The sequence below is a fragment of the Henckelia pumila genome, chromosome 4, assembly GCF_033568475.1.
Source record: "Henckelia pumila isolate YLH828 chromosome 4, ASM3356847v2, whole genome shotgun sequence".
In the NCBI taxonomy this organism is placed as follows: Eukaryota; Viridiplantae; Streptophyta; class Magnoliopsida; order Lamiales; family Gesneriaceae; genus Henckelia; species Henckelia pumila.
This window is the reverse complement of record NC_133123.1, coordinates 157,622,226-157,766,404: the sequence shown is the minus strand read 5'-3', so window position 1 is coordinate 157,766,404 and position 144,179 is coordinate 157,622,226. Positions and strand designations below refer to the sequence as shown.

Genomic DNA, 144,179 nt, shown 5'->3' with positions numbered 1-144,179 from the left:
TATTGAATCCTCCAAGTCTTTTCTTTTGCCATAAACTCTATTTATTTTTCAAGGCGTTTTCATGGTTTATGGTCCTCCAGAAACTCTAGGCCAAGAATGAGTTGATCCACTTCTTTTCCTGGAATTCCACAGATTTGAACTTCCAATTCTTCAATATTTATTAATCCTTGGTAAGTTCCTGTTACCTGCTGCTCTAAATATTAAATCGAGTTACAAGGAAATTGGTTCCTGTGACTTGTAATTTCGAATACTATTTTGACTTCTTTCCATCCTTCTGGAGATCTAAGTTTTTCTATTATTGAAAACTCCTTTTCTTCTGGTGGAATTTCCTGAATAGGAGATTTTTCCCACCTTCGACTTGTCATTCGGTCACCTTGGAAAGATAACCTTCGGGGTTCTATATTTAGATCTCTGTATAGAACCGGTTTATCTTGTATTTGAATGTCTGTTTCCTGAATTAAAGGAAACTCGATTCTTTCCGGGTATATTGCTTGAGCAACTTTTCCAAAGATTTCTGAAATTTCAATAAACTCATTTCTAATAAATAATTCAGAATGGTGCGTATTAGAAAGAGCATATGAAATTTGATAAGTAATAGAATATGGTATATTACCTTCCTTCATTAATCTTTTTTCCTTGAGATTTTGATGCAACGTCAAGGCTCGACTAAAGTCTCTGTCAGCTAAATTATAGGCTATTCTTGGATAAATAACTCCTACAATTTTTTTTGCACATAGATTTCCTGAGATCGTACCCAGAACAATATCTTGGATATTCCCCATTCTTTTATCACATACTACGATATCTATGGGTGAATCTATTTCTTCTTTAAAAGTTGCCTTGATCATTATTTGGATTGCTCCAATATGAATCCAAGACATCGTTCTTGCTACCTCACTTTTCAGCTTTTGCAACTCCTCTCTTACTTCTTCAAAAGGAATTAACTGCATCTCTATTTGATTACTTGTTAACTCCATCGGGATTGCCATTTCCCTTCTGGATACTTTGTAAATCAAATGATGTCTTCTTTGTCTTAGCCCTAGGTTTCCTAAGACCCTCTCTACTTGTCTTGTCAAAAATCCTTGGTACTTCTGTAATGTTGGATTTTCTCTCATAATCCTTTGGACCATATTATTAGATATCGTGGTTTGACTAAAAAATCCAACCAAACTCTCCCGTGTTTCGTGTCGAAACACTTCTTCTTTATTCTGATTCTGATTCTGATTCATCTTCAGATTCATCTTGGCTAAACAATGTCTCTTTTTCGTATATACTTTCATCTAAGGGGATATCTTCAAATTGATATACTTGGACTAGATCTTGAAAGAATACCGCATCATCCATATCTGGTGTTGCTTCAAAGAGTTTAACTCCCTTTTTCTCATTTTCTGGACAGTTTGTAGATATATGTCCTCTTGCTCCACATGTCTAGCAGTTGCAATCCTTAAAACTTTCACTTGATCTCGTATGAGTTCTTCTGAAAGTTCGTCTAGATGGTGTTCTTCCCCTGCCTTGTGATGAGTTTGTTGCTGGGGATGTTCTTGTAGGTCTACTTCTTCTACCTGATCTATAAGATCTGGCTTTTTGTTTGGACCAAAATGTTCTTGGTTTCCAAGAACTTTTCATTATTTTATTGTAGGGATTATTTCTGAATTTCTTCTTTTTAAATCCCTGTTATTTATTCCCTATAACCGTAGGGAGATCATTTTCTCTACAACATAGAGGAGTATGCTTGTTAATACCCCTTATTTTCTTGTAGTTCTTCTGTAATGCTGCCATATGACACCATTCCGCCAATTTTCCTTTCAAAAAAGAGGCGCGTCTTGCCAAAGTATCAAGATTACCTGGAACGTATTCTTTTATCAGCATTTCTCTCCAGGGGCTTGGCATTTTTGCGAAAAATATCTGAATGGCTACATTTTCTTCAACTCCCGAATTTCATCTGTATTTGGTGAATAACATAATATATTCATCAACTAAACAGTTATCATGTAACTCGAGGCTATACAGATCTTGAGTATATCTTCTCTTTTTCTCTGTATCTTGATTATTGAAATAGTCTACCCCTATGAATTGTGCTTTAAAAAGGGTGGTCATTCTTCCTCCAATCTCGCTAAGTGATTCTCCTGCTAAGATTGATTCCTTGGTTTCTGGCATGGTCATTTCCCAAGCTATCTTGACAGATCCCATTAGACTCATTTCCAAAAGTTTGATAAATCCTTCTTTATTGAGATCTAAAGTTCCTGTTGCTATTCTCATGGCTGATGTCCAATCATCTATGAGATCTTCTCTGTTTTTAAAGTCCAAAACATCCAGGTTTAACATAACCCCATAAGTATGTATCGGGTCTAAAATGGTTTTTCCATAAGGAGTTTGATGTATTGGTATATTACTCCTTCTTGATCTGGTTCCTGCTGGATGTGAATTTTCTCCAACATGAAACTCACTATGTGGTTCTTCTGTTTTAACCACATATCTCGGGGGAGTCCCTATGGGTTATTCACACTCAGGAGAATTCATTTTTAGATCTTCTACTTTAAGATTCGAAAAAAAATCCGCAAGATCTTGTAGATCCTCGAGATTTAACTTTCTAAAGTAGTCATGAGATAGAGCTTTTCTCTGATACTGTCTTTATAAGATTAATCATCAATTCATCATCAGTTAAAGGTTTTTGAACCATTTTGGTTTTACCTTTCTAATGTAACAGAGGTTGGGTACCAAACGAGAGTGGTAACCTTTCTCCTGTATTTCCTTTTCTAGAACCAAAAGTATGTTCTAGATTTATAATTTTAGTTTGAAGATCCTTTAGAGTTAAAAGAATTTCTTCTTGTTTTTTAAGGATTTCTCCAATCTGCCGAGGTATTTAATACAGCTGATTACTGTAATATTGTACCGTTTTTTGAATTTCTCTAAGATCTCCGGAGAGTTTAGAAGAATCTGGTTTGATCTCTAGAAATTGAGAATTAGAAATCATATTTCTTAATCTCTTCAGAGAGTATAAAAGACCTAAGTCTCTTTAAGTTCTGTTGTAAAGAATCTATTTTAAATAGATTTACTTGTTTATGAAATTTTATATAAATGAAATCCTTCTGGTTCAAACTCTCGTTTGAATCCATGGTTTGTTGAAAATCTCTTCCTCAACAAAGAAAAGTATGATTTAATGAATAATATTAAGTATGAATAAAATTACCTAGACTCTGATACCATTTTCTGAGCCCAGAGGAAATATTAATTATAATTGTTAGAATAAGGGTATTATAGGCAATTTTTAGTTCGAGGGACATATTAAGAAAACTATTTGTTAAATAAGAGACATAATTAGGAACGAATAAAGTGTTAGTATATTTTTGGAAAAGTTGAGAAACTTTAAGGACATATTTGGGTTTTATCCCATTTGTTTTGGACAAAAACTCAAAGCGATCGTCTCATTGATCGATTGATCAATTTTATGATCTTGAATCTATCATATTAAAAAATATTAATTTTTATGTTAAAATTATTATTTTTTATTTTAAATATTAATTGAATTGATCATCGCACAAATAACATACCTTTTATTTTATATCCTAATTCCTTGGACATGATTGGATTAAATTTTTTATAAGAATGCGTGTATAAAAAATTTATAAAGTGGATTGTGTTTGAAAACAGAAGCGAAGAACTGAAAATCATAAGTAAACAGCTTTTGAAAAATACTTGATTATAGTATGAGATTTTTATCACAATCATTTTTTGAGATTTAAAATCACAATTTTACTAATTTTTGGATTTCAATAAATTAAGAAAAATATGACACATAATCTGAGTTTAAAAACACACAAAATTTATTTTTTTAAACAAAAAATTAAAAATATTTTTTTTAGTGATTGCAAACACTATTTTTTTAGAATAATAAATTTTCATAAATCAATCAACATAGCATAATCACAAAGATGAAATTACAAATGGTATGTGACCATGATATGTAATAAGGGGATTATCAAAGGACATGGCTAGGGGTGGAAAAAAATACCGAAATATCGGAAAATCATATCGAAAAAATCGGGATACCAAAAATTTCGATACGGTATAGATTTTCGCCATACCGAAAGTTCGCCATACCGAAAGTTCGGTATACCGAAAATTCGGTATATTCGGTATACGGTACGGTATCGATATGAAAAAATTACATATCAATTTTTTCGATACGGTATACGGTATCCGATTTTCGGTACGGTATACCGACCCACCCCTAGACATGGCCGCACAAAGCAAACTAATGAACCAACGTGTTCGCTTGTGTTCCAACATAGTGAATCCTAAAAAAAGGTTGCACGATTAATATTTGACAACAACTAGAAATAATGAGTGATGCTATATGTACAACGAAATTTGTAGATCAAATCAATGTTTTCATAATCGGATCGGTGATCGAACCGATCTATCTAAAAAATGGTCCAACCGGTCGGACCGTTTTAATCAGACGGTCGAACCGAAAAATCGTTTATATAATATAATAAATAATATATTTTGAATTTTAAAAACTAAAAAATATATATAAATAGACAAATATATATATATTTGTTATAGTTTGAAAGCTAAATAAATATGTAGATATATTCAAAATATCAATTATAGTCCAACCGGTTCTTGACCGGTTTTGATCGGTTGGACCGTTTTTTGATTTTTGGTGAAGTGCGAATCGCAATAAAAATAGCAAAATCTCACGATATTATTGTTATAAATATCGGTGTACACAATATTGTTGTACTTTTAGCATTATTCAGAAATAATAAAGCCAAACTTGGTGAGATCAATTGTCTTGGAGGAGATTGCATTCACCACTACCATGGAACACTCTAAAAAAATTACGTCTTACAAGCACTCCTTTTATGCATCATGACTTAATATACTAAAGCATTAAATCATTAAATGAAAAAATAAATACAAAGTACCCAACAATCAAATTTCCAGTCGTCAATCGTTTCGTAAGTACATCAAAAGATAACTGATAGAAGAAATTGTTCACAAATGATTTTTAATTGATAATTATTATTTTTTTTTTAAAAGAAACACAACAAACGAACAAATTTCAAAAAAAGAAAAGGAAGAAAAAAAAAAAGAAGGTGAAGATGTGTGTAAATTATGGCTGAAGATTTGTCCCGTGCGATATTCACCAATAAAAATTTTGAAATGGAAATTAGAGAGAGAGAAAAATTGAAGATGATTTGTAGTGTGCTAATTTGGGAAAAATTTAAATTCATCCCTGACGTTTCATTTTGAATTCAAATTCATCCCTCACCTTTTGAATTAATTCAATTTCATCCCTGACCCCACTTCTCATCTCACTTTCCTACCAAAACAAGGCCATATTAGTAATTTTGCCTCTTAAGTAATTAAAACAATTTAATTAAATTAAAACTCTCATTATATATATATATATATATATATATATATATAATAAATTAAAATGTTCAATTTTCAATTCAAATAGAAAAAGTAAGAGCAAAAACCCTACACTTCACGTCTTCACGCACTAAAATTAAACAGATTAATATTCTCATGCTTTGAACGATTTAAATGCAAGGTTCTTGTTCTTCTACCAATATTTGTTGAGATAATTTTTAATGATTTTACAATAGTTTCGATTTTCTTATATGTGATTTAGGAACAATTATGTTGAATTAATTAGAAAATTTAGAGTTTGATACTGGTATTCATTTGAGTATTTTGATTTTAATCATTGTTTTTCACCTAATAAGGTTGTGACATCACTATCTTTTGAATTTTAATAACCTGAAGTTCAATATTGTTAAAGACGTGAAGGTGTTGGCTTGCGGCCTTTAGATATTTTTGGATGTGGATTCTTTTGGTCATGTCTTTTGTTTATTGTATTGCTACTAATTTATGTGAATTAAATTTTATTTTCTGACTTTGTGTTGTGTCTGATTTTTTATTTTATGTGGACAGGTTGTCAGCTGGTTCTGAAGTCTCTTGTGGTAGTGCTTTATTCCATGAGTTTTATTCCAGAGAAGTTTAAGTAACGATAATATTCATTCGATACTTCTGTTTGGGTTGTTCCAATTCCATTAATTGCTTTGATACATCATCATTTTAAATTGTTGTCTAGGAAATGAGGTTTAATTTGGAAATCAGTTTCTTGGGGGACAAATGCACAATGTTAGATTTGGATAGCACTAATTATGGATATTTATCTCTATTGAATGATGTTTGTGGGGCTGCAATCGGGAATAGAACAGAGTGGCTAAACAATGTGATAAAGGTTGAAGGTGTGATGCCCGATACGGATGATTTGATTGCAATTAGTTGTGATCAAGATGTTAAATGTTTGATTGCAATGTACCTTTCCTTGGGATTAGAGAATATTTTGGTGAATTTAGATATTGTTGCATCTATCTCCAAAGAAAATGTAATCGGTAACTGTAACATGATAGATATCCATGAATCTGACAAACTAGTTGACGCAAATATAGTAGTAGATAGTGATGCAGAAGAAGATGAGGAGAACATTGAGATGGAAGAAATATTTGTTTGGAGTGATTCTGAAATTGAGAGAGATAATGTAGATGATCAATGTAAAGTCCTTGATTCAAACACCGAAGAAGAGATGGACAATTTGAGTGATTACGACTCAGATGCGGACCAATCGCTCAACCATATTGATAAGATTTTGTCCGTAAGTAATTCAGCTAAATATTTAAGTGATAAAATTGAAGGCAAGTACTTTGAATTTGAACATGATAATGATGGTAATCAGATTATAATGTTGACAGAAGGGTTGATTTTTGATAATGTTAATCATTTTAAGGACATTCTTGCCAGATATACAATTCAAGAGGGGATCAATCTCAAAAAACTTAAGAATGATAAAGTGAGGGTCACAGCTACGTGTAATAATAATGATTGTTCATGGAGGATACATGCATCCACCTATGCTGATGGAGTAACTTTTAAGATAAAAAATATAACAGGGGCCCATACTTGTGTTAGAAATTTGAAAAGTAGTGGAGCAACAGCTAGTTGGATTGCAAATGAATTTCGAGAAGAATACAAGTACAATCAAGAAAAATCAGTGGAGGACCTTGACAGTGCTTTGAGGTCAAAATATGGGATACATGCTAGTTCCAGTAAGTTGTTTAGGGCTAGAAAAATTGCTATGCAAGCAGCTATGGGAGACCATGAAACAAGCTATGCCAAGATACCAAGATATATAGCTGCCATTAAGGATTCAAATGGTGGAGCTTTTATCAAATTGAAATGTGATGGCCTTGATATCAATAACCAAAATTGTACACCCAAATTTGAAAGAATTTTCATTAGTTTTGAATCACAATATCAAGGGTACATCAAGGGTTGCAGACCTTTTATTGGAGTTGATGGGTGTTTTCTCAAAGGGCCATACAGGGGTGAGGTGCTTAGTGCAGTTACTTTGGATGCTAATTCTGGGATTTTTCCACTAGCAATAATGATTTGTGAAGGAGAAAGTGAAAATAGTTGGAACTATTTTTTTGATTGTCTCAATTCATATATGCAAGATGAAAGGGTTGTAACTTTCATGAGTGATAGACAAAAAGGGCTGAAAAAGGCAGTCAAATCAGTGTTTCCGAATTTAGAACAAAGGTTTTGTGCTAGACATTTGTATGCAAATTTTAGAGCTAAATTTCCTGGTCCTAAACTCAGAAAACTTTTTTGGATGTCTGTTAAAGCATATTTGAAACAAGACTTTGATGATGCTATGGAGAAAATTAAAGAAACTGATCCTGCAGCATATAAATGGCTTATGGAAAAGTGTGGAGAACATGCGAGTACTTGGTCAAGGCATGGATTTGATACAACTTCAAAAATGGACCATGTTACAAATAACATGAGTGAGTCTTTTAATGCTTTCTTAGGGAAAATGAGGAAGATGCCAATTATAACATTGTTAGAGTGGTACAGAAGAAAGATAATGAAGAGGTTTTTTACCCGGTATAGCAAAGCTTTAAATTGGAAAACCAAATTGCCACCAAATGTCAATGCAAAAGTGGAAAAAAATCAAAGAGAAGGAAGGAAGTTACTGGTAATGCCGGCATCTGACTTCATGTTTGAAGTGTATGATAATATGAAATATATTGTTAATCTTAATGACAAAATTTGTCAATGTAGAGAGTGGCAAGTATGTGGGGTGCCTTGTAAGCATGCTATGAGTTGCATTTTGTATATGAGATATGATCCAACACAGTATGTGGACCCATATTTGACTACCGAGGCATATCTAAGGACTTATAGTGGTATGATCAATGCAATTTCAGATGAATCAAAATGGCCAGAGAACTCTCAGGTTCCTCCACTGAAGCCTCCAATACTTAAGAAAGCAAATAAAGTGTTTAAACAAGGTAGATTGCAAACTAGCAGAAGAAGGGAGCCAAATGAAGCCTTGAAAAAACAAAAAAGATCCATTCATGTCACTTGCAACATATGCAAAGTGACTGGCCACAATAAAAGGACTTGTACAAGGAGGAATGCACATGATATGTCAAACCAGTAATTAAGTCAAATTGTTACAGGTGCATGTATTGTTTCTCATTGATACATGTCTGTTTTCTTCTCTCTTTTTTTTTGGTTGCTAATGATTGAATTGTATATTGGATTTTAGGGTGCTGTCTTAAGAATTTGCTATGTTTGGGAGATACATGAAGTTTGGAGGTTTGGATCTTTACTTTGGATGGAAGACTAATGGCTGCCCACGTTCTTTGTCTCGATGAAATACTTGATTGACTAATTATTTCATTAGTTGGATAAATAGTGGTTTATTTTGTTAAGTGACTGTAACTATTTTGCTAATTAGTTGGTGGTAAAGTTTTTTAATATTAACTAGTGCATGGTTTTTGCTAATCGGTGGGTCTTTTTGGTTTTTTTAAATATTAATTAATGGATTTTTTGGTTTCGTGAAATGGATAGCCCGTTTTGTGTTTAATACTATTATTTCACTAATTATAATTATGCAGCTTATTTGATTATTTCACTGTGTAAATATTTTGTCAATCTATATATAATGATTGTTTAAGTAGTTAATTCATTATTTAATTATTTTGCAACTTAGGCATGTATAATTTTATTTTTGTTCAATTTTTTTCTTAGACTACCAAAATTTTGGATGTAATTCTCTATATTTTAATTTTATTAATTTATTAATTTAACCTATAATTAACAATTAATTTTTGTGCAATTTAAGTTGCATTTACTCAAATTTAAATTTTTTTCTAAAAAATATACTCCTAATAGTCTATATAATTGTAATTTAATTATACGGATTGTACTTGCACAAATTGACGAAACAAATATTTGAATTTTCAATAATATTCAAATTTGTAAAAGTAAACAATAAAATTATTTTTTAATGAATAAAAAGGGTATTTAAGTAAAGTTACCTAAAAAATGAAATCAATTGAAAGGATTTTTAATCCAAATGAGAGATAAAGGATGAAATTGAAGTTGATTCAAAAGTCGGGGATGAATTTGAAATTGGCTTCAAACCTCAGGGATGAAAGTGAATTTTTCCCGTGCTAATTTGGGATGAATGGTAGAAAAGGGACGGTCAAAATTTGTGTGATTTCAGAGTCACAAAATAGTGGTAGATTCTATGTTACGTCGGAAAAAAATATTTTCTTTATATTTGCACGATTGTTAGGATTATTTTCAAGTGAGATATTTAGCCAAATATTTTGTACAAAAAAATACACCGAGAATTTTATTTTTCAATATAGCATAGAAATTAGAATCACTCTAAAATATTTAGGATGGTGGCTGGAGCTTTATTATATTTTTGAGTACTTAACCAACAATTCGTAGCTATAAACCTTATCCGGACAAAAAACAAAAACAAAAGAAAACTGTCCATGTTTGGCAGTTTCTGCAAGGAACAAAACAGTTTTTAAGAACTAATTAGCAACGAGCTCTATTTGCTTAATTTACTCTTTTATGTTAAAAACATATTAATTAATTTAATTTTTCCCTAATTCTCGAAAAGAACCTCCGATCGATTTCAGAAATGATCGCAACTCCCCCATCACACATTTGAAAGTATGCTGTATGCATACAATTAATATAAAATAAAATAAAATACAAAGATGGTAGAATAGTAATTATCTACGGTGAAGCTTTTTCTTAATTAAAAAATGGGTAAAATGTATTTTGGTACACGAACTATTGATAAAATGTCATATTGATATACAAACTATTGAAAATGACTTAATTGGTACATGATCCAATTAAAAGGTCAATTTTACCCTTAATAGGAATTAATATTATATTTATTAATTTTAAAAGAGTAAAATGTATTTTGGTACATGAACTATTTGTAAAATGTCATATTGGTACACGAACTATTAAAAATGGCTTAATTGTTACATGATCCAATTAAAAGTTCAATTTTACTCTTAATAGGAATAAATATTATATTGATTAATTTTAAATAATCGTATTTATTTTTAAATTAATTAAATATATAATGATAAACAATTGTTAAGTCAAATTATACAACAAATATTATAATATATTGATATGATAAAAATATATATCACCGAAGTCTGTTGATCTTGTATTTAAATGATTGAAACAAACATAATCACCATTTTAGTTTTTCAAAATTTAGTATAAAAATTTTCAACATTAAATATTAGATCATGAAAAAACAAATATCACAGAAAAAATATCACTCATTATCTCAATTTACGTAATTCTAATAACCCAAAATTTTTTTATTCGATTTAATAATTTGTAATTTTATATTTTTTTACTCGCACTTAAATTAAATATAAATAAATAAATATTTATTTAATTATATTTTATCGTTATTAAATATATTTTAGTCTTGCATATGATTTATTTATTGAGTTTGTGATTTTATTATTATATAATTTATATCAATTTTTTTAATGGATAATTATTTACATAGATAGCAAAAAATACCATTTTATTTTATATTATTAATATTTTAAAAATATAAATAATTTATTAATGAGTAAAATATAAATATATTATAAAAATATTAAGATACTTATTTTTTATTATTTTTAAATTAATATAAATTTTAATTTACAATAAATAAAAATTAATTTAAAAAATAAAATGTACACTTAGTTGAATTTATTATTAAAAATAATTGAACTTAAAATCAATTACTAAAGGATAAATTAAACTTTATAGTTAAATCATGTACCAATTAAATTATTCTCTTATAGTTCGTGTACCAAATTGACATTTTACATATAGTTCATGTATCAAAATGAATTTTACTCAATTAATTTTTAAATAAATATGATATTTTAAAATTAATAAATATAATATTAATTCCTATTAAGGGTAAAATTGACCTTTTAATTGAATCATGTACAAATTAAGCCATTTTTAATAATTTGTGTACCAATATGATATTTTACCAATAGTTCGTGTACCAAAATACATTTTACTAATTAAAAAATTGTCCTTTTCTCACATTTAATTCTGCTACACATTTAATTAATTTTGTAGAATATGCTTAAGATTTTAATTGTTAAAAAAAAGAAAAACATCTTACCAAATCTTTTTTAGCCAAAATGCTAAACATGAGTTGAACAAAAACAATTAAACGTGAATTTTTTTATTATCATTTTTACGGAGGAGATAGCTTATCGTTTGTCGCTTTGTTTTAGGGAGGACTGCCAATGTATGTTGCGACTCGTGGCTTATACCGAAAGACTGCCCCAACTATTTTGTGCCAAAAGTTATTATGGACCAGTCCGAGCTTAGTCACACAAATTTTCGGACGCGATATTACTAATATATAGTATAGATATAGATATATAAATTATTAGTGTTTATCTTGGAAGTAATCTGTAATCATTGGTTCATCGAGAATTATACGTGAAGTTCAATAAAGATGTAATGCATTTTTTTTTAAAATACATAATGATATCGCATATACAACTAAGAAATCACTTTACCTTAATACACATTTCGTACTTTGACAAGAGATTTCATGTAGTACTATTATCTCATCAGATCACATAGAAGCATTTTTTTTAGTAAATTTCTAAGTAATTTTTTTTTATATTGTAAAAACTCGCAACCATCATTTTTTTTTGAATAAATTAGACTAATCAGATAAACTTCGGGAAAAATTCACTTTCATCCCTGAGGTTTGAAGCCAATTTCAAATTCATCCCCGACTTTTGAATCAACTTCAATTTCATCCTTTATCTCTCATTTGGATTAAAAATCCTTTCAATTGATTTCATTTTTTAGGTAACTTTACTTAAATACCCTTTTTATTCATTAAAAAATAATTTTATTGTTTACTTTTACAAATTTGAATATTATTGAAAATTCAAATATTTGTTTCGTCAATTTGTGCAAGTACAATCCGTATAATTAAATTACAATTATATAGACTATTAGGAGTATATTTTTTAGAAAAAAATTTAAATTTGAGTAAATGCAACTTAAATTGCACAAAAATTAATTGTTAATTATAGGTTAAATTAATAAATTAATAAAATTAAAATATAGAGAATTACATCCAAAATTTTGGTAGTCTAAGAAAAAAATTGAACAAAAATAAAATTATACATGCCTAAGTTGCAAAATAATTAAATAATGAATTAACTACTTAAACAATCATTATATATAGATTGACAAAATATTTACACAGTGAAATAATCAAATAAGCTGCATAATTATAATTAGTGAAATAATAGTATTAAACACAAAACGGGCTATCCATTTCACGAAACCAAAAAATCCATTAATTAATATTTAAAAAAACCAAAAAGACCCACCGATTAGCAAAAACCATGCACTAGTTAATATTAAAAAACTTTACCACCAACTAATTAGCAAAATAGTTACAGTCACTTAACAAAATAAACCACTATTTATCCAACTAATGAAATAATTAGTCAATCAAGTATTTCATCGAGACAAAGAACGTGGGCAGCCATTAGTCTTCCATCCAAAGTAAAGATCCAAACCTCCAAACTTCATGTATCTCCCAAACATAGCAAATTCTTAAGACAGCACCCTAAAATCCAATATACAATTCAATCATTAGCAACCAAAAAAAAAGAGAGAAGAAAACAGACATGTATCAATGAGAAACAATACATGCACCTGTAACAATTTGACTTAATTACTGGTTTGACATATCATGTGCATTCCTCCTTGTACAAGTCCTTTTATTGTGGCCAGTCACTTTGCATATGTTGCAAGTGACATGAATGGATCTTTTTTGTTTTTTCAAGGCTTCATTTGGCTCCCTTCTTCTGCTAGTTTGCAATCTACCTTGTTTAAACACTTTATTTGCTTTCTTAAGTATTGGAGGCTTCAGTGGAGGAACCTGAGAGTTCTCTGGCCATTTTGATTCATCTGAAATTGCATTGATCATACCACTATAAGTCCTTAGATATGCCTCGGTAGTCAAATATGGGTCCACATACTGTGTTGGATCATATCTCATATACAAAATGCAACTCATAGCATGCTTACAAGGCACCCCACATACTTGCCACTCTCTACATTGACAAATTTTGTCATTAAGATTAACAATATATTTCATATTATCATACACTTCAAACATGAAGTCAGATGCCGGCATTACCAGTAACTTCCTTCCTTCTCTTTGATTTTTTTCCACTTTTGCATTGACATTTGGTGGCAATTTGGTTTTCCAATTTAAAGCTTTGCTATACCGGGTAAAAAACCTCTTCATTATCTTTCTTCTGTACCACTCTAACAATGTTATAATTGGCATCTTCCTCATTTTCCCTAAGAAAGCATTAAAAGACTCACTCATGTTATTTGTAACATGGTCCATTTTTGAAGTTGTATCAAATCCATGCCTTGACCAAGTACTCGCATGTTCTCCACACTTTTCCATAAGCCATTTATATGCTGCAGGATCAGTTTCTTTAATTTTCTCCATAGCATCATCAAAGTCTTGTTTCAAATATGCTTTAACAGACATCCAAAAAAGTTTTCTGAGTTTAGGACCAGGAAATTTAGCTCTAAAATTTGCATACAAATGTCTAGCACAAAACCTTTGTTCTAAATTCGGAAACACTGATTTGACTGCCTTTTTCAGCCCTTTTTGTCTATCACTCATGAAAGTTACAACCCTTTCATCTTGCATATATGAATTGAGACAATCAAAAAAATAGTTCCAACTATTTTCACTTTCTCCTTCACAAATCATTATTGCTAGTGGAAAAATCCCAGAATTAGCATCCAAAGTAACTGCACTAAGCACCTCACCCCTGTATGGCCCTTTGAGAAAACACCCATCAACTCCAATAAAAGGTCTGCAACCCTTGATGTACCCTTGATATTGTGATTCAAAACTAATGAAAATTCTTTCAAATTTGGGTGTACAATTTTGGTTATTGATATCAAGGCCATCACATTTCAATTTGATAAAAGCTCCACCATTTGAATCCTTAATGGCAGCTATATATCTTGGTATCTTGGCATAGCTTGTTTCATGGTCTCCCATAGCTGCTTGCATAGCAATTTTTCTAGCCCTAAACAACTTACTGGAACTAGCATGTATCCCATATTTTGACCTCAAAGCACTGTCAAGGTCCTCCACTGATTTTTCTTGATTGTACTTGTATTCTTCTCGAAATTCATTTGCAATCCAACTAGCTGTTGCTCCACTACTTTTCAAATTTCTAACACAAGTATGGGCCCCTGTTATATTTTTTATCTTAAAAGTTACTCCATCAGCATAGGTGGATGCATGTATCCTCCATGAACAATCATTATTATTACACGTAGCTGTGACCCTCACTTTATCATTCTTAAGTTTTTTGAGATTGATCCCCTCTTGAATTGTATATCTGGCAAGAATGTCCTTAAAATGATTAACATTATCAAAAATCAACCCTTCTGTCAACATTATAATCTGATTACCATCATTATCATGTTCAAATTCAAAGTACTTGCCTTCAATTTTATCACTTAAATATTTAGCTGAATTACTTACGGACAAAATCTTATCAATATGGTTGAGCGATTGGTCCGCATCTGAGTCGTAATCACTCAAATTGTCCATCTCTTCTTCGGTGTTTGAATCAAGGACTTTACATTGATCATCTACATTATCTCTCTCAATTTCAGAATCACTCCAAACAAATATTTCTTCCATCTCAATGTTCTCCTCATCTTCTTCTGCATCACTATCTACTACTATATTTGCGTCAACTAGTTTGTCAGATTCATGGATATCTATCATGTTACAGTTACCGATTACATTTTCTTTGGAGATAGATGCAACAATATCTAAATTCACCAAAATATTCTCTAATCCCAAGGAAAGGTACATTGCAATCAAACATTTAACATCTTGATCACAACTAATTGCAATCAAATCATCCGTATCGGGCATCACACCTTCAACCTTTATCACATTGTTTAGCCACTCTGTTCTATTCCCGATTGCAGCCCCACAAACATCATTCAATAGAGATAAATATCCATAATTAGTGCTATCCAAATCTAACATTGTGCATTTGTCCCCCAAGAAACTGATTTCCAAATTAAACCTCATTTCCTAGACAACAATTTAAAATGATGATGTATCAAAGCAATTAATGGAATTGGAACAACCCAAACAGAAGTATCGAATGAATATTATCGTTACTTAAACTTCTCTGGAATAAAACTCATGGAATAAAGCACTACCACAAGAGACTTCAGAACCAGCTGACAACCTGTCCACATAAAATAAAAAATCAGACACAACACAAAGTCAGAAAATAAAATTTAATTCACATAAATTAGTAGCAATACAATAAACAAAAGACATGACCAAAAGAATCCACATCCAAAAATATCTAAAGGCCGCAAGCCAACACCTTCACGTCTTTAACAATATTGAACTTCAGGTTATTAAAATTCAAAAGATAGTGATGTCACAACCTTATTAGGTGAAAAACAATGATTAAAATCAAAATACTCAAATGAATACCAGTATCAAACTCTAAATTTTCTAATTAATTCAACATAATTGTTCCTAAATCACATATAAGAAAATCGAAACTATTGTAAAATCATTAAAAATTATCTCAACAAATATTGGTAGAAGAACAAGAACCTTGCATTTAAATCGTTCAAAGCATGAGAATATTAATCTGTTTAATTTTAGTGCGTGAAGACGTGAAGTGTAGGGTTTTTGCTCTTACTTTTTCTATTTGAATTGAAAATTGAACATTTTAATTTATTATATATATATATATATATATATATATATATATATAATGAGAGTTTTAATTTAATTAAATTGTTTTAATTACTTAAGAGGCAAAATTACTAATATGGCCTTGTTTTGGTAGGAAAGTGAGATGAGAAGTGGGGTCAGGGATGAAATTGAATTAATTCAAAAGGTGAGGGATGAATTTGAATTCAAAATGAAACGTCAGGGATGAATTTAAATTTTTCCCGATAAACTTCACTACCATATTAGTAGAGGAAATCAAACTCTACGTACTAAGCTAGAGGAAATCAAACTCTACTTAACATATTGTCAAGGGCGATTTATTAAAATAAGGAAGGAGATATTAAAGAATGAATTCACGTCATTTTGATTGAACCGCCCATCTTTACGGTTATTTCTCGACACGTTTTTAATTTATTTGATGAAAGTACAAAAATTGATGGAACATTAAAGTTATGAATTTTAAATAACTAATACGGAATCCAAATCGTGACGTGTTTGTCAAGCATATAACTACGATTATTAAGTTTGGACCTTAAAACGGTACAATTTTCAAACAAAAAATTGCCACAATCTAGTTACTTGACTTGAGAAAGGATTCAAATTCGTTATTCAATTAATTACATTCGATTAATTTTATTTACTCAAATAAATTCAAAATATAACAGAATCCCTAAACCCTCTAAAAATCATCCAAATCCTTAAACAATAGTTAATAGCTTCCTAATACAAACCTAAGTCCAAATCCCGGCCGATAGCAATGAACATCTTCCCCTATAAATAAAGCTCGGCCTATTCATGAATATGCATACCTATTATTCTTAATTAATTACCAAGCTGATTTATTTCCTTCTAACGTCTTAATTAATCACCCATGGCTCGTAAAATATTGGCTCTCACCATCTTCTTGTTTCTTGTTTGTTATACTTCTATACCGAGCATCAACAGTCATCCTTTGAAGATTTGTAGGTTTGATAGAATATATCAACTCGGCGATTCGATCTCCGACACCGGAAACTTGATACGCGAGTATCCTATCGGAGCCCGTTCGCAAAACTTTCCTATGGACAAGATTTCTTCAACAACGCCACCGGTCGATGTTCAAACGGTTTCCTTATGATCGACTATATAGGTACCAATTTTATTTATTAATACGTACATGCTCGATCGATTAATATTTGCTCGTGGATATATATAATATGTTTTGTTCGATATATTATTATATGTAATTGTATCTTTAGAATTAATCCGCATTAGATTCACTCATGTATATCCCTATATATATAAAAGATAAACAAATCGGCGATCTTAAATTTATATTATAATACGTTTTGCTTTTCTTGATTAATTATTATTTTATCTGAATTAATTATTCTTGTGTGTTCTTCATTAATTATATATATTATTGCGGTGATTCAATTTTCTTCGCTGAAACAAACGATTTCGTATTTGTTTCTACAAAAATGAAATTTCAAATTTGTCGAATTAGGATAGATATATGAATTCGATCGGGGCCATATTCCCATCCTTGTAGCTCTCTTTTGTTTCTTTTTATTTGACGATCTCGTTTCAGATATATTAGTATTATTATTAAATTTAATATATATATATTCCATCTCCTGAACTATAATTTGTTTTTTAAGAAATATGTTGTCCATCGAATAACATGAAATCCATAATCTTGTTCTTTTTTATAGCTATGGCTGCTGGTCTTCCATTGCTTCCGCCTTATAAAAACACAACAGCAAACTTCCAACATGGAGTCAACTTCGCGGTTGCAGGATCCACTGCGTTACCCAGCCAAGTTTTGGAAAATAAAAAGATTTTGAATCAGTCACTAATTCTTCTCTTGACGTACAATTGGGTTGGATGACTTCTCATTTCGACTCTATTTGCGTTGACCATAGAGGTTAGTAACCAACTTAATTTCCATATATTTTCATCTTGCAAATAAAATTAAAATAATATCTTACAAATAATTGATGTTGTACATATAGATTGTGTGGAGAAGCTTCACAATTCCCTTTTCATGGTTGGAGAGATCGGCGGAAACGATTACAACTACGCAATCTTTCAAAGAAAATCCATGGATGAGCTAAAAAGCATGGTTCCAGATGTTGTTAATGCCATTGTGGAGGGAGTTAAGGTAATTAATTTTTATCAAACAATTAACACGACAAAAAAAAGTAGTTCTCCCCGAAAAATTAATTAACATAACGTATATATATATATTTTTTTTTCAGAAAGTGATTAGTTTCGGAGCTACAAGAGTGGTGGTACCCGGAAACTTCCCCATCGGATGCCTCCCGATCTATAAAACGGCCTTCCAAACCAACATCTCCGCCGCATACGACGAGAACCAATGTGTCACGCAGTTAAACGACTTTGCGACATACCACAACGAGCAACTCCAAGTAGCCATTATCAAACTACAACATGAAACACCGAACGCTATGATCATCTATGGAGATTACTACAATGCATATCAGTTCTTGCTCAACTTCGCACGGTTTTACGGTACGTTCTCGCTTACTAATATATACATTTGCAGTGAGCCATGTTGTTAGCAAGATTGGTTCTATGGATATTAATGGATGTTAATTTGTATAAATTCATTCATGCAGGATTTGATACCGAAAGAGCTTGTTGTGGGATCGGGGGCAAATACAATTTCGACTTGGAAAGAATGTGTGGAGCTGCTGGAGTCGAAGTTTGTTCAGATCCTCATCGATACATGAGTTGGGATGGTGTGCATTTAACTCAAGAAGGATACAAGATCATGTCAGCTTGGTTGATTCATAACATCTTCCACAAGCTTCATTGTCATTTTTGAGTAATTAAGATAGTAATCAGCAGTAGTGCTGTTTACTTTTTACATAAAAACCAAGGTTTAATTAATGCTAGTTAGTAGTTGTTTTAATTTTAATGTTTTGCTATTTACATTAGATTTTTCTAAGTCCTCATTTTTAAAATTTTTTATGCCATTTATTATTATTGTTATTATTTTATTATTATTGATGGAGATGCAATTTAAATTATAAAGATCCTTCCTCATTAAAAAAAATGTAAAATCAATAAAATGATAACCTCAAAGATCAAGATATTAATATGTCAGAAATTTCAAAATATATAAACATATATATATATATATATATATATATACAATTTTGCTATCCTGCCCACTCACCGTGCCCACCTAATGTGCCCACCATGATGTGGCACTCAACTATTGGATGTGATGAATTGTGCGTCCAATAGTTGAGTGCCACCTCATGGTGGGCACATTAGGTGGGCAGGATAGCAAAACTCATATATATATATATATATATATTTATATATATATGTAAGTAATGTAACATAATAAGCAAATGAACAATCAATTCAGTATTCAAGAGCACTATATTTATACATACAAGTACAATACATACAATGAAACAAATGAAAAAACATCCACACAACAAATCATGAATTCACAACACATGGAAATAAATTATAACTCAAACATCTTACACGCTTCCCCTTTAAAACTTGCTTGTTTTTTTTACTTGTCATGTTGTTGATGATCAATTACTGGCTTTAGTTAATTAATTTGTATTTTTTTCAATGTTAGTCTTTTTTCTCTGAATTACGTTATGTGACATCAAACACGTCAACTATAAACATGCAACTCTGACACCACTTTAATTAATAAAATATTTTATCATGACACATCATCATTTTTTTGATTCCACGTGCGCGTCATTATTTCTCAGCTGACAGATATATCACCATTTTAGTAAAAAGATATTTTTTTTACCAAAGTTGAAAGAAAATGAAAATTAGTGCACTAAAATCATGAAAGATCCAACATAGTACCAAAACACGTCAAAATAAACTCGTAATTCCATATATTCCAGGTCTCTTTTTGTTGCGTATTTATTTATAAATTCTTCTTTAACTTTTAATATCACTAAGAACTCAGATTCTTAGTACGTCCTAATTAACATAGAGTTCATGTGCCGCTGAATATTGGTAGGAGGAGTCATATACAAGTTATTTATTTTAAAAATTGGGAAAACTGCAAATTTGGTCATGGATATTTGTCACTTTGCGATTCTGGTCCTCTATGTTTTCATATTTCAGTTTTAATTCTGCATGTTCCGATTTTTTGCAATTTCGATCCTTTTTACTCGAAAATGCTTATGTGGCACTGTACACGTCAGCTCCACATCAGCACTGAATTGGTGCCACGTCAGCGCCACGTCGGAAAAAGAACTAAAATTGCCAAAAAAATAAAGATAACATACTAAAACTGAAATCTGAAATTTTAAAGGACTGAAATCGCAAAGTGCCAAATATACATGACCAAAAAAACAATTTTTTCTTACAAATTTGATAAATATATATATATATATATATATATATATATATATATATATATATATATATATATATATTATAATCTTAAGAATAAAAATTTAGTTGAATTTAAATTGGATTAATTTCAAATTTGGTTAACTACGGATTAAGACGAAGTTTTGAGGATAGAATTTGCATAAGCATAACGGTAACATCGTACGTAACTACCTGCAGACAAAGAACAAGAATAACCGCCCCGCTCCTCCCATTCTTACACCATTTTTCCACCTCCACAACGCCACTCCACGCAGCATCATGGATAACCGCAGCTCCGATCTCCATCCGCCGTCTACGGTGCTTTCTCTGTCTCCTCTCCGACAAGAACCCACTACTTGTTTCGCCAAACAAAACCCTAGAAAGAAACGCTCCAAGACTCACACCGCCGCCGCCGCCGGAGCAGCTTCCTGCAGACTCACCAAATCCACAAGAAAGCCCGACCCCGCCGCCCCCAAGATCACCAGGCCGTGCACCGAGTGCGGCAAGAGGTTTTGGTCGTGGAAGGCCCTCTTCGGCCACATGCGCTGCCACCCGGAGAGGGAGTGGAGGGGGATCAACCCGCCGCCCAACCTCCGCCGCCGTCACGTCAGCGAAGACTCCTCCGCCGTGACGGAGGAGGATCACGAGGTGGCCTCGTGTCTGCTGCTTCTGGCAAACGGGGATGATGACGATGATGATGATCAGGAGTCCCCTTCTACTGCTTGCACCGTTGATAATTACCAAGGGACCTCGCCGATTCATTCTTTTGATTTGTACTATTACTATCATTTGGAAAACAACAACAATAATAACAACAACAGCAGCAGCAACAATGATCGCGGCTTCGAGTGTTCTAGTTGCAAGAAGGTGTTTGGGTCTCACCAGGCCTTGGGGGGGCACAGAGCAAGCCACAAGAACGTGAAGGGATGCTACGCGATTGCGATGAATCACGGCGATGATCAGGAACACAGCATAGAAGGCGACAGTACTCATGATAATCAGACTGTTCCGGGGCACAAATGCGGCATCTGCATGCGGGTCTTTTCGAGTGGCCAAGCCTTGGGTGGACACAAGAGATGCCATTGGGAGAAGGCCGCCGCGGAGGAGGCCGGAATTCTTGATTTGAATTTCCCAGCTGTGGATGGTGAAGATCAAGAATATGCTTCATCCTACTCTTCCATAGATTCAGTCGGCTTGCGTCATCCGGATTTGGATTTAAGTCTACGACTTTAGTTTTGGATCAGGGTGTGATGAATGATGATACACAGCTAGATAGATAGATGGCGATTTGATGACTGCCAGATAGATAGATTGGATGCAGTATTATTAGTGGTATACACCGTATGTACTCGTACAAGTATTGTTTAGTTGTTTTTCTAACTGTTTGTGCTACCTAGAATGAATTCATGTCACACAATTAATCTCTTGCCTTTTCTGTTTCTGTTCGTTTAGTTGATTAATTGTACATGATGTTATATGTCGAAGTTTTCATTCAAGCTAGTTGTAGATACATGTGCATATTATATTTTTAGTTCATTACTTCATGTGGGCACATTGTTTTTGAGGTTTGGGGTCATGTTTTCGGAAAGTTTCATAAATAAGGGTCTCACTGGAACATTCTTGTGGTTCAATAAGTTCATAATACACAGGCTTATGAGTTGTGTGATGTGAAGTATTTCTTGGTTCTGCCTGATGGTGAGGTGAGGAAGTTGGTGGGAAAAAGGAGAGCTTGAGGAAGGAGGGGTCCCTTTTCGTATGGATCTTCGAGAAAATGGCTTAGGAAATATGAAAGATTAATTCATGAAGTGTATCTCTTGTCCCAAGGCATCATCAGCTTTGGGCTTGAAGGTTTGCAACTGTTTTCTTGTTTTCGGTTTTCGCAATCCGAAATTCGCGTAGTTAGTAGCTTAGCTTATCAAACAAGGGTTAGTGGAAATTACTTGCTTTTACAACAAGACACTGTTCTTGATTTAGTTTAAGCTCAGTCCATTAAGCAAAAGGGCCATGAATTCAATTTCAAAACTTCTTTTTGGACTAAGGAGTGATGAGAAAGTGTATATAACCTTTTAGGACATGCCAAGCCCCGGCTACAAGGATGAACTAAGCATATTTGGATGGAATGCCAAGACCCAGTTAACATCCGAAACAACCAACTACAAAAATGCATATTCAAAAATAAACTACATAATCACCCACTCAGCTATGACTAGTAATGGTAAAAATGGGTCCGGGCCTCCGCATTTTGAGATTCGCCGATTGACTAAGAGCTCTAGTTTCCATTTCTTTGTCATGCCAGTATATCAGCTTTCTGATGCATCAAATGCTGCAGTAGTGCAGTTGTGGATGTCTGAGCTTTTATAAAGCCAAAATCTGCATTGATGATGCGTCCAGACTGCAAAACGAGGTTAACATAGCCAAATATTAATTAAAAACAGTCAAATGTATCGACAAGAAAACAATTTGGATGAACATATAAAACAAAGGATTTGCTACAAGAACATCTTTGGAAAAAGACTATTCAGTTTCAGCTAGAAAATAATGAATATGTAGTGTAAAGGATTTGCCAGTGCACGATTCCGGGTGACCACAAATTGAGTTCTCTAAGCATAAAACAATTCCCAGTTAGACTTTTTGCAGCATAAGACAGAAGATGTTTTTGGTTTTGTCATTGTTATTTGTTAAGAAGGATGTCTCGTTCCTTTCCAAGTAATTCTATATAGACTAAGGTAGATACATACTGAGAAAGAAAAACTTTTCTATTACCAAGTTATTATCATGTAAATATCATCTGTCATATTTGCAGGCTTGCAGCACAAGAGATTTAGTTCAGCTTCATGCTGCTGCAAAGCAAATTAGAGCAGGAGCTGCAAGGGAGTTTAATCCTTATTAGTTGCAGTTACTGGCTTCATTAAATTCAATCACTAACTTATAGACATCTTGTGGGATTTATCTAGCTATGACTTTTTGCATAAATTCTGCAATGAATTTGCTCTAGCTCATTACCAATTAATAAGTTGCTTTATCTTCTTCTTCTCGGGCTTAGTTCCACATATATTTCTTTTCTCTTTCTGGAATCTGGCTTCATTCCATGTAAATTTCTTTAACAAGATGGTACTTGTATAGAAAGATGATGCAAGAGAACTCCCGACGAGACAATTGATGTTTGGTCACATGAACTCTTTAATCCAGTTTGAGTTCTTGAGGTAAACAATTCAAATGGTCCAAGTTATTAACTAACCTGGTGATAAAGGTCCAAATGCAAATTGGTCCTACTTCTTAACAAAGAGAATGGCTTACAACCCGAATTCAAATTCCCAATTCCAATTCAACACATTATGCTACCAAATAGAATTGCAAACTAGGTCAAATGCTTTGTTCCTTAATGATCTGCGAAACAGAGACCAAATCAAACATATGCGTGTCTAGCCCTTTTTTAGCTCTTCCAATTAATTTATGTGGAATCTCACAATATACTCATGAATAAATAGGCTCTAACATTCAACCAGCAGATTGGGAATATGTGCATTTATTTCAATGCTAAAGTTAATAAAAAAAACCAAGAACATCAAAATCAAACATAGCAGGTTAACAATAATTCCGTTTTATATAAGCCAAAAAGCTTGCGCTAAATCGTTGCAAGAAGATATCACACTTACAGAATACAAAATTGAGGAGATTAAGAGACTAAAAACTGAACTCAAATATAATAAACAACAAACAATAGTGCTTCATATACCAGCTTAGAATTAAAGCAAGACTAGAGGTTCAAAGCAAGGGCGATATTCGAAAACATACCACTGTGTTCAAATCATAATCTTTTAGTTAAAATTGCCAAAGTACCACAAAGCCTTGCTTCAGAAGCCAGGGAATTAACAACGCCCTCAAAAGATCTCAACTCCTCACGAACCTCAGATTGCAAAGCCAGAGAAGAAAAATGCTCATCCACAACCAAGCTAAGACATTTTATGACATTTTCCAAAGCCGGAATCCAATCACAAACCTTTAAGCCCAATGCTGATGACGCCTTGGGACAAGGAACAACTTGAGGAAATCTTTCATATTTCCTAAGCCATTTCCCAAAGTATCGAATCAAAGACTTCAACTCCTCGCCATTCAACTTGCCAATACAAGCTGAAAAGATTGCCTCGTCCAAATTCTGAGACGAAAATAAACTATGCAAGCACAATTCTGTAACAGAAAACCCATCATGTGCCAGCATGACCAGAAGCGAGGAGTCCTTCGCCAAGCTCTTATGTTTCCCACTGACTCCCTTACCGCTTGCTTTCTCAATTGCTAACAGTGCCTGGCTCTCCCAATCCTTCCTCACTGAGACCAAACTCTCGTACCCATCATCAGGCAGCAGCAAAAAATACTTCAAAATACACATCAACTCATAAGTCTGTATATCCGATAAATGCTTCACGCACAAATCAATCAAATCCGACTTTCGTTTTTCGATCAAATTATGAACCAAATTTGAAGTACAAGAATGTTCCACGAGACCATTAGTTACCAAACTCTCCAAAACACCCCAAACCTCAAAAACAATACAAGCCTCTAGAATCAAACTCCTCACATCTCTACCCATTAAACGCCCCAATTTCTCAATCAACTTACAAGCATACCCTTCCTCCAACTGATCCAGCTCCACCGAAATCCCAACTTTCTCCCCAATTTTCACTAAATGAGAAGTGAAAAGCTCCAAGAACTCATCTTTACCATGATGGTTCGCATTCTTCAACTTCATTCTCAGTTGCTTGCAGAACTGCTCCCCTAATTCGATAAGTTCCTTATCTGTCTGAGAAATTTCCCAACCCGTAACCTTTTTTATAGGGCGTTCAGGTTTCGGGTCCTCGGATTCTGGCGTTAAGCTGAGCATAATGGGGTCTGGATTAAGAACAATGGGATAGTTTGACTCTTCCTCCGGCATTGTAGCGCTAGCCGACGAAGCTTTTGTAATCAACTCCAGCAAAGACATATTTGAAAGAAATTGGAAAAAAACCAAAGAAAAATTAGTATAACAGAGCAGATGAACAGCAACGGAGGAGAATAAGGCGGCGGCGGCGGCGGCGGCGGCGTTGAGCTTCTAGGTTTCAAGTGAATCTGCGGCCCCAATGTTCAGCTAATTGTCGGGAAGAAATATAGTAGTGTTGCAAAACCTAGAACGAGACAATAAATTTATTTTATGACGATTAAACAATAATATCTAATAATTAAAATTCTTTGAAGAAAATATATCATTTAAATAAAATTTAATCTAAAATAATATGTTATACATCTAGATGCACTAGCTTCAATATTATTGAATTTTATGGTTTTTAAGTAAAATCATCTTTTTAAGACTTAATAGTTTATGAAATTATTTTTAAGAATAAGTAATCAAATAATATATCTATTTATATTAAATAAGAATAAGTAATCAAATAATAATATCTATGTTAAATTAAATAAGAACAGGATATGTCACATCAAATTTCTTTTCCCAAAATACCTATTCTCCAAAATTTTATTATTTTTTGAACAATGTACAATTCAGTAAAATAATTCATCAAATGTTAACTTAAAATAATTCAAATAAATTTGCTAGAATTTATTAAACTTTGTGTTTATTTCTCGGAAATTCAAATTTTGTGCACATGTTCTGTTCTGCTAATTCTGTATCAGTTATTTCGAAAATAAAAAATTATGTATCAGTTACATAAAATCCCAAAAAAAATTCACCTAAAAACAACTAAAACTAAAATCAAAGAAATTTAAATCTACTCCATCTTCTTCAAGTTGCCTTAGGAGTTTCCCATTTTTCTGGCAAAGGGCCGAAGTCGTAAATGACTTCGCGATGGCACGACCAAACGAGCTTTATAGCTTCTGGAGTCCCTATCCCCGCACCCCTCGGATCACCTGCCGGACCAAACCTGCAAAATATCCTCGTTTTTACGGTCCCGCCAGTGAAAACATGAGTTGACACAACTGAAAATTTTCGCACTCGACTTTTTACTAACCAGTGATTTTGAGGAGCCCCTGTTGTTCTTGCCCTCAAACCAGCATATGTAGTTCCATTAACCGAATGGCCTAAAACTTCCTGTACAGTAACAAGTCAACAAATATACTTGATATTGCAAGTAAAAGATTTCAGAGGTCAAGTTATCAGGCTGATTGTATATGCTGTGTTTACAGTTGGATTATGATAAGAATGAAAACAATGGTGAAAAGTTGGGGGTGATAGCGTCGAACAAGAAGGATTTGGATGCGTGAATCGCTTAATCACGTTCACTATCAAACATCGGAGACAACTGGACATAGGGACAGACCCAAGAGAAGTTTGCAATTCTAGAAAAATTACTCGAAACCACTCTCCTTTTAACCCGTGTAACACAAAAAAGTTGAAACCAAACTAGTTTGGCAGTAAGGTTTCAAGAATAAACTAGTCCAGAAATTGCATCAAAACACAAACCGAGGGGCTTGGCCTTACTTGTAAGAACAGAGGATCATTTGAAACTACTGCAGCTGTTAAATGCGCGTGCATTCTTTCAAGAATGTTCAATACCAGAGGAAGTTGGTCTTGTTTGTATTCCGTGATAATCTACAAAATAACAATGTATCGACAAGATTTGTAAGCCAACTTGTGAGACATTATCTTGGCGGAATTTTCGCATGACGAAACTAAAGTAAAGAATGCTCAAGAGTTTGTGCCCAAGACCGTAAATGCTTACCTGGAATGGACCAAATATTTCTTTTGTTACCAACTCATAATTGTCGTCCTTCAATATTTCTGTGAGTGGGATAAATACGGCGGTGGGTTTAATGGCACCATATACTGCTGGAATAGAATGATTTTGTAAAGCTTCACCACCAAATAAAAGCTTCGATCCCTTTATCTTGAGCAATTCGTTTGTATGATCGAGCATTGCTTCTGTTGTAAACTGAGACGAAGAAGAATTACTGTGTTGCCCTATTGAGCTCAAGAAGAAAAGAAAGGGGGGAAAACATAGAAACCTACAGTAAGGACAGGACCGATCGTTAAATCTTCGAGTTTCCTTCTAGCAGCAAGATCAGTCAATTTATTAACGAGTGAGCTTTTAGACCAGTTCTGCATCATTCAAAAGAAGTGAATCCAATTTAAATAAGGTCTAGAGTTTGACAAAATAAACTATCAGATAAAAAAAGAAGCATCCAATCATCGATAAGACTCGGAAAACGCCGAACTGATGGAGGTTACCTCATGCATGAACAACATGGACTGCGCAGAGCATTTTTGACCGCTACATGCATATGCATCTTGATCACAAACCCATGCAACATAATCTTCCTGTGGATAAAAGAGAGCTAATGCATATATAATGTAAAAAAAAATCTTAAAATTGTTTGCTCTGTGAAAACAAATAGAAATTTTTTTTCAAAAGAAAAAAAGAAGGTAAAAGTTATGAACCTCCTGAACATCAGGGCCAAGAACCTTCCAGTCAAAGCCAGCATCTTCCAACTTGATACGACCCTTGAGGTCAACAGTCAATTTCTCAGCCACTCTTGAACTGCCGGTGAAGAGAGTCATCCGTGGCTTCGCCTGATGATTTAACATGTAAGTAGTACTCTAGCTGGGGAAAAAAAGGGTATGGGTGTCATTGGAAATGCAAGGCTCGAATGAACACCTAAGATTTCAAATTATGTCATATAATTATCGTTTACAGTTCTTCACGGTAAGCACAATCTGGACACATTTTCTATTGTGCATTTGAATCCGGAAGTATTTATATTCCGGAGTCTGTTGATTTTTTTTCCGCATGACTCTGTTGATTTTAGACTTTTAGTTCAGAGAAAAGGTGGTTAAATAGCACATATTTAATATTTCAGGCAAGTTATGTTCTAATTAATTTTAAAAAAATATAGTAAGGCACCATGTGGCCTGAAGAATAAGACTATACATCATTAAAGTTATAAATAATCATGTTATTCATATATTTCAATTTATTACCCTTATATAATAAATCTTTTAACATGTCATTCCACAAACTAAATGGTACCAAACAGTAGCTCATATAAAAATATAATGTTGAACGACACTCATTTGGCCATATTATGAGCTACCTCCATGAGAAGTTTGTTCATCATATTCCCGTCAGAATTTATGAAATCAACATCCTCCATAGGCAATCCACAATCATGGAGTAGTCGAATCATTTGTTCCATAACTATGCAGACCTTTGAAATAAGTAAAAAAGGAAAATAATACCATAATCATCAAACAGAAATATAAGAATACCAAATATATTAACATTTGTAAAAGCAGAATCAGGCTTACCTTGCTATCGACTTTAAGCAGAGGCTTGTTCCCCATGTAAAGTGCACCCATCAGCTGAAGCACGGGAATTTCTAAAGGAAAATTGAAGGGAGTAATAATTGCAACCTGATGCATAAGAACTTTCAAATGGTCACTTATCAAGAAACGTGCTTTCAGAAAAATAGAAAGTAAGCTGATGCATCGAAGGTCTATGAAAAATCGAAAAGCAAATATAACCAAGAAATAATGTTTAGGAATCACCAAACACTAAGAGTGGCGCATGTTTTGTTTTGTTTTTAATTAGACTGTGTAGAGAAGTTTTCTCATCCATTCAGCTGAATCTCAAGAATATTTCCACAAAAATTGACTTACAGGACCATAAGGCCACCGAAATCCATGGCTGTGCTGACCAAGATGATTTCCAGGTACTGAAAATGATCTAGCTAGGAAACGAACCTGCAAGATGAATCGAACACAAGGTTGCTTACATGTTGGTGCTGATGTATAATTTTCACTAAAATAATTTTTAAGCTTCTCCAATCTCAAATATTCTTTTCCAATCTCAAAGGATTGATGAATTCAGAAAATCTAGAAAGCAAAAGGAAAAGGAAAAAAAAAAGTCATAAAATGCCACAATGAATCAGAATCAAAGTAAATAGATAAAAACATTCATACCATGATCAATTAAATGCTTCACAACATCTATACGACCAACCAAAAGTAAATAAGTAGAAGTGTAGAACTAAATTAAACAGCAGTGGTTGTACGTTCTCCCTCAATCTTAAGTTACACAGTAAAGTTAAAATGTAAAGACCATACTACCTGATCAGCACAGAAATTTTCTAAAAATTTCTGTGTCACAACAACTTCACCAAGAGCTTGCTGGTAACTTTTTGGAGCCACTCTTTGTATCAACTTAGCAAAGAAGTCCGAAACCTAGGAGCAAAACAAAACTCGTGATCTAGTAAAAGTAAAATCTCGAAAGTTTAACCTATAATTGTGAACAACACATGATTTTTCTTTGATAGAAGTAGTTTACCTCTGGAAGAGAGAGCTTGTTGGCTGCTTTTGCTGTTACATCTCCAAGCATGAGATACCTGGGGCGTTGGGAAATTGGAATTAGTTCGATTGAAATCAAATATACATAGCACTTTATAACATGCTACAAGATCATGCTGCTAAACAAGAGAGACAGTAGTCTTGAAATTCAAGCAATCTTGATTAAGACAATGAGGGGAAAAAATTACAGAAGAGAGGGAAATCATCTTACGCAACCTTTCTGGTGCTTTAAAAGGATTGTGTAAACCATGCTTGGGGCACTGGGACAAGCTCTCCACAAAAGGCTGCATAAATTCTGAAGTGTTAAAACACATTCAGAGTGAGGGTTTCAATATGGAAAGCCCTGAATTTAGAGAAAAGCATGCAACAACATTCGGCACCAAGCGAACTTACAAGTATACCCTTTTCATCTACTTCGGCAACTTTAATAAAAGATTCACCGTTTAACGGATCCACAATAGTTTTCCAATTAGAAGTTTTAGTCCAACTCCCCTGCACTAAAAATCCAAGAACCAATATGGTCATGTTGTTTTGTGCTTGACAGTAAGCTGGAATTACTTGTTTCAATTATTGAGAACAATCCAACTTTAGTCAAATAGTGGTTCAAAACGCAATCCGCTAAAGGATTATATGAATGTTTGTAATAGCTTTTTGGTACAAAAAATTGTGCATGTCATCAAAAGAAATTCATACTCACAACTAAATAAGCCCTGTTTTGGAGCTTTTGTTACGTACCCAAATTCATCACTTCTGCAGGCTGAGCACCTGATATTTCATCAACCTTCAGGGTGGCAAAAGGTAAAGTGTGAACGAATCTGCATTGTACATAGGATAGCATGAGGTTCCTCATAATTCGTCAACAAAGAATTTAACCAGATCAAAATTAACAGCATTTAAAATAAAGTATACTAAGGTAGTGTTTGAAATTGATTCTAGGAAGCGCTTTTGAGCTCCCAAACACTGCCTAAGTACATGCAATCTATAACAATCAAAGAACCAGTAACAGGTCATATACTAAATCATAATAACTCAAACAAACACGAAGATTAGTTTAACACAACCATGAAACTTAGTGCAACCACGTAAATCCGCATCGCCCTCCATGCATTTCCATACTTCGCATCTGAACTTATACATAGATTCAATGATTTCTCTACTTTTCCATCTAACTAAAGAATAATTGTCGCTGCCACACGACAAAGGCATTTGCCAGTGCCAGAGTAACTGAAAAGCGATTTCATTTATAACTTTTAGAAACATAAATATGCCACCAATATACTTAAAATTTCCACCTGTACCTCCATTTGAGCCATGATTTGCCATCGTGGTCGAGGAATTCCAAGCTAAAACGGTAGTGTAACTATGTCGCCGTTTTTTTCTTTTGGAATTTCGGGCGATTTCGTGGCCGTCGAATGAAACAGCGATTTCACTGGCTATCGTGGCCATTGTTGAACGTTTTCTGTACTTTATTTAACATTTTCCTAATCTTTTTTAATGAAGAAATTTCCAAATTATACGACTATTTCTATTTTTATTATGAAAAATACCCCGTGCCCATAACCGTGGCATTCCACAAAACGCCAACGGAAATGGAATAGCAGCCTCCGCAATGACAATCCATGATCTGAGCCGATAAAGCCGAAGTTGGAAAAATAATAGCAAACGAAAGTAGTTGAAATTTACCAAGTATCAACTTAAAAAATTGATCAATACATTGCTCACTCGTTCATAACATCTAAACTTGCAATCCCATCCCATTTCTTAAAATACAACAAGAACCCAGAAAAAGTTCACCTTTCCACAAAATCCAAAAAAAAAACCATAAAACATACAGTTCTGAAGTACCTCGAAGAATCATACGTGCCGAACCAATTCCTGAAAGCATGTTGCGGCGCTTTGCCTTTCAAAATCCTGGAACCCAGTGACCCACACATGTTCTCTAATTCGAGTTGAATGGAACTGGGATTTTAGGCACCGTACAAATTTGGATTTTGGATTAATGATTTTTCCCAAATTCCAACTTCAGCTTTATCAGTTCGCTTTCGTTTCAATTCCGCATCAAGACCGACAAGTCGTACGGGTACGAGGATGTTCCACTCTAGAATCAGTTTGGGCCCCCGTTGGTTTGGGCCCATTGGAGAACCCATATATTTATGTGAAAATTTTGAGTTCAAAGTTAAATTGGGCCAGATTTGAACCATCTATTGGGGTCGGGTACCCGACCCGATCGGGTTTTAACCGATCGAGAAATTGCATAAAATTTGCTACTTTTATTATATCAGTCACATATTAAACTTAAAACTGAATATATTGATGATTTAATGGTTTATTTTTTTTTATTGTCATCTTTGTTGTCTATTTAATATATTTCATCATGAGTATATCATATTTTACTTTGATGAACTTTGTTGAGCTGACGCACAACTGACATGTTACATCCATCATATTTTTTTATTTTTTCAAAAAAATTTAAAAAATATCACACATGACTTAGAGAGTGTTTGCAATAGATTGTGCTTTTGTAGAAGTAATTAATTTATAGATTATAAAAAAGTTAAGAAAAATCAAAAGTTGGTAGTGTTTGAAAACAAATGTGAAAATTTAAAAATCAAAGTTTGATAGTGTTTGATAAATAAGTGATTTTAACAAGGACCTTCTTATTAGAATCACTTTTGGAGAATCACAATCACCACATGACTAGCTTTTGGATTTTAATTAAGTTAAGCATAAGCTAACACATAATCTAAGTTTAAGAAACACACAAAAATGATTTTTTTAAGCCAAAAGCTAACAATCATTTTTTTTTAGTGATTATAAGCACTCCCTTATCATTTACATGCATTGCGTGTATTCACATTTTGCAAATTGCCAAGGTATAAATCTGAATAAAGTTAAGGGAAAATTGCAAATTTAGTCCTATATTTTTGTCATTTTGCGATTTTGGTCCTTTATGTTTTCACATTTCAGTTTTAGTCCTGCATGTTTCGATTTTTGGCAATTTCAGTCCTTTTTCTTCGAAAATGTTGACGTGGCACTGTACACGTCAGCTCCACATCAGCAATGAATTGATGCCACGTCATCGCCACATCGAAAAAAGGACTAAAATTGCAAAAAAAATAAAGATAGCGGACTAAAACTGAAATCTAAAAATATAAAGGACCGAAATCGCAAAGTGACAAACATATAGGACCAAAAAAGCAATTTTCCCTAAAGTCAATGTAAATGAAAAATATATTAATATGTGGATGCCCATTTGAAGGTGGACTTACATCTCAAATCTTGTTTATTATGTCATTCGTTTGTTTTATAGCATATTTAACGACTTCTGGATGTAACTAGTAGACTTTTTATTGTCAAAGATATATTTTTAAACAATTGAAAATGAACAGAAATATTTTTAAAAAAATTAAATTGGGTGCACTCACATTTCTTGAAATATTTCAAATTTAGCCTCCATTTGACCAATATTTCATGTATGAACTTTTTCGAATTTTAACTTCTGCTTGATCTTTATTTTTATTAGATGTTTAAAGTTTAACTTTTATATATGCAAGCTAGTGACTTTTTGCACGTCTTGCGTGCAATATTTGAAATATTTATCTAATTAAGAATCATAATTTTTTTGTTATTTTTAATTTAATGATTTTTTCGTATTTTTTATTAGGATAAATAGACTATATAGATATTCAAAAAAATTAAAAATATAAATAAATATATGTTTGAATTAAAGATATAGATAAAGATAATATTGAATATTAAAAAATAATAGATATTATTAGGAGTGATAGAATATACCTAATTTAAAATTTGAAAAATATAGATAAAAATATGATTGAATTTAAAAATATAGATAAAGAAAATAAATGATAGAAAAATAGATATATACATAAAAATATGACTGAATTTTAAAATATAAATGAATATAATACTGAGAATTCAAAAGGATATGATATTTTAGAAAAATAGAAATACATTTCAAATTAACGATAAGAAGGAGAAATTGTCGATATCAAAGATTTTTTGGGGGAAAAAAGAGCATTAATGTAAAATCATTTTAGGCTTCATCAAATTAAATTAATTGAAAGTTAATTAATATACAGTGTAGAATTTTAATTAAATAGTAAAATATATATATATATATATATAATTTTGATATCATGGGCAACCACCATTGACATCTACATGGGCAACAGCCGACGTGACAATCACTGATTGAGTGTACAAGGTGTCACGCCAACTGTTACCCATGGTGGTTGCCCATGATATTAAAACTATATATAATATATATAGACACATATAAAATATTTCGCCAAGGCTATATTTCAAATTTTCAAATTACACTTGCCATTTCTCTGTCTCTATAATTGAATTTTCGAATAATCGTCTTCAGAGTTTAGATATAAGTCTAATGGTATTTTTAAATTAAATGAGATCATCATAAATATTCAAATATAATTAATTTTGACTTAGGCATCGTGCAATCCAAACTGTAAATATTAAAAGAATCAATGTATAATGAGTTGAATTTGACATTTGAATGGTGGTGACTTTATACTTTATTCAATACTAGTAATCTTCGTACGTGATTTTCACGTGTTCACGTAATTTAATTATTGGAATAAAGGATAATTTTTTAAAAAAATATATAAAAGTTGGGAAAAAAAAACACACACACATACACACGAGCTTTGAGATAAAATAGGGAGAAGTTTATGAAAAAATGAGAAGAAGATGGAGATAAATATGAACTATGAATATCTCTTACTATTTAAAAAGGGTTGACCCTGAAGGGGATCCCATCTATGCGGAGGTTAAATCGAGGGATGTGCATGAGTAGGCAGGGACCTGAGGGAGGGAACAACATGGTCCAGCCCTCAGAGCATACCCCCAAATATTTCAATGAGAAATATGCTCCACACGAGGATCGAACCCGCAACGTTGGGAAATTTCTTTCCACGTCACCTCAGGTCTTACCAACTCGCCTATGCCCCTGTGGGCGAATATCTCTTACTATTTAATAAAGGAAAAGTGGTTCATAGTAACTATATTTGGTATTTTAATGTGAAAATCCTAAAATACCCCTAATTATTTTATTAAAATTTTTAAAAAATAATACAAGAAGGATAAGAAAGTAATATTTCATTCTTAGTACTATCCCATTTTCTCAACCTCTCTCTCAAGTTCATCTCTATTATTGTAAAAACATAAAACATTTCATTTTCTTTTATCTTTTTTTCACTCAAATTTTTCTGTCAATTATTGTACTTTATGTAGTTTTCACACACAACGTGTGTGTTTTTTTGCTAGTTACTAATAAGTTCACTCCATCAAAGTTACATAACAAATTAACAGGAATAAAGCTGAAATTAAAATTTGTCTCACAATATTGAAACATCAAAACAGTTAATTAATATGACATGAAAAACAATTAATTTTCATGATTGAGATTTGAGTCATGTTGTTGAATGTTGATCAAGTTACTATCTTAATCCACTAATTTGTTTTTTTAGCCCTTTTTTACCCGAGTGTTGAAGTGTCACCAGAAAATAACAACGTGACATCGATATATGATGATATAGTACAAAAAAATTTGACATGTACCACGTCAATGCTCCGATGAAATATAATTAAATTTGAAAAAGAAAGGTACAAATTAATTAGCAGAACAAGACCGTAAATAGACTGACAATATAAGAACCAAAAGGAAAACATGCAAACTAAGTTACATACTCAAAATATAATTTTCTCATGATGAAGATACGAGAAAATCTATACAAGTTTCATATTTTCAGCACACATAAACTTCTTTTTTTAGGCAACAAACTTTGTGCTATACACACATCATAAGAATTTTTTTGCAAGATAATTTATTCCCACATACACACAACTCCCATCTCAATTAATATTTGAATTTCTTACATCGTGGTTCTAGTAAAATCTAAACCTTGACCCTCTTCTATATTATAACAACGTTACCCCACTCGATTCATACATCATTGCCAAGAATCTAGGGAAAGTCCAACTATACGACTCCGACTCCTCATCATGTGATATATTAAACTTTTAGGAGCATTATATTTAATAATATTTCATTTTTCAATTTTGTGTACGTTGTGATGAGTTGTTTTTGTAAGTACTTGAATACAATGGCTTCAATTATTTACTTACTATAAAGGTTCAAATTTATCTTCCCGTAGAGTTAGATTAATTAGCAAAATATCATGATGAACATGTAGAGTCCGACGATGATCCCATATATAATATGTATAATTTTTATAAAATCCTATTTTTTTAGTAAAATCTAAAGGCAAAGAAAATTTCGAATTTTAGGATATTTTATTTTAAAATTAACGGTCCAACTTAATTAAGTCGATCGGCAATTTTTGTCAAAATTCTTTGGTATATTCTTGATCGTACGTGTTGATCTTAATCAACTAATATGTGTATACATAGATTATACATATAGATAATCTTGAAAATTAGCTAGATTAGATTGATAGTGCCTCCAAGGTATTCGTTGGCTCTTAATTAAAAACAAAGATTGACCTGATTAATGAATTAATTATGCACTGATACCTAAGATCAAGACAATGTGTTGCTTCCATGTTTGATACAAAACTTACAATTATATGTACATATATAAATATGTGTGTGTACGCGCGCGCATGTAATTGTAAGTTGTAACTTACTGAATCCACGTTGTGCCATTTTATCTCATATTATTGTTAAGGATTAAATCATTTATATAAAAAATAAGACCACGAATTGAGATATAACAACGTTAAAAAACAAAAAACGTACAAATTAGAAGACAAAAAAATAAAATAAAAATAATTTGCCCAAAATTTTCGACCCCACAATATGCATTTGACGGTTGAAATATTGATAAAATAGGCGATTTCCAAGAGAATTTTTTGATATCTTATGTCAATGCCACTTTCTACATAAACACAACCAGCTCTCACCCGTTTATAACTAATAATAACTAGCGTATTGATACACACACTTAATAATTTTGTAATTAATTTTATTTTTATTCAAATAAGAACAATATTCTAGTTGTAACAATTATTGATGAACTAAATTGTAACTTAAAATGTCGAAATTAAAAAACAAAAGAAAACAAAAATGTAATATCTATATCATATAAGGACAATTTTGGTAAAAAAAAAATGATGTCTAAGGAACAAATTCTTTATATATAGAGAAAGATAATTACATATTTATATATATTCATCGAATTTTCCTTCCCTGCATTTTTTACTTAATTAATTATGTGTTATTCTTTTTCATAAAATAATATTCTCTTTTCTTTTCACTCTTTTTTTCTTTATCTCATCATTAGCTTGGCCTGCACCAGCATCAAGGACGGAGGCAGGTTAAGTAATTAAAAAAATTAAATAGTCCACATGTAGCCTAATTAAAAAAATTAAGTAATTCATATGTATCAAAATTGGGGTTTTTCGTCTTTGTGTTTTTGATTAGATTTGATTCAAATTTAAATTTCATCTCTATCAATCTTCGTCTTTTAAATAATATTTTTAATTTTATAACCTAGATTTCTTCTTGTGTGTGTTTTTTTAATTTTTTTTCTACTTTGCATATTGATTTATTTTTAAAGTGATTACATTGCAATGAAAGAATTTTTTTAGAATTGCAGATTTTTATTTCTTAAAAAAGTTTAATGATTCCGTTCAAGTTTCTATTTATATTAGATTATGCATCGCGTTGATCGTATGTTACTGATATGATGTCATATTAAAAATAAATTTGGATTGTGATATCAGTCAAAAGTTTTTAAATCTTACGTATGATTTCATAAAAAAATATTGAAGATTTTATTAATAAAAACTTTTTAAGACTATAATTAACAAATATCTTATTCATCGTTTTAATCTGTATGCATTAATTTTTGTTTCTCGCTAAAAATTCTAACCTGGGTGGATTTCGAATCCTGACTACTCCATTGGCCAGCATAAAACTCCGGCACCTCGAAAAATTTACTGTGACTACGAGCGGTGGTCCGGGGAGTTTGGGAATGATGTTATATATATATATATATATATATATATATATATATAGAGTTCTTTTATTGTGCCCAACTCTATATACCCAACTCCATGCCCACCATATACAATATGTGATAAGTCAACTCATCAATTGTGTTGGTCAACTCACATATTGTACATGGTGGGCATGGAGTTGGGCATATGAGTTGGGCACCATAAAAGAACTCTATATATATATATATATATATATATATATATATATATTTCTGAATAGTTGAAACTTCATTTTCTATAAGCAACAAGTATATATTTCCTATTTTCATTGGAGACTAATTTTGTGCATTTGTTTCTTTTGACAATGGTATGCATAATAATATTATATTGTATTGACATGAAAGTTGAAAATTTGAACATTAGAACCTCTAACTTCACATGGTTCATTTAGTTTAATTCTTCAGACTTGTTGACTATTTCAGCCACGCATTTTCAACTCAATGGATATATATTCGTTTAGCGCCGCCACGCCACGCCACAAATTTTTTGTCCAATCAATTACATATATTATTCGCGACCAAATGTTTTCAAAAAAATTTATTTAATGCAGCAAAATTATATATATATATATATGTATTATATGCTTCAAAAAAATATGTGCGTATTATATATAATTTTTGTGTGTGTGTGTGTCTACACATGCACACAAATACACACACGCACTTAACTTTGGAACTAATAAATCAACATTCATTTAATTGAGGTCGATAAGTATTAATTCTAAATATTTATCGAGTTTGAGAAAAAAAATATTAATATTTGTATAACAGGACTTCAGTTGTAATTTTCGTCTATGTCGATGCACAAGTTAATTTGGTTATCTAAATTGTCAAATTAGATCTTATCCGGTAACTTTCAGTTTTTGAATATTTCAATTTTTTTTTAACTTGAAGCACCAAGGTAACACTATACACGTTAAACATCAAAGTTGATTCAGATCAATGTCATGTCGGTGCAACATTGGAGAAATGACACAAGAAATAATGAATTAAGATTGAAATTTAATGTCAAAATGACAAAAAAGATAAATACAAGTATACAACTTCACATACATACACACGTGTTGTAAGTGAAAAAATTAACCAATTAATTATGTATTTGAAATTTCAAGGTGATATATTATTGGAAAAATTGCTAAGCACATATTTTGATTTGTGAGATTTATAAAATTTAACCCATTAGTTTTCGATATTTCTTGAAATGATTAATAACAATTATTAGAAGTCAACCTTTTCAACGTATTCAAGAGGGCAATCATCCTATTTTACATAATTTATTTTTTCAAAATATGCATACATATATATATATATATTTAAATAATGTATAATGAATAATAATTTTTTTAATTATCTTCTAATATTTTCTTTCAAGTTTTCTTGTTAGATTGCAATATTGGTTTTGAAGCCTTGAATGTCACACGTTCACAAGCTGTATATAGTATATTAATTTATGATTATTGATGGGATTAAGGAATAATTAAGTGACAAAATATTAAATTCGGAAGCTTGGTGCTTCCAAACTTCCAAGGGTTACACGAATTAGTTATAATTCTTTGTCCAGAATCTCAAGGTTAATTATTGAAGTGTGTAAAATATGAATTAATTCCTTTCACGTAGTTACTAATCAATATTTATTGCAAATTGAAGTTATTTTATTAATTAACACTATTAAGAGACATTTAATTATATTTCCATATCATAGGTGTTGAAATTCCTTGTATATCAATTATTCTCCCTAGTCAAGCAATTATCATAGCCTGTTTGAAAATTATAATTATAAGTATGATACATTTTACTTTAAATGCCAAAAATTATAATAAAAAATATTTAAAATTTGAATTTGTGTGTGTGTGTTTTTGTTTACATCTTAAAGGAAATTTTGCATTTTTGTTGCTTTTCTTGCGATTTTAGTATTTTATAGGAAAAAAATGCAATTTTGGTCTTTTATGTTTGTCACTTTGCGATTTCGATCCTGATCTATGTTTTTATATTTCAGTTTTAGTCCTGCATGTGTCGATTTTTGGGAATTTCAGTCCTTTTTATTCGAAAATATTTACGTGACACTATCACGTCAGCTCCACATCAGCATTGAATTAGTGGCACATCAGCGTCACATCAAAAAATAACTAAAATTGCCAAAAAATTAAAGATAGCGGAGTAAAACTGAAATCTAAAAATATAGAGGACCAAAATCGCAAAAGTGACAAATATACATGACTAAAAAAAGTAATTTTTCCTATTTTATATTATCAAATTTCAATATTAGTGCCAATGACTTCTAGGCTTGTAGCTGATCATCTGGCACCAAGGTCTCAAATTTGGGATGAGTTCTCGGGTTCGAGACCCAATTGTAAAAATATTCTCCCTCCTCAACTCAAAAAAAAATTTAGTATTAGTTCTCTATCTTCTAATTTTTAAAAATTTTAGTTCTTTCCGATTTAGTTCAACCTAACTTAATGGTATTACCTTAATAAGAGATCTAACAACCCATTATTTGTCATGTCAGTACTATAATATTAATGATGTATATGTGTTGAGATGTAGATCTTCGGAGGTATGATTTGGGTACTATCCTAAGGGTTGAGTCTTATAATTAACCCGTTTTTTTCCACCGTGAGTGTTGATGTTGCATAATATACATTTGCACCACGTCAGGAAAAAAAATATTAAGACTGCCAAAATAGAAAAAGAAGTGAACCAAGACGGAGATTTGAGGATAAAAAGCACGAAGATACAAACATACAAAACAAATTTAAAAAGTAATATTTTTCTCTAACTTGAATCATTTATGCCATCTATCACATGGTTCATGTCGTCAATAATTTGAAGATCTAATCTCCATAAAGTATGGAGAGGAAACCTTCTACACAAATCAAGATTAATCTTTAATTATTTATTAAAACCCCAATACCCAATTTTATTTATCGTGGACAACATTTTCATACATAAACTCTTTCGAATATAATTAGTCAGACTTAATTAAACATACCCTACAAGATAATTACTGGAGAAACCCACAATGTTTACCACAATTAGTCTTTCTTGCTGACATAATTTTTTTAATAATCAATAATCAATCTTAAAAAAATTGTTCACATTTCACGCACGCAGTCAATATATATATACTAAGATAAGTTCAACACTTAAATTTCAGTAATTGTTGGGAAAAATTTACATGTAAATTAAATAAAGGTCAATGCTTAGAAAACTAACCAATGGGGACAACGAACCCCTCATCAAGACATAAACAACGTTTGACTTGTCACAGATCAGCCCTAATATACCATTTTCCCTCCGGTGATGGGAGCACAACTTTGACCGGTTGCCCGTCTCACCATGTGACTTTCACAAGTTTATCAAGCCCTATGCCGCAGTGGGGGACCGCCCGCCTTCTTTAGCTGAGCTAGCCAAGTCTCTTCTCTTTAGCTAAACTGTGGTCGAACTTCAGTCGTATCATAAAAAAATTTAAGGGAAAATTGCTTTTTTGATCTTGTATATTTGTCACTTTGCGATTTCAGTCATTTATATTTTCAAATTTTAGTTTTAGTCCGTTATCTTTATTTTTTTTGGCAATTTTAGTCATTTTTTCGACGTGGCGCTGACTTGACACTAATTCAGTGCTGATGTGGAGCTGACGTGTACAGTGTCACGTAAGCATTTTCGAATAAAAATGACCGAAATTGCAAAAAATCGAAACATGTAGGACTAAAATTGAAATATGAAAACATATAGAGGACCAAAATCGCAAAGTGACAAACATACATGACCAAATTTGCAGTTTTCCCAAAATTTAAATTAAGATTGCTATAAATAATGAGAATTTTTTTGGGTTCGATCCGGTCCATTGATCACTATATATGTACATGTTATAGCAATGCATATAATTGTCACTATTTATACACAAAATATATAATAATAAGCACAATATATCATTTTTGTTAGGTACTATTTCCAAAAAAAGATCTGGCCACCTCAAGTGAGGTCTAGGAGGTGTCTGCATTGGACCTAATTATAAGGGGCCCCAATTTTTATTTTTAATTTTTTAAAAAATAGTTAAACAATTAAATAATCTTAGATTTAATGAAGCTTCAAATCGATATCAACGTAGACCGAAAAGAAATTAAGATCTAATGTAGACGCATCTCCAATCAACTAATTTAAGTCATACAAAAAAAATATTAAATAGATTAATTATATTACCAATCGAGGAAAAAAAAAAGCTGAACATCTTGATTATCATGCGAACTTAATCAATAATTTTCGCAGCAAGATAATTAGTACAATTATATTTAAATTTTATTATTTGAATAAATATTTGGAATTAATATCATATGTATTTCATTGTCTTTTACAATTTTGTTTTTACTACTTTCAATTACCTAAAAAAATTTGAACGCACAGAAAATGTCCAATTTGAAGTTCGATCGACAGGTGCGAAGAAATCTCAAATACGAGCCTGATTAGGACGTGTCTACATTAAGTACCGATTATTAATTATATTTATTATACTAATTAATCACTGAGCTAGTGGTATATTTATGCAATTACCATTATGATATTATATATATATATACATGATCTATATATATTACTATATATATATATCGTGTAGAGTCGACAGTATATATAAATAATAGCCACACATAATTTAGTTATATAAATTGACATGTTGTCTTAAAGACTTAAACGTTGAAGTTGAATTCTTCAAGTTGTATATATATTTTTTAAAAGTGTGTACGAGTTTGACAGTGAATGCTTATATTAATTATTATAAATTTGATTGCTATCGGGGCATTTGACATTTTGTACATGTGTGGTGGATGAAGCCATTTAGTTTGAATTTGTAAGTCAAATACTGCAGCCACCCTTTATAAAACAAGATTATTGCTAGCTCTCTTCTGTTTCAGATCACACAAATTCATTAGGAAAGATTAGAAAACATGCGCCCCCGTTGCGATTCGAACATGGAGACTTCTCTGCATAAATCTCTTCTTGATCAGTTGACAACTGTGGTGAAGGAAGAGGAGAACGCCAAAGCGGCTTCTAGCAGTGATGATGATGAGGGTTTTCGGGATGAGACTAATCTTCTTCAGGTACTTTTTGGTGAATCTAAACGCGTAAATCGATGTGTGTGTGTGTGTTTTTGTTGTTGGATTTGCCTTGTGATCAGATTTGTTGGACATGTGTGTGGAAATTCAAGTTGTTATATATAACTTATATATCCATTGATGTGAAAAGAAGGGTTTTTGATTGTTTGTTAGGCTGCGAATTAATCGGATTGCGTTTGATGCATGAAATATATATGTATATGTGTTTTTGCATCTTTAATTTGATCTGTTATGACAAATTGGAATTTGGGATGCTTAAACAAATCTAAGTTCAAGATATGTAATAATATATACATTAATTTATATATTTTTTTATGTTAATTCAAAAATATTTTTGATTCAAGATAAGCACAGAAATTTATACAAGCTTCATACTGGAAAAAAAATTATTAAAAATGACTGCTGTGATTTTAAGTGGTATATTAATGTTATTTTTGGGGATGAAAATTGTATGAAGATGAAGATATATCTAATTTTATTTGTTATTTCATCTGCTATATATATATTAGGTTGGAGCTGGAAAAAGGGTTCAAAATGACGATAGATTAAAGCCAGCTGAATCACCTAACCTGCTGAATTTAATTCATAGCAAGCAGGTAAGAAAAGCATATATTATAAAAATTAAATTGTATTCATATTATTTGTTTTGATGGTCATGAATTATATTTTTTTAAGATCACACAGCAGAATAATATCATATATATTCCATAAATTGCGGGATCTAATTATAATAATCTTCTGATAATATTTCATGAAAGATAATAATACGACGAATAATTTCAAGAACAAACTTGTGTTTAATGTGTTTCGAAGTCAAATTCATCGAGTCGTCGTTTGCAAAACTTAAGATGAGGCAAATTAGCATCCAGGGGTAGACTACCAGTCATGCCAAATTTATGAACAACGATGTTTCCCACAAAAGAAAAAACACTAATTATCAAGTTAGAACAGATAATTAAATTGATATAATTTATTATTTAAGTTGACATTATTTAATCAAAATTTCCAAGTCAATTTATTATATTTGGAACTTCCTGTTTGCACCTTTGACCATTTAATAAATATCAGATGCAAGTTGATAATTAATATTTAGACTCGGAGACTTTATTTAATTATTATGATAGGAACTACTTCAAGCTGGCTTCTCATAAGACTACTAGCTAGTACTATATATATTTTCTTATATTAAGTTAAATTGATTTATTAAGTGGTTGGTCACAAGTTTTTACAACTCATTCAGGAACGTTTACCTAAAACTTTTATTTATTTGTTGCTAATTTTTATTTTTTTGGGGTGTTTGATGAAATATTATGTCATTCATGGAGGTTAATTTATTCACGGAAGATTGGGAAATATCACATTAATTTTTGTCATATATATATATATATATATATATATATATATAATTATCTCATTTAATTCGTCATATTTCAGTCAATTTATCTCTCGGTTTTTGTAATTTTAATCACTTTTCCAATATGATATTGATGTTACCGTCATGTATCATAACTTTCTTTGAAAAAACAATTAGAATTGTCAAAAACTGAAAGATAAACGACCTAGACCGAAATTGACAAAATAAAATATCTAAATCGAAAAGAGATCACAAACATAAAACATAAATTGCAATATATCCGTAAAGATTTCGAGTTTCTAACAAATAGTTAATGTACTATTGCAGGGTGAAACTAAAATAGAGAGATCATCACCAGGTAAATCTGAATCAAGAGCAGCTTCATTTGTCAAAAGGGAACAGGTATATATATAGCCTCAAAATTATTTTGTAATAGCATATTTTAATATATATTTTCAGAATTGAAAGCAAAATAACAATTTGTAACTATGGTAGCAGATGGAGCAACTTCAGATAGCCAAAGCCGAGATGGATGAAGTTATGGAAGAGAATCAACGGCTCCGAATGTACTTGGATCGGATCCTGAAAGATTACAAGACCCTACAAAACCAATACAAAGAAGCCATTCAACAAGAGGCTAAGAAAAGTCACGCTAATGCAGATTCTATTGCAAGCAATGATCATGATCAGCCGGAAGAATCTGAACTTGTATCCCTTTCCCTGGGAAGAAGTTCGAGTGAAACGACGAAAGACGGTGCCCGAAGAATACCAATCAATGAAAGAATACATCAGGAGGATAGTGAAGGTGACAAAGAAGGACTGGCACTAGGGTTGGAATGCAAGTTTGAAGTGCCTAAAACGTCATCACAAGTTGAATATCCTAGCCCTGACAATAGCTTGGAAGAAGTGAGGAAAGAAACGGGCGACACGACGACGTGGTCGCCTCATAAGTCCATGAAGAACTCTAGATCAGATGGTGGAGAGGATGAGCTCTTGCAGCAAAATCAAGCTAAACGAGCTAGGGTTTCTGTGCGATACAGATGCGACACACCGACAGTAAGATCATTAAATTTGTTTTTTCATCATGAGTTATATATGTAACATGTTAATTTAATTTGTATATATAAATATGTTGAAACATATATTCGAATCATGACAAACGCAGATGAATGATGGATGCCAATGGAGAAAATATGGACAGAAGATTTCGAAAGGGAACCCTTGTCCGCGAGCATATTATCGTTGCACGGTTGCGCCATCTTGTCCCGTGAGAAAACAGGTAAATACATTGATCTATATCCTCCATGTCCTATCAAGTTGTGAGTTATTTGTCTTTTGTTAAGATTTATGACTATAAATATAAAATTTACCATTTGTTTACAACATGAAGGTGCAAAGATGCGTCGAGGACATGTCGATCTTGATCACAACGTACGAAGGAACACACAACCACCCGCTCCCCATCTCCGCAACGGCCATGGCTTCCACCACCTCAGCAGCAGTGTCCATGCTAATGTCCGGCTCGTCAACCTCGGGATTAGGGTCAAGTTCGTCGTCCATCACCGCCTCCTCTACCATGTCGACGGCGAATCTCAATGGACTAAACTTCTATCTCCCAAATAACTCGAGATCAAAACCCAGCTTTTACCTTCCAAGCACATCAATCTCATCTTCCCCTTCGTATCCAACCATCACCCTCGATCTAACGGCTCCGTCGTCGACCTCGTCGCCTCATTTAAACCGACTAGCCAACAACATTATTCCTCCAAGATTCTCATCCACAAATCTAAATTTCAGCTCCTTGGAATCAAGCTCTCTACCAGTTTCTTGGAACAACGGAACACTCGGATACGGAAACAAGATCATTCAAACTACACCAAACTCTTTGAGCTTTGGGGCACAAAATAATGAAACCCTTTACCATTCTTTCATGCAAAAGAATATTAGAAACCCTAATGTTCAAGAATCTGATCATCACGCACCAGACACCATTGCAGCTGCTACCAAAGCTCTTACATCTGACCCTAGTTTCCAATCTGCACTAGCAGCAGCACTTACTTCACTAATCGGTTCGGGCTTAGCCGGAGCCAGCTCGTCGGGAAACCAAACTGGAAGTGAAAAATCTAGCCAGAATATCAAGAATAGCGAGTCTTTTCCGATTCTATCGAGCTTTCCGACTACGTCTAGTGTCAATAACTCGACGAGTTCGCAGCCCGGAAGTTTGAGGTTTCTTTCACCTTCGTATCCATTCACACACTCTCAGACTAAATCAAACTCTCCAGGTGATGACAGAGATCATATTGTCTAGTTTGCATGCATGAGCTTTTTCTTCTTTTTCTTCTTTTTTTTTTTTTTTTTGAAAAAAAAAATTCTTGTTCTATATATTTTTGGGCAAAATTGCAATATTAATTTGTACAATAATTATGTGAATTTTGCAATTTCTGTCCTTTGTTTTTACTAGTTCTGGGATTAATACGTTGTATGATGATTAATTGACATGTATATTTCGATCTTAATTTGTGGCCAAATGAAATTTAAAGAAGAGGTAGTATATATATATTTTTTATTTCGGTATTAAGTACAATTTTATATAATGGAAACTTATTAATTATATTTTTTTTATTTCACAAGTAATTAAGGTCTAAAGTATTCTAACAGTTGGTCAAAGTAAATTTTATTTTTTCAAATAAAAAAGTATCGGTCAACCGCAGTGGTTGTGCAAAACCGAAATAAATCATATAAAGAAGTAGCATGATAAAACTTTTTTTTTTTTATTAAAAAAAGTAGCATGTTAAAAGATATATATGCATATATATTGGTGATTGGACGATAGTTGATATATCTTTTCGATGTATATCGAATAATTTATGGAAAACTGCAATTTCGATCTTTCATATTTGTTATTTTGTGATTTCGGTTCTTTATGTTTTTATATTTCAGTTTTAGTCCTGTTTGTTTCGATTTTTGGCAATTTCAATCCTTTTTATTCGAAAACAATTACTTGTCAATATACACGCCAGCTCCATATCAGCACTGTATTGGTGCCACATCAGAAAATGACTAAATTAAACTTGCCAAAAAAATAAAGATAACAGACTAAAACTAAAATTTAAAAATATAGATGACCAAAATCGCAAAGTGACAAACATAAATAAGGGAAAAAAAAATTTCCAATAAGTTATTAGGCTTAACGAGTAGATTATAAACTGTGTCAATCAAGTAAGTGCCATATGATCATGTTTATCTGAAAAATATTGATAAAAAAATTGAACGCATAACAATTTGATCATATATAGACTTTTTTTTATATTCAGATCATATATATATATATATATATATATATATATATATTCATTCATATGCATAGACTTATCAATTGTACATCACGATAAATTTGAATAATATAATGTACTAAAAACATAGGAGGTGATATAATTTTTAATTGATTACTTTCCAATAATTTTTTTATTTATTTTTTGAGAATTAGGTTAGGATATAATTATAAATTTATCTCAAGTTTCACCAATTAATTGAAAAACAATTGATTAAAGGGACTTTAAAATTTGAAATCCATGATATCCAAACGCAACCTAAAGTAATTTACAAAAAAATTTTTTTGCCTATACTATTCAATGAAGCAGAACAATAATAATTTTTTCAATGACAATTCTACCCTTAATAGGAGAAATTATGTTTTATTTTAAACCAATAGGAGAAATTATGTTAAATTTAAACTTTTGAAAAATGTAGTCTATAATAGTTTTTTTTATGTCAAAGTAACATGTTCATTTAATTTAAAATTTTAAATAATGATAAAGAAATATTTTTAGAATATGATATATAAGATGAAAATGTGGATCCGAATATGATTTGGAAACAGTTTCGCAAGGACAGAAACTCCTATGAGACGGTATTTTTTTGAGACGAGTTTCTTATATGAGTTATCCATTAAAAAATATTACTTATCTCTAAAAAATGTTGACCCCGAAGGGGACCCCATCCCACATGAGTCAGAGGCCCATTGGCTCATGCGGGGGGTTAAATCGAGGGATGTGCACGAGTAGGCAGGGACCTGAGGGAGGGAACAACATGGTCCAATCCCCAGAGCATACCCCCAAATATTTCATTGAGGAATATGCTCCACACGAGGATCGAACCCGCAACGCTGGAGAATTTTTTCTCACATCACCTCAGACCTTACCAACTCGCCTATGCCCCTGTGGGCAAAAAAAAAAAAAATTACTTATCTATTCTATTATAAATATGTAGCTTTCATTATGAATTTACTTTGGTACCCTTATTAATTGCTTTTCTTATTAATTGTTTTTTTAATTAATTGTTGTGCATTATTTGTTTGGTTTTGTTATCATACATTATTTTTAAATTCATTGATTATTTTAAAAATAAAGCTAAAAATTATGTTCTTAAATAATTTTTTCCTACCAATAATTTTTACTTTGGTACCATTTTTAATTGTTTTACTTATTAATTGTTTTTTTTTATTTTCACATTCATTATTGTGCATTGTTTGTTTGTTATTTTCTCATTATTGTCATTAACAAAAAATTATATGTTTAAAACTATATACCTAAATAAAAATATCAACTACATCATGTGATTTGCTTTCTTATATCTAATTTTGTTTTTAAAAAGAAATTACGATTTGTTTTTAAAAGTCAATTAAATAAAATCTGGTCAAAACATTAATGCGTATACCTTTTGTTGTTTAAATTTTTTAAATTTCATAATTTTAGAACATACCGCAACTTGAGAACAATTTTGCTATGACCTCGGTAGCACATTGGTCTTTACTGGTTCTCGATAATATGAATAAAAACACTTAAATATAGACTGAACGACTTAGAAACTTCTAAATGTGCATTTTTAGATCTTATAATTCGCTAAAATATTTATTCTACTTTAGAAAATTAACCACAAATAATATGTTTAATAAAAGTTATATTACTTTTTTTCAGAGCTTCTAATTTTCTATTGGCCTTATTATACTTATTGACATTGATAAAAAATTATATGTTTAAGTTATATATTTAAATAAAAATATCAACTACATCATGTGGCTTGGTTTTTTATATCTAATTTTTTTTTATTTCTATCAAAATTTTTATATAAAACTAAGTAAATAGAATATGGTCAAAAAAATAATGTGATATACTTTTTGTTGTTTAAAATTTTTAAATTTTTTAATTTACTTGTTACCGACCCGGATCCACAACTAATCACTTCATAAGCATGTAATTAACTTAATTAAAATATTAATATATAAATAGCGATAGATAACTAAAATGTAAGAATCAGTTATATAACTCAATCAATTTACAACAAAATACAAAAATAGATTTAAACTAAAACTATCGGTCACCTATGCTCCTACCGTCCTACGCCTTGGTAATCGAATGAAAATTGATCCACTTACTGTACAACTTGCAAGTTGTCTCGTCGAATATGATGTTCGTGATAGAAACATGACCGTGAGTGAAATACTCATGTACGTAATCTATTAGTACACATGTTTACATGCAATGCATGAAGCATTACTATTCTGGTAAGCAGGGATTAACCATTGGAGCTCATGCTTAGATTATAAGCATCCCCAGTATGAGCACGCTGCTCCGAAAATCCAATTGGTGCTATAGCAACTATGATCTTGGACTAAAACTGTCATGGGTAAGATTGCACACGTTGCTCTATGTACCCAGTGGTCGCATGGTTATCAGAAACAAGGGTTGAGAGATCCTACTCAACTGCATATCTTAAATGTTATCAGGGCTCAACATGATACACACATTCATATATAACATGACATAGTAAACATGTATCATATGACTATTAATAATGCAACAAATAACAATGCAACAAAAAAATATGCAAACTAAGCTTGATATCTCATTCAGTACTTATGCACATCTAAACAACTGATTTATGAACATAGGGTCTAAAAACCTAGCCAAAAGATAAGTGTGTGCTTATCCAATAGCTACTGTCAAAATCCAAATTAAGAAAGGGATTCGGGACTATAACTTCATCAATCGTTAGTTCGCATAACTAAAAAATGCCGCAACTTGAGAACAATTTCCTTATGACCTCGGTAGGATCTTGGTCCTTGCTGGCTCTTAATAATATGAATAAAAACACTTAAATATAGACTGAATGGCTTGGAAACCTCTGAATTGTATTTTAGATCTTATAATTCGCTAATCTCTTTATTCTACTTTCGAAAATTAAGCACAAATTATATGTTTAAAAAAGTTATATTTATTTTTTCAAAGCCTCTAATTTTCTATTAGCCTTATTCTACTTATGATCATTAACCAAAAATTATATTTTAAATTATATATCTAAATTAAAATATTTACTACATCATGTGGCTTGGCTTTCTACATCTAATTTTTTACGGTTTTTTGTATTTAAAACATATGGTCAAAAAAAATTAATGTGATATACTTTTTATTGTATATAATTTTTTTTATTTTTTTAATTTCTTAATTTACTTGTCACCCTACCTGGATCAACAACCAATCACTTGATAAGCATGTAACTAACTTAATTAAATTATTAACATATAAATAACGAAAGATAACTGAAAACTTAAGAATTAATTATAACTCAATCGAATTACAACAAAATAACAGAAATAGATTTAAACTAGAACAATCGGTAACATATGCTCCTAGGCCTTAGCAATTGAATGAACATTGATCCACCTCTTGAACAATTTGCAAATTGTATCGTCTAATGTGATGTTCGTGATAGAAACAGGAATCTGAGTGAAATTCATGCATGTAATCTATTAGTATACATGTTTACATGAAATACATGAAGCATGACTACTCTGGTAAGCAGATATCAAACATTGACACTCATGTTTAGATTATAGGCATCTCCAGTATGAGCACGCTGCTCCGAAAATCCAATACACTTACTAACTATAATTTTGGACTAAAAGTGTCATGGTATGTTTGCATACGCTACTCTATGTACTCAGTGGGTGTCACATGGTTATAAGAAATAAGAGTTGAGCGACCTTACTCAACTGAATATCTCAAGGGTTCAGGTTTCAACATGATACTCAAATGTTCATATATAACATGGCAGGAAAAATATACATCATATGACTATTAATAATGCAAAAAATAACAATGCAAAAAAATAATATGCACATTCAACTTGATATCTAAGTCAGTACTTATGCACATCTAAAAAACTGGTTTAGGAACACATGGTCTAAAGTCCTAGCCTAAAGATAAGTGTATGCTTATCCAACATCTACTCCCAAAGTCCCAATTAAGAAAGGAATTCGGGATTATAACTTCATCCGTCGTTAGTCTGCACAAGTCGAAAATGTCGTAACTTGATTTGCGATGACCCCTGTAGCACCTTGGTCCTTGCGGGTTCTCGATAATATGAATAGAAACACTTAAATATGGCTCAGGAACCTCTGAATGTGTAACTTAGAACTTATAATTCAAAAATATCTTTATTCTACTTTCGAAAATTAACCACAAATTATATGTTTAATAAAAGTTATATTCATTTTTTCAAAACTTCTAATTTGCTATTAGTCTTATTCTACTTATGGTCATTAACCAAAAATTATATGTTTAAATTATATATCTAAATAAAAATATCAACTACATCATATGGTTTGATTTCCTATATCTAAATTTTTTATTCCTATCCAAATTTTTTCGGTTTGTATTTAAAAAACTACTTAAATAAAATATGGTCAAAAAATTAATGTGATATAATTTTTGTTGTTTAAAATTTTTAATTTACCTGTATTGGTCAAAATTTTTTTATTTTTATGTTAATATCTTTTATTGTTTTTTCCTAGATAGATAACTTGCGATTTATCTCATCGAATGTGATATTCGTCATAGAAACATATGCATGGACGTGAGTGAAATCGTCACGTACGTATATAATCTATTAATATTGCATATGTTTACATGCAATGCATGAATTATTATGACACCCTGGTAAGCAGGGATCAAACATTTTGTCACGGTTACAAGAAATAAGAGTTGAGCGACCCTATCCAATTACAAGGAATATCAGACTCAGCGTGATTAACACATGGTCATACATATATATTACAAGATAATATGCATCATATCACAAATAATATTGCAACGTATAAAAATACATACCAAGCTGGATATCTCAGTTAATACTTACGCATCTCTGAAAAATTGTTTAGTAGCACAAAGTCTATAAAGTCCCAACCTAAATATAAGCGAACATCATATCACTATTTTTTTTAATCCAATAGACACTCCCAATAACTATTAAGTATTAGAGACTATCTTTCATCTATCGTTAGTCCGTAAAAGTCGAGAGCCTCGCAACTGAGCACAGTTTCATTACGACCTCAGTAGCACAATGTTTCTTGGTAGCCCTCGCTAATATGGCTAGAGCACTCAAATATAGACAGATCTCAAGAAACTACGTTGCACTTAGGCATGAGAATCTCACGTCTATTTTAACTTATGTGTTTAAATTAAAATGTTTTGCAACCAACATTTATTGTGATTTTTATTTATAAATTACATAAATAAAACACAATAATATATCGTTTTGATATGATCTTTTTAGAGTTTCTAATATTCTAATTTGCAATCATTTTTTTCGACCAATGTTTTCTTGTGATTTACATTTATAAATTACTTTAATTTAATAAAACATGGTAAAAGATCAATCTCAGAAACTTGACTCGTGAGACTGTCTTACTCGACTTTTGTTTTAGTTTTTTTCGAATTTTAATTAATCTATCGTATGTACCCCACGTGCAACACACGTGCACGTTTTCTAGTTATTATAAATATGGGTAGGATTTACCCGTTTCACATAATTGTTACTCTTTTGCAATATCTCTTGTTAGTTTAGGTATCTGTTTAACATTCATCCAGCAGGGCCAAACCAAGTAAGAGACGCGGCTAGATATGTTTGATTAAATTTGCTCTGTTTTGGATTTAGGTATTCAAAAAGGGCAGAAACCAATTGAGTTTTGATTTGAGTTTGGGACGATGCTGCAATTATTGTATTGAAAATTTTTCTTCTATTTTGACTGATCAGTAGAATGTGGTTCAAAATTTGCAGGCTTCAATCCAAATTTTGCAGGCTTATATCAGAGACTGTTTGCAAGATCAACAGAATATATATAGCTTCGTATTACTGCATGATATTGAATTGAGAGCGCGATTAAATGAAAGTTTCGTAAATTATGCCATCACGATTCTTGATAGACATAGTCTGGAAACAACTGGATTGTCTCTATATCTAAACGTAGGTCGATACTCGATGCCTCCAACTATAAGACCACTTTTCGAAAAGTTCCAGTTCTTCTCGAACAACCGAGCCTCCACCTCCTCGTTTTCTCCCCGACCGACGTAAAAGCTTCCGATTTCTACCTCCATCCACCCATCATCTCTTTTGACTACCGTCGAGCCTCTCCCCGCGTCCTCCGCGGTGTCAAAGTGCACAACTCGGGCTCGTTTTTCGGCTTCTTTTTCGGGCTCATCGTTAATGAATCGGACCATTGCCTTGGCTGATTCGAGACCCTTGCATTTTTTGGCTAGCTTGAAGAGTAGATGTGCTTCATAAGTTCTCCTTTGAGGAAGGATTTGTGATGGGATCTTGCAGCGGATATCCAGCCACCATACTGCTTGAAGCTCTGCCACCTCTGAGAATCTGTCACTGCATGCATGTTTTGAAGATATACATACAAAATGTAATTTATTCATTGCTATGATGAAATATATATCTTGACTACATGTACATGCATATATATGGTTACACACAGTTACGTAAATCACAAAACTAACCAAATAAAAAGATGTTTATATTAGTGTGTTCGTGATAATTTTGTAATTTCACAAGTAATGTGTAACCGTGAATATAATTTCCATATATGTATATATAGCACAACTCTTTTAGTTTTTTATGTCCAAATTTTTTCATGAGTAATCCGAATTCTTCTCGTTAAAATACAAAATATTGTTTAGGAATGTCCTCAAGCTTTGGGACAGGCAGCTTCAGGGGTCGAATGTATGGTCTTGGTTCTAAAATTCCAAGTTTTGGATGATGTCTCGGGTTCTAGACGCAATTATATGTTTCCTTAAGTTGATCTTGGATGCCTGTCTAGCTAACATGGTGTATCATTGAATATTCGTTCAAGCTATGCATTTCTGCTTCCTAGCTTACATCCGTGGGGATGCATTAACTATAAAACAAGTGGTCTAACTACCTCGATCATATATACGTACGAGCTCGAAAATTTGGGAAAAACAGTTTTGATATAGTATCAGAGCATGCATAGTGTGTTTTTGATACAATTGTTTCGGGCATGTATTCTCCGATCTCCACCATAAACATCTAGATATGAATTATACGATAAACTTTTGTTTGAACCACGACATCCGACGATCACTACTTGCGGCACAAGCAATTTTAGCTATATATTCTGAATCATCGAACAAAGAGGGGTTGATTTTTCTGTCATAAGTTCTTGGTGACTCATTGTTTTTCAGTCTTTCTAATTCTGATTGTGCAGTTTAGTCGGAATTAAGATTCTTTAAATAATTTCAAATAAAAAATAAATCTAAAATTTTCTAGTCCAAGAAAATGTGAAAGCATAAATCTAACATAAGATATAAACTAGAACCTGGAATCAGTTTGAGTACTAGTCCATTTCCAACATTGTGAATCCTCAACTGAGGAAATCTGAAGTCCTCTTGCACCAACTAGATAACAATTTTTCCCACTTCTTTGATCCACAAAAACTGTCTGTTTCAGATTTCCAAAAAAACAAAAAACAAAAAAAACAACAAAATAGTTGTAATAAATTTGTCTGTATCAAAGCTCAATAAATTTGCACTTGAATTAGCCATATATACGACGCCGAATGTAGCTAGAAAACTAAACGAGGAAAAGAAGCGCATGTACATACAAAAACTCGGAACTCTTGAATCAAGTGAGACGGTATCACAGATATTTATTTGACAAACAGATCGATTCGATCCATATCTAAAGCGAACACTGATATTGGGAACGACTAGGTTCAAATTCTGATAGAGAACCAATTAACCGATTAACACTGTTCAGTTGAATCAAACAGTATGTGATCCTCATCCACTTTAAAAGTTCTAATTTTGCATTTTTTTTTCTCATTATTAAAATATAGAACATTTAAAATCAAGGGAAAATACCAACATGTTTCGATTTGAGTTTTGTCAACTGAATATTCATGATTTATTTTTGTAAAATGATTTTGAACTTTTATATATTTAATCTTAATTCGTGTAAAAGCTGACACGATCGACATCGAAAAAAACCTAATATGGTGTCAAAATTATTTAAGACTAGTAACAAATGCACACGCATACTCGTATGAAATATTAAATATATGTTATTTTTATATGTAATTTTTTGTGAACAGAGTGGGTAGAAGGTTCAGTAAGACAATGAATACGAAAAAGAGACATGGGAAAAATCGGAACAAAAACTAGTGTTATCTTGAGAATCGTACGTTTTTAAGAGTATTAACAATTATTATTAAATTAAAAAATAACCGTGAATTAAAAATTAGCGTTAGCCCGCAGACAGACAGACAAGTCAATGAACTAAAATATTCCATAAATGAAGAAAATTATTTTCCCTAAAAATAGTCCTTACCTCATATCAATATCTTGTGGACTCCATCTGAAACTTAAAATGAATGCAAATTAGCTCTGAAAAAAGGTGGACTTACGAGAGATTGTGATGTGGCCATTGTTGTTTCTTGATGATTGTTGAGGTTAACTGCGGGGAACTCAAAGCTCTGAGTGAAAGAATTAAAGGAGCCGTTAACCCGAAAACTGGAAGAAGCAGAACTGATGGTGATGGACTCCATTGAAGGCCTCAGAGCGATTCGCCTGAGCTTTTCCTGGAGCATAACTGCTGCCACCAATCTCTCCCAGTTATCATAGTTTTGAGACATATATATATATATCACTGATTGATTTTATTCTTTATATATATGTTCTTCAAGTCATCAGTTTTAATTTGGAAGATGAAATCATCAAAGTCTGGAAGCGTATTGATTGTTTCAAGGAGGAGGAAGAAGAAAAGATTATTCAGGGAAGTTTGTGGGAAAGAGGGAGGCCAGTCAACTAATCAACTTTAAGCTTGTGTCGGAACAGTAGACATTTTGAAAAGAGCTGTTATTTTTTTTAAAAAAGGTTTTTTTATAAAAGTTATGTGTTTGATTACAATAGATTTTTTTTAAAAAAAAAATTATTTAAGTTTAAATAAGTACTTTTTTTAAAAGTCAGTAATTTTGACTTTTTGGCTTCTGCTTATGTTTTAATTTAAAAAATTATTTTTTTAAAACATTTATCCAAAAACTAAAACTACTTCTGCTTTTTTTAATAAAAACACTTTAAAAAGCTGAACGTATTTAAGTGTTTTTTTAAGCCAATAACTTTTATTTTCAAACGGGCTCGAATTCGTGTGGGTTTTGGTGTTTATTTTATGTTTTTTAGTCTTAGTCATGCGTATACATAAAATAAATATAACTATACTAAAAACACGTTTTTCAAAAAAAGAAAACATAAATTGATAGTTTTTAAATTTGAAATGTGACACACCAATATAGCAAATATAATTATTATCATACTCTCAAATTTAATATAATAGAAATAGATATTAGGTTACATACGCACACATATTTTATGTGTGAAATATAATGTATAAAATTAAGGGATAGCGAGAAAAATAGAGAGAACGTGATTCTTATGATGAAAACTTGGATTTAGAACGTGTCATGGATATTAATATTATCGTTCAATTGTTTTTTTTTATCGATCAATAAAATTTAGAGGTATTTTAATCTACTCACATAAATTATCAAATTAGTTTTTATACGGGTTGAGCTAGGCTTTATTAGATGAAAAGATATATTTTGTTTTTGAATATGTTATATATATTTTTAGGAGTAGATAAAATATATCTTTCTAGTCAAACCTTATAAAGTGACTGGTTGAATGCTCTATTGTAGGGGTGTTTATCGATCGTTTCAGTTCGGTTTTCGGTTTTTTATTTTGGTTTTTTCGGTTTTCGATTTTAGAAATATTTAATACGATATCCGAACCGTTTTTCTTCGGTTCGGTTCGGTTTTCTACTAAATCGATTTGGTTATTCCAGTTCGATTACTTCGGTTTTCATATAATTATTTTTATTAATATTATAAATATATTTTAAAATATAATATGCTATCTTTTAAATGATTTCCTTGTAAAACCTTTAAATTCAAAGTCTAAATGACTTAAATAAACAACAATAAATTAAAAATTATAAAGTTGATTCTTTATTCACTAGACATCATCTCATAAAATATATAATATAAACAATTATATAAATAAAATTATTAATTTAATAAAATTTCGGATTTTTCGGTCAGTTCGATTTTGAGATATATAATCCGAAACCGAACCAAATAAATTTCGATTTTAACATTTATATCCGAATTTCAAATTTTGGTTTTTGGTTCGATTCGATGTTTGGTTTTTCCGGTTTGAAGTTACGGTTTTTTTTGAAACATCCTAGACTTATAAATTTCAAAAAAATGCGGAAAATTTAAAAATTTTCTTTTTCTTTTAATTTTAAAATAAATACTAAGTAAAATATATATATATATATTTATATATATATATATACATATATGCCCATACATATATGTACAACCATAAAAGAGATTTAAAATTTAAATAAATAATTATGCAACATAAAAATAATTACTAAAACGTCTGAATCATGCAATACTTAAAATAATTCAAAACAATTTAATCAACAGTGCATACACTAAAAAGTTGCGTGAAAATAATACTTAAATCTCAACACTGGAATAAAATCTTCAAATAAAATAGTGTTTAAAATATTCATGCATAGAACACTAGCACGATGCAGACTACGGTCACGGGGCCACTGCAGCTCCGCTCATACGTCCTCACCACCGGTAGGGGTAACCTGCTCCTCTACGTACTCACCTGCACCATATCAGTGTAGTGAGCCTAGAGGCCTAACATGCATACTAACAAGGGTTTAAAATAATTTAATACACTTTCATACATAATACTTAACCTATAAATGCATGAGCATGCCTCAAAAATAATAACATAAATGTTGCTTAAAGAAATCACTGAATTATACGTAACATACATAATATCATACATACTTGAGTTGTTGAGCACTTATTTTCTTAACATCGAATGGTCCTATCCGTAAGTGTGACCCATACTTATAGTGCGACTGATCAGTCTGAGAAACCATCGTACGAGGCTGGTGGCGAACCACCCATACATAAATGGCAGAAACTGCCCATACATAAATGGCCACACTACTTCAATTTCCACCTAAAATATTTTATTTGCTCAACCATAGAACTTCAATCATAGCATAAAAATTGATTTCATGAATGCATGTACTTTAAATAAATTGTGTGTCCTTCATTTATATTTAATTTATTTTCTAATATCATATAAATATTCAAATAACTTTTCATGCATAAAATAATTAAATATAAACTCAGGACACATGAAATTTCTCATGGTTTGATTCAACTGCTGGCCCTAGACATACAAGCCCATTAACTTAAGACTTGGCCCATTAGTGTACTTAAGCCCATTAACAACTTTTCTAGGCCCAATAAATCAACCAAAGCCCATTAAGACTAACTTAGGCCCAATAACACTGTTCCTGTCCCAATGGGCCCAAAAGCCCAAAGACTGGCCCAATAACTTTCATGGGCCCTAAAGCCCATAAAAATTATTGGACTCACTTAAATAAATTAATTAAGCCCAAATAATTTAATCTTAGCCCAAAATAATTAAATTGAGCCCAATAAAATTTTAAGATTTAATTAGACCCATTAACCCTTTAATTAACTTAAAACTCTAAAATAAAAATACCCGAGCCCAACTAACTTAACCCGGACCCGGACCCAACTAACTTGACCCAAGACTTAACTGACCCGACTCGGACCCAAGACCCGACCCGGAACTAACCCTAACACCTAACCCGTCTTCCCCCTTGTTCCTCTCGGCCGCAGCCGCGAGCAGCAGCCCTTCCAGGGCTGCTGCCGCCCTGCTCCGGCCACCCCTGGCCGGAGCCCCGCCGCCAAGACGTAGCCCACGTCTGGGCGGTCCTAACCAGACCAAAACCTCGAACCCATGCAGCCCCAGGAGCCCAGCCCGAGCTCCCTTCCACGAACCCTATCTGCGCGCCTACAGGAGCCGATCTGCACCAGCTGGGTTTTCTGGGCTCGTTTGGCTCGAACCACTCGAGCCATTCAAGCCTAGACAACCCTCACACGACCTAGGGACCCTTGGACAGCAGTTGGACGCACCCATGGCATGAAAAACGTGAGCATGATCAAGAAACCAAGTAATCAAATGCAACAACCATCACCGATTGAATTTTCTGAAAAAAAATTCTCAAAAGGATTCGATGCAAACTCGACTCACACATAATACACTGATATGTCACGAAAGATAGAGAAGGAATCATGCCTTTCACCGAAGAACGAAGAGAAACGAGCGTGAGACGACTTCCGGGACGACGGGACGACGAGCAAACTTGAAGCTTCGAAGAAAAATGGCTATGGAGTCTTGGAGATGTCTTGAATCGATGAAGAAGAAGATGGAGGAGGGTGAGATGTCGGCTGGTGTGATAGAGATTGGCGTGGGGTTGGGTAGGGTAGAATTAGGTTTTTAAATTAGTCAAGGTTTTTAATTTAATTAAAATAGGTTTTAGAATAATTAAAAGTTTTAAATACTCTAAATAAAAGTTAAAAAAAATCTAATAACTTAAATTAAAACATAAAATCTCGAAATTACAAATTAAGGGAATTTTAAAAATAATTAAAAGTCATTAAAATGGCTAAATTTGGATAAAAATGGACTCCTAAAATTATATAAAATTAAATACTAAAAATTTTAAGGAAATAAATCTCAAAATAATATTTTTGGGCTCAAATAAGACTCATAAAATAATTTGGATAGAAAGTTGTCATCTCGTCCGTCCACGGTCCCGTCTACGCGATCAAATAATTAAAATGCCATAAATCATAAAAATCACTAATTATGGGTTAAGTGCTTGAAAATAAATTAAATCATGCACAAATAATTCACATAATTATTTAACCCATAAATCACAAATTTAAATTATTTAAATATCCTAATTATGCATGCGGATTTACGTATTTAAAATACCGGGTGTTACATTTTTAGTTTTATCCGAAGTTTAAACACATTTACTCTATTGTGTGTTACACACTCAGGTGGGGTAATAAGCAAGAACTGATTTAAAAGTATTTGAGGCTGCAGGTTACCACTCATTTTCTCCCTTCCTTAAAAAAATCTCTCGAACAACATAATTTTATTTGTTTTTCCCTTCCAAATCTATTATTTTCCCTCCGTTTTACTACTCCCAAACGAAGCCTAAAAAACAAAATAAGAAACGTTCATTTTGGTGATCATGAATGCAACGAACAAGTAGTATAGATATATGCCCGTGCTCAAATGTATGGTTCATTCGAGGGTGTGAGTAATAGGGTAAAATAAATAGTGCGTAGTCGATTACTTTTGTATTAATGTATTTATTTTATGATGAATCATAAGAAAATTGAATCTAAAGAAAATAGAAATTGTATTAAAAAAGGTGTCAATGTAAATTGCTTTTATGGAGTGGAAACAATATGATCATTAAGCTCGAGGAATACTTTGAAGACAAAAGTGTCGGTAGCACAAGAAACCTTGGTACGTTCTAGTTCTCGTTCTATTTTTGTTTTTGTTTTTTTTTTGTTTTCTATGATTTTATAAATGGACTGAATCAACCGATTCAACCATGAACTGGTCATGAGTTCGGTTCCGATCATGCCTAAAAACAATTTGATCAGGCAAAATTTTTAGAATCAGTCAATCACGGTCAACAACCGGTCTGATCGGCTTTGAACTGGTGAGCTGACTTAAAATTCGTCCGACACACTCGTTTGTTTGTTTTTTTTAAATTTGATTTTTCATATATTTCTTCCTTAAAAAAATTATGTCCTCTATTTAAATATAAAATTTTTATTTTTTGTTATATATATATATATGTATATATATGATGAGTTCTTTTATGGTGCCCAACACTATATGCCCACTTCATGCCCACCATGTACAAGTCAACTCATCTATTGTACCGGTCAACTCATCTATTGTACATGGTGGGCATGAAGTGGGCATATAGTGTTGGGCACCATAAAAGAACTCTATATATGATTATTTGATTTTGAATTTTGTCAAAAATATTATTTCAAAATTATTTGAGTTTACTTTAATTTTTTTGTTTAAATTATATTTTGTTGAGGATCGGGTGTGTAGAGGAGGTGTGAATACACACTTTAAAAATATTATTGAAAATAAACAATACGTTGAATTAATGTTAATCCACTCAACCAACTTTCTCAGCTTTTGAAGATATTTGAACAACTTAGAAGTGCGAAATGAGTCCAAAAAGCTTCAGTGAAAAATGTTGACTTAAATCACTGTTGGAAATTATTGAATGAATAAATGGGCTTGAAAGCCTTGTACCAAAAGTTTGTAAGAAATGAGAAATGAGCTTGAAAGCTTGTCTCAAAAGTTTGAATTGCTTGTCCCAAAAATTTGAATTGTGGTGAATAATTTGGAGGGAAACAATATCACACATTGGAAGATTTCCAATGTATTGTTCACATTATATAGTCCAACTTTGGACTATGGGATTGGGCCCTTAGGGCACCGATGTTTTGTAAAGGGGCAAGACGCTAATTGATGCAACTAAGACATGCGGCCGGCCGGCTCGGCAAGGTCTTCTGATCCGATTATCTTTTTTGGATAAAATTTGGTTCAAGAATAATATTTTATTATTTTTGTGAGTGCGATCGATCGGTTAAAAACAACCGACCGAGCGCGGCCCTCCTCTGCCGAGACAGAATGTTTCATAAAAGTTGGGCGCTCGGTCCGCTAAATTTAACCGACCGAGCGCACCATAGTTTGAGCGAGACAGTAGGTAAGTCAGAAGAGGGGCGCTCGATCGGTCAAAAATAACCGACAAGCGCGCCTTTTACAGTCTGAAAAGCTGCGTCTCTTTCTGGGATTTTTCTGTAATGGGTTGCATCCTTACGCCTTAAAACGTGTTGTTTTGTGTATAAGCCTATATATACGATAATTATAACACAAGAAAGAGATACAGAAATATCTGATAACGTATACATCAGATTTCTGATTTCTGAAATATTTCTCCCTCACTTTCTCAAAGAAAAGTTGAAAAACTTATTTTCGTTCGCTGAAGTTCGTTATATTTGTAGTGCTGCTATATCACGATCGTTAGTCGTTGTATCTTAGAGATGATTGCCGCCAACGTTGAGCACTGTTAACGGGCAATTTCGTCTTGCGGATAGAGAGATTCTCTCGCCTCGACTAGTTGTTGTTGCCGTTGCTCCTGTTGTTGTACACGTTTTTAGAATTCGAAGTACACCCTTATAACAATCGCAAGACAAAATTTTGTATTTCTCGGATTCTGAAGATGTTTACCGTTTCATTCACTCCGCTCGCTTCCGCCCCCGCACATGGAGAAAAGCCACCTAAGTTTTTCTGGTGCCGACTTCAAACGTTGGCAGCAGAAAATGCTGTTCTATCTGACAACACTCAATTTGTCTAGATTCTTGAAGGAGGATCCCCCTGTCGTCATTGATGGCGATTCTGACACCCAAAGGAGGTCCGCAGTTGATGCATGGAACCACAGCGATTTTCTGTGTAGAAACTATATTCTGAATGGCCTTGATGACACTCTCTATAGTGTCTACTCCTCTGTCAAGACGGCCAAGGAACTCTGGGATTCCTTGGAGAAGAAATACAAAACGGAAGACGCATGTATAAAGAAGTTCGTGGTTGGCAAATTTCTGGACTTCAAGATGATAGACTCAAAAACTGTAATGAGTCAAGTGCAAGAGATTCAAGTCATCTTGCATGACTTATTGGCCGAAGGGATGGAAATCAATGAACCATTCCAAGTCGCGTCTATCATTGAGAAGTTGCCTCCAATGTGGAAAGACTTCAAAAACTACCTTAAGCACAAACGTAAGGAGTTGAAACTTGAAGATCTTATAGTGCGACTTCGCATTGAGGAGGACAACAGAAATACCGAGGCCAAGTCACATAAAAAGATAGAAATCGAGGCCAAAGCAAATCTGGAAGAGTCTAGTACGAGACAAAAGAGGAAGCGCCCCCATGATGGGAAGCAAAAGGGGAAGGCGAAGAAATTACAAGGAAGTTGCTACAACTGTGGCAAACCAAATCACATAGCAAGGGATTGCCGAATTCCAAAGAAAAACAACACAAATTAGAAACGAAATCAATCAAACTTGGTTGAACAAAGGTATGTACCTTTAGCAATTTCTGATATTGATTTAAGTGCCGTTATTTGTGAGACCAACATGGTGAATGATCCGAGAGGATGGTGGATTGATACCGGCTCTACGAGTCACATTTGTGCCGATAAAGATATGTATTCCACCTATGCCACCGTTGGGGATAAAAAGTTGTTCATGGGAAACTCCGCAACATCTGAAGTTGTGGGAGTAGGAAACGTGGTGTTGAAGATGACCTCGGGCAAAGAGGTGACGCTCAAGAATGTGCTGCATATGCCAGACATTCGGAAGAACTTAGTTTCGGGTTTTCTTTTGAGCAAGGCTGGATTTAGAATGGTATTTGAATCTGATAAATTTGTATTAACTAAATCTGTTGTATTTGTTGGCAAAGGGTACCAAGATAGTTGTCTCTTTAAACTGAATGTAATGAATGTTTCCCGCCTTGAGGCGAAGAATAAAGTTATTAGTTCTGCTTACTTGACTTAAAGTTATGAATTATGGCATGAACGATTAGGACATGTTAACTTCAATACGTTGCAACGACTTGCAAATTTAAATGTAATACATATGTTTAAAAGAAATCCACAAAACAAGTGTGAGATTTGTGTTGAAGCGAAAATGGTTAAAGCTCCATTTCATAATGTCACGAGAAGTACTACACCACTTGAATTAATACATACTGATGTATGTGATTTAAAAATGATACAAACACGAGGTGAAAATAAGTACTTTATAACATTCATTGATGATTGCACCAGATTTTGTTACGTATATTTATTGAAAAGCAAAGATGAAGCAATTGAAGCTTTCAAGAAATATAAGACTGAGATTGAAAATCAACGAAGTTCAAAGATTAAAATGATTCGAAGTGATCGAGGTGGAGAGTATGTAGCTCCTTTTGAAGAATTTTGCTCAACTTCGGGCATCATTCATCAAACGATAGCCCCTTACTCACCTCAATCCAATGGTGTTGCAGAACGCAGAAATCGAACATTAAAGGAAATGATGAATGCGTTGTTCATAAATTCTGGCTTACCTCAAAATATGTGGGGTGAAGCGATTCTCTCAGCTACTCACATTCTAAACCGGATTCCAATCAAAGGAAAAGATGAAACACCATATGAACAGTGGAAAGGTCGTAAACATTCTTACCAATACCTCAAAGTGTGGGGGTGTTTGGCTAAAGTAGAAGTACCTAAGCCAAAACAAATAAAAATTGGGCCTAAAACGGTTGACTGTATATTTATTGGTTATGCATACAATAGTAGTGCATATAGATTTTTAGTACATAAGTCAACGATTCCTGATGTACATGAAGGCACAATTATGGAGTCAAGTAATGCTGTATTCTTTGAAAATATCTTTCCATGTAAATAAAGGAAAGAAAGTAGTTCGAACAAGCGAACTCATGAAAACACAACTGAAACTCCACAAAACAACGAGGAACCACGACGTAGAAAGCGTGTAAGAGTTAAAAAATCGTTTGGTCCTGATTTTCTAACATACATGTTAGATAATGAACCAAGAACTCTTCAAGAGGCTTTATCAAATCCCGAGGCTCCTTTTTGGAAGGAAGCCATACAAAATGAAATAGATTCCATCATGCATAATCATACGTGGGAGTTGGTTGATCTCCCTTCGGGATGTAAATCTTTAGGATCCAAGTGGATTCTTAAAAGAAAATACAAAGAAGATGGATCTATAGATAAATATAAAGCTCGACTCGTGGTTCAAGGTATTAGACAAAAGGAGGAATATGATTTCTTCGATACCTACTCTCCGGTTTCTAGAATAACATCCATTCGTGTTCTCATAGCTATTTCAGCTTTGCATGATCTTGAGATACATCAAATGGATGTTAAAACAGTGTTTTTGAACGGAGAGTTGGATGAAGAAATATATATAAAACAACCAGTAGGGTTTAGTGTACCCGGAAAAGAAGGAAATGTGTGTAAACTTGTCAAGTCGTTGTATGGACTCAAACAAGCACCTAAACAGTGACATCAAAAGTTTGACACTGCAATGTTGTCAAATGGTTTCACAATAAATGAATGTGACAAATGTGTCTATATTAAAGGTACTACAAATGCATATGTAATTGTTTACCTTTATGTCGATGACATGTTAATCATGGGTAGTAACCATGAATTGATTGTGAAAACCAAGAAAATGTTGAGACAACATTTTGATATGAAGAATTTGGGATTGTGTGATATAATTCTAGGGATTAAAGTCTCTAGACTTTCTGCTGGAATTATGTTATCCCAAACTCATTATGTAGAAAAGGTTCTTGAACGATTTAATGCCACAAATCGTCCTCCGGCTAGAACACCTATGGAATTGCGTACACATTTAGCCAAAAATAGATGGGAACCTGTTTCACAAGTGGAATATGCAAGGGTGATAGGAAGTTTAATGTACTTAACTAACTGTACACGTCCTGATCTTGCATATACTGTAAAAAAACTGAGTCGGTTCACAAGTAATCTAAGTGAGGATCATTGGAAAGCATTAATGAGAGTACTTGGATATTTGAAATACACTTCAAGTTTTGGAATAGTGTATACAAAATATCCTGCAGTCCTAAAAGGATATTGTGATGCAAATTGGATTTCTGACACGAAAGACTCCAAGTCTACAAGTGGATATGTGTTTACAATCGGTGGAAGAGCGATGTCATGGAGATCCTTTAAACAAACTTGTATAGCTCGGTCGACTATGGAGTCCGAGTTCATTGCTCTAGATAAAGCTGGAGAAGAAGCCGAATGACTTCGTAACTTTCTAGAAGATATTCCATGTTGGAATAAACCGGTGTCTTTCATTACGATTCATTGTGACAATTAGTCAGCAATAGGAAGAGCACAAAGTAGTATGTACAATGGTAAATCTCGACATATTCGTCGGAGACATAATACCATAAGACAATTGATCTCGAATGGGGTTATTTCGGTTGACTATGTGAAGTCAAAGGAAAACCTTGCAGATCCGCTTACAAAAAGTATAAATAGAGATTAAATGTACAAACTACTTGGAGGAATGGGTTTAAAATTCACAAATTAAAATATTTATAGCGGTAACCCAACCTTGAGAATTGGAGATCCCAAGACCTTGGTTCAATGAGACAACTAAGTTATAAATGTTAGTTTGAGTACTTGGAATAATTACTCACTCATTCCTGTAATATCCAAGTATAAATGACCTGCAAAATGTGGTGAGGTTAAGTTTTCTTTTAATGATTCCTATACCTATGACGCAGGATACTCTTGATAGGAGATCACCTATATAAGTGCAAAGTATTGGCCGCTTTGATTGCAACACTTATGAATTTAAGATACGGTCCAGGGCCGAAATGGACACAACGTGAGAACAAAATAAGTAAGAGTATTGTTATGTAAGTACTATTGTCTTGGTTTACATAAACGGTTGACTAGTTCAAGACATCGCGTCACTATGCAACTAGTAAATCCGATAGTATTTTACTAAGGTAGGTTCAAAGCCACAAGCTACCTATCCTAATGTAATAATATCTCATCAAGACTTTCTAGTGAGAATAATAATGTACGTAAAATTCATTCATGTGGGGGATTGTTGAAAATTATTGAATGAATAAATGGGCTTGAAAGCCTTGTACCAAAAGTTTGTAAGAAATGAGAAATGAGCTTGAAAGCTTGTCTCAAAAGTTTGAATTGCTTGTCCCAAAAATTTGAAAATGTGGTGAATAATTTGGAGGAAAACAATATCCCACATTGAAAGATTTCCAATGTATTGTTCACATTATATAGTCCAACTTTGGACTATGGGATTGTGTCCTTAAGGCACCGATGTTTTGTAAAGGGGCAAGACGCTAATTGATGCAACTAACATACGCGCGCGCAGCCGGCCGGCCTGCTCGGCACGGCGAGGTCTTCTGATTCGATTATCCTTTTTGGATAAAATTTGGTTCAAGAATAATATTTTATTATTTTTGCGAGTGCGATCGATCGGTTAAAAATAACCGACCGGTGCGGCGAGGCGAGGTCTTCTGATCCGATTATCATTTTTGGATAAAATTTGGTTCAAGAATAATATTTTATTATTTTTGCGAGTGCGATCGATCGGTTAAAAAAAACCGACCGAATGCAGCCCTCCTCTGCCGAGACAGAATGTTTCATAAAAGTTGGGCGCTCGGTCCGCTAAATTTAACCGACCGAGCGCACCATAGTTTGAGCGAGACAATAGGTATGTCAGAAGAGGGGCGCTCGATTGGTAAAAAATAACCGATGGAGCGCGCCTTCTACAGTCTGAAAAGCTGCGTCTCTTTCTGGGCTTTTTCTGTCATGGGTTGCATCCTTACGCCTTAAAACGTGTTGTTTCGTGTATAAGCCTATATATACGATAATTATAACACAAGAAAGAGATACAGAAACATCTGATAACGTATACATCAGATTTCTGATTTCTGAAATATCTCTCCCTCACTTTCTCAAAGAAAAGTTGAAAAACTTATTTTTGTTCGCTGAAGTTCGTGATATTTGTAGTGCTGCTATATCATGATCGTTAGTCATTGTATCTTAGAGACGATTGCCGCCAACGTTGAGCACTGTTAACGGGCAATTTCGTCTTGCGGATAAAGAGATTCTCTCGCCTCGACTAGTTGTTGTTGTCGTTGCTACTGTTATTGTACACGTTTTCAGAATTCGAAGTACACCCTCATAACAATCACTTCGGGGATTTAAACAAATATAACGATGGTTTGATTATTAAGTTCCATGTCCTAAGCGCCTGAAGTACGTACCTTCTTTGGTTGCAAGAATGGGTGAGGCATCACGTGTTTCTGTTGCATCCTCGGGAGGAATTGGTAGATGATGGGAGAGGCACCGTTTGGTTTGAGTGATAGAATAAGTAATCCATAGATAAGTAATATAATGTAAATTAAAAATAAATAAGAAAAAATAGTCAATACATTATTTGATTTGATGGATAGATTATAACTTATTTGATTTAATTGATGTAAAATTATTAATTAATAAATAGATAAAAAAATATGACGAAAATAAGGCGAAATTGATTGGAATAAGTTATACATAGATTAATAATACATCAAACCAAACAATGAGAGTCAGGGACATGAATCTCTGGAGGAGACACTGGAATAGTTTCATGGATACTCGATCGAGGAAACTGTGGAGATTGCCTTTAAATATAGTCTTCGGAGACGGGCATTTGAGACCAACTTCTGCGTCCATGTGAGTTTTTTGATCTTTTAAAAGCTCGAACTCCGTCATAGACTTGACTACTTCATCCACCATAGTCAAAGAGATTTTCGGAGGAGACTCGAGAGTATCCATAACAGGACCTGTTGAAATGATAGGAGATGAGGAAGTGAGGGTACCTGTGGCGGATCACTTGAAGAGGTGCCCAATAGTACTATTTTTTTTTTTTTTTTTTTTTTTTTTTAAATTACCGATGTAATTTCTTACGACGTTTTGGAATGAATTTAAATTTTCTTCCAAAAAAGAAAAAAAAATGAATCCTGCGATACTTTGTCCTGTGACGGTAATTTCATCGTGCAAATACTATCTTTACATTATTTCACGAATCAAATTTTATATTGAAATATCTTTCATCGTCTCATGTCACTATCCGTCGAAAAAGGTTGTATTCATTTTGTTGGTTTTCACTTTTCACAATAGTTTTAAAAAATAAAAATTAAAAAAAAAATCATACACAAAACTAATTTGCATATTGCGATTTCAACTTATAAATTAGAAGTGCGACACCTTCACTATTTCCAGAATCTCCCCCACGCTTTTCTGTCTGGGCCGGTAAGACGACCTCAAAACAAACGCCACTCCGCCCCAAGAGTGATCTCCGCGGGTTATGTAGCACGAGAAGATCATTTCAGGTTAGATCGCATCTACGAGAAGCAACTTGATGGCGTAAAAACCCCTGATTTTCTTGAATTTTTTTTGGAACTGTTTGTGCTTCTTGTGGGAATTTCAGGATTTGGGTTTTTATTGTTATCTGAGCTGTTCTTGATTGCTGATCATCAGATGTCTGGCAGATTAGTATGCATGATTTTGTCTTGTAATATTGTTCTGGTGGATATGTTTTTTTTTTCTTTTTTCCTCTTGGGCAGTTCAGATTCTAAGTTATGCTTTGAATTAATTACCAAAATCGATCGTTTTGATAATGGTTTTATTGGTTACTCTACTGGTAATTTATACATGTTTGGTCGGTTCGGATCTTCTGTTTATGTGTATATGTGGATTGCACTTGCCAATTGAAACAGCGTGAGATTCAATAAGAAATGTGTTTTTGGAAATGAGAATGGGGTCATCTTTCGAAAGGGAGATGTGGGTTGTTTGTAGTATCTGGAAACTTAACTTCTTTTCTTTGTGTCAAGCATCTGCTTTGGTTTGGGTCTTTTTCAGATTCTGTGCTGTGTGAAAAAATTTGTTGGAACAAGGCAGACTTTGATAGTTCAAGGAGTTAGAGATGGTCCTTGTACTAGCGTTGGGTGATTTGCACATACCACACCGGGCGCTTGATCTGCCTGCAAAGTTCAAATCCATGCTCGTTCCAGGAAAGATCCAACATGTAATTTGCACGGGGAACTTATGTAGCAAAGTAAGTATATCTACCATGGCTTGATTAGTTTTCTTGATTCATTGTGATCTATGCTTAGTTTTATGGGTTCTAACCCTGTTGTAGGTAAATGTTCTGAGTAGTGTTCTTTGGTATGGCTTTTCAAAGTAGCTTGATCATTTTGCACGGAATATATAATGCTAGAATCGACTTATGAAAATATAGAACTGAAAATAAAGCCGGCTCTGTTAAATGAGGAAATAGTTAGCATTTTTATGTATGGTAACTGAGATTTGCATATTTGTATATTGTGAACCAGAAATTATAGCTTATAAGCACTTTTTTGTGTGGTTTTAAATTACATTTAGGTGCGGTTGAAGTTTTTCTCATATTTGGTGTCAATATTCTTTTAGAATTTTGTTTCCTAAAAATTTAATTTGACTCAATGGGCAAGCAATATACATAGGATGATATGACTGTTTTGTCCATCGTGGGGTCTGTTCAAATAATGTACTCCGCATTCAGGGGAACACGGAGAATGGAAAAAAAAGTTAAATGGAAAGCCTCATACATAAGATGAACAATAGAATTTGTAAGTCACTTGAGCTCTTAAAACTCTAAAAGATTGAGAATGTCGTCTGAGCGCAAGTGTAACTAAGATATATATATATATATATATATATATATACATCGCTTGTTCCCTATATGAGATGGTCTTTTTATTTTATTTATTTTCTTTTTTCAAATGTCGTCTGAGCGCAAGTGTAACTAAGATATATATATATATATATATATATCGCTTGTTCCCTATATGAGATGGTCTTTTTATTTTATTTATTTTCTTTTTTCCTTCTTTTTTGGGGGGTGGGGGTTTGGTTTGTTTAGCAGTTTCATTTGCTTAAATGTGCTAAGCACTTATTGGTTACATGAGAATTAATTTCATCATTTTTTCGTTTGATGAGAGATCTAACATCTGCTGTTGATTATGTTGAGTTACGTGTACATGTTGGAAGCAAATGTGAGTTGTTACTTCTTCATAATTTGGTGCTATTATCTTTTCTTATGTCTTGGAGTCTAGTATTAATAAAACTTGAAAACCTACTGTATGTGGTAGCATTTTTTGTCTCCCAAGAAAAGCGAGGAAAATATTTCATACGAAATGAGTGAGTTGATGTAGCAATATGTATGACACGGTTCAGCATTATCAGCACTCGTGCAGACTTAGAATATTATTATGTTGGTCTGTTTTTTAGAGTTCTATATTTCTCCAGTTTTTTCTTCTTGTTGTATCTGCGTAATCTGCACTGACCTTGGGTAACTTTCACCGTATATGAAGATACATCATATATAACTGTTTTTACAGGAGGTTCATGACTACTTGAAAACTGTTTGTCCAGACTTACACATCACTCGAGGAGAATATGATGAGGATCCACGTTATCCTGAGAACAAAACCTTGACCATTGGCCAATTTAAGCTTGGTGTATGCCATGGTCATCAGGTGTGATTCTCATCCTTTATTGTGATGTCACACGCTCCACTTCTCTCAAAGATTATACTCTTTAGACCTACAGAAATTGATTATTGGTCTTTTCAAACTAAGAGTTCTTCCAAACTCTTTACTTTTTATTGTCTTCATATGTTAAGGCTAAAACTGGGTCAAATTTTTACCAACTGATCGGTATTTTAGCATGCTATGCATGAAATCCTCGATTTTAAAACTATTTAAGATCAACGTCATTTTTTTTTCTGACAGAATAGGGTTCAAAGTTCTTGATTCCAATACAATCTTATTGGAGTCATAAAACAGAAACTCCATAAAGCATGGTCTATTGTTGAAAGATTTCCCCGAGCATCTATAAAAGCTTATTTCTCATGTAAATTTCTTGAAGGTTATTCCATGGGGGGACCTCGATTCACTGGCTATGCTCCAAAGGCAACTGGATGTAGACATCCTTGTAACCGGCCACACACACCAGTTCACAGCTTACAAGCATGAGGCAGGAGTGGTTATAAATCCGGGATCTGCTACTGGCGCCTTCAGCAGCATCACTTATGATGTGAACCCGAGCTTTGTTCTCATGGACATTGATGGTCTGCGTGTTGTGGTGTACGTTTATGAGCTTATCGATGGAGAGGTGAAGGTTGACAAAATCGATTTCAAGAAGACAGCAGCTTAAACAGTTCGCCGAATGTGTTATATCCATGGATATTGTTCTCTTTAGCTATAAACAGCGACTGAAATCAACTAACTGCATCTGTAATGCATTGTTTTCGTTGTTTTGATGGTGGTTATATACTTGTGGACGACACTGGTTGATATTTGAGGATGATGGTTGAATTGAATTCACTTGACCATGAGTTTGATGTTTTGCAGCATTATGTGTACACACAATAAATTTTAATTTTGCTTTATTTCACTTGGAAGAAATACTAATTTTAAGGATCACTTGGAAGTATTTTCTTATTCCAATAAAAATTAATATTAGCATTTTAATTCTATTTTTCTTAAATTACAAAATACTCCCAGACTAATCATCCAAATCAATCCACAACATGATGGCAAAATATAAAAAACACCCACCAAAAGTATTGCCTAAGCTAGTGCATTCCCATTCCCAATTCTAATCTTTATTTCTTTCTTCTTTTTTTTTATTTAAATTTTTTAATCATTTCCTACTTTACCTTAAATTCAATTTTGTATTATTTCTCGAAATATTCTATGATGATACAATAAATACAACCAAAACTACTACAATATGATAGTATCTTTCAAACACCAGTTTTGTTTCTGCCAATTCATCAACAAATCAAGCAGTTCATGCTTTAACCAGAGTGTGTAACCTTGTAAGATTTCCAGCTACAACTTGATATTCAATAAAGCTCTTGTATTTTCAATCAAAGATAAAATGGAAATCCCTCTTTATTTTGTTAACCAAAACAGAAGAAAGAGTCTTCAATAGTCAATACAAAATACTATCAAAATAAACAACACCATTCTCAGGCTAGAAAAATGAAATAAACATAAAAACAGAGTCCCATGACTCAAAATTTTCTATCTAATGTGCAGTAAACCTATACACCATAACATGCCTATACTTCTCCCCTGGATTCACAATCTGTGAAGGGAAATTGGGATGATTCACAGAATCAGGGAACCCTTGAGTCTCCAGGCAAAAAGCCGCATATTTCTTGTACAGAGCACCGTTTTTGCCGACGGTATCCGGTAGCATGTTGCTGGTATAGAACTGAACTCCGGGCTTATCAGTCCACAGCTCCATCTTCCTCCCTGATTTCTCGTCGTAGACCGAGGCCGCCTTCGTGAAATGCTTCCCTCCACCAGTCACGTCCAGGACGTAGTTGATGTCATACCCATCAGGCAGCTCACTGAACTTGCTACCTATCGTCCGGGGCTCGAGAAAGTCGTAGGGTGTGTCTTTCACAGGAGTGATTTTGCCTGTGGGGATGAGTTTTTCGTCCACAGGGGTAATGCTGGAGGCGTAGAGCTTGATGATGTGCGATAGTATGTCGCCGCTGTCGTGGCCGGCGAGGTTCCAGTAAGTGTGGGAAGCAAGATTGACTGGTGTGGCCTTGTTCAGGGGCCTTGCCTGCATCTTGATGCCCAGCTTGTTTCTCCCTATGAGCATGTAGGTCACCATCACGGACAGATCTCCGGGGAATCCTGTTTTCGCAAGAGTACATGATCATCAAGACGAGAATATTCGCTCTGTTTCAACGAAAAACAAGTTATAACTGATAATAAGGATGCAACTGACTGCTGTTACCTTGTTCACCATCGTGGCTATCGTAGGTGAGTGTAAGGTGGCTATGCTTCACATGCTCGTACACGGTCCACACAACATCGCTAAATCCTCTAGTCCCACCTACATGTATACATGTATGTATATCTCAATCGAATGGCGGAATTTTATATACCCTTTTCAAGGGAGGAATTATATGATCTATAAATCATCTTACCATGGAGTGTGTTTCCATGATCATTGGCAGGCAATTGGTAGACTTTACCATCCAAAGTGAATTGAGCACCTCCGATACGGTTCGCCACACGGCCAACAAGAGCCCCGAAATAAGTCGAATCATTCTAAAAAAAACAAAAAACTTTGCAATTTATTCAATCCAAACGCAAATATTATAGCCAATAATAATCTGAAGACAAAAACTTTACTTGTTACAAATATTCCTGACTCATTATACTATTCCAGTGTACGGATGCATGATAAACATACTTATCGTATTCTATCGATGATTAATAATGATCTTATGAATCTGTATCCGAGTTTTTGTATATGAAAAAGGGAAGAATTTGGTGTGAATTGATGATTTTACATTATGAAAGAATCGAATATTAGGGGTCTATTTCATGACATAGGAAAAATCAAAACTTCCATGTTTCGATGCGTCTCCGAATACTCATCATTTCAATTCATTGGTAGTCTACACTTGAAGATACGAGAAACAGTACGTATATACTAACCTTGTATCCATCAATTGACTCAAATCCCAGAACAATATCATCAAGTTTCCCTGAAAATTAAATAAAAATGATTCCACAAATTAATTTTTTTTTTTAAAAAACAAGAAATTATATATTTGTTTATATAAAAAACATTCTTCCATGCAAAATAACAAATCTTGTCACTCACCATGACGATCAGGCACTATAACAGACAGAACAGTGGCACCATAATTGGTGATTTTCACTGAAAAATGGCCTTTTTTCAACTCATAAACCCCTATTTCTTCATCACCTTTGCACACATTTCCAAGTGCAAAACCCAAAATCAACACAAAGAAACAACACAATGCTTTATCCATATTTGTTTATTTATTCAAGAAGATTTTGTTTTACAGAAATAATATAAATGTAAGATTTAATGTAATCTTCTGGTCCTTGCAATATATATAGGAAGAGAAGATGGGATGATTAGCAAATAGATTAGGATGGATCAGAAAAGATTTGCGGTGCTTTAAATGCATAATATAATTCTGTTGGGATATTCAGATTTGGATAAGTGATTTTTTGTAGATAAGAGAGAGAGATTAACATCTATCGAAATAAAAATTAATTATGGGCGTGAAATTAATTAAGTAGATAATGGAGAAAGTTATGCCTTGGAATAAGAATGACCATTTATGAGTAAACCATGCATTTATGGTAAAAATGATGGTATTGAGATGTGCATTAGGTAAGTGTTGGATAAATTTAAAGTTTTCTTCAGTGCGTTGATTTTATTAAACAAATTTCTTATTCAACTTAAAAAATGTCACATATTAAAAAAATATTAGTTTTATGTTAAAATTATTAAGTTTAATTCTATATATATAGATCCTGCTAACTTGTCTCATAAAAAACATTCCTTTAAATATATCATTATGTTATATGCTATGATGAGTAAAACACATTTCATGTAGTGTTGATTGGAGGAAATATTGCATGTATGGAGGCTTTTTTCCTATGGGCTATTATTGATTTGGACACATGGAAAATGCACCGTCGATATTGGGGGAAGAGGAAAAACGAAAAGTTGAACAAATAGAATTATAAAAATTTATTATAGAATGCTCATTCTTTTTTTATCTACCTTTTTATTTCCTTGTTGCTTTACTTTTTTAATGTGGTGTTAGGCATTCTTTATTGGGAAATTTCACATTGCATGTGCACATACATTTATAGATGCCACGATATTAAATATTTTGTGGTACATTTTTCCCCCTCCTAATTTGGGTACCAAAATACGAAATAGAAAATGAAATGCCATATCAGATATTTATTATCTTTATTATTTTATAAAACTTGAGCCACCTTTAAAAATCATTTTGGTATGTTTTGATTACATCAAAATATATTTACTATTTAACCCTTGGTAGTTATTTAAAATTTTATATATTTACATTGAAAAAAAAGGGTAAAAATAGATGAAAAACAAAAACGAAAAAAAAAACTACCTTGCATTTTGAGAACTGCATTCTGCCACATTATTAATAACTGCACCCACTTCACCTATGTTGAAGAAAACTGCAATCAAGCCCCTAAGAGAGTGTCCAAGTTGGTGGAGTAGGTGAACTCTTGACCAGAGGTCACGAGTTCGATTCCCCCTACCAACACCTTTTTGGACTAACCTGTCACACAGGGCATGCCTAGCTAATGTGGTTTACCTGACTAACGTAGTTTGTAGGCTATTGCGTTAGTTCGGGGGTTTACCCAGTGTGCATCGAAGGTAGCGACTGCGGGTTTCCACGTCACAAAAAAAAAAAAAAAACTGCAATCAATTTGGTTTATGTCATATTGACCACACATATAGCGTGTGCACATTTTCTAGTTTATATAAACTTTTAGAAGGCGGTTTTAATTGATTCCTTTAGGTTTCAAAAAAAATAATTTAATTCCTTTAAAATATATAGCTCGAAATTTCCTTTTCTGCTATGTTGGTTCGTAATATTTGTTGACATTTTATATTTGGGGACTAGGTGATTCATATATATATATACACATATATATATATATATATAATAAAAAATAATTCTTCTAGCATAAAAAAACAATATATTTTCATACACCGGATCAAATAAAAGATCCATTGGAAAAAATTGACCCACGAGTAAGAATTTTTATGTCATTTAATAATATGATATGGTTGTTCATAAAGATGATTCCATTAAATATGTACAATATACGCGTATTTAGCTAAAAAAAATTAATTGACTCCATCTATCAACCATTGGCACCGAATAAATTAAATTTTAAAAATAATTCGATGAAACACTATTTATATCAAAATTATAATATTTCCCATATTTAATTTTCAAAAAAAAAAGTTCCCATATTTATTATTATTATTATTATTATTATTATTAATTTTTTTTTGACAGTATTATTATTATTATTATTATTTAAAACAAAAGAGCTGGAAAACTCAAACTTAAGGTGCTTAGCCGGGAAAAAGGGAGGAAAACGCCGATGTTTTTACCAAAATTGAGAAATAATCCCTACTCTATTCTAAGTTAAATCTTTCAAAATAAAAAAAATTACAATACATTATTGACATGGAAAAAATAAATAAATACTAGTGGCTTTTACACGCAACAGTTAACGTATATTTTATCTAAATTTTTGTTATTTTCAGATTTTTTTATTAGGAGTGATAAACTATCCAAAAATATATAAATATAAAATTTATTTTTAAAATATAGATAAAGATAAAATTGAAGGTTTATTTTTATAAAAAAATCAGATAAATAAATAAAACTCAATAAAGTGTAAGGGTGTCAAAACTCAACCAAATCCGTCAACCCGACACGACCCAAAAAATATCAGGTTAGGGTTGGAGGTTTTGGGTTTGGGTCGAATCGGGTTGACCCAAAAGCTAACCCGAAAAAATTAATGGGGTTTGGGTTGGGGTCAACCCGGGTTGATCCGAAATGACCCGAAACTTTTAATTATTATTATTTTTATATAAAATTAAGATAGAATTATTATATTTGATATAATATATTTTCTTCATTTAATGTTTATTTTGTACCATTTTTATTTTTTAAAATATTTTTTTATTTTTTGTAATAAGTATACTTTAAATTTTCTATAACTAAAAGTTTAAATTTAAATTATATATAATTTTAGATTTTTTATGTGTTTTAAATTAAATATTATTATTATTATTATTGTGTGTTTTGAATTTTTATTTAATAATTTTGTTAAAAAAATAAAAAAAAATCGGGTTTGGTTTCGGGTTGGTCGGGTTTGGTTTCGGGTTGATTATTTTCGGGTTCGGGTTGAAAAATTTTTTAGAATTATTTTCGTGAACCTAACCCGAACCCACCCAACCCACCCGAATTGACACCCCTAATAAAATGATTTAATGCAATGATTAGGTTTTGTGCAACCTGTTAGCTAGCGTTGAAATTGCAAGTTTTAATAATTTATTATAAATTGTGATGGGAAGAGGGTGCAGACTGTGCAGTACCCGTCTGAGAGCACCTCCAACCCAACACTATTTTGGCGTATTGGGTTTCTTCTCCAACCTAGCGCTATTTCTAGCGCTAGGTTGGCGTAGTGCAACACTGTTGCAATAGCGTAGGCCTTTTGTTTCTTTTTTTTTTTTTAAAAAAAAATAATCTGATTTGTTTTTCTTTTATTTTATACCTTTTTTTATTTCTATGTTTTTATCATTACAATTTATTTGTTGTAATTATTAATTATAAGATATTTTGATTTAAAATTTGAATAATCTTATCATATTTTTAATAAATGTATAATTAATTTTTTTAAATAAAATTTTTAATAGATAACCACCTTACTTAATTATTATTTTTATAATACAATATTAATTAATAAATATATAAATTATTGTATTTATAAATATTTTATGAAATAAATTAGATAAAAAAATTATTTGGTAATAAATAAGTAAATTTAAGACGTGAATTATATTATTAGTTGAATAAAATAATAAAAGTTTAATTTCATAATTACGAATGTTATATGTAATTGTTTTTAATATTATTTTTTATGTGTAATGAATTTTAATAATAATTTTAATTCTCTAAATTATGTAACTTTAATTTAATTAATTAACATCGAATATAAAAATAAAATTTTGAGGAAAAAAAATAAGATTACAAACACTAAATTTATTGAAAATCAAAGATAATGATACAAAATGAAATAAACAAACATAACAAAACATTAAATTTTCGAAAATCACAATACAATACAGCATAAAATAAAATAAACTAACCAACACTTAAAATCAAAGATAACGATACAACATAAACTTAAACAAGATAATAAACAACAAATTATTAAAAATCACACCACAATAAAACAAAATACATGGGATGACAATCATTAATGAAACTTTAAAAAGGCGGTAAGCTGGATCCGGATCCTCCAATGTCTCCAAAATATTTTCCATAGTTCAGACTATCACGGGCACGTTTCCTTTCTTCCCTCTCATTCAAAATTCTTGATTGTTCGGCCCGAAAGTTTTCACGCAAAGATCGATCTTGAATAGAGTTGAGATCTATTACTAAAATTTTGTTTTCTTCTTGAAGCCGGGTCAGATCCAACATTTGTCGATTTTGTTCTATTTTTTTTTTCATTTTGTTCCCATTTTCGTTCAGTTTGCTGCATCCGTTTCAGTTGTAATTCATTGTTTTGTTCACGATAAGCATTTCCATGTTGGATAATCTCAAGAATTTTTTCTTGTCCTAATTTCATTGATTCAATTGTTTGTGACATATATTCATCTTTTTTTTTTTTTTCAATTTGGATTTTTTCACTCCAAATGGTCGCTGTGATGAACTACCACCACTATTTTCATCACTTAAGTTAATCTCAAATGGTGATAATCCAGGGGACGCTGATTTGGGAGAATCTGTTGCTTGTGTGTCTGATTGTGGAGATTCGAAAAATTCAATACCTCTTTGAATTGGTGTACGTGACGGGATAGGTGAAGCTGTAAATTTCTCCATATCTTTCATAATAGTCCATACATAATCAAACTTAAAACCTTTCTTGAATTTAGCATCATGTTTCATTAACTCTTTTGCACGGATAATCTGTAAGTAAAATTAAAGTAAAGATAAATATAATAAAGTAATTATAGTAATATATAAGTGTAGAAATGCCATGACACAAAACTCACAATATCCATTTCTGAAGCATCGCTTGGATGTAGTAGTTCAACTTGTTGGATGCAGGCTCTTAATTTACTAATTGCCGACAATATTAACCACATACGAGATTGCACAGATCTTTTGTTACGAACTTCTGTAATTTCGGGTGCTCTGGAATTTTTGTAGCTTTGCTCTACACGATCCCAGAATTGATTCGCGATTGGTTTATGCCTATGATAGGATCTTGAGAAATGTCAAGATAAACATGACAAATGTGTATATCTTCTTGAAATGAATAAGAAGCAGATCGTGCATTCGTAGCCATTGAAAGTAAAATATGTTGGGAGATAAGAATTGGAAATGGTGATTCGAAAATAAATTAGGTCGTATGAATTTATTGAAGCTAGATGATATGAAGTTGATGGTTGTGATTGAATGTAATCTAATCAGACGGTGTATAAATCAGATCAGATTTCCAAAATATAAGATAAAGATCCTATAGTTTCTATCTACATGAAATCTAATCCGACGGTTAATATATATGATCAGATTTTTTGGATATAGGATAAAGATATATAAATAAATATTTTTTTTTAAAATTTATATATAATTATATTATAAATTTATTGCTACACGTATTGTTGTGTACATTATTATATAATATTAAATAATTATATTATAAGTTTTTAATAATATTATAATATAAAGCATACATTAAAAAAATATTTTTATATATATAAACAAATGGAAACACATTATTGTGGCATTGGTACCCATGCAACATTGACAACTTCAATGTACTCTGACAATGTAAATAATTTATTGGCTGTAAGATAAAGATCACACGGTTCCGATTAAATGAAATCTAATCTGACGGTGTATTAATTGGAATGGATTATTAATGTAGATAATGTTAATAGCTTTAGTTTTGCTATATATGTAAATCATACGAAAAGTTGGATGTCATACGTACCAATTTTCAACTATCAATATACAATATGAATTTTCAAAATTTTCATTTTTTTTCATTCAGCATCATCCAGTTCATCTGATGAATTTGATTCACATATGCAAGATCACTTTGAGTCCATTCATGGAACAGAAAATTTGTTAGGGAGCCTATCCACCAATAACACAATTTTAGCAGCTTCATATGCTGAGCAATATGGATCTGAAGTGAAACATGGAGGGTCGATTCCAGGGCATATCGCAATTCGACGTGATAGAGAAATGGCTGATTGTAACCTATTCAACGATTATTTCGCTGAGAATCCAAGATACAATGAAGTAATGTTTCGAAGACGTTTTCGAATGTCACGGGGCCTTTTCTCTCGTATTGCTGATGCTGTGAAGAATCACGATCGCTATTTCACACAACGAGTAGATGGTCTTGGTCGAATTGGAATCTCTACTAATCAAAAAATTACAGCTGCAAAGCGGATATTGGCATACGGCACACCTGCGGATGCTGCTAATGAATATATTAAGATAGGAGAATCAACTACAATTCAATGTCTTCAACGTTTTTCTCGAGATATTGTAGAGGTGTTTGCAGAGCGATATCTAAGGTCACCTACCCCCACTGATATTGATAGACTACTGCGTATTGGTGAAAAACGTGGATTTCCTGGAATGTTGGGAAGCTTGGATTGTATGCATTGGAGATGAAAAAATTGTCCAACAGCATGGGCAGGACAATATGCGGGCCATAGTGGTTCTCCGACCATTATTTTAGAAGCAGTTGCTGATTATCATCTATGGATATGGCATGCATTTTTTGGTATGTCGGGGTCTAACAATGACATTAATGTTCTCGAGGCATCCAATCTATTTTCAAATCTTGCACAAGGCATCGCTCCTCCGGCAAACTACTTTAATTGGGGGAAAAGAGTATCATCAAGGATATTACTTAGCGGATGGTATATATCCTAAATGGTCAACTCTTGTGCAAACTATTCATGATCCACGTGGTCCAAAAAAAAATATTTTGCAATGAAACAGGAATCGTGTAGAAAAGACGTCGAACGCACATTTGGAGTACTTCAATCACGATTTGCAATTGTAGCATCTCCGGCACGTGCTTGGCAGAAGAAACAGTTGCATGATATAATGACTGCTTGTACTATAATGCACAACATGATCATCGAGGATGAGCGTGACTTGGATACACCAATACAAGATGCGATGAAAGCACCGACTCCGAATGTGGAAGTGGTTACAGATCAAAATATAAGATTTCAAGAATTTATTGCTCGGTATAAAAAAGTAAGGGATAGAGAGGCTCACTTCGCACTACGAGATGCACTAATCGACCATTTATGGGATTTATATAGTAATTCGGTTAATTAAAACTTATTTGTGTTTAGTTTCTATTTTGTGAGCATCATTTTAATATTTTTTGTATTCCAGTTTGTTATCTTCAGATTATTTTTATGTGTGATTGTAATTAATAATGAAGTTTAATGATTTAAAATAAAATTAAAAATCATAAAATAAATACTAAGTTTAAATATTAAAATAAATAAAATTAAATATTTTAATAATTATTAAAATATATTTAGTTAAATTTTTTAATTCGTTAATATTTCTAATGAGTATTTATGTAGAAATTATTATTTAGATATTAATGATATTTAATTATTATGTTAAAAATATTTGGTAGAATAAATTAGTTGTTGTAAATAAAATAATAGAAAATATTCCGAGAATATTCTTTTTAGTGTAGAGTTTAGTTTGAATGGGTTGGAGATGGTTTTTGTATTTGGTATAGGAAGTACACTATCTTGGAGTTAGTGTTACAACAAGATAGCGTAATGGGTTGGAGATGACCTGAGCGCATGGAATACGCCCGTGTGTGGGGTGCGGGACCCACACATAATTTTTTTTGGGCTTTGTCTATGCTACTATCCATGTGCAGCTAGATCCAATGACCCATATTTTTTTCATTTGAGATGATATCATTTAAAATAATATCATCAAATGCTAAAAATAATGGACCGTTGGATCCCATTTGGGCACTACCCTAATGGGGTAGCATAGACAAGACCTTTTTTTTGTTTAAAAAATAATGCAAAGATCGGAAAAATAATTGAATAGTTTTTGAAACAAACTTGAAATATGTACAAACTATTATCATTTCACATTTTTCCCCGTTGGTAGAGCGATCTGGCCATGATGTTTGAACTGATGTACGATTTAAAAGATTTGATTTACATCATTACTACAAGCTATAGTTTTTGGTAAAACGCTAAACAGTCAATCTTACAATTGATATCAGAACCAAGATCATGAGTTCGATTTTCATTAATTTCAAGAATTGAAATTATTATGGGGAGATTTTTGGGGTGCAATAATTGTCTTGGCAGAGTGATCAAATCATGACGTTTAAGCTACTGTGCGGTTTAAAATATTTGAGTTGCATAATTTTCACCAGTTATATCTTTTGGTAAAGTGCCAAATGCTCGGCCCTACACTTTTAAACCCTTTATCGTAGTCCATTTTATTATATAAATCAAATGGTTGATCAAGTCAACAGTTCATTCAACAATTATTTGATTTTTCAAATACATGAAGAAATTCAAGCTCGCAAAATTCGCAATCACATTCTCGTCTCAATCATCATCTTTCAGAATTTCCTTACACGCCTTATTTCCACAAATTAATCTCATTCATGACTCAAATGTTGTTCCGAACTCTCAATTTTTCACACAATGTTTTCGGCCGATTATTATGTGCAGTTATATAATGCCAAACAATTCTTACATATTCTCCCTCCGCCACCATGGAACATCCCCCTAAGTGAATCTCAAAATGTCATTTTTGGAGGATTTGGATTGATTAAGAGCTGCTGCACCAATGTCAAGGTTCGACTCTAAAATTCCACCACATTCAACGCAATCCATGATATAAAATAATAATTTGGGGATGATGATGATGATGATGATGAGTGTGACCAAAAAGGCCCTAGTAATAAAGTTAAGGTGATATAGCCAACCGAGGAGGAAAAATATCTTGCAAGAGCTTGGAATACTACTATCAATGTGAAACAACCCGTACTAATAAATGCGGAATTTTTTTATTTTTTTAAAAATATACTATACATATATGCCCATACATATATGTACAAACATTAAAAGTAATACGAATAAATAAAATCCTTAAACAAAAACTTTAAATAAATAATAATAAACATTTACCCAATAAAAATCTTAAGTCATGCAAAAATAATAATATTAACTAAGTAAAAATCCATAAATCATGTAAGCGGAAATAATCATAATAAAAATATTTCTTTCAACCATTTAAAACTGAAAATATGAAGCGTGTTTTAAAATCCTAAAATAAAATAATTCTAAGCATGCTAAATTCTCATGACGACGGTCACGGGGTCCACTGCCGGTGAGCTCATACAACCCCACCACCAGTAGGAGCTACATAGACATCATCATACTCACCTGCACCATATAAGCGTAGTGAGCCTAGGGGCTCGACATGTCTAAACCTTTGTAACAAAGGTTAAAATAATGCATCACATAATCATACTAATACATATAATCATCATGAATATGCACGCATGCTCATAAAATAATGCACCATGAATTATTGCTAGCCATAATTATGATCATCATACATACATCATAACTAATCATACATAGCATAATTTGAGCATGTCATAATCATAAAAACTGTGTAGGTCATATCCATGAGTGTGACTCGTAATCATGAGCGACTGATCAGTCTAAGAACCATCGTACGTGGCGGTGGATAAATCCACATCTATGCTGGTAGTAAACTACCTCTGTGCCAGTGGTAAAACCACTTCTATGCCGTTAGTAGAACTACCTCTGTGCCAGTGGTAAACCACCTCTGTGCTGCCACATCACTTCAATTTCCATAAAAATATTTTTCATGCTCAATACTTAATCATAAACACATCATAAAATATTTCATGTATGCATGCACTTAAAATATGTCCGTAATATATATTTAATTAATTTTAATAATAAATATACTTATACTTAAAATAAACTTCATGCATAAAAAAGAATTAAATATATATTCCGAACTTAGTTAATTTTTATGGGTTGGTCAGACTGCTGGCCCCTTAGACTTAAACCCATGTAACGCCCAGAATTATTTAATTTTAATCCAAGAATAATTAATTTGGAAATATTTGGAGTTTTGATTTAAATTCTAATATTCTTAAATTGATTAGGATTGAAATTGAATAACATGAGAATGTGAGGACTGAATTGCAATTATTGAGGTCTTGAGGGGCTAAAGTGCAATTATCTTTGAGTTATCAGAATTTTATGTATTATTCAGCATGTACACGTGTGAATAGCACATAATTCATCAGATTTCAGACAAGGAAAAAGGAAGAACCGAGAGCAGAATTTTTCAAGCTTTTCTTCATCTTTCAAATTGTGATATCTTGAGCTACGGTTATCCGATTTCGATTCCAAAAGATGTTTTGGAATCCTCTCAACGAAACCTTCGATTTGATGTAAGTTTCCTCTTTGTTCTTCAGGGTTTGAGATTTCGAAATGGACAGATATCATATGTTGTTATGAAATTGTGTTGTTGAGATTTTATCTTGTATAATCTTGAAGTTGGGTTGAAGATTGATTTGTATATCATGTTCTTATGAATTTCCAACTATGATTTGATCCTTATACCTGCTGATATGTTGGTTGTGAAGCTTCAACAGCTGATATACATGTTAGAAATGTTGTAGATATGTTCGGAATCGCCGAGTTATACCGATATGCCGTCGAACTCTTGATTTGAAGCAATTTTGCTATTGTTCTTGAACTTAGATGTTGTTGAGCTATTAGTTAATGGTTCCTTGATTGTTATGCTATCATTTCAGTGGTTGAACAGGGCATATCAACTCAAGAACGTCAACTCTGAAACCGATAAACAATAGAACAAGGTTGGTAGAGTTTGCCTTGAAGTTCTTGTTGAAGTTTGAATTGATATTGAGCAGATTGTGAGATGTGTTTGGTGATTGATTTTGTACAGACTTTTACAAGTTCGAAGACATCCTAAACACCATATTTGAAAGGTAAAAGTGAACTATGGTTTGAATGGGATTATAACTCGAGATGGTTTGTATCGAGTTTCCCCTAAATCACATACTTGTTTGCTTAATTGCTCTTATGTGTTTTCATTTGAGTTGTTGAATAAGTTTTTGATGTTATGAATGCCTTGATGATGATATATGTTGCATTCATCTTGAAGACTTATTCTTTGATTTTGAAATGAACGGAAACGTTCGAATAGACGATTTGTGGAGTCGTATATGTATGGCCTGGGTGGTTGTTTTAGCCTAGCGTCTGATTTGCATATATGATTGCTTCAAAGTCTAGAGAAGCAAGATAAGTAACCCCACCTCGATCGGGAGAGTCGGTGGTTTAGTTATGATATCTACTTCTCGGGATCCCAATCGACGAATGACGAAATGAATCTTGTTTTGAAAACATGCATTGTATTTACTTTTATATCATGATCTTGGTATATGTTGTTATGCATGTTTAGTTGCTTTTACTGGGAAATCTATTTCTCACCGGAGTTATCCGGCTATTGTTTTGTTGTATGTGTCATTGCAATAGGAGGGAGTAGAACCGGGCAAAGGCGTGCTTAACAAACAAGGGATGAGTTGAACATAGCGTGATGATCCGAATTAGAAGTTGAATGAGCTGTCATGATGTATATTTGAACCTTGAACATAATTAAGTTATAGTTATAGTATCAAGACTTGTTGATGATGATATTATGATCTTGTTATTGTATTTAGAACATGTGAGATGTTGTAAATCCTTAAAACACCATGAAGTATCTTGATCTTGTTATATAGCAATGTGTCTTGCATATTTTGGAAAGTCTTGATTATTATGATTGTAAGGCTTGTTATGATCTAATGGTACCCATTGTATAGCATGTTAGAATGCATGTTAGATGTTGCTATGGATTAGATCATGAATAAATCCTTGTTTGAGTTGATCTTGGACGGAAATACTTGAAGAGCTATTTTTGACAGCAGCTGAGCATTTTTCTGGTGCAGCGGCCAGCGCACGGGCGAGCAAGTACTCGCACGCGCGCGAGCCAGCTCTTGAGATCTCGGTCTCATTGGCCGGCGCGCGCGCGAGGGGTGATGTCCGCGCGTGCGCAGGGCAATCTCTTTTTAAAATTTTTTTTTTTATTCTTTTGTTTAGACATTGATTGTTGTCTATTATTGTTGATTAATGTTTATTGAGAGATTAGAACTCGGGTCGTCACAACAGGTGGTATCAGAGAAAGAAAATTCTGGACGTAGATAAACAGTGAGTGGGGTAGATCGAGTCTTCTGCCTTACTTATTTATGTTTTGTTTTTATCATGCTATGAGTTAATTACGTGATTGAATTACATGTTTTAAATGCTAGCATGATTTACTTTCAAGTATTTTATTACAAGATGTTGTATTTATTTTATTTGAAAGTATGATTACGATGATTAAAGATGCATGCTTATTGGAATATCTGAACTGATAGATGCATGTATCCTGATGAATTATGACATGCTACCTGATTATCTGAATTGATTGGAAGCATGTTTTATTTGAAGATTGTGATTATTTATTTAAGATTGAATCAGAACCGAGTCTTGATCAGAGGTAAGATGATCAGAGGAGGACTGAGATAATTTGATGATTTGGTATTCTAACCATTTTGATAATCAGATATGTCTCGAAGACCAGGCCGACCTCCTCTGAGACCCCATGTTCCTATTTCTCTACCAGAACAGACAGTTCATACTCCACCGACAGTTGTCACACCGATAGTGCCTGCAACTGCAGTTTCGAGTAATGAACAGGGCAGTACATCACGAGATATGACAGATATGACTGCAACTCCCATGGAAACACTACTGAAACGTTTTCAATCCTACAAGCCGCCAACTTTGAAAGGTACTGAGAATGCAGTTGAATGTGAGGGATGGCTTGATGACATAGACATGTTATTTGATTCACTTGACTACGGTGATGAACGAAGAGTCAGACTTGTTGGTCATCAGTTGCATGAGGTTGCTAAAAGCTGGTGGTTCACAACAAAGAAATCTCTGGAGCGTAGAGGAACTGTTTTGACCTGGAATGTCTTCAAGACAGAGTTTTATCAACGTTTCTTTTCGGTATCTTATCGTAAAGACAAGGGTGCCGAATTTGCTAACCTGAGGCAGGGAAACTTGAATATTGAAGATTATGTTGCAAAATTCACTACATTGCTATGTTTTGCTCCACATGTTGCAGACAGTGACGAAGCTATGGCTGATCAGTTCATTAATGGACTGAATCCTGATGTTTTTACACTGGTGAATACAAGGCGACCGAATAATTTTTTTGATTCCTTGAACAGTGCCAAAGGAGCAGAAGCTGGATTGATACAGCAGCGAGGAGCTTCGTATATTGCACAGCCTCCGAGACAGTCACAACCTTCAGCTTCAACACAGCAACAGTTGTCTCGATTTGACAGTGGTGGCAGTAGCAGTGGCAAGAAGGGATATTTGCAAGCTAGAGGAAAACAATTTAAGAAATCTGGAAGCAGTTCTTCAAGTTCCAGTGGTACGAAACAGAAGTCTGGGGTATTCTGTAACACTTGTGGTGGAGGACATCCAACTGATCAGTGTCGAGGTGTATCTGGGAGATGCCATATATGCCATCAAACTGGCCATTTTGCGAGAGTATGTCCTCAGAGAGGTGCTGGACAGGCACGAGGTACAGAGTCATCACGATCAGTGGCTTAACCCGCGAGGCAAGCCTCCTCTGTCCATTCCTTTCAACCATCACCACCTCAGCAACAGTCGAGGCTAGGAGGAAGTCAGGCAGGCAGTCAGCCACAGAGACAGCAGGCTCATATCTATGCACTGACGGAGGAACATGCACAGGGAGCACCAGATGACGAGATTGCAGGTAACTGTTCTCTTTATGGTTATCCCGCATATGTCTTGATTGATACAGGTGCATCCCATACATTTATATCTGCCAAATTTGTTGCATTGCATGCTTTGCCTGTTGAAACATTACCTGTTGTGGTATCTGTTTCTTCTCCTTTGGGGAGGGGTCTTATCTCGATTCAGATAGTTAAGAATTGTTTACTACAGTATGAGGGTAATGAAATTGAGATTGATTGCTTCGTACTTGGTATGTCTGATTTCGACTGTATTATGGGGATTGATATGCTGAATAAGTACAGAGCTACCGTAGACTGTTTCCAGAAGATAGTAAGATTCAGACCTGAAATGGCTGGAGAATGGAAGTTCTATGGTAAGGGTTCACGTGCCAAAATTCCTCTTATTTCTGTATTATCTATGACCCGATTTTTGCAGAAAGGAGCAGAGGGATTTCTTGTTTATGCAGTTGATGTGTTGAAAACTAGCCCGAACCTGGCTGATTTGCCAGTGGTTAGTGAGTTTGCGGATGTTTTCCCTGATGAGATTCCAGGATTACCTCCGTATCGAGAGATTGATTTCAACATAGAACTGATGCCAGGAACTGCACCGATTTCGAAAGCACCTTATCGAATGGCACCAGTTGAACTGAAAGAATTGAAGGAACAGTTAGAAGATTTACTGGCCAAGGGATACATTCGACCCAGTGTTTCTCCTTGGGGAGCTCCAGTACTGTTTGTTAGAAAGAAGGACGGTTCAATGCGATTGTGTATCGATTACCGGCAACTGAACAAGGCTAAGGTAAAGAACAAATACCCTTTGCCTCGTATTGATGACTTATTTGATCAGTTGCAGGGTTCTTCTATGTATTCCAAGATCGATCTGAGATCTGGATACCATCAGCTGAGAGTTAGGGATTCTGATATTCCTAAGACTGCGTTTAGAACCAGGTATGGCCATTATGAGTTTATAGTTATGCCGTTTGGTTTGACGAATGCTCCAGCTGTGTTTATGGCTTTAATGAACCGTGTATTTCAGAAGTATCTAGATGATTTTGTGATTATCTTTATTGATGATATTCTGATATATTCAAAGAATTTGATTGATCATTCTGAACATCTGAGAACAGTATTGAAAACTTTAAGAGCCGAGAAACTGTATGCTAAAATGTCGAAATGCGAGTTTTGGCTGAAACAGGTTGTCTTTCTTGGACATATTATATCTGGAAATGGTATTTCTGTGGATCCAAGTAAAGTAGAAGCAGTGATCAGTTGGTCGAGACCGACATCTGTTCCTGAGATTCGTAGTTTTATGGGATTGGCTGGGTATTATCGTCGATTCATTAAAGATTTTTCCAGTATTGCGAAGCCGATTACTCATTTAACTCAGAAGAATACTCCATTTGTCTGGTCTGATGCTTGTGAATCCAGTTTTCTGGAGTTGAAGAAATGATTGACCAGTGCACCAATCTTGACGATTCCTTCAGGTACTGGTGGTTTCACTGTTTATTGTGATGCATCTCACCAAGGTTTAGGTTGTATTCTAATGCAACGAGGTCATGTAATTGCTTATGCCTCGAGACAGTTGAAGCCTCACGAGACCAGATATCCGATTCATGATCTTGAATTGGCCGCCATTGTATTTGCTTTGAAGATTTGGCGACATTATCTGTACGGGGAACAGTTTGAAATCTATTCTGATCACAAGAGTCTGAAATATCTATTTTCTCAGTCAGAACTGAATATGAGACAGCGAAGATGGCTGGATTTGCTGAAAGACTTTGACTGCGAAATTAAATATTATCCAGGAAAATCGAATGCAGCAGCAGATGCATTGAGTCGAAAGGTATGTTCTTTATCCTTATCGACGATTGGTGTATCGAATTTGATTGAAAACTGTTGTTTATCTGGATTAGTATTTGATACAAACTATCAGCCATTACGACTCTATCTAATTCGAGTTGAACCAGCTTTATTGGTAAGAATTCGAGATGCTCAGAAACTTGATCAGAATGTGCAGAACTCGATTGAGAAAGTTAGATCAGGGCATGTATCTGAATACCGGGTTAGAGATGATCTTCTTTACGTTCACAATCGCCTAGTAGTGCCTGATATTTCTGATGTACGTCAACAACTACTGAAAGAGGCACATTGTAGTCGTTACAGTATTCATCCTGGTGGTAGGAAGATGTATAATGATCTGAAAGCTCAGTATTGGTGGAAGCAAATGAAGACTGATATCACTGATTTTGTAGCTCGATATTTGAATTGCCAACAGGTGAAAGCTGTAGTAGCCCATACCCTAATTGAGTAATTAAAGGATTAATGATAATTAATTGAATTAGGTATCGGACGGATCGGAAGCTCCGAAGGCACGATCGGAAGCTCCGAACAGGATCGGAAGCTCCGATGAGCGATCGGAGGCACCGATGTTTTTACGTCAGGCATGACGTGTGGTTGGATCGGAAGCTCCGATCAGGACCGGAAGCTCCGATCACCCCTATCTGGAGTCAACAAGTGATATTTTGACACGTGGCAGATCAGGATCTTCGGAAGCTCCGATGACAGGATCGGACGTTCCGATCGAGGTTCGGACGTTCCGATCAAGGATCGAAAGTTCCGATCGTTGTCTATAAGTAGAAGGCCGAGACTTCACTTTCATTTGCCAATTCCGAGTTCTCCTTTCCTTTCTAGTCCTTTTGGAGCTGTTCTAGTCTTCTTAGGCTTGGTCCGGAGGTCGGAGAGGCGTTCGGTAGTCGTAGCGGAGTCGTGCCCAAGTTCTGGAGGCATCGACATCAAAGGGCTAACGACGGACGAAGGTATAGCTTTTGCTCCCTATAAATATTTAGGAGTATGCAATAGCTTAGTTAAGGCTTTTAGAGCACTTTAATGATGGTAGTATCATTTGGCAGTGTAGAGCAGACTATAGGCGTGGACCTAGAGTTGGTAGAGCTTGCACTGTTTTGAGGTACGAAAGTACTGTTCGAGATATCCTGACTGAGTATGCATGTATTATGTGACTGCATGATTTATATGCCATGATATTATGCTGCATTCATTTGCATCTTGCTGTATCTCCTTCGAGATGTCTGTAGTAGGGTTATACCCTATCCTGTTAGTGGATGGACTTCCATCGATTTGGGTCCGGCGTATCCACGATTATCTCGGTATGGGAGCCACCTCCTGAAGCGACGGCACAGCGTGCTACATACCAGGGCCCGGTCTGTCTCTGTTATCTGACCCTTGACCTCGAGTCTATAGGGAGTTCACTTTGCATGCATGTATACTCATACTCTCGCACTGAGCGTTTTATGCTCACGTCTCGTACTCTGTATTTTCTGGACACCCTATTCCATGGGGCAGGTTTGCGATTGGACGAGGAGGGTGGATCCAGGAGGGGCTAGTCAGTGGTTGGCCAGCTGGAGCTTCGTCTAGGTTTTATTACTGTTGTTTGGGTTTATACAGCTATTCGATTTGGTTGTATATTATTGGATAATTACAGATTCCTTTACTTGGGATTGTATAATTGTTATTGGATTCCGCAGTTTTATTTTGATATCTGTTTAATTAAGTTAATTGCATGCATAAGTTCTGTTTAGTAGGTGATCCGGGTAAGGGTCACTACATTTATGGTATCAGAGCATGCAAAAGATTTCTTGGGATTTAGTCTCATCTTGAGGTATTTTTGTAGATGTCAAATCGTGACGACCAGAGTTCTCATGGCAGTGTTGGTGGGCGTTGGGGTGATGCCGACCGGGAGCCTCGTCGAGAACGGCGTCATCGTCACCATGACGACGAGCATTTCACTGTGCGTCGATTTTTAGCTATGGGTCCTAAGCCCTTAGTTGGAGGTGAGTCTCCGGAGGATGCGGAGAACTGGTTAGACCGCATGGAGACGACTTTTCAGACTTTCCAATGCACCGATGAGCAGAAGGTGGAGACCCTTGGCTATCTTCTGGATGGGCGTGCGCGCAGGTGGTGGAGGTTTACTTCTACACCTTTTGTTGCGGTGAGAGGAGTGGCCACCTGGGCCGAGTTTCGCACAGCTTTCCAAAAGCGGTATTTTCCTCCTGCACTCCGACAGTCGAAGGCAGGCGAGCTACTGAGTCTGCGACAGGGAACCATGTCTATCGATGAGTATCAGCAGAGGTTCTTTGATTTGCTATCCTATTGCCCCGAGATTGCTGATAGCTCAGAGATGAAGTATAATCTGTTTTTTCAGGGCCTTAACCCTGAGATCCATGACCGTGTGGCGGTTGGCGACGACATGTCCTACGAGGGTTTGGTGAGCCGTTGTCATCAGGCAGAGGACAGCATTCGGCGGAACAGGTCTTTCCCTCAGTCGAGGCCTGCTAGTTCTTTGGGTCCCCGTGCCCAAACTTTCAAGAAGTCTGGATCTTCTTCTTCCTCTGGTTCTGGGGGTGTTGTCCGTTATGGTAAGAAGGAAAAGTGTGATCACTGTGGGAAGAACCATCCATCCGACAAGTGCCGTAGAGCTTCTGGAGCTTGTTTTCGTTGTGGAGAGACTGGTCATATCCGGAGAGATTGTCCAATGTCTGGGGGAGGTGGTTCTGGTTCAGGATCGGGTTCTCAGGCTACCGTACAGCAGAGGTCGCAGGGACAGTCTGCTGGGAGTTCTCATTTGAGGCCACGAGCTTCTGGCCAGGTGTTTGCCCTGAGACATGATCAGGCTGTGGAGGAGAATGAGAAAGTCATCGCAGGTACATTTCTGCTTTATGGTATACCTGCTCTTGTACTTATTGACACTGGTGCATCTCATTCCTTCATTTCTGCACGTTTTGTTAAGAGGCATAAGTTACCATGCATTGCACTAGACGTAGTGATGTCTGTTTCTACTCCGACGGGCCAATCTGCTTTGGCTAAGCGTCTAGTGATGGGTTGCCCTTTAGAGTTCGAAGGGAACATTCTGTTAGCAAATCTCATGGTCCTGGCGATGGACGATTTTGATTGCATTCTGGGAATAGATGTGCTGACTACCTATCGAGCTTCAGTGGACTGCTATCAGAGATTAGTACGCTTTCATCCGGAAGGGAGTGAGAGTTGGTTTTTCTATGGTGAGGGAGCGCGACCCCCGATGCCTTTGGTATCAGCTTTGAGAGCCTGTTGAGCTCTAGAGTCTGGCGGGGAAGGCTACCTTATCTATGCAGTTGATTTGTCCGCTGAGAGTATTGGGATAGAGAGCATTCCTGTTGTGGATGAATTTCCAGATGTGTTTCCTGATGAGATTCCGGGTTTTCCTCCTACTAGGGAAGTCGAGTTTGGCATAGAGTTGATGCCGGGTACTTCGCCTATTTCTAGAGCACCGTATCGTCTGGCTCCATCAGAGATGCGTGAGTTAAAGAATCAGCTACAGGATCTTTTGGACAAGGGGTACATTCGCCCTAGTGTATCTCCTTGGGGAGCTCCTGTTCTCTTCGTGAAGAAGAAGGATGGGTCGTTGCGGCTGTGCATTGACTATCGGCAGCTGAATCGAGTCACTGTGAAGAACAAGTATCCGTTGCCTCGTGTTGATGACTTGTTTGACCAGCTGCAGGGCACGTCAGTTTACTCCAAGATTGACTTGAGATCTGGGTATCATCAGTTGAGAGTCTGTGATCAGGATGTAGCCAAGATTGCATTCCGTACTCGCTATGGGCATTACGAGTTCCTAGTGATGCCATTTGGTTTGACTAATGCGCCGGCTATATTCATGGATCTGATGAACCGTGTCTTCAGGGAGTATTTGGACAAGTTTGTCGTGGTCTTCATTGACGATATCCTGGTTTATTCGCGTAATACGGAAGAGCATGTTTCTCACTTGCGGTTAGTACTACAGACTCTTCGAGATGAGCAATTGTACGCCAAGCTGAGCAAGTGTGAGTTCTGGATGGATAGAGTGGTCTTTCTTGGCCATATCATATCCAGGGAGGGGATTTCTGTTGATCCAAGCAAGATTGAAGCGGTACTTAATTGGTCGCGTCCGACGACAGTTGCTGAGATCCGTAGTTTTCTGGGTCTAGCAGGGTATTATCGTCGCTTCATTCTGAACTTCTCTCAGTTAGCTCGACCGTTGACGCAGCTTACCTGCAAGGGTGTGGATTTTGAGTGGTCCTCCGAGTGTGAGGAGAATTTCCGTGAGCTTCGACGGCGGTTGACTTCTGCGCCGGTGTTAGCATTACCGTCAGGATCTGGAGGGTATGTAGTTTACACGGATGCTTCTCTTCAGGGGTTAGGTTGTGTCCTGACTCAGAATGGGCATGTGATCGCATACGCTTCTAGACAGCTGAAGCTTCACGAGGACAACTACCCAGTCCATGATTTGGAATTGGCAGCCATTGTGTTCGCTTTGAAGATCTGGCGTCATTATCTTTATGGCGAGAAATTTGAGATCTTCACCGACCATAAGAGTCTCAAGTATTTGTTCACTCAGGCAGAATTGAACATGAGACAGAGACGTTGGATGGACTTGCTTAAGGACTATGATTACGAGATTAAGTACCATCCGGGAGCTGCTAATCTCACCGCTGATGCTTTGAGTCGCAAGGTGCGACTATCCGCACTCAGACTTGTTCGATGTCTAGTGCGATCAGTGACTGTTGTACTTCAGGTTATACCTTCAAGCATAAGAAAGGTATGCAGAGTATCCAGATGTTTGCGATATTATCTGAGCCAATCTTGTATTCGCGGATCCGAGATGCTCAGATGTCTGATTCAAAGACCCAGCGTTTAGCTCGTCTAGCTAACGAGGGTAGCTCATCTGGATTTCATTATCAGTCAGACGGCTTTCTGTGTTTGTCTGGTAGGCTTGTGATTCCACAGGATGAAGAGTTGCGAGAGGAGATTTTATCTCAGGCACATCGCACTAAGTTGAGTATTCATCCTGGGAGCAACAAGATGTACAAGGATCTACGTACTCGTTTCTGGTGGAAGGGAATGAAACGCAGTGTTTATCAGTTTGTTTCGAGATGTTTGGTGTGTCAACAGGTCAAGGCAGAGCACCGACGACCTGGAGGATTGCTTCACAGTCTGCCTATTCCTGAATGGAAATTGGAGTTTATCACTATGGACTTTGTGACCCATTTGCCGGTATTCCCGAGGAACTGTGATGCTATCTGGGTGGTGGTGGACCGACTCACCAAGTCAGCGCATTTCATTGCCTATAGCCGAGAGTACTCTGTGGATCGCATGGCACGGATGTACATTCAGGAGATCGTCCGACTTCATGGAGTGCCTGTGAGCATTGTCAGCGATCGGGACCCCAGGTTTACTTCTAGATTCTGGGGGAGTGTTCAGCGTGCGATGGGTACTACTCTCAGTTTGAGTACAGCCTATCATCCAGAGACTGATGGTCAGTCAGAGCGCACCATCCGTACATTAGAAGATATGCTTAGAGCGTGCGTCATGGATTTTGGTTCAGCCTGGCAGGATCATTTGCCGTTGATCGAGTTCGCTTACAACAACAGCTATCACACTAGTATTGGGATGGCACCTTTTGAAGCGTTGTATGGGCGACGTTGTCGTACTCCACTCTTCTGGGAAGAAGTGGGGGAGAGACAGGCTGAAGGACCGGAGTTTATCCAGCAGGCGATAGACATTGTTGATCAGATCAAGAAACGGATTAAGACTGCACAGGATCGTCAGGCCAGTTATGCTAATATCAAGCGTAGGCCTTTGCAGTTCGAGGTCGGGGAGAAAGTGTTTCTGAGAGTGTCACCTTTCCGCAAGATTCTCAGATTTGGCCTTAAGGGCAAGTTGTCTCCCAGATTTATCGGTCCGTTTGAGATCTTGGAGAGTATTGGCGATTTGGCTTATCGACTAGCGCATTGCCACCGCATCTATCCAGCATTCACGACGTGTTCCACGTATCTCTGTTGCGACGATATGTGGCGGATGAATCTCATATTCTGCAGCGATCTGAGGTTCAGGTAGACAAGGATTTGACTTATGTTGAGAAACCTCTTCGCATCCTTGATTATAAGGATAAGGTTTTACGGAACAAAGTCATTCCTTTGGTTTTAGTTCAGTGGCAGCGCCGAGGCACTGAGGAAGCTACTTGGGAGCTTGAGGACAGGATGCGTAAAGACCATCCTGAGTTGTTTTGATTTCATTCTTTAAGTTGTATTCAGTTGCAAACTCTGTAAACGTTTGATTTGAATAAAGAATGTTTCTGATTTCTGTATTTGCATTCGGTACTTAAGATCTGATTTCGAGGACAAAATATCTTAAGTGGGGGAGAATGTAGTAGCCCGTACCCTAATTGAGTAATTAAAGGATTAATGCTAATTAATTGAATTAGGTATCGGACGGATCGGAAGCTTCGAAGGCACGATCGGAAGCTCCGAACAGGATCGGAAGCTCCGATGAGCGATCGGAGGCACCGATGTTTTTACGTCAGGCATGACGTGTGGTTGGATCGGAAGCTCCGATCAGGACCGGAAGCTCCGATCACCCCTATCCGGAGTCAACAAGTGATATTTTGACACGTGGCAGATCAGGATCTTCGGAAGCTCCGATGACAGGATCGGACGTTCCGATCGAGGTTCGGACGTTCCGATCAAGGATCGAAAGTTCCGATCGTTGTCTATAAGTAGAAGGCCGAGACTTCACTTTCATTTGCCAATTCCGAGTTCTCCTTTCCTTTCTAGTCCTTTTGGAGCTGTTCTAGTCTTCTTAGGCTTGGTCCGGAGGTCAGAGAGGCGTTCGGTAGTCGTAGCGGAGTCGTGCCCAAGTTCTGGAGGCATCGACATCAAAGGGCTAACGACGGACGAAGGTATAGCTTTTGCTCCCTATAAATATTTAGGAGTATGCAATAGCTTAGTTAAGGCTTTTAGAGCACTTTAATGATGGTAGTATCATTTGGCAGTGTAGAGCAGACTATAGGCGTGGACCTAGAGTTGGTAGAGCTTGCACTGTTTTGAGGTACGAAAGTACTGTTCGAGATATCCTGACTGAGTATGCATGTATTATGTGACTGCATGATTTATATGCCATGATATTATGCTGCATTCATTTGCATCTTGCTGTATCTCCTTCGAGATGTCTGTAGTAGGGTTATACCCTATCCTGTTAGTGGATGGACTTCCATCGATTTGGGTCCGGCGTATCCACGATTATCTCGGTATGGGAGCCACCTCCTGAAGCGACGGCACAGCGTGCTACATACCAGGGCCCGGTCTGTCTCTGTTATCTGATCCTTGACCTCGAGTCTATAGGGAGTTCACTTTGCATGCATGTATACTCATACTCTCGCACTGAGCGTTTTATGCTCACGTCTCGTACTCTGTATTTTCTGAACACCCTATTCCATGGGGCAGGTTTGCGATTGGACGAGGAGGGTGGATCCAGGAGGGGCTAGTCAGTGGTTGGCCAGCTGGAGCTTCGTCTAGGTTTTATTACTGTTGTTTGGGTTTATACAGCTATTCGATTTGGTTGTATATTATTGGATAATTACAGATTCCTTTACTTGGGATTGTATAATTGTTATTGGATTCCGCAGTTTTATTCTGATATCTGTTTAATTAAGTTAATTGCATGCATAAGTTCTGTTTAGTAGGTGATCCGGGTAAGGGTCACTACAAAAGCTGAGAGGAAAAGACCGCCTGGTTTGTTACAGAGTTTGTCTGTACCGGAATGGAAATGGGATCATATTTCCATGGACTTTGTGACTAGATTACCTCGATCTGCTAAAGGCTGTGATGCTATCTGGGTAATTATTGACAGATTGACGAAATCAGCGTGTTTTATTCCGTATCGCATGACGTATAGACACGACCAGATGGCAGAGATTTATGTCCGTGAAGTTGTCAGATTGCACGGAGTGCCGAAATCTATTGTATCGGATCGTGATCCTCGATTCACATCACATTTTTGGCACAGCTTACAGAGTGCTATGGGTACTCAGTTACAATTGAGCACAGCTTATCATCCACAGACTGACGGACAGTCAGAGCGTACTATTCAAACATTGGAGGACATGTTGAGAGCTGTAGTGCTTGATTTTGGCACTAGTTGGCAAGAATCACTACCTCTTTGTGAATTCTCATACAACAACAGCTATCAATCGAGTATAGGAATGGCTCCTTTTGAAGCTTTATACGGAAGAAAATGTCGATCTCCTTTGTACTGGGATGATATTTCTGAAGTACCTGATACTGGTCCTGATATGATATGTGATATAAATGATCAGGTGAAGCTTATTCAGAAATGAATGAAGACAGCTCAAGATAGACAGACGAAATATGCCAACATTCGACGTCGACCTTTGTCTTTTGAACAGGGGGATCGTGTATTTTTGAAGATTTCTCCGTTCAGAGGCACTGTCAGATTTGGCAAGCGAGGGAAGTTGTCTCCACGATATATTGGTCCGTATGAAATTCTGGAAAAAATAGGCAATCTTGCCTATCGATTGGCTTTACCTCCATCTTTATCTGGAATACATGATGTTTTTCATGTATCGATGCTTCGAAAATACCTTGCTGATGAATCTCATGTGCTTCAATCTGATGAGGCTGAACTCGACGAGACTTTGAGTTATTTCGAAAAGCCTATTCAGATTCTTGATCATAAAGAGAAGCAACTTCGAACCAAGACTATTCCACTTGTGAAAGTTCAGTGGAGTCGTCATGGTGTTGAAGAAGCTACTTGGGAAACAGAATCAGATATGCGACAACGATATCCAGAGATGTTTCAATGATGTGAGTTTCCTTTTGTTTTCTGTTATCTGATATATGTTATATGATCTGTTGATATTACTGTCGGATTTCGAGGACGAAATCGTGTCTTAGTGGGGGAGAATTGTAACGCCCAAAATTATTTAATTTTAATCCGAGAATAATTAATTTGGGAATATTTGGAGTTTTGATTTAAATTCTAATATTCTTAAATTGATTAGGATTGAAATTGAATAACATGAGAATGTGAGGACTGAATTGCAATTATTGAGGTCTTGAGGGGCTAAAGTGCAATTATCTTTGAGTTATCAGAATTTTATGTATTATTCAGCATGTACACGTGTGAATAGCACATAATTCATCAGATTTCAGACAAGGAAAAAGGAAGAACCGAGAGCAGAATTTTTCAAGCTTTTCTTCATCTTTCAAATTGTGATATCTTGAGCTACGGTTATCCGATTTCGATTCCGAAAGATGTTTTGGAATCCTCTCGACGAAACCTTCGATTTTATGTAAGTTTCCTCTTTGTTCTTTAGGGTTTGAGATTTCGAAATGGACAGATATCAGATGTTGTTATGAAATTGTGTTGTTGAGATTTTATCTTGTATAATCTTGAAGTTGGGTTGAAGATTGATTTGTATATCATGTTCTTATGAATTCCCAACTATGATTTGATCCTTATACCTGCTGATATGTTGGTTGTGAAGCTTCAACAGCTGATATACATGTTAGAAATGTTGTAGATATGTTCGGAATCGCCGAGTTATACCGATATGCCGTCGAATTCTTGATTTGAAGCAATTTTTCTATTGTTCTTGAACTTAGATGTTGTTGAGCTATTAGTTAATGGTTCCTTGATTGTTATGCTATCATTTCAGTGGTTGAACAGGGCATATCAACTCAAGAACGTCAACTCTGAAACCGATAAACAATAGAACAAGGTTGGTAGAGTTTGCCTTGAAGTTCTTGTTGAAGTTTGAATTGATATTGAGCAGATTGTGAGATGTGTTTGGTGATTGATTTTGTACAGACTTTGACAAGTTCGAAGACATCCTAAACACCATATTTGAAAGGTAAAAGTGAACTATGGTTTGAATGGGATTATAACTCGAGATGGTTTGTATCGAGTTTCCCCTAAATCACATACTTGTTTGCTTAATTGCTCTTATGTGTTTTCATTTGAGTTGTTGAATAAGTTTTTGATGTTATGAATGCCTTGATGATGATATATGTTGCATTCATCTTGAAGACTTATTCTTTGGTTTTGAAATGAACGAAAACGTTCGAATAGACGATTTGTGGAGTCGTATATGTATGGCCTGGGTGGTTGTTTTAGCCTAGCGTCTGATTTGCATATATGATTGCTTCAAAGTCTAGAGAAGCAAGATAAGTAACCCCACCTTGATCGGGAGAGTCGGTGGTTTAGTTATGATATCTACTTCTCGGGATCCCAATCGACGAATGACAAAATGAATCTTGTTTTGAAAACATGCATTGTATTTACTTTTATATCATGATCTTGATATATGTTGTTATGCATGTTTAGTTGCTTTTACTGGGAAATCTATTTCTCACCGGAGTTATCCGGCTATTGTTTTGTTGTATGTGTCATTGCAATAGGAGGGAGTAGAACCGGGCAAAGGCGTGCTTAACAAACAAGGGATGAGTTGAACATAGCGTGATGATCCGAATTAGAAGTTGAATGAGCTGTCATGATGTATATTTGAACCTTGAACATAATTAAGTTATAGTTATAGTATCAAGACTTGTTGATGATGATATTATGATCTTGTTATTGTATTTAGAACATGTGAGATGTTGTAAATCCTTAAAACACCATGAAGTATCTTGATCTTGTTATATTGCAATGTGTCTTGCATATTTTGGAAAGTCTTGATTATTATGATTGTAAGGCTTGTTATGATCTAATGGTACCCATTGTATAGCATGTTAGAATGCATGTTAGATGTTGCTATGGATTAGATCATGAATAAATCCTTGTTTGAGTTGATCTTGGATGGAAATACTTGAAGAGCTATTTTTGACAGCTGTTGAGCATTTTTCTGGTGCAGCGGCCGGCTCACGGGCGAGCAAGTGCTCGCGCGCGCGAGCCAGCTCTTGAGATCTCGGTCTCATTGGCCGGCGCGCGCGCGAGGGTTGATGTCCGCGCGTGCGCAGGGCAATCTCTTTTAAAAAAAAAAAAAAAATTTATTCTTTTGTTTAGACATTGATTGTTGTCTATTATTGTTGATTAATGTTTATTGAGAGATTAGAACTCGGGTCGTCACAACCCATAAATTCTAAAACTGGCCCAATAATTCAACTTAATCCCATTAACTTACATTTAAGCCCAAATAATTTATTCAAGTCCAATATGACATATCTGACCCAATAACAAAATCCAAGCCCATTAATTACTTAGTCTGGCCCAATGGCCCAAAAACCTAAAGACTGGCCCAATAATTTTCATGGGCCCCAAGACCCATAAAAATTAATAGACTCACTTAAATAATTACTAAAGCCCAATAACTTAATTCACATGTGGCCCAATTAATTAATTGAATTAGCCTTGACCCATTTACAGCCCAACTTAATAATTAACTTAAAAATAAAAATATTCGAGCCCAACTAATACAACCTAGACCTGGACCCGACTAACATGACCCGTGACCCAACGGACCCGACCCGTACCCAAAACACCAAGCCCGGCCTGCCTAAAGCCTAGACACAACCTTAGCCTTTCTTTCCTTAATCCTAACTCACGGCAGCCCTAAGCGACTTTGGAAAAACTGACCGTGCCGCCTACTCCGGTGACCTTTTGCCATGAAACCACTGTCCATACTTAGCCAACATCTAGACGGTTCTAACCCAACAAATTTTACCTCAAACGGAGCTCTGTAGAAGGAGAACAAACCAAAACAATCTACCCCTAGTTTCTGCTCACAAGAAGAACGCGACCATAAACTTCAGGCCGTTCGGCCGCCCATCTCCAGCAACCACCGGCCGGAGAACCACCTGCAATATCTTTCCCAATGTCTTGGAACCCACTTGAATCAACCTAAAACACTCCCTGTGGACCGAGAACAAGCCAATCTCCCAACGCTGCGCAATCTGCGCGATCTGCTGCATCCAAATTTTTTGGCTTCGGTTCTGGCCCTTCTTGGCACAAACCCCTTGCCTCACTCGATCCTACAGAACCTAGGACACTATCCTAACCACATCCAACAGCCTGGACCCAAGCCACAGGAGAAAAACGTGATCAAACCTTGAAGAAAAAAAGAAAACTCATGCACGTAAAGGAGTCTATGAGATTTTTCAAAAGAAGTTCAGTAAATATCATGTCAAATTCATATAGTCTGATGAAAATCATGAGTAGTAGCTTATATGGTTGTAAAGAAAAGGAATTAAACATGCCTTGTTAATTATAACGAAGATTTATGCGTATACGGGGCTCCGGGACGACAAACGGGCCAAGAACTTGAATAATCCTTGAAGAACTCGGCTAAGGAGGCTGCTATCTGCTGAAAAACGTGAGGGAGGAGGTGGAGGAGATGAGGTTGGCGGCTGATGGGGTTTGAGCGTAGGGTAGGGAGAGATTTTGGGTGTAATTTTGGGTAGATTAGGATAATAACTAATATAATTTATTTAGAAAGATAATATACCATAAATTTAAAATTTTAAACTCTTAAAATACCTACCAATCTGATAAATAGACCAAAATCCCGAAATAAATAAATAGCGTATTTTTAAAAAATAATAAAAGTCATTAAAATGACTTATTTTGGCTAAAAATCAACCCTTAAATAAATATTTAATTAAATACTAAAATTTTCTTGACAAAATACCATAAAATATTATTTTTTTAAGGCTCATAAAATCTCATAAAATATTTTTGGCTCAAAAGTTGATATCTCATCCGTCCACGGTCCCGTCTACGCGATCAAATCAATAAAATTCTCAAAAATTTAGAAATTCTAAAATTACGGGTTAAATGCTAAAATAAATTTAAATCATGCATATAATTCACATAATAACACATAAATGTCATTTAACCCAAATATAAATTTTTAAATAATTATTTTCCCTAATTATGCATGCGAATTTACGTATTAAAATTTCCGGGTGTTACAATTCTCCTCCCTTAAATTGAATTTCGTCCTCGAAATTCGACTGATCAAATTCTAATAACGAAGTCCCTCAAAATTCTAGTTTACTAACTCCATGATTACTTATCTAGTTCTCAAGTTTCAGTATCCCAAAGTCACGTAAATCGCAATGCATAACTAAGTATTTTAAATCTTTGCTAACATAAAGTCTTAAGTCATAACATATGCTACTGATAAATCATAATAAAATATTTAAAACTTACAGACCGATAGTGGGATTTCTGAGCTTTACGTGGCAGATGGACACCCTCCAAGGACCGTGCTTTGATACCAATTGAAACAACCCGTACTAATAAATGCGAAATTTTTTTATTTTTTTTAAAATATACTATACATATATGCCCATACATATATGTACAAACATTAAAAGTAATACGAATAAATAAAATCCTTAAACAAAAACTTTAAATAAATAATAATAAACATTTACCCAATAAAAATCTTAAGTCATGCAAAAATAATAATATTAACTAAGTAAAAATCCATAAATCATGTAAGCGGAAATAATCATAATAAAAATATTTCTTTCAACCATTAAAAACTGAAAATATGAAGCGTGTTTTAAAATCCTAAAATAAAATAATTCTAAGCATGCTAAATTCTCATGACGACGGTCACGAGGTCCACTGCCGGCGAGCTCATACAATCCCACCACCAGTAGGAGCTACATAGACATTATCATACTCACCTGCACCATATAAGCGTAGTGAGCCTAGGGGCTCGACATGTATAAACCTTTGTAACAAAGGTTAAAATAATGCATCACATAATCATACTAATACATATAATCATCGTGAATATGCATGCATGCTCATAAAATAATGCACCATGAATTATTGCTAGCCATAATTATGATCATCATACATACATCATAACTAATCATACATAGCATAATTTGAGCATGTCATAATCATAAAAACTGTGTAGGTCATATCCATGAGTGTGACTCGTAATCATGAGCGACTGATCAGTCTAAGAACCATCGTACGTGGCGGTGGATAAATCCACATCTATGCTGGTAGTAAACTATCTCTGTGCCAGTGGTAAAACCACTTCTATGCAGTTAGTAGAACTACCTCTGTGCCAGTGGTAAACCACCTCTGTGCTGCCACATCACTTCAATTTCCATAAAAATATTTTTCATGCTCAATACTTAATCATAAACACATCATAAAATATTTCATGTATGCATGCACTTAAAATATGTCCGTAATATATATTTAATTAATTTTAATAATAAATATACTTATACTTAAAATAAACTTCATGCATAAAAAAGAATTAAATATATATTCCGGACTTAGTTAATTTTTATGGGTTGGTCAGACTGCTGGCCCCTTAGACTTAAACCCATAAATTCTAAAACTGGCCCAATAATTCAACTTAATCCTATTAACTTGCATTTAAGCTCAAATAATTTATTCAAGCCCAATATGACATATCTGGCCCAATAACAAAATCCAAGCCCATTAATTACTTAGTCTGGCCCAATGGCCCAAAAACCTAAAGACTGGCCCAATAATTTTCATGGGCCCCAAAACCCATAAAAATTAATCGACTCACTTAAATAATTACTAAAGCCCAATAACTTAATTCACATGTGGCCCAATTAATTAATTGAATTAGTCTTGACCCATTTACAACCCAACTTAATAATTAACTTAAAAATAAAAATATTCGAGCCCAACTAATACAACCCAGACCTGGACCCGAATAACATGACCCATGACCCAACGGACCCGACCCGTACCCAAAACACCAAGCCCGGCCCGCCTAAAGCCTAGACACAACCTTAGCCTTTCTTTCCTTAATCCTAACTCACGGCAGCTCTAAGCGACTTTGGAAAAACTGACCGTGCCGCCTACTCCGGTGACCTTTTGCCGTGAAACCACTGTCCATACTTAGCCAACATCTAGACGGTTTTAACCCAATAAATTTTACCTCAAACGAAGCTCTGTAGAAGGAGAACGAACCAAAACAATCTACCCCTAGTTTCTGCTCACAAGAAGAACGCGACCATAAACTTCAGGCCGTTCGGCCGCCCATCTCCGGCAACCACCGGCCGGAGAACCACCTGCAATATCTTTCCCAATGTCTTGGAACCCACTTGAATCAACCTAAAACACGCCCTGTGGACCGAGAACGAGCCAATCTCCCAACGCTGCGCAATCTGCGCGATCTGCTGCATCCAACTTCTTTGGCTTCGGTTCTGGCCCTTCTTGGCACAAACCCCCTGCCTCACTCGATCCTACAGAACCTAGGACACTATCCTAACCACAGCCAATAGCCTGGACCCGAGCCACATGAGAAAAACGTGATCAAACCTTGAAGAAAACAAGAAAACTCATGCACGTAAAGGAGTCTATGAGATTTTTCAAAAGAAGTTCAGTAAATATCATGTCAAATCCATATAGTCTGATGAAAATCATGAGTAGTAGCTTATATGGTTGTAAAGAAAAGGAATTAAACATGCCTTGTTAATTATAACGAAGATTTATGCGTATACGGGGCTCCGGGACGACGAACGGGCCAAGAACTTGAATAATCCTTGAAGAACTCGGCTAAGGAGGCTGCTATCTGCTGAAAAACGTGAGAGAGGAGGTGGAGGAGATGAGGTTGGCGGCTGATGGGGTTTGAGCGTAGGGTAGGGAGAGATTTTGGGTGTAATTTTGGGTAGATTAGGATAATAACTAATATAATTTATTTAGAAAGATAATATACCATAAATTTAAAATTTTAAACTCTTAAAATACCTACCAATCTGATAAATAGACCAAAATCCCGAAATAAATAAATAGCGTATTTTTAAAAATTAATAAAAGTCATTAAAATGACTTATTTTGGCTAAAAATCAACCCTTAAATAAATATTTAATTAAATACTAAAATTTTCTTGACAAAATACCATAAAATATTATTTTTTTAAGGCTCATAAAATCTCATAATATATTTTTGGCTCAAAAGTTGATATCTCATCCGTCCACGGTCCCGTCTACGCGATCAAATCAATAAAATTCTCAAAAATTTAGAAATTCTAAAATTATGGATTAAATGCTAAAATAAATTTAAATCATGCATATAATTCACATAATAACACATAAATGTCATTTAACCCAAATATAAATTTTTAAATAATTATTTTCCCTAATTATGCATGCGAATTTACGTATTAAAATTTTCGGGTGTTACACAATGATCCAAAAGTTGGTAAATAAATATTTTGAAAAAGTACTGCCACACACTATAGTGATAGAGACTGTCACACGCGATGTGTGTGCACAAAAACTGTTGCTCATTAAAAAAAATAGAGGACAAACCTTTGTTTCTTGAGAATATAATAATCAAGTTCATCAATTTTCAATTATATGATAAAAGGGTAATATTTTCAATTTTAATATAAATATTAAAGATGAAGTGCATTTTCGTTTTGCAGAATGTGTGAGAATGAATTAAAATAGTATAATATTGAATTATGTGTAACGTTGTTTAACATTGAATTGTGCACAATAGATAAAAAATAATTTTTTTTACTCTATGAATATGAAACCTTCATTTTCACAATTTAATATTTACAACTTCTCAAAGATTTTAATACAAATGTCTGAAAATCTCCGTCGGTCGAAAAAAAAAACTCATTCGTATATGATTTATGGAGTGGGGGTGTAGCCGTGAAATGAAGTCCAACTTAAGAAATTATTATTATTATTATTATTATTATTATTATTATTATTATTATTAATATTATGTTGAATATTGAATGTTGAATGTTGAATATTGAGTTGTAAAATGTGGAAAATTAGTGTGTGATGATGTAGATGATGATGTATTAATTTTTGGACTAATCTCAAATGTGGATCTATAAATAGGTCTTCATTTGTGATGAAAAACACAATTGAGTAGAGAGAAAAATATTATTAAGTGTAGAGTTTGATATTTTTTGAGTTTTGGAGTTTTTAATTTTTACCATAAATTTTTACTTTTTCACAACAAGTTATCAGCACGATCGCTCGAAGGTTCTCTATAATTTCCAACGCTCCAAAATACAAGAAGAAGTCAAAAAATATTCAACAAGTAAGAATTTTTATTTTACTGTTTATATATTTTTATTGTGTATATATTAATATATAATATAATGTTATGAAAAAAAAAAAGTTTTTTTCAAAACTTGTTATAAATCCTGGGAGGATGTTAAGACGATATCCCACACTCCCGGTAAGGGATACGACAAGTATAAAAGACTCTAAGGTTCTTAAACAATATAATCATATTTGTATAATTTCATGTTATTATATAAAAGGTTGTCTATGACACCGATCTTATAATAATGTGATATGATATACTATACCTGACTTTATACTAACTATATTGGTATAATTTCACAATATTATATAAAAAGTTGTCTACGACACTAACCTTATAATAATGTGATATGATATACATAATTATTTAATTATCATTATCATTATATGCATTGCATCATTATCACGAATTTTTATTCAACATATACTCGATTTTTTCTTTACCCTCAACGGTCACAAACGGCTAGTTTTTGGCCTATAAATATGTGCACTCAAACTTATTTTCAATCACACCAAAATTCACTCTTTCTCTCAAAATATTTTTACTCGATTTTTCGAAGATGGAGATGATGGCATTTCTTAGGCTATTTTTCATAACGATTATGATCATCATGCTCACAAGTCTTGTACTCACCAGAGATTTTCCACCACATACTTTTTCTCTATTGTACACGCACTTGTAATCTTCGTTCTTCCATTATTTTGTATTGTCATATTAATGGAAATTAACTTATAAATGCATTGTTATTTTTCTAGTACCACCATGTCAAATTTGACAAAGCTTAAATTTGTTGCTCTCGATATCACTAGAAAAGAGCAAAAAAATGTTAATGAGAAATCATCAATCCCGACTGAATGTATCTACGGCATTTCCAGAAGCAAATGTCGTAAGTAAAAATGAAAACCAAAATCAAAGGCATAAACTAGATTTTGGTCGAGGTCGAGGATGTGGTCATGAACGTGGACGTAGAAATGATCACGGTCGTGGTTATGGCCGTGAATATGAAAATAATCGAGATAGTTACTTCAATAACTAATCTCAAAAGAACGTCACGAACCACCCAAAAAGGCAGCATGAAAATATGAGTGAAAATAAAAATCACTCATAAAGATATGAGAGTGCTTGTTATAAATGTGACACTCCAAGACATTGGTCACATACCCCTGAGCACTTATGTAAACTCTTTAAAGAATCGATAAAGGGGAAAGAAAAAGAGATCAATTTTGTTGAAAAACAGTAACCATTTAATTGGTTCAACTAGTTTCAATGCTGCAGATTTTTTTGAATGATTTCGAAGACATTGATTAAAGATTGGTGGAACTAGATTGTAACAAATTTGTATTTTTCATGCATTCTTGTATTATAAAGCATGTTATATTTTGCATTTGTATTGTACTTCATTTTTTTATTGCATTTTTGTGAAGTTTGATATGGAAAATGCTATGAGCAAACATGGAAATAATATCATGAAAATTTGCATACCGGATAGAGGTACAACGCACACTATTCTGCGAGATGAAAGATATTTCTTGGAAATAAAACCAACAAAAACAATGGTGAATACAATATCAGGTCCTGTAGACTTGATTGAAGGTTATGGTAAAACACAATTTTTGTTACCAAATGGTACAAAATTTCTGATAAATGATGCTTTATATTCACCACAATCGAAAAGAAATTTGTTGAGTTTTAATGACATATATTCTCATGGATATGATACTGAGACGATAACTGATGGAAATCAAAAATATATGTGTCTTACCACATATAAATCAGGAAAGAAATATGTGGTTGAAAAATTATCAATGCTTCCTACTGGATTGCATTATACACATATAAGGCCAATCGAATCAAATATGGTGGTTAATAGTTCTTCAATATTAATAAATTGGCATGATCTATTGGGACATCCTGGTTCAATAATGATGCGTAGAATTATTGAAAATACGCATGGTCATCCATTGAAAGACCAGAAGATCTTTCAGAATAATAAGTTTCAATGTAAATCATGTTCTCTTGGAAAACTTATTATAAGACCATCGCCAGCTAAAATCCAAACAGAATCACCCATATTTCTTGAACGTATTCAGGGTGATATTTGTGGGCCAATTCATCCACCATGTGGACCATTTCGATATTTTATGGTATTGATCGATGCCTCCAGCAGATGGTCACATGTATGCTTATTGTCAACTCGGAATGTGGCATTTGCAAAACTAATGGCTCAAATAATAAAATTGCGGAATCAATTTTTCGATTATACAATCAAGAAAATAAGACTTGATAATGCTGGAGAATTTACTTCCCAAACTTTCAATGACTATTGTATGTCAATGGGAATTACTGTTGAACATCCTGTTGCTCATGTTTATACACAGAATGGATTAGCTGAATCATTGATTAAACATCTACAACTGATTGCTAGACCAATGATTATGAGAACAAAACTCCCTATTTCTATATGGGGACATGCAATTTTACATGCTGCGGCATTAATTCACATCAGACCAAATGCATATCATAAATTCTCCTCATTGCAGCTTGCATTTGGTAAAGAACCAAATATTTCTCATCTGAGAATTTTTGTATGTATGGTGCATGTGCCTATTGCACCACCTCAACGATCAAAAATGGGTCCTCAAAGAAAAATCGGTATTTATATCGGTTATGATAGCCCATCAATCATTCGATATCTTGAGCTTCAGACAGACGATGTGTTTATAGCACGTTTTGCTGATTGTCATTTTAATGAAGAAATCTTTCCAATGTTAGGGGGAGAAAAGAAACACATCGAAAAAGAAATCACATGGTATGTACCATCATTGTTACATTTGGATCCAAGGACCAAACAATGTGAGAAAGATGTAGAGCAAATTGTGCACTTGCAAAAAATTGCAAATCAAATTCCAGATGCATTTGCAGACACAAAAAGGGTAACAAAATCATATATACATGTTGTAAATGCCCCTGCTCGAATTGAAATTCCAAAGAAACAAATTGAAGACACTCATGATGTCATAAAACGCTTGAAGTGTGGAAGGCCAGTCGGTTCCAAGGATAAAAATCTTCGAAAAAGAGAAGGCATAGAGAAACACGATGATCATAAAATAGAAAATGGTGTTCCAGAAAAAACACCTAATGATGAAAATGTTCTGTCAGAACCACAAACTGACGAGAATCGTGAAATCTCTATCAATTATATTAATACTGGAAAAATATGGAACCGAAGAGATATAGAAGATATTGATGAGATATTTTCTTATAATGTGGCATGTGACATCATAAATGAAAACGAGGATCATGAACCAAAATCCTTTGGTGAATGTAAAACTCGTCATGATTGGGCAAAATGGAAAGATGTCATCCAGGTTGAATTGGATTCGCTAAATAAACGCAATGTTTTTGGACCTATAGTCCTCACACCTGAAGGTGTAAAACCTGTTGGATACAAATAGGTTTTTATTCGAAATCGAAATAAGAAAAATGAAATAGTAAGATATAAAGCTAGACTTGTTGCACAAGGTTTTTCTCAAAGGTCTGGAATTGATTATGAAGAAACGTATTCTCCTGTTATGGATGCAATTACGTTTCGATATTTGATTAGTTTGGCAGTGTCTGAAAATTTGGAAATGTGTCTGATGGATGTTGTTACGGCCTACTTATACAGATCACTTGATAGTGATATATACATGAAAATCCCTGAAGGATTTAAGCTGTCTGAGACACAAAGTTCAAAACCAAGAGAATTTTATTCTGTAAAATTGCAAAGATCATTATATGGGTTGAATCAATCCGGCCGAATGTGGTATAATCGGCTAAGTGAGCACTTGATGAAAAAGGGATATGTAAATGATCCAATATGCCCTTGTGTTTTCATCAAGAAAACAACATCCGCATGTGTAATTATTGCTGTATATGTTGATGATTTAAACATCATTGGAACGAATAAAGAAATTTAAGAGGTTATGATGTACTTGAAGGAAGAATTCGAAATGAAGGATCTTGAAAAAACCAAGTACTGTCTGGGTTTGCAAATAGAACAAAAAGAATGTGGAATTTTTGTTCACCAGACAAATTATACAGAAAAGATCCTTAAACGTTTTAATATGGATAAATCAAATCCATTAAGTACTCCAATGGTTGTAAGATCATTAAACATAGAAAATGATCCATTCCGTCCATGTGAAGATGATGAAGTTATTCTTGATCCAGAAATACCATATCTAAGTGTCATTGGTGCCCTTATGTATCTTGCAAATTGCACTAGACCAGATATATCTTTTGCTGTAAATTTATTGGCAAGATTCAGTTCATATCCAACAAAGAGGCACTGGAACGGAATTAAACATATATTTCGTTATCTACGAGAAACGACAGATTTGGGAATTTTGTACTCAAAAGACACCAATCAAAGTATCATTGGTTATGCCGATGCTGGATATTTATCTGATCCACATAAGGCACGTTCCCAAACCGGATATGTATTTACTCGTGGAGGCACCGCAATTTCTTGGCGTTCACAGAAACAAACACTCATAACAACTTCATCAAATCATGCTGAGATTATTGCGCTACATGAAGCAAGCCGTGAATGTGTTTGGCTAAAATCAATGACACAACATATCCAAACTTCTTGTGGATTATCAATAGACAAGAAGCCTGTGACGTTGTATGAAGACAATGCTGCATGTATTGCTCAAATGAAAGAAGGATACATCAAAAGTGACAGAACAAAACATATACCCCCAAAGTTCTTTGCCTACACTCAAGAGCTTGAGAAGAATAAAGATATTGATATCTGTTATATTCAATCAAGTGATAACTCATCAGATCTCTTCACAAAGGCACTTCCCACGACGATATTCAGAAAGCATATATACAACATTGGGATGCGCAATCTGCGGAATATGTGAAGAATCACTCATGTTAACATGAGGGGGAGTTTACGTGGCTGCACTCTTTTTCCCTTACTATGGTTTTTATCCCACTGGGTTTTTTCTAGTAAGGTTTTTAACGAGGCAGTATAAAACACGTAATGAAGACAGTCATCATATCACGATCATCATCACAAGGGGGAGTGTTGAAAAATATATTATTATTATTATTAATAATATGTTGAATATTGAATGTTGAATGTTGAATATTGAGTTGTAAAATGTGGAAAATTAGTGTATGATGATGTAGATGATGATGTATTAATTTTTGGACTAATCTCAAATGTGGATCTATAAATAGGTCTTCATTTGTGATGAAAAACACAATTGAGTAAAGAGAAAAATATTATAAAGTGTAGAGTTTGATATTTTTTGAGTTTTGAAGTTTTTACTTTTTACCATAAATTTTTACTTTTTCACAACAATTATTATTATTATTATTATTATTATTATTATTATTATTATTATTATTATTGTTGTTGTTGTTATTGTTGTTGTTGTTGTTGTTGTTGTTGTTGTTATGCATATGTGGGTTAAGAGATGAGAATAATGAGATGCATTTTACTTCTTTGAATTTAAAATATACTTGAACCCAAACCCAAACCCGATAAATCCCGGGCCTGTCTCGCGTTTCATCCTTTTTCCACGGGGTTCCAAACCCTTGGGAAAATTGTCATCCACAATGGTGAAAAAACACTACACAATACTCCTTATTTTTATCTTGAAATTCTCTTGGTCGTTATTTTTCAAAAAGAACTTTAATGTGAAAATATGCACATATTTTTTGTGCACAATACTTCTTTAAATTGTTGCTAGAATGTTGTTTTTTGGAACAAAACAAACCCCACAAAAATCTGTCAGTCAAACAAATTGACTACAAAAAAATTCCTAAAGACAACTATTTTTTAGTTATCGTAAACTAGTTAAAACTATTGTATAATCCTCTGTGTAAAAATTCTACTCAAGAATAACAATTTTTAACTGTTGTCTATTATAACGCGATATATAACAAATTTACAACATTTTAAAATCGTGGTCTTTGAGAGTGATAGGCAACATTTTTGCAACATTTTGAAACCCTTGTTGTTTAGCGTAGTAGATAGTACGACAATAAATTAAAATAATTGTCTTTGAGCAAGATATTGAATTGTTTAATAACAAAAAAATGTTGCCTTTTTAATCAAATTACAACAGTTAAATACCGTTGTGTTTGTTCGTTTTTTATATCATTTGAAAAGCGTATGGTCTTATTTAATTAATCAATTTATAAAATTGTTGTCTATTATATTTACGCAATGCATTATTTAATTAATTAAACAAATAATTGAGCGAACAACACTTAGAACTATATATCAGTAAAATTAACATTGGAAATCATCAATTCAAACATCATGAAAATACAATTGATTAAGAACGGATAAAATTAAAATCTAATATAAATGTATATCATAGCTAAAATTATCACAATATAATCTACCAACAACCAAAACATAAAGTATGTAGTCACAATCCAAAACTTCTGGAACATATTTACAAAACTCAAAAGTATCCTTACAAATGTGACATGTGCAATTGCCTGCGAAAACAAACACTAGACATAATTTTTGAAGTGTGTTAGTTTGGTAACAAAACATAAATTACAACACTGTCCATTTTGGATAAGTCTCGAAAAATAATACACATCTTGCATGTTATAATAAAAAAAATTAACGTAATAACACCAAAGAGATATGTCCAATTCCAATAAAAAAAAAGAACTCATATTCATGTTAAATAAACTTTTTATAAAGAAAAAACATGAGTTAGCCTAATACGAAATACCACATGTATCTTCAATCTCAACACATGAATAAATCATCAAGTTTTGATTCAAAAATCTTGCTATCCATGTCCACTCCATAATTCCTTCACTCAAAAAGACTCCTGAAGCTCAACAAGATATTACCCAACTTAACCTATCTTTCGATGATAATAAGATCAGTCTCGAGATATTAATCGATTCCACAACATTGATCTAATGAGGAATGGAATATAATGCATTTAATGCACAAATATTTATATTTACCATATGCTTCTTTCAAACAAGTATTCTATCAATTCCAAATATAAAACATCATTTGAAATTTTGAGGTCTTTAAAATTCGGTCTCTTTTCAGGAACATCTTATATTGATAACCCAATTATTTAGATTATGATGGGATAACGCTCATGCACTACAACAAATTTAAGTGAAATCAATGAATACGTCGAAATCCTTGCCTTCACAGTTATACATGCCCATTCATAAATGACATAAATAAAAGAGAGAGAAAGGGGACTATAGAATCAAACTAACACGAATTATATTAATGAAGGGATCGATTATGTTTTCTGCTGATTTCTACTGTTTGTTGAATGATTTTATGACATTTGGAAAGTTTTTTTTTTCAAAGAAGGGCAATCCTTTCTCATTTTGGGCATTCTTCCTTGATGGAACTATCAATGATAATCTCTAGTGATTAAATAATATGTTAATACTCAAAGAGATCAATGATTGAAAACCAATAAGTAGGTGTGAACATGCAGACCCCAAATATGTTAATTTTGTTCAGATATAGATCATTGTTGGCATTTTCTTGTGAGGTCAAGTATTGGGGATAAGTGATTTCTAGAGTAATATTAAAATTAGAAGACCACAATCTCAAAACCTAATAGAATAAATTCTTTGTGAAATTGCATGTGATGATCAAACAATTAAGGTAATATTCCAAGTCAATCATTCGATAGGCACCAAACATTACCTCTTCAAACGATGCCCATCAATTATATATTCCACTCCAGCTAGTTCTACAATTAACCAATGGAACAAATTGTTTAATTAAAGTGATCATCACAGTCATCTACATATATCCTAATACTAGGTCTGAAGATCATAGATATTTCATTCAGTATGCCCATAAAAAAACCAATGAAATATTTGCCCAAAAATATTTGAATGCAGCCCCCAAAACCGCCCTGAAACTGGCCCAAAAACAGCCCCCAAAACCGCTAACAAACAGCCCCACAAAACCTCCATGAATGCATCCAAAAAATAGTCCACCAATTCTAAATACACTCCTGAATTCAGACCCCAAATAGCCCTAAAACAGCTCTCAAAAGGCCCCGAAACACAACCCACAAAACCTCCATGAATGCATCCAAAAAACAATCCACCATGTCTAAATACACTAGTCCTCAATTCAGATCCCAAAAAATTCCAAAACAAAGCTCAAAACCATGCCAAAACATTCCACAAAATGTCCACGAATGCATCCAAAAAATTAACAGTCCATCAAATATAATTTAAAATAATTCAAAACATGAAAATACAGAAAATACATGTCTATGCATAACACCAAATTTCACAAACCAAAGGGCCCTAAAAATCAATATTTCTACAAAATTTTGTGACTAAATTACCTGAAAAATAAACTCGAAATCTATACCAAAAGATCTCTATTGTATAAACTAAGATTGTATCATCACAGAAAAAAGGCATTATGTCCATACCTACTCATAAATATGATCTTGGATGCATTTGGCCAAGTCAGAGTGTACCTCATCAATTTTTTCTCGAGAATACTCCGTTTTTTGTGAACTAGGAACACACACATAAATTATATTTGATAAAACAATCACTAGTGAATTTGTAAAATAATAAATATATAACTTAAAATTATTTCAAAAACAAAATATAATATTACTATTGATCGTAGTGAATCTCCCTTGCATCTATTTCAGTAATTTGTCTCATAAATCACAATACGTAATAACCACAATATTGTTTTACATCGCGAGACTATATGTTAAAAAATATCAAATTATTAATAACAAATATACACATCAAAATATTAAATCTAAATATAAGTGGGCATACATGTATATTACTTCCCATTGCACATACTCTCTTCCTTTTCTCCCTTTGTTTGAGTTGAACAATCTTAACGTCCTATGTATATAAATTGACAATAGCTAATATATGAGTTTTTTTATTGAATATATTAAATGCTAAATAAAAATGGAATGTAAAATTACATTTCAAAAACACATTTCCAATCCTCATCACGAGCAATGGCTTAAAGAATCAAAATTATAAACCACCTTCTTGTAAGGTTTAATGACAGTGAGAATCCAATATCCACTATGCACAAACACATAATTAGTGCATACAATCGACTTAATTGTTCAAAAAAAAAAAATTAAAGTGAGACCTTCATTTTTTACTCATCTGCTACAAATTGGTACCGAAATCAATTTATTTACTAATGCACCACTCAACATATCTACGAGAAAACTCACCCTCTTGTTCAACCATTCAGTTTTATCCGTTTTCTCATATGTGGTTTTTGCTAATTCGATATGCTACATGGATTTACAAATCTGAATTTATCAACAAACACTTTGGATTTAAACTAGAGTGAATGTGATGGTCCTTCATAAAGAGTTTGATAAACGGGGAGTTGCCACAAGATCTTTGAAAATAGTTTTGTAGCCGAGTCTTTTTGGGAGGGATGCCTACATAACAGGGCACAATCATTATGACAAAACTCTATTACTGTATGTACTGCACTTGAAATCAGTCTGCACATGCAATGATGCACAGAAATGTTTTAAGCCACTGGTTATAGATATTAAAAAGATACAAAAAGTGGCATATTATTCCAAGAAATAGATAATATTCAATTACATGAATTGTCTAAACCTGTAAAAAAAAAAAAAAAAGAAGGCACGAAATTTGCAAACAATTTTTTCAGCTTGAGTTAGAATAACAAAGCTTACATAAGTGACATAGATCGAAATTCAATAAATATCTATAAAACAAGATGATTAATACAAGTTAAATCCTACTTAAATTTCATCTAAAGTGCTAACTGGTACATATGAGGTGGGAAATCAATTCAATTACCCATGGTTTTTGAAAATTTTAAATGGAGCCTGATGTTCAAGGAAAACTAATGGGAATCAAACCAAATATGAATATTATGCATAATTTCAGTTTATCACGTAATATAAATCCAAAAGATACTTTACACTATTCCAAGTTTTAAAAAAATGACCGTACAACATCGACAAATATTAATTCGATATTGTCCAAAAATTATATTTTGAGCAGATCAACTGAATATTCCTTTTTTGATAACTATTTGGAATTATATTTCACATTCTCTCTTAAAAATTAATTACAATTTCTGAGTCAATCATCTAAAACATTACAAGTGGTTCAAACTTCAAATATCCACTAAGAATAGTAATGGGCAAGAAGATGTGATCCTTTACAAATAATAGGGCTTGGGAAACCTTGAGAACAACATTACATACACCACAATCTTGGCCTAAATCATTGGGAACTTGAAATCCACCAGTGTCTTGTTGGGGGTCGGATTTCAAGTCGTGACCGACTGATTATTCATTTGTTCTGAAGTACATTTTCCACTGAAGATAATTTGATTGATTTCACTTTGTATAGGCACAATCTTTTCTTCAAAGTATTTATATCATTTGAAAGAAAGCTATCTACAAGTTCAAGAACCCATACCTGGTCGAAATCCTAGGGTGTCGTGACCTTGGTGTTTGTGTTGTTTTCAACTGAGGTAGGACATGTTGTGAGAATATTGACTCTGGGCCTAAAATTTCAGGTTTTAGGATGTCACTGTTAAAACCCAGTTTGGCCCTCGATCTGGAAGAGAAACCCGTTGCCACCAGGGCTCGATCACCTCCAATCATTGTTTCTTTGGATACAATCATGGCCGGGGGGTTGCTGGAAAAACATGAGAAGTTGAGAGGAAGGCAAAAACCGAGAATGAGGGAGGCACCAATGTCGGAGATAATAATAATAATAATAATAATAATAATAATAATAATAATAATAATAATAATAATAATAAGAAGAAGAAAAAGAAGAAGAAGAAGAAGAAGAAATTTGGGGCTTAGGTCAGACTTGTAAAATATGTTATGTGTGGGAATCGATTGATTCCAAAAAACACTAATTCACAACACTATATAAAAATTGTTGTCGTTTATACTTAAAAAAATGTTAAACCACAACAGTTGTAAAAAACATTGTCAGCTCAAAAATAGAAGCTCAAAGACAACGATTTTAATAAAAATGTTGTGAAAAGGTAAAAAAAATAACAGTTTCGACAAAACAACATTGTTTATTAGCTGTTGCGGATTGAAGATTTTCTTGTAGTGTGAGGGTTTTATTGAATCTATACAACAAAAAGATAATTTGTTTGCTTGTTTTTTTTCCCATTGTTCTCATTTTTTGTGTTAGTGCAATATACAGATATTGAAATTGCTCGTAATGACCTCTTTTTTTTATTCTCTCACATAGATGTATTAACGCCAAAAATATCTATCTATCTACAAAAATGGTATTCTGAGGTTGAAGTCCTTGAGCTTCTTATTAGATATCAAGGGGGAACATATTAACGTGCGTTATATATATATATATATATATTAAGATGAACTGCAAGAAATTGTAGATATATATAGAAGTGGTTGGCTTGGACGTACAAAATTCAACTCCAATCGTGACTTCAATCTCAAGTTTACAACTTAGATCGACACTACAGTCACGACCATCACTATGTAAGTTTTGTTTCTTTGTTATCTTGCTCTATTCTCTTGTTTCGTGGCCCTTTAGTAGATGCTAAGGTCTAGGTTTACTGTTTTTTGGGCTTTTGGTGAATGGGTGGAGAAAAGACATGACTGAATTCGAGGCCAAGTACAAAATAAGAATTACAAAGGGCGATAGTGCGATGAAGGATGAGAGTGGTAAAAAGGAAGGCAATGCACAGGGCGTTCTTGTTGGTCCTGCTGCCCCTGATTAATTAATAGGTCATCGTTTGTTTTCGCTAAGCATCTATTTGCTTAGTCTTTGATTGTCGTTTAATTCTGATACTATAGTTTTGAACTTCCCCGGTGTTGAAACAGACAATTTCATGCATCTCTCAAGTTTTTTTGTTGTTGTAAGAAAATTAAAATCTTCCTCCCCATACATCAAATAGTAATCTGATCATGATCCATTTTCTTTGATTGATTTCTTGATTTCCCATGTTCCTCAAAAAAGTCATTTCAAATCACCAAATAAAGAGGAATTTCAAATGTGTGAACTTTCCTCGACTCGTCTCTGTTCTGACCAGCTTTGAAGCCATTTTTAATTATTATCTTTGAAAGAGAAGATATATCACCGAGTGTTTGATGGAGACTTGAGACCCAAGTAGGGTTTATTATATACACAATACTGTCATGAATATATTAGTAAACAAATCGACTGATTTGGGATCATCTTTAATGGATCATCTTCTTAACTAGAATGGAATTAATGCAACGACCGGCAACTTGCTTTTTTTTTTTCCTTTTCCTTTTGGTATATTATTTTTTAATACAATATTGTGTTTTTTTGGGGAAATTTGTATTTTTTTTATTTGTGGATGTTTTTTTTTTTCATTTTGTTGAAAGTCATTTCTTCAAATGCAGTTCCAAAACAAGGGGCTGCACATAGTAAATGACTTGAATATCTTTGTTTACAATCTATCTCTATTATCCTTGTTTTCTGCTTATAATTTGGCTTTTCACTTGATCTCCGTTCGAAGTTATTTTAATGATACCGTGATTTATGAAATTTGTAAGAACTGCACGATTTGATATATTTTTGAGAAGGCGTGAGCAGAATTATTGGGATCTTATGGGAAATTTACATGTATATAGTTCTTGTTTTAATCCTATTTTATTACTATAGTTTGTATTTTGAGAGCACTTTTTTAATTTCCAGTCTGGTGAATTGTTATTTTCTTGCCCATCTTTTGCAAGTTTTTTGCAACTGAATGTTCTTGTACTATGATGTTCTTAATTATAAATATATTAGACAGGTCCAATCTTTAGTGAATTTCCTACTTCTCCTCTTGTACCCACTGGTTTTCTTTCTCACTTACTTAGATGCAGTCTTCTTGCCTTTAATCTGTATCTTACAGTTGATTATTGTGTTGGGTATCAAATTTGGGTTTTCGTGTTTAACTAGTTTACTGCCTTGAACTATCTCGAAAACAATACATTTTGTGGTTTTGTTAAATTTTTATTAATGATTCTTTTGCTTTCTAGTTTTGCAGTTCCAAAAGTAGGGGGTGCACCTTCCGTTTAACAATGTAACTGTGCCACTCGGATTTGTGGAAACTTCGTACGGCTAACGGTTTCCTTCTTCTCTGTTTTTGTCCCTTTGTTTTGCATGCGTTGTAAAATGTGGCCTATTTTTTTCAGATCTGTGTGTCGTTTGCTGCCTTCTATTTGGGACTCGGAAACTTTGTACGGGTAACAGGATGCTTCTTCTCTGGTTATTTTTTTTACCTTTAACATGTGATGTATTTTTTTAGATCTGCACACTGATAAACTTTGTCCGGGTTTCTTCTTCTTGTTTGTTTCTACACTGATCTACGTTCAGACAGTGTTTTTGTAGTGACCCTTACCGAGATCACCTACTAATCAGAAAGTTAGGCATGCAATTAACTTAATTAAACAATAAACCAGAATTAAACTGTAGAAGCAATAACAATATACAATCCCAAAAAAAAGAATATGTAAATACCCAAATAGTTATACGACCAAATCGAATTACTGTATCTACCCAATGCAATAAAATAAAACCCTAGGCAAAGCTCCAGCTGGCCATCCACTGCCTAGCCCCTCTTGGATCCACCCGCCTCATCCAATCGCAAACCTTCCCCATGGAATAGGGTGTCCAGATACACAAAGTACAAGACGTGAGCATAAAACGCTCAGCACGAGATTATGAGTATACATGCATGCAAGTGTACCTCCTACTGACTAGAGGCAAGAAATCAGATAACAAAGACAGACCGGGCCCTGGTATGTAGCACGATGTGCCGTCGCTTCAGGAGGTGGCTCACATACAGAAAATTATGGATACTCCGGACCCAAATCGATGGAAGTCCATCCACTAACAGGATAAGGTAAAATCCTACTAACAGACATCTCAAAAGAGATAGCTCAAGATGCGAGTGTATGCAGCATATAATCATGTCATATAAATCATGCAATCACATAATACATGCATACTCAGTCAGGATATCTCGAACAATACTTTCATACCTCAAATACTAGGCAAGCTCTACCAGCTCTAGGTCCACGCCTATAATCCGCACTACACTGCCAAATGATACTAATATCATTATAGTGCACTAAAAGCCTTAACTAAGCTATTGCATACTCCTAAATATTTTTAGGAAGCAAAAGCTATATCTGCGTCCGTCGTCAGCCCGTTGCTGTCGCTTGCCTCAAAACTAGGCCACAGCTTCGCTACGATGTCTGGATTGCTACTCCACTTTCGGATTCCCAAAGGGACACCTAGAATTCCCTAGATCTAAGCTAGAGGACTAAGGAATCAAGAGAAGAGAGGTGAAAGGTGTGCCTGGAAATGAATCTCGGCACCTCTATTTATAGACATCGAATGGAACGTCCGTTCCTCCATCGTTGCGTCCGAACGTCACATCATGTGCGTAAGCAATGATGCATTCTTGCTGGCACGAACGTTGCGTCCGATCCTAGGACGTTGCGTCTGTTCCACTTTACCCTCCGGACCATTTTTGATAATTCTGGGTCTATTTTAGGACTCCGTTAATCCATTAAGAGTTTTCTTAATCACGTTTAACTAAAACTAACATGATAAATTGGATTGATTAACACTTAATCACCAATTCTGGATACGGGCTACTACAGTTTTACATGATTTATGTTTTCAGATTTGTGTTTTGTTTTCATATTTCTTTCGGGAGAAATGGGGTCCTACTCCTACTCCTGCTATTGCTCACAAGTCACATCACATGCAATAATGCACGACATTTTCATTCTTCTCTCCTTTGTATGACATGAATGGTGAATAGGCTAATTAAGTATGTGTTTTGAAGTCATAATTGTGTTATAGGGAAATAGAACTATGTTGGGCACTTATTTGAGTGTTGGAGAAGAAATGATAATTGATTAGAATGTGTAATTTCTTATATGACCGGTGTGTGCTGGTGATTTAATAAATAGTAATAAACGATAGTGGGGCTGTTATGCAGTAAAATGAGGAGGAATTTTTCTTTTTATATTGTCATCTTGGGACTTTGATTGATGTAGAATACAGATTATTTTGTACATTAAAATAATGATGCAATGAACTCTGAAGCATGGTCGAAAAATATAAATATTTAAAATACCACTTGGACAATAAAAATACCACTGGACATTAAAGATACCATTTCTGGACATTAAAAAAACAATCATTTTCTTCATTTCCTATTGCTGATTTTTGAAGTATGACCATCAAATTTTTTGCTTACTTATAAAATTCATTTTTTGGGTGATTTTTATCATTTATACCTTCTTTAACCTGACCATGCTTTTAGAGTTCTTTGCATCATTTTTTTTAATGTCCAGAAATGGTATTTTAAATGAAGCACAAAAAATTGGTATGAAGAGCTATAATTTTCACTTTTTATCAAAGCTAAGAAATATGCAAATTGCATCATTTTTTTAATCTTCGGAAATAGTATCTTCCACTGCTTTGTATCAAAAAATATGTCCCAAACTTGCATTTATGTCTGGCTTGTTTATGTCGAGTTCACTACGATAAAGCTGCTAAATAAATTGTTTATGGTTGTTTTTTAATTATTTTTTTACTTGAGGCTTGTGTTTTGATCTTGTTGTATAATGTAAAATTTTTTGAAGGTAGATTTTGGCTGATTAGTTACTAAAAATATGGACAAAAAGTGGATGTCAAAAAATAGGTTATCACATGAATATGAGGTTGGGGTAGAGTCTTTCTTGAAGTTTGCAATGCAAAACGCTACCGATCCGAAAGAAATAGCTTGCCCATGTTCAAGATGTGGTAATCTGAAGCTGAAAGATGTTGGCACTATAAGAGCACATTTGTGTTGTAATGGTATAGATTTAACATACAATAAATGGATTTGGCATGGAAAAAGATCTACGATCGAGAACTCAATGAATTATAGTGATCAAGTAGGGCGAGATGAACAAAAATCTTTTGCTGAGGACCCTTTTGATATGGTACATGCTGCATACGATAGTTATGCTGATAATATCCAAATCAATTCCATAAGCTACTTGAAGATGCCGAGAAACCTTTGTTTTCTGGATGTACTAAATTTACAAAGTTATCAGCACTTATGAAATTGTATAACTTGAAGGCAAGATATAGTTGGAGTGATAAAAGTTTCACAGACTTACTTAGTTTGTTCGGAGAAATGCTTCCAGATGACAATGAATTGTCTTCATCTTTGTATGATGCAAAGAAAAACTTATGTGCATTAGGGATGAATTATGTGAAAATTCATGCTTGTCCTAATTATTGTATCTTATACCGGAAGGAGTACGAGGATTTTTCCAATTGCCCTATTTGCAGGATGTCAAGGTGGAAGTTGGGTAAAAATTCTACGATAAATGAAGGAGTTCCTGCAAAGGTTCTTTGGTACTTCCCACCTATGCCAAGATTTCAAAGATTGTTTCGGAACAAGGAGATATGCAAGAAGTTAACTTGGCATACTGATAAAAGAATTCGTGATGGACACTTGCGTCATCCGGCTGATGCGCTCGCTTGGAAAGTATTTGATCACAAGTGGCCATATTTTGCTGCTGAACCTAGAAATCTTAAATTGGCCTTATCGGCATATGAGATCAATCCTCATAGTTTGTTGAGTTCTGCATATAGTTGTTGGCCAGTTGTGATGATAACTTACAATCTTCCTCCATGGTTGTGTGTGAAGGGAAAGTTTATGATGCTCACTTTGTTGATTTCGGGTCCCAAATAGCCGGGAAATGATATCTACAAATCTATTTAAGTCTACCAATGATGTCTTGCGGATGCAATATAGCCGAACCCAGTGCCAAACCAAGATTAGTCAATTCCAGTGGCGGAGCCAGGATTCCAAATCCACCCGGGCTAGAATTGTTTAACGAGGAACGAAATAATATATAATAATTAAAATCCTAAGTAAGATATTTGTTCATTGTATTTATAAAAAAATAATTTTTTTTTACAAAATCGAAAACTGCAATTCTAAAAATACGAGGAGGAGCTCAAAATGAATAAAACACTAATAACGACTTCATATATAGTCTATGACAAATGCATGTTCCTCTTTCAAACAAAATATTAATAGAACATATTAAACGATAACAAAACGTGAACGAGAAGAATAATTAATTCGCATGTCAAGAAAATTACATAGTCAATGGCAAATGCATTGAAAATAAAATTTAGATAAGGAGAAAATTTTGAATGAATATAATTAATGGAAGCTGCCATTATTTTCTTGAATTATGGTTATTAGAATTTTATCTTAATCTTTCTTAGTTGATACAATACCACATCCACATATATACAACCAATTTATTGGGATTGCTATTGAGAAAAATTGGATGCATTACTTTTTATTAGTTTATCTGTTCTATCTCTAATTTTTGAATTCATAAAATCTCCACTCCATTAATTCTCTGTAAATTATTCTACTGATTTATTTGATGATTTTAATTTTATCTTTTCCCTCAAATTTTCATTTGTAGCTCACGTGTTGCTTATGTGCAAAACAACTTATTTGATCCTCAGGAAACAAGAGCAATAACTTAAATTGGAGAATTTTATGAAACATAATGTGATCAATATCTAATCCCAATTTCAATTCATTCACTCTAGTAAAAAATTAACAGTTAATCGAAAAAATACCTAGTTTACAAAAAAAGATCAAAAAAAAAATTCAAACAATTAAATAAGAGAATTTGAGTTAGAATAATAGAATAACATCAAAATAAGAATCGAACAATCAGAGTACTTGTGGCGAGCAGGAGATGCTTGGGGAAGACTTGGGAGGAGCTTCTTCTTCACTTGTTTGAACGCTTAAAAAATGATTCGAGAATTGTCTCCTTAGCCGCAATCATCAGCAAAGGGCAAGGGCAGATACACAAACACGAGACCTAGATTCATAAAAACAAAGGAAAACCCACTTTTGGGCTCGAAATGTGGGCTTTAAAAAATAAGAACAACCTACTTTTGGTCATTGAAATGTGGGTTTTTAAAATTTTTTTATTTGGGCCACCTGGGCTGAAACCAATTTTACTCAATTTTAGTAAATACATTTTTTTAAAAAAATATTGGGCCACCTGCCTATAGACCAGGTGGCCCAGAACGTGGCTCCGCCCTTGGCCAATTCATCCACCGCTGTATTTGCTTCCTTGTAATCTGAGATTTCCACACATCTGAAGTCTTATTTATAAATTTGTACATTTATACAAAACTGATATATCTTATTATTGTTTCAACCACGTGGACAGAAGAATGTATCATTTGCATGGATTGAAGCCGGAAAGTCATTTGAATTTTCTAGACACACCCCAATAGTTGCGGCCATGGATATTGCATATGATACATTGATAATTGTAAACATGTTTGTAATCATATGCATCTATTTTTTTTTAGGTTTTTTAGTATCCAAAAACAATGATTTTTTAGGATATAATGTGACCTTTTGAATAAGGATGACAATGGCGAGGCAGAGGCAAAGATGCCTTCCTTGCCTTCATCATATTCATCCTTAAGTCTAAACTGGATCCACATCCCCGCTCCAATACCCATTTTTTTCTAATTGTGGATTCCTAGTCCCCATCCTCGTGGGGACCGAGTCCTTATCCACTTCCCAAATCCATTTGTATTTAATTGAAGAAACCTCATCACCGATCACACGAAGGTTAAATCTTATTATCATTCGCATTTTAGCTAATATAGAAAATCAGATTTAATTTTCACCACATCTTAATAATAATAAAATAATAATATGTTTTCTCCCCCATTGCTAGTAGGTTGATGGGTCGCACGCCCCAAAGGCTACTAAGGAGAGGTAGGGGGCAAGCAATCCCCAACATATTCCTTAAATGGAAGAAAGGGGCACTCCATTTCCGACTAGGGAGTCGGGATGAAGAAGTAGGGGACGGGATTAATAGAAACAACGGAGGTTGACTCTTCTCTAGATCTAGAACAAGGACGGGCGCGACCCAATACACGATTAGCAAGTTGACGTTTGATTTGAGGATTTGAAAAATCCCAAAACCATACCCAAAATTGCATTCATTAACCCACGGAAAATATTGCACGTCCTGCTCACTTCCAAAACTGAATTAGTAGGAATATGGAGAATGACATTCCGTGGTAATGATATTGTACAACACATGGACCGGGATAGATAAAAAAGTTAAAAAAAAATTGTTTTGTAAGTTTTGTCACATACTATAATGCTAATCAAATTGAAGAACACCAGTTAGTGAATGGAATGATTGAGAATGAGTTGAATTATGTGCAATGGACAGTATAACATTGAATGAATAATTTAGAATAAATTAAATTGTGTGCAACGGATAATATAACATTGAATTATGTACAAAGAATAATATAATATTGAATTATGTTCAATATATAGTATAACATTCAATTGTGTGTAATAAAAAATAGGCATAATATTCCAAGAAATAGATAATATTCAATTACCTCACTTGCCTAAACCTGTAAAAAAAGAAGGCACGAAAATTTGCAGAAATCTTTTTCAACTTGAGTTAGAATACCAAAGCTTACATAAGCGATATAGATCGAAATTCAATAACCTATAAAACAAGCTGATTAATACAAGTTAAATCGTAATTAGATTTCATCTAAAGTGCTAGTTGGTACATATGCGGTGGTAAATCAATTCAATTACCCATGGTTTTTGGAAATTTAAATTGGAGCCTGATGTTCAAGGAAAAATAATGGGAATCAAACCAAATATGAGCATTATGCATAATTTTAGTTTATCACGTAAAATCAATCCAAAAAGATACTTTACACTATATATTATTAGTTTTAAAAAAATGACCGTACAACACCGGCAAACATTAATTCGATATTATCCAAAAATTATATCTCGTGCAGATCAACTGGATATGCCTATTTTGTTAACTATTTGGAATTGCATGCCACATTCTCTCTTGAAAATTAATTACTATTTCCGAATCAAACATCTAAAACATTACCACTAGTTCAAACTTCAAATATCCACAAAGAATAGTAATGGGCAAGAAGATGTGATCCTGTACAATCAACACGGCTTGGGAAACCTTGAGAACAAAATTACATACACCACAATCTTGGCCTAAATCATTGGGAACTTGAAATCCACCAGTGTCTTGTTGGGGTTGGATTTCGGGTCGTGCCTCAACGATTATTCATTTGTTCTGAAGTAAATTTTCCACTGAAGATAATTTGATTGATTTCACTTTGTATAGACACAATCTTTTCTTCAAATTATTTATATCATTTGAAAGAAAGCTATCTACAGGTTCAAGAACCCATACCTGGTCGAAATCCTTAGGTGTCGTGACCTTGGTATTTGTTGTTTTCAACTGAGATAGGACATGTTGCGAGAATATTGACTCTGGGACCTAAAATTTCAGGTTTTAGGATGCCACTGTTAAAACCCAGTTCGGCCCTTGATCTGGAAGAGAAAGCCACTTCCACCAGGGCTCGATCACCTCCAATCATCATTTTTTTTAATACAATCATGTCCAAGGGTTTCTGGAAAAACATAAGAAGTTGAGAGGAAGTCAAAAACCAAGAAGGAGGGAGGCACCGCCGAATATGGTTATAATAATAATAATAATAATAATAATAATAATAATAATAATAATAATAAGAAGAAGAAGAAGAAGAAGAAGAAGAAGAAGAAGAAGACCGGATGAAGAACGTGGAAGAGGAAATTTGGGGCTTAGGTCAAACTTGTAAAATATGTTATGTGTGGGGATCGATTGATTTGGGGGAAAGAATTAGTAATTCAGTTTTTTTCCATAAAAAAAAAAAAACTTTAATTAAAAGGCAATGGTTCCACACAACAATTTTTAAAACTGTTGTCTTTGATTTCAAAAAACACTCATTAACAACACTATATAAAAATTGTTATCTTTTAAACTTAACAAAAATGTTAAACCATAACATTTGTAAAAAAACGCTCTCAGCTCAAAAACAAAAGCTCAAAGACAACGATTTTAATAAAACTGATGTGAAAAGGTAAAAAAAAAAATGTTTCGACAAAAACATTGTTTATTAACTGTCTCCCTCATATTCATTCTCAGGTCTAAATTGGATCACTATCCCTGCTCCAATCTCCATTTATCCACTTCCCAAACCAATTTGTATTTAATTGAAGAAACCTCATCACTGACCACACGAAGGTTAAATCTTATTATCATTCGTATCTTAGGTCAAATAGCTTAGGAATGGTAATAGAGAAAATCAGATTTAATTTTCACTTTATTTTAATAATAAAATAATTATTATTATTATCATTATTTATTTATTTTTTTATCATCATCATCATCGATGATTTCAGGGGGGGTGGGGGTGGGGGGGGGGGGGGGATAACATCCCTAAAAATGTCCCCAATTTGATTTGGGGATTTGAAAAATCCCCAAAACCATACCCAAAAATGCATCCACAGACCCAAGGAAAAAATTGTACGTCATCTCCACTTCCAAAACTAAATTATCATATAAATATGGAGAATGTCATTTCGTGGTCATGATATTGTGCAACACATGGATCGGGATAGATAACAAAGTTTAAAAAAAAATTGTTTTGTAAGTTTTTTCACATATTATAATGCTAATCGAAGTGGAAAACACCAGTTAGAGAATGGATGACTGAGAATGAGTTGAATTATGTGCAATGGACAGTATAACATTAAATGAATAATTTAAAATAAATTAAATTGTGTGCAACGGATAATATAACATTGAATTATATACAAAGGATAATATAATATTGAATTAACTTCAATAGATAGTATAACATTGAATTGTGTGCAATCAATAATATAACATTGAATAGTGTACAACAAATATCATATTGAAACCTTTTACTCTACTGATATGGTAATAAACCTTCATTTTTGTCATTCAATATTTCCAACTTCTCATCAATATAATTTTAATAGAAATGTATCAAAACCTATGTGATACTACAAGAAATCTCATTCATGAATGTTTGAGAAATGTGATGTGGGAAGATGATGTAGCTCGAATGATCATTAAGACGCTTGAAAAATAAGATCAGAGACTTCAAACATCCCGAAAGAATACACGATCTAGAAATTCAATAAGATATGTGAATCAAAATAGTGAAGATCAACATTATTTCCTTGTCCAAGATAATTATTTCTCTGAAAATCTACAGTTCATGTTGAATTATTCGAAAATTCATAGCGACTTGTTTGTTAATTGACATATGCAGCCGTCGCCGACTCTCTGGATGAGCACGTACATATGGGTGAAGAACTGTCTTGGACAACTTGGTCAACTTCTGTCAATGTGTGATTGAAGTATTTGGGGCATGATTCTCTTGAGAAGACATGATGATGTGGACACTCAACGATTGCTTCAAATTCATAAACAAAAAAAGGATTATCTAGAATGTTGAGTAGCCTTGATTACATGTATTGAGAGTGAAGTAATTGTATCAGAAAATTGGCTTAATTGTTAAAAATAAAATTTAAGTGAGATCGTCATTTTTTACTGATCTACTACAACTTGGTACCGAAATCAATTGATTTATTAATGCACCACTCAGCCTATCGACAAGAAAACTCAACCTCTTGTTCAACAGTTCAGTTTTACCTGTTTTTTGTGTGTGGTATTTGCTAATTCGAGATGCTGCATGGATTTACAAATCTGAATTTATCAACAAACACTTTGGATTTAAACTGGAGTGCATGTGATGGTCCTTCATAAAGAGTTTGATAAACGAGAGTTGCCACAAGCTCTTTGCAAATAGTCTTGTAGCCAAGTCTTTTTGGGAGGGATTCCTACATAACAGGGTTCAATCAGTATGAAAAAATTCTATTACTGTATGTACTGCACTTGAAATTAGCCTGCACATGCAATGATGCACATAAATGTTTTAAGCCACTGATTATAGATATTAAAAAGATACAAAAATAGGCATAATATTCCAAGAAATAGATAATATTAAATTACCTCACTTTTCTAAACTTGTAAAAAAAAGGTACGAAAATTTGCAAAAATTGTTTTCAACTTGAGTTAGAATACCAAAGCTCGCATAAGAGATATAGATCAAAATTCAATAACCTATAAAACAAGCTGATTAATACAATTTAAATGATCATAATTAGATTACATTTAAAGTGCTAGCTGGTAGATATGCGGTGGTAAATCAATTCAATTACCCACGGTTTTCGGAAATTTAAAATGGAGCATGATGTTCAAGGAAAAATAATGGGAATCAAACCAAATATGAACATTACGCATAATTTCAGTTTATCACGTAACATCAATCCAAAAAAATACTTTACACTATTATTAGTTTTAAAAAAAATGACCGTACAACACCGACAAACATTAATATGATATTTTCCAAAAATTATATCTCAAGCAAATCAACTGGATATGCCTTTTTTATAACTATTTGGAATTAAATGTTACATTCTCTCTTAAAAATTAATTATTATTTCCGAGTCAATCATCTAAAACATTACCAGTAGTTGAAACTTCAAATATCCATTGAGAATAGTAATGGGCAAGAAGATGTGATCCTGTACAAACAACACGGCTTGAAAAACCTTGAGAACTAAATTAAATACACCACAATCTTGGCCTAAATAATTGGGAACTTGAAATCCACCAGTGTCTTGTTGGGGTTGGATTTCGGGTCGTGCCTCAACGATTATTCATTTGTTCTGAAGTAAATTTTCCACTAAAGATAATTTGATTGATTTCAGTTTGTATAGGCACAATCTTTTCTTCAACTTATTTATATCATTTGAAAAAAAAGCTATCTACAGGTTCAAGAACCCATACCTGGTCGAAATCCTTAGGTGTTGTGACCTTGGTGTTTGTGTTGTTTTCAACTGAGATCGGACATGCTGCGAGAATATTGACTCTGGGTCCTAAAATTTCAGGTTTTAGGATGCCACTGTTAAAACCCAGTTCGGACCTTGATCTGGAAGAGAATTAAAGCCACTGCCACCAGGGCTCGATCACCTCCAATCATAATTTTTTAATACAATCATGTCCGGGAGTTGCTGGAAAAACATGAGCAGTTGAGAGGAAGTCAAAAACCAAGAAGGAGGGAGGCGCCGCTGCCGAAGATGGTTATAATAATAATAATAATAATAATAATAATAATAATAATAATAATAATAATAATAATAAGAAGAAGAAGAAGGAAAAAAAAAAAGAAGAAGAAGAAGAACCGGATGAAGAACGTGGAAAAGTAAATTTGGGGCTTAGTTCAAACTTGTAAAATATGTTATGTGTGGGGATCGATTGATTTGGGCAAAAGAATTAGTATTCAGTTTTTTTTTCATAAAAAAACTTTAATTAAAAGACAATGGTTTTACACAACAATTTTTAAAACTGTTGTCTTTGATTTCAAAAACATTCACTAACATCACTATATAAAAATTGTTGTCGTTTATACTTAACAAAAACGTTAAACCACAGCAGTTGTTAAAAAAATGTTGTCATCACAAAAAAAAAAGATTAAAGACAACGATTTTAATAAAACTGTTGTGAAAAGGTAAAAAAAAAAAAAACAACAGTTAAAACAACAGTTTTAACACAAAAACATTGTTTATTAACTGATTTTCACATATTCATCCTCAGGTCTAAACTGGATCCCTATCCCCGCTCCAATCTTCATTTTTTTTTATTGTGGATTCCTAATCCCCATCCTCGTGTGGACCGAGTCCTTATCCACTTCCCAAACCCATTTGTATTTAATTGAAAAAACCTCATCACTGACCACACGAAGGTTAAATCTTATTATCATTCATATCTTAGCTCAAATAGCTTAGGAATGGTAATAGAGAATCAGATTTAATTTTCACCAAACCTTATGGAGAATGTCATTTCGTGGTCATGATATTGTTCAACACATGGATCGGGATAGATAAAAAAGTTTTAAAAAATTTGTTTTGTAAGTTTTGTCACATACATGCTAATCAAACTGGGGAACACTAGTTAATGAATGGACTGATTGAGAATGTTTTGAATTATGTGCAATGGACAGTATAACATTGAATGAATAATTTAGAATAAATTAAATTGTGTGCAACAGATAATATAACATTGAATTATGTACAAAGGATAATATAATATTGAATTATGTTCAATAGATAGTATAACATTGAATTGTGTGAAATCAATAGTATAACATTGAATAGTATCAAAAAATATCATATTGAAACTTTTTACTCTACTGATATGGTAATAAACCTTCATTTTTGTCATTCAATATTTCCAACTTCTAAGCAATATATTTTTAATGGAAATGTATGAAGATATGTGTGATACTACAAAAAATCTCATTCATGAATGTTTGAGGAATGTGTTGTGGGAAGATGATGTAGCTCAAATGATCATTACGACGCTTGAAAAATAAGACCAGAGACTTCAAACATCCCGAAAGAATACACGATCTAAAAATTCAAGAAGATATGTGAATCAAAATCGTGAAGATTGGCAGTCTTTCCTTGTCCGAGATAATTATTTTTCCGGAAATCTACATGTCATGCTGAATTATTCGGAAATGCATAGCGACTTGTTTGTCAATTGGCATATGCAGCCGCCATTGACTCTCTGGATGAGCATGTACATATAGGTGAAAGAACTTTCTTGGACAGCTTGGTCGACTCTCTGTCAATGTGTGATTGAAGTATTTGGGACCTGATTCTTGAGAAGACATGATGATGTGGACACTCAACGATTGTTTCAAATGCATAAAGAAAAATACGGATTATCTGAAATGTTGAGTGGCCTTGATTACATGTATTGAGAGTGAAGTAATTGTCTCATAGCCTGGAAAGGACATTATCGAGTGATTATAGCGTCCCAACAATAATTCTTGAAGTGATCGCATTTATAGACTTGTAAATATGTCATTTGTTTTTGGCATATCAGTGTCATGTAATGATTATTTTCTTAACGAGTGACCGTTATCCAATTCCGTCCTACAAAGCAATGCTTCGAATGTTAATTTCACTATGAAGGGAACATCGAATACAAAAAAATTTATGTGACTGATGGAATCTACTCGGAATGAGCTACTTTCATCAAGATCTTTCCATGTCCCGAAGATCCCAAGAGGAAGAAATTCAAGTAGAGACATGAGTCTACAAAAAAAGAAAAGATGTGGAGCAGGCATTTGAAGTGATCCAAGCTCGTTGGGTAACAGTTAGAAGGCCTGATTGATTTTGGTACAAAAATGAGATAATGGATATCATGTACAAATACATTATTTTTCACAACATTATTTTTGAGGATGAGAGGGTTGAATCAGTTAATTGGTTGCATTGAAACTCTCCTTGTGACGCGAGGTTGAGCAGGCGGGGAGTGATTGTCAGTGCCAAGAGGTTGCACGAACAATGAGCGGCTTCTAGTAGGCTTCTAAGCGGAGGGAGACATGAATGAACCGATCCCGTGCCAGAATGAGAGGGATTTTGAGACTGTGTAGATATGAGACTGCATAGTTGAGGAGAGCTTAAAAGATTTCATATGTACTACTCATATCAAGATAGTGCATCTTCTTTTCAGGAGTTCATCATATAAGAACTCCAAAGTTAAACGTGCTTGACTTGGGGCAATTTTATGATGGGTGACTCCTTTTATGATGGGTGACTCCCTGGAAAGTTTCTGAGGGTGCGTGTGAGTGAGGACATAAGCACGCTAAAAAAACTCGTCTTGATAAAGTGGGTCATTACAAATGGTATTAAAGTCGACCTCTCTTAGTACGGTATGGTTCGCGGACAAACCAGGAGGAAGCTGGTGGGCATGTGACGCCCGGGGCTGATCAGAGGCGGGGAGTGATCGCCGGTGCTAAGAGGTTGCACGGACAATGAGCTGCTCCTAGTAGGCTTCTAGGCGGAGGGACATGAATGAACCAATCCTGTGATGGAATGAAAATGATTTTGAGATTGTGTAGGTATGAGACTACATAGTTGAGTAAGACTTAAAAGATTTTATATATACTACTCATATCAAGAAGGTGCATTTTTTTTCGGGAGCTAATCATATAAGAACTCCAAAGTTAAGCGTGCTTGACTTGGGCAATTATAGGATGGGTGACCCCATGGAAAGTTTTCTAGAGTGCGTTTGAGTGAAGACATAAGCATGCTGAAAAGACTCGTCTTAATACAGTGGGTCGTTACACTTTTCTACCGGTACAAATTGTCAGGGATTTGCCCAAAAATAGTACCTCTCGAATTGTAATGAGTTATGTGACAGAAAAGCACATCACCAGCTTCGTGCTGACTTGATTGAACATATTTGAGCACAATACGGATGTGATTAGTGAAAAATAATTTTCTTACCATTCAATTTGTCGATTGTGTACCTTTATATTTTTTAAATTTATCTTGGCATATATCACTTGTGTACGTTTATATTTTTTTAGAATTTATGTTGATCTTTGTCGGTTGTGTACGGATGAGATTAATTTTGTTTATCTTTAGTATTAATAATGAATGTCTTGATTATGTTGTGTTTTATTTTGTTATATCATTATGATGCTTCAAGTCTTATTTTATATACGATAATAGTTATATATTAATGAAATAAAAATATCATATAATAAATCATTTACAAATATGAAATTATTTATTTTATTTTTCATATAATAAGTATATATATTAGTTATTAAATTATTTTTTTACAGGAGTTATTAAATTATTTTTAATATTATCAAATAAATAAAATATTAATAGAGTTAATTTATACAATTAGAAATTATTTACGATAACTATATTTATCATATATTATATATATTAAGATTTTAAATATAGATAATAAATAAAAATTGTAGGAATATGCGGGGAGAATTTTATAAAAGTTGAGTTTTTCAAAATTTTGACGTGGTAATGATGTGACACTATAGGTCTCGTGCTGTAGTTGAGTTTAGAATTACATGGCTGCAATTATCATATGAGAGTATAATTGTAATTTCAAATTAGAGTTCACCAAATCAATTAAAAGTTGGTTTAACATATACTAGTATTTCACCTGTGTGATGCATAGAGTGTTCTTTTTATGTATTTTTTTGACAAAATTAGTAAATATGATTGTTTGAATAAATAATTAAAATACAAATAAATTAAGGTTGAATTGAATTAAATGATTTTAAATCTACCAATATAAATGTATTTTCATTATTTAGATATCTTTAAAAAATAAAATAAAATTCATCTTGATATTTATTACACTATAATTTAGCTAATCACAACAGATTTCAAATCCTTAGAGTATTTAAATCAATTTAAATTCATTGTGATTGGAGGAACGTTTGAAAGAGTTTATAAAGTTTGTAAATTTGTTTGGAAAACTATTAGAAAACCGTTTTAAACGCTTTAAATAAGTTATTTGATATCTTTAAGATGTTTTTATAAAACAAAGTTGTTACACCCTATTTTTTAAAAAATATATTATTTTAATATTTTACTTCTTCATATTATCTTTGTATATTTAAAATTTTATTATTTTTTAAGGAATTTATTTATCCAATATTTATTATTTTCTCTGTTCATCACCTCTTACTCTAGTGTTGTTTGTCGTTGATCATCGTTCCACATTTCCCTTCTGTGATCAAGATTTTCCTAGCCCCGAGTCCTTAGATTGAGTTGTTTGGGATATTTTTTATCTGTCTTTGGTTATGCTAAAATTTGATTTATGAGGCGTTCAATTAAATTTTAATTTCATGTTAGATGTTAATTAATATTTGTTGTTAATTTCATGTAGGGATTGAAAATTCATGGATTGGAAGCATAATTTTTTAAAATTATTTTGTTTTAGTTTAATTTTGAATAGCTAAATTAACTATTTATAAATTGAATTTGCACCTAATTGTAAGTGTGAATAATTTGTTGTGATTTTTTTATGAGCTAATTCATGATTATGAAAATAAAGGATAATTTAGTATAATTCAATTATATTTGACTTTTTAAATCCCTGATTTCAAATGAATCAATCCAAATACAACCTAAAAATTTATTATAAACCATACATATAGTAAAAATACAATTATTTTTTTTAAAAATTTAATATTATTTTATATTTATTTTAAAATTTTTAGATCAAATAATTCACTAATAATATCATTTTTTTTTAATCTCTACAATATGTGTATACTGCTTGGTAAAACAATCAGCTCTTAAAAACTAAAAATAATTTTTTTTAATTAGGAAAAAGCCTATTTTATTTTTAAAAAAAATCAATTGTATTTTTGTCTATATTTAAAAAAATTTGGGTAAAATAGTCTATCACTTATTAAATCATCTTTATTTTTTTTGAATATCTGTAGCGTACATATATATATGTATACAGGCAAAAAAATTACATTATTAAAAGCAAAAAAATTAATTTTTGTTTGCTCACGAAAAAAACTATTTGAAATTTTTTGTAAATTCAATTGTATTTTTATCTTTAATTTAAAATTTTTAGATAAAATAATCTAAAACTCTTATATATTTTTTCTTAAATCTTCAATATTTCATTTATCTATACTTTGAAATTCAGCCATATATTTATTTGCATTTTTAAATATAATGTTAATGTATATACTCTCTTTAGAACCAAATTTTTAGCTGGATAATGTTGGTTTATATTTTTAGCATAATTTTCTGCTCTTATGCATAGATATATAGATAGATATACAAAACAACCACATTCTTAAAAAAAAATATTTGTTTGATCAATATAAATAGTAATTTAATTTTTTAAAATTAAATCGGATTTATATATATATTTTAAAATTTTTAGATCAAATATTTTATCACTCATAATATTATTTTTTTAATCTTCAGTATTATCTCTATCTATAATTTTAAATTTAACCATATCTTATTTTTAAATTTAATGATTAATGATAATATATTTACTATTTTTAGAAATTATTTTTGGGCGGGAAACTATTTTTAGCAGATTTTTCTTTTTATATATATATATATATATATATAGATAGATATAGATATAGATATGTAGGGTTTAGATTTAATAAAAAAACGTATGTGGGGGTTCAACTTTAATTAAATAACAATAAGATATATATCATACACCATCTCGGAAAACATCCTAAAAAACATTACACATATATATATACAACTATGGCAAGTTCCGTCAATTAGATTGTTAGGTTACTTCGAAGTCCTCAAAATTTTCGATATTGTATAAATTTTTACAATTTTAAATAGGGAAAATAATTTTTTTAGTCCAGTAACTTTACCCCATTTGGGTTTTGGTCCATTACTTTTCTGATGTGGTTTTGGTACACTAACTTTGCATTTTCAGTGTTTTTTGGTCCAACTGCATACGTGTCTGTTTTTTTTTGTCCACGTCATCATTTTGGACCAATAAGAAGTTGACACGTATGCAGTTGGACGAAAAAACACTGAAAATGCAAAGTTAGTGTACCAAAACCCACATCGGAAAAGTTAATGGACCAAAACCAAAACATGGACAAGTTAATGGACCTAACTTATTTTTCCTTTTAAATACCTCAATCATTTATTTACGGAGATGCATTATTATGGTGTTTTTGTGATGGGAGATTTTCAAGAATTTCCAAGATTTCGGTCATAGGTGGCCTATATTTTGGCTCTACATTTACACAACACAATGCAAGATTTGCAGCAACATAAGCTCCTCTCTTGGGATATTGACCTTCCAACTTTGTGTCCATTATCCGAAATACCTTTCCATTATCATGAACATGAAGCTTCACCCAATGCACCAAGTTCTTCTCCTCGTCGCACTTCGTTTCGTCGATAGCACGACGCCCTGTTAGCAACTCTAGCAACACGACTCCGAAACTGTATACGTCGCACTTGACGGTAAGTTTACCTGTTAGGAAAACAATCTTAAATTTTCTTCCCCCTAAATTTTGAAATTAATTGAAATGATAGGAGATAAACTCGAGATAGGATGGAAATACACATGTAAAAGATGGATTTAAATGGTTAAACGACGATATTTTTTCCCTAAAATTTTGAAATTAGAGTTATCGGTTTTGAATTTGAAGCGATAGGGGATAATATAGAGATAAGATGGAAATAGATTTGTAAAATATGGAATCGAGTGATTTAATGATATTTTCGGAATGACAAAAACTATTTTGAGACGGTCTCAAGAGTCATTTTTTTTAAACGGATCTCTTATATGGGTTATTCATTACAAAGTATTACTTAGTATTATAAATATGATAGGATTGACCCATCTCACAGGAGTGTTACTTTGGAATTATGAAAAGCTTCACTATTAACTCTAATTAATACTACTATATAGACTCTTTTCGAGCCAATTTGAATCAAGTTGTTTGGATAGGCTTCTAACGTTATTAGCTTTACTACTATTTATCAATTAATATTTTGCAAATATAATTTAAAATTAAGGAGATAATGCATTTGGGGTGATTTCTATTGGGAAAAGATCAATTTGTTCTCTAAATGGGTCGATTTAGGGTTTTGGTCCCTTACATAACAATCTTTAATTGGTGGGGAAATACTTTTTTTTTTTTCCAATAAATTGTCCATTTTTTTGTTTTGGTCCATTAACTTTTCAAATTTTGATTTTGGTACAATAATTTTTAATTTTCAATGATTTTGGTCCAGTTACATACATGTCATCTAGACACTGACGTGTCAGCAATTTTCGGTGTCACATCATAATTTTTCGATGTCATGTCAGCATTTTTCGTTGTCATGTCAACAATTGGACTGAAATATCCGAAAACTAAAAGTTAGTGCACCAAAATAAAAATTTGAAAAGTTAATAGATTAAAATAAAAAAATAGACAAATTAAGAGACAAAAAAAATATTTTCCCTTAATTGATCATCAACTTGTAAGTTATGATGGTTTGGTTGTCAGTCCTATGTCAATGAAGTACCAAAGTACCAAACATTTTTGATGTGGCAACGATCTATCCAATGCCACATCACGGCCACCTCAGTTTATTTTAGTAAAAATATGCAACTTACATTATTATATATTTTAGTAATTTAGCTTGATGTAACTAGCTCAGTTTTCCATTGCAAAACCTAACATGGATCATTATAGTTTTGAATCGGGCTTAGGCCATTTTAATTAAATTTATCCTTGATTATACATAAGGAAAGGAAATATGGGTTTCTTTAATTGGACTGGTATTTTTTATGGTTGCATGAAGCTTGTCGGACCAAACGTCAATAACTCAAGTGCTACGTTTTGATGGTTCTATGTAACAGGAATAAATTATTGCACCGAACAAAGTTTTATAAAATTAAGGGGACAAAAAAAAACCAATGCATACCTGTGGTTCGATACTTTGGATCACAATAACCTTCGGTACCCATTACTCGTGTGGTTACGTGAGTATTAAATCCTGTTGGACCCGATTTTGCCAATCCAAAGTCTGAGAGCTTTGCATGAAATTCCTACACAAACAAAACATCACAATAAATTAGCTAGAAAAAGGGATAATTAAAGAACACCAAATAGAATATAATCTTAACTATATATATTATAAATTTATGTACCGAATCTAACAAAATGTTTGATGTTTTGAAATCACGATAAATGACTGGCGACTCGGAGTCGTGCAGAAAACACAGCCCTCGAGCTGCAGCTGCAGCAACCTTGATCCTTGTTGCCCAGGAAAGAGGTGGAGAATTTTCTGCATGATAATTTCATGATGTTTATGAATTAATATGTATCTTTATTCTCATCAAAATTGTGTATTTCTAAACATAAAATCAAAGTACTTACTTTTGAATAAGTGATTCTCCAAGCTGCCACCGGGCATGAATTCATAGACCAAAATCCGATCTTCGCCTTCTAGTGAATATCCGATGAGTTTTACGAGATTTGGATGCCTCAGCCGACCCAAATAATTCACTTCTGACTGTAATAAAATAAATAAATACATACATAATAAGGCAGATTAGGGAAAAATATATGATGATTATATAAGGAGTACTACTCTCACTATTTACACGTACATTATTCAGAATAAATAGGTGATGCAGGGAACATAATCCACAGTATGTTTTGCAAAAGCCAAAATTGCAAAAATCGTCTTTTAAGTTGACGTATATATTTTTCTTCTGATAATATAAGTCGTAAAAATATGATCTTTAATTGTCCAATAAATTACATTACCGTTAGTGTTTATTCACCAAAGTGCATGCATAAAATATTCAATGTCACGTCAACAATATCCAATATAATGTCACAATATTTGACGCAAGTATTGTATAAAGTAGAAAAACTATGGGACATAAAGACCAAAACATGCATGCCAAATTACATGACGATTATGCTCATATTTCCTTTTGTAAACTATGCCACATACCAAGGAGTCATGTGTGTGTGTGTGTATAATTATCATGCGGGCATTTGACATTACATCATCTACAATATTAATCAAATAATTACATCGTTTACGTTTAAGGTTACACAAAGAATAGTTTTCAGTTAAGTAAATCTTAGAATATTTAACATTAGGTATTTCAAATTATATAATTTAAAACGACGTATTTATCAGGCTAAGAATAGTAACTAATGTCATAAAATTACCAAGAATTGAAACAAAACTAACCAACCACTCCTTATGACCCTGGAAACCTCGAGGTATCAACATCTTGATAGCGACTTCCATGCCGGAACCCGGCCATGCAGCGGTGAAAGTTTCCTCATCCAACCAACCTTTGTAAACACGACCAAAACCTCCTTCGCCAAGCAAATTATCCTTGCAAAAATTCGAGGTGGCCTTCTTAAGTTCGTTGAACTTGAAGGCCTTTAGATATGGTGACGATAATATCTCACTCTCTGATCTAGGAATTGGTAGTTTACTAGATTTCCCATGTTCCATCGACGTCTCCGAGTTCGGGATCGCTAACGTAGAACTAGGTTTTTCAAGTCTTGGTATGGTGTCGGGTGTAGGCAATTGTGAACAACTAGCTTTAGGGTTCTTGTTGCGAGACCGTTGGGGCAGGTTTGGAGTGGGCAATGGATGACTCTTTTGGTGAGTTTGATCCTCCATATTTACTGAAAAATAAACTGGGAAAAATATTATTTATTTTTAAGAACTTAAAAAAATATATACACGTACATTTATATATAATAATATATATGGGTTTTATATATAAAGAATTTCATTTAAGAAATTAAAATAATCATGTACATGTGCATGTGTGAACTGTGAAGTACTAAATTGTTGAAAAGAAAATAGCATTCCCCTTAACTATGAAATCAGATTTAGAAAGAGAAAATAAACATTTAATATTTTGGCGTCAATCTTTCTCCGAAATGAATATCGGGGTCATTTCTTCTTGCTGTTTCACATTTCCTTTTTCTTTTTCCTCTTACTACTAACGAGTGTTCTAAAAAGTGGCACTTATGTGCTAGTCTAGGACCACAGGCCCCATTTTTGCAAATGCGTTGCCAAATTAATCGAACGCCTAGGCCATTCGAAATCCTCAACTGAGAGGAAGAAGATGTCATTGATTTTGAGTTTGAATCCAATATTAAGGAAGTATTGGAGAATATAGAAAGAAATGAACAATGATATTTTAGAAATTTAGACTACAAAAAACCCATATAGGTGGCGCCTAGATCGCTACCTGAGTGTCTAATTGCTAGGCGGAAGTGGCTGCCCTCCCACTGTTTTTTTAAACATTTCCACGATTATATATGTTTATATTGTAATTCTTATAAGTTTTTTAAATGTATCTTACACAAATTAAATATACTGAGACTCTTGGATCACGAATTGTGGTACTTTTGAATCCCCTATATAAACAAGCCCTAATAACAACATAGTTAACATTACAAACGTGAACAAGGAATAATTCTCTTGAACAAACCCGAAAGCGAATCGATAGTTGGCTCAATATTAACGCAAAAATGCATGCACGCACACACAACGGCAATTATAGATTTGAATATCAAATTTTAGATAATAATGAGATTGAGGAAGAAAATATTACCCGAAAATGGATCTTGATTTGACGGTCTTTTATGATGACTTCCCATTTCGAATATATCATCTGATTCCACAACAATTTGCTTTGGCCCTCGACTCGAATCAGTATTGCCAACGTTAATATCATGAAGATTTGTTGAATTTTTCTCGATCCCCACATTTTCTTGATCTCTTCCTTCAGTACTCGAATCACCCTTATTTTCATGAGAATGTATTGTGCAATCATCATTTTCCTTTACCACTTGCTTATTCCTACGAATGCAATTTCCCATGCTAAGAAACTAAAGATCTTTCTAAACCTACGCAAAAAATACTCGAAAAACCTCAAAACGGCAGCATTTTCCGACGTGATTTCCACCATTTTTTCACGACGATCTTCTCCTCCATCGTCGTCTTCGTCGGGAGAAGAAGAAGAACGAAAATGTTTTGTGAAAGAGAAAGACGGCATGAGGAGATTAATAAAACCTATTGATTGGGAGGACGACTAATGGTAATCAAAAAAAATTTTTTTGCTAATTACAAACAAAAAGCACGTGTCATTTCGCCTACGGTGGTTTTTAGGTATACTGTAACAAAAATATCGGTATGAAAAAAATTCATACCGATACCGATACATAAATTTCGAAATTTTGGTATGAAAAAAATCTATATTAATACCGTATAGATACAAAAAAAAAATCAATATACCAAAAAAATATCTGTATATCGAAAAAAAATTGGTACAATATCGATATAAGTCGGTATTTTTGTACGGTATGTCAACCCTAATTTCGCCATATGACCTTGTAGCTCGTAAATATATTTGAGGAGGTCGTTTTTTTAAAAAAAAATATTTTGTTCAAAGGTTAGATTAATAAAATATTTCAACGAATTTAATCATGTTTTGATTGATGATTCTAAGAATTACATTAACCTACGTTAAGTTATATTATTTATTTAACAAACTTTGTCCTTTTTTTAACAAACAAGGTTTTATTATCTAATCGCCCTGATAAAGAAAGATCTTTGGCTACAAAAAACTAGCATGATGACAATTGTGATAAGTCGTAACTTTTGACCATTGACCTAGAAGCCATAAAGACGATAACGCCCTTGATTACATATACTCTCCCCATTCTAAAAATAAAAGCTATATTTTTTTCCTTCTCCGATCCCAAACACATAGTCTGTTTTTTTTTTATATTTTATATGTTCTTTTTACCAGGCTACCCCATTATTAA

At 33.6% G+C, this 144,179-nt stretch overlaps 11 protein-coding genes and 2 pseudogenes across 13 annotated transcripts; 7 read left to right on the top strand and 6 right to left on the bottom strand.

Moving 5' to 3' along the window:
- Nucleotides 1-6,112: 6,112 nt before the first annotated feature.
- Nucleotides 6,113-8,527, top strand: LOC140862185 (uncharacterized). Its single transcript, XM_073265189.1, has one exon. The coding sequence runs from the start codon at nt 6,113-6,115 to the stop codon at nt 8,525-8,527; it is 2,415 nt and encodes an 804-aa protein (XP_073121290.1).
- A 4,620-nt stretch (nt 8,528-13,147) lies between these two features.
- On the bottom strand, nt 13,148-15,562 carry LOC140862184 (uncharacterized). The gene has a single exon (XM_073265188.1). It carries the CDS (start codon nt 15,560-15,562, stop codon nt 13,148-13,150), a length of 2,415 nt encoding a protein of 804 aa, XP_073121289.1.
- Nucleotides 15,563-17,102: 1,540 nt separating this feature from the next.
- On the top strand, nt 17,103-19,061 carry LOC140862183 (GDSL esterase/lipase At5g03980-like; annotated as a pseudogene).
- A 1,820-nt stretch (nt 19,062-20,881) lies between these two features.
- Nucleotides 20,882-22,963, top strand: LOC140862181 (zinc finger protein ZAT2-like). The gene is made up of 3 exons (XM_073265187.1): nt 20,882-21,790; nt 22,252-22,302; nt 22,673-22,963. Exons 1-3 carry the CDS (start codon nt 20,882-20,884, stop codon nt 22,961-22,963), a joined length of 1,251 nt encoding a protein of 416 aa, XP_073121288.1.
- LOC140866239 (uncharacterized) lies at nt 22,617-25,733 on the bottom strand. Its single transcript, XM_073271184.1, has 2 exons — nt 24,398-25,733; nt 22,617-22,994 (listed from the first exon to the last, which is right to left on the bottom strand). The coding sequence occupies exon 1, from the start codon at nt 25,578-25,580 to the stop codon at nt 24,411-24,413; it is 1,170 nt and encodes a 389-aa protein (XP_073127285.1). The 5' UTR covers nt 25,581-25,733; the 3' UTR covers nt 22,617-22,994; nt 24,398-24,410.
- Nucleotides 25,734-26,191: 458 nt separating this feature from the next.
- On the bottom strand, nt 26,192-31,966 carry LOC140864194 (delta-1-pyrroline-5-carboxylate dehydrogenase 12A1, mitochondrial). Its single transcript, XM_073268187.1, has 16 exons — nt 31,779-31,966; nt 30,669-30,748; nt 30,327-30,430; nt 30,150-30,217; nt 29,914-29,971; nt 29,697-29,810; nt 29,247-29,330; nt 28,896-29,000; nt 28,682-28,795; nt 28,029-28,160; nt 27,819-27,908; nt 27,600-27,689; nt 27,313-27,522; nt 27,072-27,182; nt 26,602-26,681; nt 26,192-26,514 (listed from the first exon to the last, which is right to left on the bottom strand). Exons 1-16 carry the CDS (start codon nt 31,865-31,867, stop codon nt 26,376-26,378), a joined length of 1,668 nt encoding a protein of 555 aa, XP_073124288.1. The 5' UTR covers nt 31,868-31,966; the 3' UTR covers nt 26,192-26,375.
- Nucleotides 31,967-42,826: 10,860 nt separating this feature from the next.
- On the top strand, nt 42,827-46,973 carry LOC140865770 (WRKY transcription factor 72A-like). Of its 2 annotated transcripts, none has more exons than XM_073270536.1 (6): nt 42,827-43,088; nt 43,613-43,699; nt 44,785-44,859; nt 44,956-45,513; nt 45,623-45,736; nt 45,848-46,973. In XM_073270536.1, the coding sequence occupies exons 1-6, from the start codon at nt 42,936-42,938 to the stop codon at nt 46,763-46,765; spliced, it is 1,905 nt and encodes a 634-aa protein (XP_073126637.1). In that variant the 5' UTR covers nt 42,827-42,935; the 3' UTR covers nt 46,766-46,973. The 2 variants fall into 2 exon arrangements, with proteins under 2 accessions (XP_073126637.1, XP_073126636.1); XM_073270535.1 differs by having other exon boundaries at nt 44,953-45,513.
- Nucleotides 46,974-53,630: 6,657 nt separating this feature from the next.
- LOC140865698 (putative F-box protein PP2-B12) lies at nt 53,631-56,581 on the bottom strand. The gene is made up of 3 exons (XM_073270417.1): nt 56,225-56,581; nt 55,139-55,260; nt 53,631-54,171 (listed from the first exon to the last, which is right to left on the bottom strand). Exons 1-3 carry the CDS (start codon nt 56,450-56,452, stop codon nt 53,697-53,699), a joined length of 825 nt encoding a protein of 274 aa, XP_073126518.1. The 5' UTR covers nt 56,453-56,581; the 3' UTR covers nt 53,631-53,696.
- A 6,519-nt stretch (nt 56,582-63,100) lies between these two features.
- On the top strand, nt 63,101-63,877 carry LOC140862180 (uncharacterized). Its single transcript, XM_073265186.1, has one exon. It carries the CDS (start codon nt 63,101-63,103, stop codon nt 63,875-63,877), a length of 777 nt encoding a protein of 258 aa, XP_073121287.1.
- Nucleotides 63,878-69,654: 5,777 nt separating this feature from the next.
- Nucleotides 69,655-72,844, top strand: LOC140864600 (vacuolar protein sorting-associated protein 29). Its single transcript, XM_073268879.1, has 4 exons — nt 69,655-69,785; nt 70,315-70,510; nt 71,832-71,969; nt 72,361-72,844. Exons 2-4 carry the CDS (start codon nt 70,379-70,381, stop codon nt 72,646-72,648), a joined length of 558 nt encoding a protein of 185 aa, XP_073124980.1. The 5' UTR covers nt 69,655-69,785; nt 70,315-70,378; the 3' UTR covers nt 72,649-72,844.
- A 529-nt stretch (nt 72,845-73,373) lies between these two features.
- On the bottom strand, nt 73,374-75,395 carry LOC140865714 (uncharacterized). Its single transcript, XM_073270440.1, has 5 exons — nt 75,133-75,395; nt 74,964-75,013; nt 74,447-74,570; nt 74,254-74,352; nt 73,374-74,150 (listed from the first exon to the last, which is right to left on the bottom strand). The coding sequence occupies exons 1-5, from the start codon at nt 75,302-75,304 to the stop codon at nt 73,528-73,530; spliced, it is 1,068 nt and encodes a 355-aa protein (XP_073126541.1). The 5' UTR covers nt 75,305-75,395; the 3' UTR covers nt 73,374-73,527.
- A 5,777-nt stretch (nt 75,396-81,172) lies between these two features.
- On the top strand, nt 81,173-124,728 carry LOC140862179 (uncharacterized; annotated as a pseudogene).
- A 13,346-nt stretch (nt 124,729-138,074) lies between these two features.
- Nucleotides 138,075-143,356, bottom strand: LOC140859845 (probable serine/threonine-protein kinase PBL18). 2 transcript variants are annotated; one of them, XM_073262442.1, is made up of 6 exons: nt 142,964-143,356; nt 141,574-142,034; nt 140,742-140,877; nt 140,513-140,649; nt 140,287-140,410; nt 138,075-138,841 (listed from the first exon to the last, which is right to left on the bottom strand). In XM_073262442.1, the coding sequence occupies exons 1-6, from the start codon at nt 143,229-143,231 to the stop codon at nt 138,510-138,512; spliced, it is 1,458 nt and encodes a 485-aa protein (XP_073118543.1). In that variant the 5' UTR covers nt 143,232-143,356; the 3' UTR covers nt 138,075-138,509. The 2 variants fall into 2 exon arrangements, with proteins under 2 accessions (XP_073118543.1, XP_073118544.1); XM_073262443.1 differs by having other exon boundaries at nt 141,574-142,022.
- Nucleotides 143,357-144,179: the final 823 nt, after the last annotated feature.

Excerpts from the sequence above, each read along its gene's own strand:
- LOC140864600 (XM_073268879.1), top strand. The coding sequence starts at position 70,379 with ATGGTCCTTGTACTAGCGTTGGGTGATTTGCACATACCACACCGGGCG. Across the intron at positions 70,511-71,831 it reads CGGGGAACTTATGTAGCAAA|GAGGTTCATGACTACTTGAA; the intron begins GTAAGTATATCT and ends CTGTTTTTACAG. Across the intron at positions 71,970-72,360 it reads GTGTATGCCATGGTCATCAG|GTTATTCCATGGGGGGACCT; the intron begins GTGTGATTCTCA and ends AATTTCTTGAAG.
- LOC140859845 (XM_073262442.1), bottom strand. The coding sequence starts at position 143,231 with ATGGGAAATTGCATTCGTAGGAATAAGCAAGTGGTAAAGGAAAATGAT. Across the intron at positions 140,878-141,573 it reads AGGGTCATAAGGAGTGGTTG|TCAGAAGTGAATTATTTGGG; the intron begins GTTAGTTTTGTT and ends ATTTTATTACAG. Across the intron at positions 140,411-140,512 it reads CAAACATTTTGTTAGATTCG|GAATTTCATGCAAAGCTCTC; the intron begins GTACATAAATTT and ends TTGTTTGTGTAG.
- LOC140864194 (XM_073268187.1), bottom strand. The coding sequence starts at position 31,867 with ATGTGTGGGTCACTGGGTTCCAGGATTTTGAAAGGCAAAGCGCCGCAA. Across the intron at positions 30,218-30,326 it reads TAGATGAAAAGGGTATACTT|CCTTTTGTGGAGAGCTTGTC; the intron begins GTAAGTTCGCTT and ends GAATTTATGCAG. Across the intron at positions 29,811-29,913 it reads ACAAGCTCTCTCTTCCAGAG|GTTTCGGACTTCTTTGCTAA; the intron begins GTAAACTACTTC and ends TTTTGCTCCTAG.
- LOC140862185 (XM_073265189.1), top strand. The coding sequence starts at position 6,113 with ATGAGGTTTAATTTGGAAATCAGTTTCTTGGGGGACAAATGCACAATG.
- LOC140865770 (XM_073270535.1), top strand. The coding sequence starts at position 42,936 with ATGCGCCCCCGTTGCGATTCGAACATGGAGACTTCTCTGCATAAATCT. Across the intron at positions 44,860-44,952 it reads CATTTGTCAAAAGGGAACAG|CAGATGGAGCAACTTCAGAT; the intron begins GTATATATATAG and ends TAACTATGGTAG. Across the intron at positions 45,737-45,847 it reads CTTGTCCCGTGAGAAAACAG|GTGCAAAGATGCGTCGAGGA; the intron begins GTAAATACATTG and ends TACAACATGAAG.
- LOC140866239 (XM_073271184.1), bottom strand. The coding sequence starts at position 25,580 with ATGTCTTTGCTGGAGTTGATTACAAAAGCTTCGTCGGCTAGCGCTACA.
- LOC140862180 (XM_073265186.1), top strand. The coding sequence starts at position 63,101 with ATGGAGAAAAGCCACCTAAGTTTTTCTGGTGCCGACTTCAAACGTTGG.
- LOC140862181 (XM_073265187.1), top strand. The coding sequence starts at position 20,882 with ATGGATAACCGCAGCTCCGATCTCCATCCGCCGTCTACGGTGCTTTCT. Across the intron at positions 21,791-22,251 it reads CCTACTCTTCCATAGATTCA|GCTTATGAGTTGTGTGATGT; the intron begins GTCGGCTTGCGT and ends CATAATACACAG. Across the intron at positions 22,303-22,672 it reads TGGTTCTGCCTGATGGTGAG|GACATGCCAAGCCCCGGCTA; the intron begins GTGAGGAAGTTG and ends ATAACCTTTTAG.
- LOC140865714 (XM_073270440.1), bottom strand. The coding sequence starts at position 75,304 with ATGGATAAAGCATTGTGTTGTTTCTTTGTGTTGATTTTGGGTTTTGCA. Across the intron at positions 74,571-74,963 it reads AGTCAATTGATGGATACAAG|AATGATTCGACTTATTTCGG; the intron begins GTTAGTATATAC and ends TGTTTTTTTTAG. Across the intron at positions 74,353-74,446 it reads TCATGGAAACACACTCCATG|GTGGGACTAGAGGATTTAGC; the intron begins GTAAGATGATTT and ends GTATACATGTAG.
- LOC140862184 (XM_073265188.1), bottom strand. The coding sequence starts at position 15,562 with ATGAGGTTTAATTTGGAAATCAGTTTCTTGGGGGACAAATGCACAATG.
- LOC140865698 (XM_073270417.1), bottom strand. The coding sequence starts at position 56,452 with ATGTCTCAAAACTATGATAACTGGGAGAGATTGGTGGCAGCAGTTATG. Across the intron at positions 55,261-56,224 it reads TGGCCACATCACAATCTCTC|ACAGTTTTTGTGGATCAAAG; the intron begins GTAAGTCCACCT and ends AATCTGAAACAG. Across the intron at positions 54,172-55,138 it reads AGTACTCAAACTGATTCCAG|TGACAGATTCTCAGAGGTGG; the intron begins GTTCTAGTTTAT and ends ACATGCATGCAG.